Raw genomic sequence first — 101,609 nt, 5'->3', positions numbered from 1 at the left:
TTCCCATGATGTACTCTGCATTTAAGTTAAATAAGCAGGGTGACAATATATATATAGCCTTGCTGTATTCCTTTCCCAATTTTGAATCAGTCAGTTGTTCCATGTCCCATTCTAACTGTTGAGTCTTCCTTTTCTTTTATTTTAAATAATTTTATTTATTTACTTTTGGGTATGCTGGGTCTTTATTGCTGCACGGGCTTTTCTCTAGGTTCAGAAGGCGGGGTCCACTTTTCAGTTGCCACGCATGAGCTTCTCGTTGTGGCGGCTTTTCTTGCAGAGCACGGGCTTTAGGGCGCTTGGGCTTCAATAGTTGCAGCTTCCAGGCTCTGGGGCTCAGGCTCAGTAGTCGTGGTGCACAAGCTTAGTGGCCCTGCAGCATGTGGGATCTTCACAGAGCAGGGATGGAACCAGAGTCTCCTGTATTTGCAGCCCGATTCTTTACCACTGAGCCATCAAGGAAGCCCTAACTGTTGCTTCTTGACCTGCATACACGTTTCTGAGGATACAAGTAAGGTGTTTTGGTATGCCCATCTCTTTAAGAATGTTCCACAATTTGTTGTGATCCACACAAAGGCTTTAGCACAGTCAATGAAACACAAGTAGATGTTTTTCTGAAATTTCCTTGCTTTCTCCATGATCAAATGAATGCTGGTAATTTGATCTCTGGTTCCTCTGCCTCTTCGAAATGCAGCTTATACATCTGGAAGTTCTCGGTTCACATACTGCTGACATCTAGTTTGAAGGATTTTACCTGGCTAGCATGTGAGATGAGTGCAATTGTGTGGTAGTTTGAACATTCTTCGGCATTGCCCTTCTTTGAGACTGGAATAAACACTTACCTTTTCCAGTCCTGTAGCCACTCCTGAGTTTTCCAAATTTGCTGACATATTGAGTGCAGCATGCTAACAGCATCATCTTTTAGGACTTAAAATATCTCAGCTGGAATTCCATCACCTCCACTAGCTTTATTCATGGTGATGCTTCTGAAGTCCCATTTGACTTCACACTCCAGGGTGTCTAGCTCTAGGGAAGTGAGCACGCCATCATGGTTTTCCAGCTTACAGTTCTTCAGTGTATTCTTGCCACTTCTTAATCTTTCCTGCTTCTCTTAGGTACTTACTATTTTTGTCCTTTACTGTGGCCATCCTTGCATGAAATGTTTTCCTGCCATCTCCAGTTTTATTGAAGACATCTTTAGTCTTTCCCAATTTGTTGTTTTCCTCTATTTCTTTGCATTGTTCATTTAAGAAGGCCTTCTTATCTCTCCTTGCTCTTCTCTGGAACTCTGCATTCAGTTGGGTATATTTTTCCCTTTCTCCCTTGCCTTTCACTTCTCTTCTTTCCTCAACTATTTGTAAAGCCGCCTCAGACAACCACTTTGCCTTCTTGCATTTCTTTTTCTTTGGGGATGGTTTTGGTCACTGCCTCCTGTACCATCCCACATGCCACAACGAAAGATCCTGCGTGCCGCAACTAAGACCTGGTGGAAGGGAGACAAAGAAAGAAAGAAAGAAAAGAAAAACCTCCTCCAGCCTGTCCCGTGAACGCCTGTTAAGGCGCGAGCCCCACCCCTTCCAAGTGCCCTTCCTGGGTTAGGAGGCAGAGCTTAACAGCCTCTCGGGGGTCCCCTGCGCTTGCTCGGGACCTGAAAGACGTGTGCCTGCCTCAGGGCCTTTGCACCTGAATGGCTTGTTTTCAGAAAGTTGGAGGACTTCCTGCTCCACTTTGCCAGATCTCTGCTCACAAGTCACACTTGGGGAGACCCTTCTATCCTTTTCTGTCCCTCCTTGCCTTTCTGCACCCTCCCCTGCCTGGCTTCCCCGTGGGAACTGAACCCCCTGAGAGCTGGATGTTGTCTGGTTCACTGCTGTGGGCCATCACATGACCCATGACCAGCACGCAGTGGACACTCAGCCAACGCGTGTTAACGGAACGATCGTGTTGGGCCCCAGGTCTAGCACAGGGACTGGGCCCGACGGCTGTGTGGGCGAACATGCTGCATGAGGGGCTGGTCCGCTCCATCAGTCTGTGGCCCTGAAGGGAGGTCTGTGGCAGGCACTCCAAGTGGACAGTGTGCGTGGGAGGTTGGGCCTCAGCTGAGGTCAGAAGGATTTGGACAATTGAGACCATGTAGCCGGAGGCACCTGAAGGGCCAAGAGTAGGGGGGCCAGCCCACCTGGGCAGAGGGGGCACTGACAAACGGAGGTACCTAGGAGGCACAGGTGGGTGACAGCTTCTTGGGCCACTTGCCAGGGGCAGCAGAGGACGGCATGGTCAGTGCCCCTGCCTGCTCCAAAGAGCTCCTGGCTGCCGCAGAGAAAATTACAACTAGGGTGGGTACCTCAAAAGTGTAAAGGATGCAGAGGATCTGCCTGGCCTGGGCCTCTGGGAAGCCTCCCCCATCCCCCACCAGGGTGACAGCCAACCTGAGAGTTACAGGTGGGAAGGTGTCGGGCAGGTTGGAAAGCAGGAGGAAGCGATCAGAGTTCAGGATCAGAAAGACATGGGGACCACGCCTTAGTCCCACGACCAGAGCTGGCACTGACTCCAGCTTCTCCATGCCTTTCTCCAGTGCCTAGTGAGGGGCCATCGGAACACCCATGGACCAGGGGCCGGCAGGGCCCACCTTCCCCATGGCTCTAGAAGCCCTGAGGGGCCTTTGCTTCCTTGGCACAGTGGGCTCAGGCTCACAGGGGCCGTGGCCTAGCCTGGGTCCCGCTGGGCATGATGTCTGAGAGGCAGCAGCTTTGCTTGCTGCCAGACGCTGGCCTCCACACCCACCCTAACCCCACAGAGCTGCCCCCAGGCCGCCCCCTCCCACAGGCCTCGCCTTGGTTCAGCGTCCCACCCAAAGATGCTCTTTCCGCTGCAACCTCCAGGAAGGTTTCCACTGAGCACCACTGTGGACCAGAAGAGCACAGGGCTCAGCCAGGAGCACAGAGGAAGGGTGTTCCTGGTAGGAGAGCCCCCAAGTGCAAAGACTCAGAGGTAAAGGAACGCCAGTACCCTGAGCATAGGGGACTGGGGTGGGGGATGGTTGCTGGAAGCAGAGAACGAAGGGGAGATGAACTGCAGGACAAAAGACCTGAATGCCTCTGGGGACGTTGGCTGGTCCTGCCACTAAAGGGGAAGGCAGGGACAGACCAGTCTCCATGGGGTGACTCTAGGCTCACAGCTTTCTAGGTACCCCCCAAGTCCCTCACCATAAAAGAGTCCTCACGTTGAGGGATAACCCCAGGGGAGAAGTGGACCCAGGACACTCCCTGGCCAGGGCAGCTGCCCTTACAACAGCTTGAGACTCAAACCAGTGCCTGTGGCCCAAGGACACAGAGGCACAGGTAGGCAGGCCAGCCAGAGTGTGGAGCCCATCGCCGCATCAAGAGCCTGTCTGGAGGAGGTGGTCGTCAACTCTTTGTTCTTTTACCCCCCAAGGTGAACAGTCTTCTTCTAAAGCAGCAGATAATTCATCTGCTCTGCTCAGTGACAAAGTGGGGTATAAGTTACATGGAGAAGACCATCAGTGGAGGAAAGGGATCAGGGCAGGACCTCAGGGCAGGCTATGGGGAAGGCAGGGTCCCAAGCAGACAGTATCTCGGGTCCTTCCCTGATTTGGGGAAGGTCCCATCAGTGGGCCTGAGATGAGCCCCTCCCAGACTGACCAGACAGAGTGACCAGGGAATGAAGCAGGGGCAGTGGGCAGGGGTGGGAGGGGGTGCACAAGCCTGCCTAGCTGGCTTCAGGAGGCCATGAGTGCCCTGGTTGCAGCTGGAGGAGGTGTCCAGCCAGAGGAAGGGGCCGGAGCAGAAGGACCTTGTGAGCACACGGGAATCTGGGGACACAGGAAAAGTGGCTTTGTCCTGCGGCCGGCAGGAAAGGCCAGGCTTTCCCGAGGGACCGGCGGAGGAGCGAGCGGCGGTGGGGACAGAGAGGCTTCTGTGAGCGGAAGCGCCCAGCTGGCTGGAGCCCACAATCCCCTTGGGACCCGCCTGGCGCAAGAGAAAGAAGCCCCAGGGCTGCGCCGAGGGACACTCAGCGAAGAGCGCGCGGGGCAGCTCGAGGGGGAAGGGGGGGGGCGTCCCTGGAGGGCTGCTCTCCTCCTTATCCCGGGAGGCGACCTGGGAACAGGTTACCGCCGGCCCCGGGCCCCGCCCTCCGGAAGGTGGGCTGGGCGGCCAGAGCCAGCGAGGTCAGGACCGCGGAGGGAGCGGCCGGAGTTGTTGGGGCGGGGGAATCTACGGAGGCGCTCGGGGGTCCCGCCCCCATCCGCAAGCTCGAGAGGGAGGTGGACTTGGGGGACCCCGCCCCCTACCCGCCGGGCGCCTCCGCGCGCCCCCAGGGTCTCTGGGCACGGCGGGAGCGCGCGAGCCACCGGCCTCTCCACCCGAAAATCAAACCGGGGCTGCCGGCCTCTCAGCCAATCAGAGAGGAGACGAGCTAGCCTCGGCCAATGGCCGCCGCGAATGCTAATAAGCGCTGACGCCACGGGGAGGCCCATTCAAAAAGTCGCCGCTATTGTCGGGGCGGGTCGCGCGTCGCCGGGCCCGCCGTCGGGCCGCGCAGGGGCCGAACCGGGGCAGCCTGAGGCCCGAGTGCTGCGGGCGGGCGCCCATGGCCGGAGCCGCCATGGCCGAGCCGGGCGGCGGGCCGCCTCCCGCGCCAGGCACGGAGGGGCTGCCGCGCGCCTTCCTGCAGAGCTTGCGCACGCTCTTCGACATTCTGGACGACCGGCGGCGCGGCCTCGTGCACCTGCGGGAGATCGAGTCCCGCTGGCGGGGCGCAGACGCGCGCGAGCTGCCCCGCGGCGTGCTCGAGGGCCTGCGCCAGGTGGCCCCAGCCAGCGGATACTTAACCTTCGAGCGCTTCGTGGCCGGCCTGCGCACCGCGCTGCCGAGCGCCGACGGCGGCACGCGGGGCCCCGCACGCGCCCCGGCCCGGGAAGGCTGCTCGGCGCGGCCCGGGGGCCAGCCGCTGCCCCCGCGCCTGGTGTTCTCGCCGGCCGACGAGCCGCGGACCGTCCTGGAGAGAAAGCCCCTGCCCCTGGGCGCGCGCCCCGCGCCTGCTGCCCCCGGCGTCGCGAGTCGGAACCTGGAGAAGCCGTGCGGCCCGGCGGAGGCGGCGGCCGGTCCGGCGGAGCCCGAGCGGCCCCGGGGCGCGGCGCTGGAGCGGAGCCCGAGCAAGGACACTGGTGAGTTCGGGGGGGCCCCCGGGCCCGCCCGGAGCTCCCCCCGGGCGTCACCCCGAGGCCTGCAGGGAAAAGAAGTTCCTCCGCGCTTCGGGTGCTCGGCGACCCTGCCAAGGAGCTGCTTGGAGCCCCCGCAGACCCTACCAGGAGCCCACTCCGAGCTAAACCCGAGCAGGGAGCCGTTTCGGTCTGAAGGCTCTCCACCTCAGTACTTGCCCACACCTGGGGACACCCGGGCCCTTGGGCTCATCTGGTGACTCAGGCAGAGGCAATTCTCACTGGTGCCAAGGGAGGGTCCCCAGAGTGTGAAGGGCCTTTGCTGCCTCCTTGGGTCCTCGGTCTAGCAGCTCGGCGGAGAGACCTGGGCGGACCGCCCCCTTGAGGGCAGGGTGGAGCTGCCAGGCGTGGTGCAGGAGAACCTGGCCCCGGAAAGGGCAGAGAGTGGAGGGTCTCCAGCCGAATCTTCCAGGCCTGGAGCCTTGGCGCCTCTGACACCTGGGCGGGATCAACCGCAGCCCTTGGGGATGGCCCAGCTTCCGGTCCAGTTGGCAGGGACAGGGCATAACTGAATGGTCTCCTGTTTATCCCCCAGAGAGCCTGCCCTGGGAACAAGACTGGCATTATCCGTGGGGGTGGGGGGGGGGGCCCGGGGGGCCTTCGGGCCATTCAGCCTGTGCAGGTGCAGGCCTTCCGCTGGGCAGCTGTGGCCGTTTCTATGCTGCCCACCGCTCTGCCAGCCTTGCTGGACCCCCTGCCCAGGCTCAGACATACTCCCCAACTCCATGACTGCCAGCTGGAGCTGTGGTGGCCCCCGCCTCCCTGTTGAGCTCATCAGACCCTCAGCTGGGGGCTCCTGCATCCAGGCTCCTCGCTGCCCGGCCTCCGCGTCCCCCCCGGGGGTGAAGGGGAAGCGGGCTTCTGGGCGTGCGGCCCTAGTAGGGGCCCGGTGCCGTCTGCGTGATTGCATGCGGTTGGGAATCGGCCGTGGGACTGGGGTTTGCAGCCTCAGGCCCGTCGTCGCACCAGGTCCGTCACTGCGGTCCTCTGAGGTCCAGTTCGGGCGTCCACTGTCACCTTTTACCAGCGGAGGCCCAGACGGGGCTCATTACATACTGTTTGGGTGCAAAACCTGGAGGTCCGAGAACCCTTAGCACCCCAGGAAGAGAAAGGTGCCCCACGTTCACAGCCTCCCAAGCCCTCCCCGCCGTCCAGGCCCTCCTTCCTGTCCCCTGTTGGGGTTCAGCATGCACCCCAGGCTGGCCTGAGCCCCGTAGGTACAGGCTGCTAGATCCCACTCGGATGGGGTGGGGTGGGGTGGGGTGGGGTGGAGTGGGGTCAGGTCAGGGATGCCTCTCCCTGCTGGGCCTCCAGCCTGCTGTCATCTGGGGGCCCTGGGCCACCCTGCGAACCTGCTGGTGCAGACCAACCCAGCCCAAGTGTTCCAGGGTGCCCCAGCACCCCTCTGCTGTGCCTTCTCTGCCTGGAGCGCAGCTCGGCAGGTTGGAATGTGAACTCAGCCTGCCTGGAGCCGGTCTGCCAGGCTGGCTGGTTGGAGCTGGTCTGCCGCAGCTAGCCGGTGGCCCACGTGGCCACCTGGTCCCAGCCCTCTGGATGTGTCCCTGCCGGGGACCAGCCCCGGCTGATCCAGGGTATTCGAAGGAGAGACGGCTAGGCGAGGGTAAGGGAATAACTGCTTAATTACACTTTAATTAAGGATACAAAGAGTAATAGAATAAGGATAGCTCAGTGAGGAAATTCAGTGGAGAAAAGCGGCTGAAATAAGGATAGCTCAGTAGGAAAATTCAGTGGAGAAAAGAAGCTGAGTGGCTTGGTTTACGCGGAAAATCAATATAACCCGTGACACCAGGTTAGCTCTGACCACGGAGGCCGGAGGCGCCCTCTCGAATAGCGGAAGGTGCCCCACCTTAGACACCTTCTCGAGTGGGTCTTAGAAGCCCAGGCAAATAAATGGTCGCAGAGGACATCCGCGCTCCAGATGGACACTCAGCTGGAATTTGGGAGAGAGAGTGACATGGGGAGACCAAGTTTCAGTGAACAAGGCCCGCACTTTATTTTCCAAAGTAGTTTTTATACCTTAAGGTATGCATAGAGGATAATGGGGGAAGGGGTGGAGTCATGCAAGGACAGCAGTTCCTGGTTCTAATCTAAGCCAGGCTTTCAAACTTATCATATGCAAAAGTTCAGGTGATTGACATCATCTTCTGGCCCGGAGGCCTGTTAACATTTTAAGAAACTTATTTTTCTCTAAAGGTGATTATTCCAAAGTCAGGCACCAGCCTCCAAAAAAGCATTGGACAAAGCTGCATTTTACATTTCTATACACCCATTATATCAATCAATACACTGCCAAGGACACAGTAGGTAAGGCGTATGGAGACTTAGCAGCAAACATTGGCCCAACAAGTGAAAAACCCTTCACCAATACAATTTCTAATCAATCTCTTAACTACTCAAAGGAATCTGTGTTTAGGCAGTTTAGAACATCTCCTGCCTCTCACAGTTGGGAGGCTCTGAACAATCACATGTGGCCGGAAAAACCCATTCAGGCAGGCTAGAGGATTTCCAAAGGAGTTTGTAGGTTGAAACACTGTCACATCCAAGAATTATTAACTGGAGCTGTAAGCTAACTCTCTTTTCAGAGAGAGGTAGTGGGAGACAGCCCCCCGTAAAGTCAGAGGTGTAGGTGAAAGCACAAAGCAGAAAGTAGGCAGACTCTGGTTTTGGGGGTAGATGCTCGAGAATTTCCAGGGGGACTCCTGAGGCTCGATCCCGCCTTTGCGTATGCCGAGCCTCCTTCCTCATGACCTTTGTCATGGGCGGAGTGCCTCACGCTGGCTCCCAGCAGTGATAGAATTCCAGTTGAGCTATTCCAGATCCTGAAAGATGATGCTGTGGAAAGTGCTGCACTCAATATGCAATATGCACTCAATATGCAATATGCCGGCTCCCAGCATGTCCCTGTCAGACATACCTGTGCCTGCTTCTTGCATCACCTGTCCACTGCCATGCCAGGCAGGGCGTAGGGCTTGGGAGCCCAGGGAGGGCACCCTCTTCACCTGCACCCACTCCCCCCTCATGGGCAGCCCTGCTCGCCCTCCCTGTCCTCCAGGGAAGCTGGTGGCTCTCCAGGAGGCCCGCCCAGGGAAGCACCTGGCTTTCTGGCCCCACGCCGACTCTGCGGGCGGCCATGTGTGCGTAGGAGTTATTGCTGGGGCTCCACGGGTGCAGGTATGCAGGGATCGTGCTGCAGCCTCCTTCCTGGGAGGACGCTGGGCTCTGCTACCTAAGCCCTACATTCCTCCTGCTTGAACTCCGTGTGTGCTAAGTCGCTTCAGGCATGTCTGACTCTTTGCAGCCCCATGGACTGTAGCCCGCAGGGCTCCTCTGTCCCTGGAGTTCTCCAGGCAAGAATACTGGAATGGGTTGCCATGGCCTCCTCCAGGGGATCTTCCCGACCCAGGAATTGAACCAAGTCTTTTTGTGTCTCCTGCATTGGCTGGCGGGTTCTTTACCACCAGCGCCACCTGGGAAGCCCCAGTCACCCTTAAAGGGCCAGGCGGACAAGGAGAGAGGAGTGGAGGCCAGAGGTCACCTCGCTGGCTCCGAGTCCAGCAGCCTTTGAGCCCTTGAGGTGTGGGCCCTGGGTGTGCAGAGCTGAATGAGATGGAGCCCCCTGCCCTCAGGAGCTTGCACAGGCGGTGCGAGTGCAGACTGTGCCTCAGTGGCCGCACGGCTGTCTGCACGGCAGGTGTGAGGGCAGCTTGTGAGGGCTGAGAGAGGACCAGGCTCCAGCCAGGCCCCAGCAGGGTGTGGCCCAGGGAGGCTCTGGATTGCTGAGGATCCCAGAGGCATGCAGGCCTGGGCACCTGGCTTTGTGCAGCCGGGGTTGGTTGGGGGGTGGGTCTGGGATGGATCTTTGGGGGTTTGGAGGAGTCAAGCTTACCTCATGGGAAGTGAGCCAGGCTCTCACTTCTCTGCTGCAGGAGCAGTGACCTGCAGGGCCCAGGAACTCGGCACAGGGGACGCCCACTGGGGGCCCCGTGCCCGAGGGGAACGGCGGAGGCACACCATCACCAACGGCGTGGACTGTGCCCTGGTGAGTAGGGGCCCGGGGGCTCTACCATCTTGCCTGGGTTTGGACTTGGCCCCCACACACGTGGTTTCCTGGACCATTCCTCTGCCTGGGAGGGGACCCTGTGGCAGGAACGTCGGTGGTTCTAAACCTCAGTTCCTGTCCTGGTTTGAACCCACTTGGGAGCTGGCCCACGGTCAGGTCAAGAAGTCCTTTGGTCAGCCCCTCCCCGGCACTGCACTGGCGCCTACCTGCTTCCCTGGCACGTCAGGCTGGCCCACCCGCTGAGAATGACCACGTGCCATAAAGGGGGGAGGATTCCCTTGGGAAACCTGTGTGGAGAGACTAAGGAAGGCCAAGACTGCCCCCAGTCCCGGGAGGAGGAGCGGGGCTGTGTTCCCAGTGCAGAGGCGCACAAGGGCTCCTGTTGGTACCGGGGTGTGTGAGTGCAGGTGTGCAAGGAGGTGTGTTGAGCGGGGGCTGTGCTCGGGTGTGTGCGTGTGGGCCGGTATGCGTTTCAGGCACAGGCAGGTGCAGGCCATCCTGTCCTGCCGCGCGCCTGTGTGCACCATGGCACGTGCCCGTGGGTGACGCAGCGTGTGCCGTGCGCGGCAGCTGAAGCAGATGAGGGAGCTGCAGCAGGAGCAGGAGGTGCTGCTGCAGGGTCTGGAGATGATGGCGCGGGGCCGGGAGTGGTACCAGCAGCAGCTGCAGCAGCTGCAGGAACGCCAGCACCGCCTGGGCCAGAGCAGGGCCAGCTCGGTGAGTGGCGCTGCTCCCTGGGCCCGTCTCCACCCCCACCCCCGGGCACAGCGACCTCCCCCCACAGTGATCCCCTGCCCAGGTGGGCAGAGGACAGTGGCTGCCCCTCTACCCAGAGTGCTGGGCCACCCCTCCCTGCCGTGATACTCCCCACCTGTGACACTCCTGGGCTCCCTGCCCATAGGGCCCCCCTGCACCCCTGGGCTGGCCCTGCTCCCTGACCGCCCCTCCGTGCTCTCCTCCAGGACCTCGGGGCTGAGGGCAGCCCCTGCCTGCTGGGGCAGCTGCTGCCCAAGGTGCAGGAGGTGGCCCGGTGCCTGGGGGAGCTTCTGGCCGCGGCCTGTGCTGCCAGGGTGAGTGCCTCCCAGACCAGCTCGTGCTCCCCTCACCCTCATCCTAGAGGCTGTGCCAGGCCTGCCTGACTGTGCCCCCCGTAGGCTCTGCCCTCGTCCTCCTCGGGGCCCCCTGGTCCTGTGCCACTCTCGGCCCCCAACTGGCAGCAGCAGACCATCCTCATGCTGAAGGAGCAGAACCGGCTCCTGACCCAGGTGGGCAGGGGCTGGGGGTGCGGGTGGGGGCTGGGGCGCCCTGGCCAGGCCCTGACCGCCCTCCCACCTCCCCAGGAGGTGACCGACAAGAGTGAGCGGATCACACAGCTGGAGCAGGAGAAGTCTGCCCTCATCAAGCAGCTGTTTGAGGCCCGAGCCCTCAGCCAGCAGGACGCCGGGCCCCTGGACTCCACCTTCATGTAGCCAGCCCCGGGCACAGACATGGGACATTGCCGCCTGGCCAGTCTCTCAGGTCCGGGCAGGGGGGCACTCTCTTGGCCCCTCTCTGAGGCAGAGGTGCCTGGACACCTGTCTGGACATGGCCTCCCTCCTCCCTTCTGGTCTGGGCTGGCTGAGTGGGAGACGCCATCGTGCCGGCGCCCAGCCTGGAGCCGCGGTCGGGGAGGGGACGCCGCCCTCAGCAGCTCTGGGCCTGCTCCCGTGTTCTGCTGGCCTGTGTCCCCTCCGCCTCTCCAGTCCGCGGCCCTGCTCACCCTGCACTGCTAACTGGCCTTGGAGCCTGCATTTGGGTGTCTCGGATGGGGCCCGGAGTAGGTGGGGTCCTCGGGTGGGACACCTCAGACCCAGTGGTGATTGGCCCCGAGGGTCCACGGACACATTTCCTTCCTCAGGACTAGGGGTCAGACCTCAGCCAGGAGTCCAGGGGCTTCTACTGGTGTCCAGTTCCAGGGGAGCCCAGGGCGCAGTGTTCAGGGTTCGCTGGATTCCTGCCTGAGCCAGAGCTGGCCTGCTTTCTCTTCCTCGCAGACCTTAGACGCTAGGCAAACAGGCTGGAGGTCACCCCTGCTGGCCCGGGCTCCACTGAGCAAACAGTGCCCCTTCTCGGGCCTGCCGAGTAGCCAGGCCAGGGCCGTGGGCACCAGCACGGCATAGGGTGCCCTCCATGGGCAGTGCCCTGTCCTCAGGGTGGTGGTACCCTCTGGCGTGTCCCAGGAAGTCCTGGAGACCCAGCAGCCTTAGCAGCACCCCCACCAGATGCACGCTTCCCAGGGAATGACGGGCCTGGGTCTGGGTCCGAGGAATGGGGGCCTGAAGGACTCAGGAACAGCCTGGCAGCGGGTCCCGCCGGGGTCATTTGTTGCCTGTGCCCCCACGCCCGGCCCGCTCTCAGGGAGACAGACCACCTGCTCAGTTGGCCTGTAGACACCCTGGCAGGGGCTCCGAGCGCCCCCAGGGCCCTCCCCTGGAGCTGAGGGCATCCAGGCTTGGCAGGCAGGCCGTGTGGTCGGGCCTGGTCGGGCGCTTACAGAGCCGGGATCTGAGGGCTGACTGCACAGCCTCACTTTCCTGGGGGTGGCAGCCTGCCCAGAGAGCAGGGGTCCGGGGTGCTGCGCCCACGGGGCCCAGCTCTGCCTGTGCCAGCTGGAGCCCTCCCCAACACCAGCAGCCAGTGGAGGAAGGTGATTGTCTCAGGTCCGGCATGCAGGCTACTTGACCTTGACCTGGGCAGGTTCCCTGGGATGTGAGGCAGAAGGGGAGCTGGACCCGAAGGGCGGCACCAGGTCTCCAGCATCTTAGCCATGCGGTGACTGGACCAGGGCCCACCAGGACCACCCAGAGGCTGCCCCTCTCCTGGTTTCTGCGGTCGTCCCCCTCTGCCAGCCCTTGACCAGAGCCCCTGCACCAGCTCAGGCCCTGAGCCCCTCACTAGGAGTCTGCTTAATTCCAGAACTGAAAACAGCCCTCCCCAGCTCCGAATCCTTCCTCCACCCACGCGTGACTCCACCAGGCCGGGGGCCATCCCAGCTCTGGGCTCTGGGGAGCTCCCTCCCCGCCTTCACCTGATCTGCTCCTGCCCAGCCCTGCCCGAGCCTGTGGGGGCTGGAACAGCAGAGGTGGCAGCCTTTGTCCTGAGGAGCTCTGCGTCCCTGCTGAGAGCTCGGTGTTCACCCCAGGGGTACCACCAACTGCAGGCGGTCCCTTCAGTTGCAGGGTGAGTGGGAGAAACCACTGACTTGCAGAGAGGCCTTTAGTGATGATGCTGGCCGTCCACGCAGGACAGAAGATGTGCCCTCCTTATTTGCAGCCTGCACTGAGGCAGCCTGTGCCGCCTTGGAGACCCCAAGGGGAGAGCTGTGAGTGCCTGCAGGCTGGCGAGCCCAGGCGGCTGGCAGAAGCAAAACAGCTTTCCAGAGCAGCGAGTGTGAGCCACACAGGGGCAGCGCCGGGGGCGGGGTAGTCTTGGGGCCTGCCCGCGCCCTGGAGGAGGTTTAGCAGCGTCTGTCCACTAGATGCCAGCAACACTCAGTGCGACACCCGCGCTGGGAGTGGGGGGCGAGGCTACCCTTGGCTGAGCATCTGTGCCAGAGTGGTGCGGCTCCACCAGGCCTCGAGATTCCCTGTGGACTAAGTGCCAAGGACAGGGAGTGTCTCCAGTTTAAAACCTGCTCACAAGGGAAGGAGCCACTGAGAGCCAGGAGAAAACAGATTCTGTGGCCATTTCAGATACCGGGACGGTCAGAGAAGATGCCGATGTTTCGTGTAGCTGGAGAAATAAAAGATGCTTGAAAACACAAACACGGAATCATCTATAGTTTCTTATTCCATTAAAAGTGTCAACCTTGACTGTCTAAAAGTGGCCAATAAGATGGATCTAACTAGAAACTTGAAAATAAAATTTAAAACTTGACTGGGCTTGACGTGGAAAATTTCAGCACAGCTGAAAGGAGACTTAATGAATTGAAACAGAGCTTAGGGAACGATTTGAGGACCATTCACTTAGAGAGTCAGGAACTATGAGAGAAGCGTCTTAAGAGGTGGAGGGCCGTTTGATTAGATTTCCTGAAAGGATGGGGAGGAGGAACAATATATGAAGTTAAAATGGCTTAAATTTTTCCAGAATCATCTTAAAAAACCGATCTACGTCCAGGAATCCCAGTGGATCCCAGGCAAGATGAATTAGAAAAATGACATTTTCTCTTGCAAGATTGTTAAAGCGTCCAGAGACAAAGCCAGTTACCCTCAAAGGAGATACCACAGTGACATCAAAGTCCAGAGACTGAAAAGCCATCAGTGGCTGAGACCATGTCATTAATCTAGATGCTTAAACCTGCAGACACTGTCTTTCAAGAGTGAGGGTAGGGCTCCCCTGGTGATCCAGTGGCCAAGACTCCATGCTCCCAGTGCAGGGGGCCGGCTTCAATCCCTGGTCAGGGGACTAGATCTCATATGCCACAACGGAAAGATCCCACATGCAGCAAAGTCGCTATTTTTAAAACCCAAAACTTAGTGGCTTATGTACACAGCTCAGTCGCTTAGTCGTGTCCGGGACTTTGTGACCCCACGGACTGTATGTAATAGCCTGCTAGGCTCCTCTGTCCATGGGATTCTCCAGGCAAGAGTACTGGAGTGCCATTTCCCCCTCCAAGGGAACTTCTCGACCCAGGGATTGAACCACGGCTCCTGCATTAGCAGGTGGGTTCTTTACCACGGAGCAAGCAACACATTTTCTTGCCATTTCTGTGGGTTAGGAACTGCGGGCGTTGGCCTGGAATTGCATGAGGCTGCGGCAGAGGCGGTCCTCGGGACTGCAGTCTTCTGCAATGCTGAGTGACCAGGGAGGACTCACTCCAGAGATGGCGCATCCACACGCTGTCCGCAGGCCTCCTCCCGTTCTGTCTGCTGTGATAGTGATCCTAATGAAGATGAGGGTGCTGAGCTCTGGGGAAGTGGAGTAGAACCCAAATGTCAACGATGGCGGAAATGTTGGGGGAGCTGAGGCATTCTCAAGTATAATTGTTCACAAGGCGGGAAAAGACACCAACTGTGTTTATTTTACTAAGTTTTCAAGTTACAATAACTGGGAGAACCAGGTAAGATAATAGCTAAGAGTATAACTTTCAAAAAAAGGGAGGGACAGGGAAATGGAGGAGAAAAGGGGAAAGAAATTCAAATCTAGAAGAAAAAATGTAAAAATCAGAAAACACATAAGGTCAAAGAAATATATTACTGTTCACAGTATATGTGAATAGATTAACTCTGGTGAGTTATCAGATTGGGTTTTTAGAAATTCAGATATAAGCTGTTTTAAGAGACACACCTGAAATATAATGATACCGAAAAACAAAAAAAGAAAAACTCAAGCAGTTGTATTAATCTAAAACAAAATAGATTTTAAGGCAAGAGATGTTAATAACATTGAAGAGAGTAACAATCTCAAAAAGTTTAATTTACCAGGAAGATACAGCAACCCTAAAGTTGTACTCACCCAACTGTAAAATATAACTCACAAAGATAGGCAGACATTTCACCGAGGAAGACACAAAGATAGCGGATAAGCATGCGAAAAAATGTTCAACGTTATTAGCCGTTAGAAAAATGCAAATTAAAACTACATGAGAATGGACACACCCCAATCAGAGAGGCTAAAGTGAGAAGCTGGGGACACTACCTGCGGGCGAGCATGTGGGGAAACGGCCACTCACACATCATTGGCCGCGTGTCCAGTGACGCAGCCGCTCCGGAGAATAACTTGGTCATTCCTTTCAAAGCTAAAATCACCACATGTGATGGCTAACCTCACGTGTCAGCTTGACTTGGGTGTGATTCCCCGTCCTTTGGTTACAACACAGAGGCTGCTGTGAAGGTATGTTTCAGACGTGACTGACTTTTACATCCGTGACCTCTGAGCTAACCAGATTGTCCTCCATAACGTGGGTGGGCCTCGTCCAATCAGTCGAAGACCTTAAGAGAAAAGACTGCAATCTCCCGAAAGGAAGGAGGTCTGCCTGCGGGCTGCCTCTGCACCCAAGGCTGCTACATCGGGCCTTCCTGGGTTCCAGCCTGCTGATGAGCTTTGCCGACTTCAGACTTGCTGGCTCCCACAACTGCGTGAGCTAGTTCCTTAAAATAAAAATCTGTTTCTCCCCCTCTCCCTCTCTCCCTCCCCAAATATGTATTCCTATTGGCTCCCCTTCCTTTCTCGGGGGCACCCTGACTAATACACCATATGCACAGCGATGGCATTCCTGGGCGTTTTTCCCAGAGGAACAAAGACTTGTTTTCAGACAGGAACATGTACAAGATGATTCACAGCAGCTTCACTGGCCGTCGCTCCCAGCTAGACACTGCTCAGATGTCCTTCCTTCTATGGGTGTCTGTTCGGACACTGTTCCAACCACACCACAGGATGCAAGTCAGCAACGAGAAGGAAGGGACTGCTGCTAACGCAGCAACATGGGCGAGCCTAGGGGAAGGGATGCCAGGTGGGGAGAACCAAACTCAAAAGGACATGTGACGCGTGACCCATCCCTGTGCCGACCAGAAAACGACAGGGACGGGGCTGGGCAGTGGGGGGCGGCTGGAGCTGGTGCCGGGATTGCTCGGGGACAGTTCAGTCGGGTTTCCTAATTGTCATGGTGGTTGCACAGGGCTCCACGCGGGATAAAACTGCAGAGAGCTACACACACACGCATGCGTGCAAGGAAAACCAGTAAAATAAAGTAAACTCCTTGGACTGTACCACTGTCGGCTTCCTGGTTTTGCTACTGGTGTTCAGCTGCTAGGTCGTGTCTAGCTCTGCGACCCCATGGACGGTAGCATGCCAGGCCTCCCCGTCCCTCACTAGCTCCTGGAGTTTGCCCAAGTTCATGTCCGCTGAGTCTGTGATGCCATCCAGCCATCTCATCCTCTGCTGCCCTCTTCTCTCTCCTTTTGCTATTGTACCATATGTTTATATATAAAATACATGTATATATTATACATATATATACAGCAAGACTTGTCAGAACCGTAAAGAAAAATCAGCAAACTCATCATCACAGTGAGAAGTTGTAACATATCTCTTGATAATTGATAGTAGATTTGGACGTTGTTGGTAATGGTGATGTAGTGTGCAAATCCAGACCAATGCGCTCACTAATTGGAGAACACACATTCTTCTCCAGCACACGAGGAACATTCATATCTCTTTATGACCACACTGGGCCCCAAACCCAATCCAACAGATACCAGAAGACTGCTTGCAAGCAGACTACGTGATGTAACCACGATGCAGGTACCTTAGATAAAAGCCCAGGAACTTCCCTGGTGGTCCAGTGGCTAAGACTCCAAGCTCCCAATCCATGAGGCCGGGGTTCAGTCCCTGGTCAGGGAACTGGGTCCCACATGCCGCAGTGTAGACACAGTGCAGCCGAATAAATATATATATATATATATATTTTTAAAGCCCAGACTTCTGGGTTTTAAGACACACACACTTCCTCAGAAAAACAAATCCAAAACAAAGCAAAAGAAAAGGAAACAACCAGAAAAAAAAGAAAAAACATGAAAAAAGATATTTAAAAAACACACCCATATCTAAGCAATTCATGTGTCAAATAAGAAATTGCAATGAAACTGGAAAAAAAAAAAAGATGCAAACAGCAGCGACCAGAGGGAAATGCACACGCACGTCCAGACATTTACATTAGGAAAGAAGAGAGGCTCGTAAAGCATGAATGAAGCACTGAACTTCAGATTCCGGAAGAAGAAAGATCCAATACAAAGAATATAGAAGAAGAAATTATAACACGTCAGTTTAAAATATTTTTGTTGAGTGTATAGGTACCTGGCAGGGCTTCCCAGGCAGCTGCTGCTGCCGCCCAGTGACTTCAGTCGTGTCCGACTCTGTGTGACCCCATAGACGGCAGCCCACCAGGTTCCCCTGTCCCTGGGATTCTCCAGGCAAGAACACTGGAGTGGGTTGCCATTTCCTTCTCCAATGCATGAAAGTGAAAAGTGAAAGTGAAGTCGCTCAGTTGTGTCCGACCCTCAGTGACCCCATGGACTCCAGCCTTCCCGGCTCCTCCATCCATGGGATTTTCCAGGCAAGAGTACTGGAGTGGGGTGCCATTGCCTTCAGCCCTAGTGGTAAAAACCCACCGGCCACTGCAGAGGCATAACAGACATGGGTTCGATCCCTGGGTTGGGAAGATGCCCTGGAGGAGAGCACGGCAACCCACCACAGCATTCTTGCCTGGAGAATCCCGTGCACAGAGGAGCCTGGCAGGCTAATGGGGTCACAGAGTTGGACCCAACTGAAGCGACTTAGCACGCACCTACATGGACCTGACCCTTCTCTTGATGCTGGGCAACAGCGGAGAGAGACACAAAAACTCCTGCTCACACAATGGCATATCCGAGTATAAATAACAACGATTAGAGCAGGAATTAGTGAAACAGAAAACAAACATCCAAGGACCTCCCTGGCGGTCTCGGGGTTAAGACTTGGTGCGTCCAGCGTGGGTTTGATCCCTGGCTGGGGAGCCGTGCTCTCACACACATTATATAAAACATCGACAAAGGGGAAAAGCTTGACTGAGAAAACTCACCAAGTGCAGAAACGTCTGCCTGGATTAGTGAAGCATAAAAGACATGAAACAAACAAAATTCCTGATGTTAGGAATTTTAAAAAAACAGAAATAACAACAAATGCCGCAGAAATAAAACAGACACTAACAGGGAATTTTAAACAGGATTACACCAATCCACCAGCAGTGGGTAAACGCCTCATGGCAGATTACACATACAAGCCCCAAAGGTGCAAAGGACAGAGCAGAAAACGGATACGTCGGACCAGTCAAGAGCTTCCGTGATTTCACCGCAAGGAACTCGTGGCCAGAGTGTACATAAAAGCCGTGCAAATCAGCAAGGAAAAGACAACCATCCCCGGAAACCGAACTCAAGATTCAAACGGGTGCTTCACGGAACGCAGGAAAGACTCGACTTCTCTACTGATGAAACAGCATGAAAAGCTCAAAGAGATTTCTTTCTCACCAGCGTCTCAAAAATCCAAGAGTTGCAGGGGGACCTCCCTGGAAAGACCTGGTGGCTGAATGCTTAAGAATCTGCCCTGCAATGCTGGGGATGCAGGCTTGATCCCTGGTCTGGGAACAAAGACCCCTCATGCCTTGGGGCTGCAGCTCCTGAAGCCCGCTCGCTTCAACCAGAGTCCATGAGCCACAGTGGAAGACCCCTCATGACAGTGACGGTCTCACATGCTGCAACTGAGATCCGACGCAGCCAAATAAATAGTGTTTTTTTTTAAAAATCCAAGAGTTGCAGAATAGCAACCAAAACAGTGGCGCACCCTTGAGGTCACCAGGCGGCGCCGCCTTGCTGTAAACCGGGCGTGTTGGCAGGTGACGCTGAACGCACACGTGCTCTGGTCCCCGGCCCCTAAGCTCTTCCCCAGGGAAAGGCTCGTGTGCAAGCGTGCGTAGCAGCAATCGTAGTGAAAGCAGCCTGACGCCAGGACCACGAACACACTCACTATGAAATGTGAGGTTTGCAACACTCGTACCAGAAGACAGAGCTTCACGTGTCAGCATCACGAATCTCAAAAATCCAAAAGCAGGGGAAGAAGCTAATTCCAGAAGAGCATTCCAGCACGTCAAAAAAAAACAAAAAAAAACAAAAAAACAAAAACAGGAAAAACAGCACAATAGATTATTTAGAGATGCATCGAGGGGTGGAAAGCTATAAACAAAAGCAAGGGCATCACCAGTACAAAGGTCCGGTTGGGTCAGGCGGTCAGGGCTTGTGATACTCCAGCCCCCTGAACAGGACTCCTCCGGAGGCCCGGGGGCTGCACCTGCCGTGTGTCTGCGGCGCCTTGCGAGGCACCCCTCCCTGGACAGGCGGCGGGTCCTCCCCACACACCGCCCTCGCTCACTGTGCATGCAGTCTGGGGCGCCTGGTCCTCAGAAGGATCCCGGCAAACGTCTGCTGAGTGACTTCTTGAGCACAGTGAATGGCAAGGAGTTTCAGCCACAGGATGTGGTGGCTTCCCACGAGGAGATGGTGGCAGGGGCAGTGGAGGCCTTGACCTCTGGTACCCCCTCCCTGGGAGGTCTGGGTCCTTCGAGGGGGGCGGGTTGCAGGCCCTCCCCCAGGGCCTCTCCTGGCACCTCTCTGCAGCCACATTCCTCTGCCTGGAGCCAGGGCCAAGCATGTGCAGAACATCTGGAGCCCCACCTCCGCCGAGGTTCCCGGAGGAGGCCGGAGCCGCCTCCCGCCCAGTGGGCCCCTGCCATGGTCTCCCTGTCGCCTGCCCCCCAGCCCGCCTTCCAGAGTTCGGTGGTCGTGGTCGAAGGAAGTCTCTGAGCCAAGAGGCAGTTCCGCCCGGCCCCTGTGGGGGGGAATTCACTCCCGTTCCTGTCTCGCCCTGGCTGTTCCATGCCCCCACTTCCTCCCATTGGCTCTCCCCAGGCTGGTCTGGGCCCTTGGCATGAGCACAGGGGCCAGGCCTGCGTCCCCGCGGCCCCCTCCACTCGGGCCTCAAGGGCTGGGGGGGCCGGGCAGGCTGGCACACCAGTGTCTGCCAGGCTCCCTCTGGGCCGCCTTTGTCTCTTCCTTTTCAGCCTAGACTGCCGGCCTCTCCCTCCTCTGAACCTTCCGGGGTGGAAGAAAGGGCCTGGGCTGGGAGGGGTGGGGGGAGCTGGCGGGAAACTGGGGCCTGGAGCCCTGAGTTGGCCGCACCCAGTGACTCTCTGCTGGGCTCCAGCCAGGAAGGTTTGGGGAGGCCAAGCGAGGTCCCAGGGCTCCCACCCTTCCCGCGGGGTCCTGAGCTGGAAACAAGGCTGCATTGCTGGGCCTGAGACACCAGCCCCTCAGCCTGGGCAGCCGGCCCGGCGATCCTGACTGTCCCGTCCGGTTCCAGCCGGCCGCCGCACTGCCAAGACCCTGTGCCCATCGAAGGCTGTCCTTCTGGGCCCCTCCCCCCCAGCCCTGTTGCTGGCACTCCAGGGTGGTCTTGCCACATAGTTCGCTGCTGTGGGAATTCCCATTTTGCGCAAAGTGGGGGTGGCCCTTGGCCCGGGTAAGGGGTGATTCTTGGCCAGGGTGGCATGCAGGGTGGCATAGGGATTCAAAGCATAGCGACCGGACATGTCGTGGGGCACAGGGGCAGAGCTGGGGCTTCGGCCAGTGGACCACCTGTCCACCTCAGTGTGCCCACCGGCCGGCCTGCAGCCCCTCTCCCCCTCCGCTCAGAGGGATAAGGCCTCCTGTGCAAAGGCCCCTCCTCCCCAGTCCAGGCTTCTGGGCCCCTGGGCGAGGGCCTTGCGCTGGGCGGGAGCGGTGGCATGGTCCTGGGCCCCTGAGCAGGGCTCCCTGTCTCCAGGCTCCGTGGGACTGTGGGCTCCCTGCTCTGCTCTCTGCCTGCACCCTCACCAGTCTCCTTGGAACCCTGTGAAGCAGGTCTGGCTTCCCCCTGCTTGGCCCTCAACTCTCAGCTCTCAGCACCCCCAGGGCAGGCAGGCCCAGCCTGGGTCAGCACAGCGTGCTGGGGCTTGACTGGCACGGTGCCCTGCCATGAGCCCAGGACTGGGTGGGTACCGCAGGCAGGTCGGCCCTCCCCTGCAGGGACCCAGCTGGGAGCCCACCTCCTTCCTTCAGGATCAGGCCAGGGGAGAGCCGGCTCTCCAGAAGAACGACCCTCCAAACAAGTGCGCCCAGGAGGACCCCATGCCAAGGCCAGAGAGGGCAGGGCGTTCTCTGGGTCCTGCTGGAGTGCCCAGCGGCCCAGCGTGGCAGGCTCTTAGAGGTTGGGGTGGTGGTCCGGTCAGGAGGGATGACTCTAGGGCAGAGCAGACAGGAAGGGGAAAGGGGGCAGTGAGCAGGGTGCCTGGGCTGCGGCCGGGGCGCCGAGAAGGGCGGCGCGGGTGACTCAGCAACCGAGACTCTCACCTGCGCTCGGGGCGGGCTGGAGGTGGGCGGGCCGTCCCGCCGTGGGCGTGGCCTCCGCGGACCGGTCCCCGCCCCGGGTGCCAACCCCGCGGTCCCCCGACCTCGCTCGGCCTCCCGGCTCCCCGCCGCCGCGCCGTGCACGCCGGGCCCGCCTGCGCACCCATGGCCGGGAAGGCGCTGTCGCTGCTGCCACCGCTGCTGCTGGCCGCCGCCGGCCTCGCCGGCCTCCTGCTGCTGTGCGTCCCCACCCGCGACATCCGGGAGCCGCCCGCCCTCAAGGTGCACGCTCGAGCTCCCGGGCAGCCCGGCGCAGTCCGCGGGGGGCTCGGACCGAGCCGGGCCCGGCTGCACCCGCGTGCCAGCCGGGACCCCGGGCACTCCGCAGCCGGCCCGGCAGGGTGGGGTCCGGGCCCCTCAGCCGCGCTCCGGCCCCGGCCCAGAGCGCTGCAGCGGCGCTTCCGGGGGACGCGGTGCCGGAGGCCAACATGCCAGGATCTCTGCTCGCTGCGCCCGCCGCGGAGCCGTCTCGGAGCGGCCAACGGGGAGTCTCTCCGCACCCCCAGGGCGCCCAGGACGTGGCCGGTCCCGCGCCCCCAGCACACTCGGCCTCCCCTGGGGTTTGGCCCAGATGGGGTGCGACAGGCGCTGGGCCCAGGGACTCCTCCCTAATCTCGCCTCCGGCTCTCACGATGCGGGGGCAGCCCTGACCGGTCCTAAAAAAAAAGTTCGAACGGACTGGGCCTGATTCCCCCACCCGCCCCCGCCAGAATCGACCTCCGGGAGCCTGGGCTCCCTTAACCCTCCACTGCACTGAGGGCCAGTCTGGTGCCTGGGTAGACAGTGGGTGCTTGGCGCCGCAGTGGAATGCAGATTCAGGGTGAATGCGCTGTTGCCAGGGGAGACCCCCGGCTGGGGTGGGGCCGGGCAGGCTGTTGGCGGGCTCTGCTCCTGGAGTTCCAGGGACTCCAGCAGGCTCCCCAGCAGGCTCCCCTTGCTGAAATGCAGGTCCCTGGGGCAGGTGCGGGGAAAGTGGCTCTGGCAAGCTGGGTGCTGTTATCTTCCGGACCTGCAGGAAAGGCCCCTGCGGTGTTCCAGCAGCTCTGCAGGACAGCGCCCCCTGGCCCTGCCCTTGAGGCCCAGGGACAGGGCCTCTGCTCATTGGCCAGTGATCAGCCTCCGTCCTGGCTTCCCTGGGGCCTCTATTTCACATCCTCAGATGGGGCAGAGATCAGAGAGATGGGACAGAGGGTGGGAAGGAAGGCCCGGTCTGAGGGGCTCTTGCTGCAGCCTGAGGACCTCAGGCCCCCGGCCAGGGCTCCCAGGGTGGCCCCCGACCCCTGACTCTGATCACGCCCCTCAGGAGGCTCCTGCAGTCAGCGCGGGCATGGCCGATGGCCCTCCACCTCCACCCCCATCTCTGCCCACCAAGCCATGTCCCAGCGGTTGTCCCCGGCCTTCTCAGAGCCTCAGAACTTCATTCTGAAGCTTCCAGTCTGGACACAGGGTCGTGCAGGGTGGGCCAGATAGCTGAGAGAGCCACAGGGCATGGCTTCACGCCCTGCCCCACTCCTAAGGCTGACCCCCACCCCACCCGCAGTATGGCATCGTCCTGGATGCGGGCTCTTCCCACACGTCCATGTTCATCTACAAGTGGCCGGCGGACAAAGAGAACGACACAGGCATCGTGGGCCAGCACAGCTCCTGCGATGCGCGAGGTAAGAGCCCCCTGAGTGCTGGGCGCCCCCGACCTGCATGCCCACTCACTGTGGGGCCTCGGGAGCCCTCCCTGGTCTCAGCTGCTGCAGACTGGAGCCAGCAGACCCCTCTGCTTGGTGCCAGGGGGCCACTCCAGGCAGGAGCTCCAGGAGCCCCCCACCTCCCAGAGGGAAGCTACATCCCTGGGCCTCGGAAGGGCTGTGGACAGTTCCTAGAAAAGAAGCCCCAGGGAATATCTGGAAGGTTTGGGCCTTGCCTGGCCCAAGATTGGCTCTACATCCCAGTAGAGCAGGAGGGGTCCCGAGGAGCTGGTGGGCACACCCAGGCAGGCCCATGGGGAGGCTGGGCTGGGTGGACAACACCCAGTGCTTTGTCCGAGCACCTGTGTGCATGCCCACTGGGCAGGTGGCAGCTCGCAGACCGTGGGTGGCCCACAGGCGGCCCTTTCATCTCTGAGCAGGCGTCTCTGAGCATTTAAGCTGGGAAATTTGGTCTCAGCTGCCACCTGGCTTGGGAGCACAAACGCCCCCAGTCGTGCTGGCCTGTGGACCACCTAGAGGCTGCCCACCAGGCCCCTCCTGCTGCTCCCTCCAGGTGGGGGCATCTCTAGCTATGCTGACAACCCTTCTGGAGCTGGGCAGAGCCTTGTGGAATGCCTGAACCAGGCGCTTCGGGACGTGCCCAAGGAGAGACACGCGGGCACGCCACTTTACCTGGGAGCCACAGCGGGCATGCGCCTGCTCAAGTGAGTGTCCTGCCCTGTCCGCTGACCTCCTGGCCCTAGGGACCACGGCAGCCTGAGCCCAGGGTGGGCCCTGCACACCCCCAGCAGCAGCCCTGGGCTGGGGCCTCTCAGCTCGCTGAGCACCCCAGCAGCAGGATCACAGCCACCTGGGGAAGACTCTGAAGTCCTCCCTGTATCACAGCCTGACCAGTCCAGAGGCTTCAGCCAATGTGCTAGCTGCCGTGACGCAGACGCTGACCCAGTACCCCTTTGACTTCCGCGGTGCCCGCATCCTCTCAGGCCAAGATGAGGGCGTGTTTGGCTGGGTGACCGCCAACTACTTGCTGGAAAACTTCATCAAGGTGGGCCTGGTGGCCAGCCCGATGAGCCAGGGGTGTGGGCACCCACCCATTGGCTGACCCCAACCTCTACTTCCCACAGTACGGCTGGGTGGGCCGGTGGTTCCGGCCAAGGAAGGGGACACTGGGGGCCATGGACCTGGGGGGAGCCTCCACACAGATCACCTTCGAGACGGCCAGCCCCGCGGAGGATCCGGCCAACGAGGTTCAGCTCCGGCTCTACGGCCAGCGCTACCGAGTGTATACTCACAGCTTCCTCTGCTACGGCCGTGACCAGGTCCTGCGGAGGCTGCTAGCCAGTGTGCTCCAGGTACCCTCTACTGAGTCCTCCTGGAAGTAGGGCTCGGGGAAAACGGGGGCCAAGGGCCCAGAGCAGAGCCTGAAGAGTGGCCAGAGCGGGGCTTCTCCAGGAACCCAAGTCGTGCTTGAATCAGCTGGAAGGACAGGTGGGCAAGAATCCAGCACGAGCAAAGACCCAGAGGCTGGGGGTGGACCTGGTGAGTAAGGAGGGCTGGGGCCAGCTCTCAGAGGACCTGAACTGCCTGGCCAAGCACTTTGGGTTTTGTCCAGCAAGTGAGGGGGAGCCATGGATAGCTCATGCGTTCAGAAGAAATGCTGTCCTCTGGGGAGGCCCTCCAAGGGTCCTAGGGCGGGGGTGGCTGGTAACGCTCAGAGCAGGACTGACGCGCACCCTCGTCATTCCCCAGACCCATGGCTCCCACCCCTGCTGGCCACGGGGCTATTCCACTCACGTGATGCTCTGGGACGTCTACGAGTCGCCCTGTACTGCCGCCCAGCGGCCCCAGGCCTTCAACAGGAGCGCCAGGGTCAGCCTGGCGGGCAGCAGTGACCCTGCCCTATGCCACAGCCTCGTCTCCCAGCTCTTTGACTCCTCCTCCTGCCACTTCTCCAGATGCTCCTTCAACGGCGTCTTCCAGCCCCCTGTGGCTGGGAAGTTTATCGTGAGTCCAGAGGACAGGAAGGTGGGGGGCCTGTGCCCTGAGGTGCCTGGGGTCTGGTCACAGTGTGACTGTACCCGCGTTCCAGGCCTTCTCTGCTTTCTTCTACACGATGGACTTCCTGAGAACGGTGATGGGGCTGCCTGTGGCAACTCTGCAGCAACTAGAGGGGGCTGTAGTCACCCTCTGCAACCAGACATGGAGTGAGGTGAGGCCTGCCCCCCACTCCACCAGGACTGTGCAGGGTGGGGCTGGGGTTTCTGCCAGCCAGCGCCAGGCCTCCCGATCTTTCTTTTGCTCTGTGAGTAGAAGGGTGTGGGGATACACTGCCAATCAGACTTGAAAAGTGGCCAGGGTACAGCCAGGAGCCCAGCAGTCAGATGAGATGGGATTGCAGAAGCCTCTCTGAGGCCTGACCCTAGATCCAGGATCTGGAGGGTGGAGGAGACAGCCAGTGCAATGGCCCTGGGGCAGCAGGGAGCTTGGAGTGGACAGGGCAGGGAAGAGTGTGGCTGGGAGAGCGTAGGGGAGAACAGACAACCCGGGGAGAAGTGGAAGGACCCGGACTCAGCAGGTAGAACAGGCAGGGCTTGGGGAGTCAGGAGTGGAAAGCAGCGGTGCTGATTCCCGGTGAAGTAAGATGGAGGGGTCTGGGCCCGCGGAGGAGGAGGGAATTCCGGAGAAACATTTGCGTGTCTGTGAGGCTCCTCCTGCTCTCTCTGTGTCTAGTCCCAGGCAGACTTGGGGAGGTGGGGAAGTGGGCTCAGGAGGCAAGCCCAGGGCTCGGGGGCAAGCCGGGAGCTTCTGCTCCCCTGATCTCTGCAAGCCCGCTGCAGCCCCTGCTCCCCGGGGGCCATGCCGCTGTTCCCTGGCCGTCAACCTCACAGGCACCAAGCCGCTGCCATCCAGAGGTCACGCTGCTCCTCCCCAGGGGAGAGCCCCGCCTGCTTCTTTCTGGGACCTGCAGCGCCGTCTCCAGCCCCGCACTATCTTTCTGTGTCTGGTGGGGCAGAGACCTCCAGGTGGTCGCTGGCCCTAGAGTCTCCCACTTGCATCCCAGCTGCAGGCTCGGGTGCCGGACGACCGGGCCCGCCTGCCCGACTACTGTGCCGGGGCGATGTTCGTGCAGCAGCTGCTGAGCCGCGGATACGGCTTCGACGAGCGCTCCTTCGGAGGCGTGACCTTCCAGAAGAAGGTGGGAACTCGGGAGCGGAGGGGCGGGGCCGCCCGGGCCGGGGTGCGGAGGGGCGGGGCCGCCCTGGCTGCGCCGAAGCTCAGGCCGTACCTGTGGCCCGCAGGCCGGGGACACTGCGGTCGGCTGGGCACTTGGCTACATGCTGAACCTGACCAACCTGATCCCCGCTGACCCGCCTGGGCTGCGCAAAGGCACAGACTTCAGCTCCTGGGTCGTCCTCCTCCTGCTCTTCGCCGCCATGCTCCTGGCCGCGTTTGCCCTCCTGCTGCACCAGGCACGCTCCACCAAGTCGGCGAGCACCATTTAGGGGCCCAGCGCCAAGCCTCCCCCTCTCCATATCCCCTCACCCCTCACCCCACCCCGCCACCAACATCTCTGTCCCTAATGCAGCCCAGGATCAAGACTCAGTGCCCACGCCGACATCTGGCCGGGATGGGCAAAGGGAACGGAAACCAGCCCCACCCCCCCAACTCCAGCCTTGGTCTCACCTCCAGGCCTCCTGCTCCCCCTCTTACTGAGGTTGGGGGTCCTCAGCCTGTGAGAGCAGAGTCGGGTCTCTGGGAGTGGAGTTCTGAGGGCCCCCCACCCCAGGATTGGGTATTAGGGGGCGGGTCGTGGTCACAGCCCAGGCCTACTTGTACCCATTTTTTACTATTGAATAAAAGGATTTTCGTAGAGCAGTGGAGAGAATGTCCACGGGGCGGGGCCTCTCTGTCGCCTCCCTCCCCACCCCAGCTGCGCTGGCTGCACAGGCCCCGCTCTGGTCCTAGGGGAGGACCCTGGCTCTTCCTACTTCCTTCCTCTCTGGGCCCAGGCTGGGGGAGTATCGACCCTGCACCACCGTGGCCTGGAGTAGCTGTCAGCTGGCTGCTCTAAAACAGAGTCCCTGAGACTCCTGCCAGCCTGGAGCCTGGGCCCTGGTCTCAGGTTGGCTGGGGTGGGGTGGGGATGGCGGACGAGGGAGTGAGTGGGCCCAGTGATGGCCTAAGTTGCCGGCAGTGTTCAAGGGGGCTTCCCCGGAGGCTCAGCGGTAAAGAATCCGCCTGCAATGCAGGAGGCACAGGAGACGTGGGTTCAATCCCTTGGCTGGGAGGATTCCCTGGAGGAGGAGATGGCAACCCACTCCAGTATTCGTGCCCAGGAAAATCCCATGGACATGACTGAGCACGCAGGCCTCGCAGGCGGTGCTCAAGACACTGAGTGAGGTCGGGGGAAGGAGGGGGCAAACCCTCCGCAGGAGGCGGGAGGTGTGGGGGGGAGCCAGGGCCAGGAGGGACGCAGGGCCCATTTCTCAGGAGGATGAGCCTCGCAGAGAGCCTGGCTCTGGCCGAAGCCGCACAATCGCACAGACTCCACCTGCCGCTCGGGCAGCCCCTCCCCAGGCCCTGTCTCCCCCGAGTGGGCAGGCGTGGTCTTGCCTGAATCTCTCCGCCCCCTCCCCCACTTTTTGGGAAGTGAGCTCTGACACTATTTCTGTCTGATCAGTGCCTCTTAGGGGACGGTGGCGGTCCTTGTTCTGCACACACACAGCGCCCCTCCCCCGCACACCCCACATACACGTCTGCCAGATTCTGAGCATTTCACACACCTGCGGGCCGCCAGCCCCGTCTTCGGAGTTCCGAGACTCAAAGGGCCGAGAGGAGCACCGCGGGCGGAGGGGGCGGGGGAGAGCCGCCCTGATCTCTCAGGGACGGGAGCCTGGGAGGTTTCCAGGTGGGATGCGGAGGCTGCGCTCCCAGGAGGCAGTAGGTGGGGTTAGGGGCTGCACCCCAGTGCTTGCCGTCGTGGGGCATCCCGGAGCTAAAAGGCTGTCACCTGGGCACCGTGGACAGCTCCCAGCTGGCTGTCAGCAGCAGTTCCAGGTCACTCTTGCCCCCTGGTGGCCTCACCGGGAGCGGCCGTCCCACTCCAGTCATCATGCCGGGCTAGTCCTGTGCGCGTGTGTGCCTTTGCCGTGTGTCTGAATGCCTAGTCGGCCTCCGGGCACACCTGCGCGTCCCCGTGCGCCTGCCCAGCTGTGTGCGCCTAATGTCCCTCCAGACCCAGGCGGATCCTCCGCTCCAGGAGGGTGGCTGGGGGTGGGTGGGAGTTATCAGCCCGAGAGGGACCGCCTGGGGAAGCGCATCCCAGGGGACCCAGCCCCAACCAGGGCCCCGCCTGGAGAAGGTCCAGGTTGCAGAAGTCGCAGAGGCTGAGGCGCCCGGAGAGCTGGCTGGGGGGCCGAGGAGGGGCTCGGAATCGGAGGGGGGCGCGCAGCCTGACGGCGGTCCCGCCTCCGCAGGTGGGGCGCGCAGGCGCACTCCGACTCGGCGCCCTCGTCGCCCCCTCCCGGATCCTCTGCCGCAGCGTCAGCGCCGCCGCCGCCGCCTGTTTTCCTCGGCGTCCGCCTCCGGCCTCCGCCCCCTCCTCGCGGCCGCCGCCTCCCCCGGCGCCCCGACCCCGCGCCCAGCCCCGGGCCGCGCGGTGCCATGCTGCCCCGGCCGCGGCGCTGAAGGATGGCGACGCCTGTGCCCCCGCCCTCCCCGCGGCACCTGCGGCTGCTGCGGCTGCTGCTGTCCGGCCTCGTCCTCGGCGCGGCCTTGCGCGGTGCGGCCGCCGGCCGCTCCGGTGAGCGACGCGCTGGGCAGCCGGCTGTGGGGCGCCCGGGGGTCGGGGGTCGCCGGGTGGGGCTTCGGCCGCGCGGCGCCGCGCTCACCCTCCCCGCCGCCGCCGCCCTGGTCTGGGCCCGCAGGCCTCGCAGGCCCCGCCGGCCCAGCCCGCGAGCCACCGCGCCGGCCTCGCCTGGCCCTGCTCGGGTAAACAGTCCCCGGCGGGAAGGGCGCGGCGCTGCACCGCCGAGGGACTCCTCTGGACGGGGCTTCTCCGGGCTCCTTGGCGGCGAACCTGAAGTCCATCCGCTTCTTGTCTTTGTCTGGGTTCGTGAGCCGGTGGGTCGGTGTCGCAGGCGGGCTGTCTCGGAGCGGGCCGCGGTCTGGAGACGGTCCCAAGGGCGTTTCTCTGTGTGCGCGGCTCCGGTGCCTGCTGGCCTTCCTGCCGGTGGCCGTCCTGGAGCCGGAGCCGCAGTGCTGCTCTGTCCCTGCCGCTTGGGTGGTGGACACGCACCTTGCTTTGCTGCCGTGTCGGCGTCTGAAGTTTCCCGGGCGTCTGACAGCTCGTCTCAGGCTTCGGGGCATGCTCTGGCCTCGCTGGGGGCAGGAGGAGCTCGCAGTCTCTGCTTCCTCACTCACCCTCTGCCCTGCGGGGCCCTTCCGTTCCATCTTCTGTGCCTGGCAGTGGGGGCACAGAGAGGGATGAGCCCAGGGTCCTGGGAGACCCTGCCAGCTTCCCAGATGGCAGTGAGGCTCCAGACTTCTGCAGGAACCCAGAATCCTGCTCGCACCCTCCCAGGTGGCAGGACCGGGGGGCTTTGTACCCAGGTCCCATTTCTCCTAGCAGCTCCATAGGAGAGGTGCTGCCTTTAGCCCATTTCACAGATGAGAAAGCTGAGGCACAGAGAAGTGAAGTGACTAGTATGTGCTGCAGCTGGGACGCTAACCTGGACAGCGTGGTCTGCATGTGTGACAAGAGGCCAGAGCAGGGCAGGCTTCTTCCTGGGGACAGCACCTCTGGACAGGGGCCTGGCCTGACCAGAGCAGGCTCCCAAGGAGGCCTGAGGGCCAGGGCATGGCTGGCCAGGGATGGTGGAGGCTGCCTGCTGGCGGCCTGGCTCCAGGGCGTACAGCGTGGGGCCCCCGAGGAGACGGGGAGGCTGGGTGCCGCCCCAGCGGCTCATCAGCTCTGTGCTCACCCAGATGCAGGGCAGCGTGCCAGCCGCTCTCCAGGTGCTGTTGTTCCTGGGGCCTCGTTTGCACTCTGAGGCTAGAGGGGGGACCTTCCCAGGATCAATGGGCAGTACCCGCGTCTTCCTGGGGCAGGGGGCAGGGCGCGAAGGGAGACCCCTGGAGCCCAGAACCGAGAGCCAGCTCTGGACCGCAGGCCCCTAGCCGTGGTCAGTGCACTCCGGGTTCTCAGCACAGGGGCTGGGACTGCCTGGCTCCCCGGGCGCCCAGCTGGTGGGTGGGGTCTAGGCAGACCTGCTGGCACAGGCTTAATGTTTAACCAGCCCCAGCCCTGGATCCAGCGCACGGATATTGGCGCCTGCCGACCCAGGTTGTGCAGGAGGTGGGATCCCTGGGAGGGGAGCCCCAGCCTGCTTGCCCACCTGCTGTTGAAGCTGCTGGAACTTCTTCCAAGGGATACCTACAGCCGGGAGGCTGTGAGTATTGTTACCAAGGAAACCAACTCAGGCCAGCTGAAGTCTGGAGGACAGGCTGGGATGTCACCTCCTGCGGGGGGGGGGGGGGCTGGGCCAAGGGGACCAGTCCTGGTCGTCCAAGATACCCCCACGCCCACCTCCCCAGGCATGATTGACAGTCCTTTGGGTCTCTCCGTGGCTCCCCAGGCTCTGCTGTCGAGTGACTGGGGCCAGTGTCCCAGGCTTTGAGACTTTCCCCAGCGTGGAGGTGCCTCACCTTCTGCATCCAGAGAGGAGGCTGAGGCTCGAGGGCCACCGCCCTCCAGTCCCCAGCATCAGGGTGGGAGCCACGGTTGTGTGTGCAGGACACTGAGGTCTGGGCCCCAAATTAGAAGCGGCCTCCCTGCTGGAGTCCCAGGGCCCCCGTCCCTGGCGGCTGCAAGAGTGCCCCGCCTGGTTTCTGTTTGCAAAGCCAGTGAGGCCGGCAGACCCCATCCCAGGTTTCCCCACCCCAGCAACCCCTCTCTGTGCTGGGACGGGCTAGAAGGTAGACATGGGGGGAGTGACTGGATCTGGGCCGTCTCCCAGCCAGGCTTTCTAGGGCTGTAGGATGTCGTGATGGGCTTTGAGTGGGAGCCCTGAGGGGATAAGAGAGAGAGACCAGGGCCCCACCCTCTGGGGCTCCCAGACTGGATGAGGGGCTTGCTCTGGCTAAGCTTGAGGCCAGAAGCAGGGCTTGGAGGGCTGCCTGGTCCTGCCCAGGAGAGCTCTGTGCTCTCAGGAGGACAAGGGACAGTTTTTGTGCAGAAAGCTGGCCTGGGCCTGGGCAGTGGACTCTGGGGAGTGGGTGGGGCGAGGGAGTTCCCGTAAGTGTCAGGACTGTTTGTCTTCCTGGTTCTGATCCCTGATGCGGGGGAGGCAGGGCCTGCCCAGAACAATGGCCGGAGCCCGGCTTGGCCAGCTCTGGGGTGGGGGCGGGGTGGCCAAGACAGCACCACTTCTGGGCAGGGGCTGAGTCAGGCCCCCTGAGATGCTTTTCTTCCTCTGCTTCCTTCCCAGATGCAGCCGCCTGTCCTGGGAGCCTGGACTGTGCCCTGAAGAGGCGGGCACGGTGCCCCCCAGGTGCACATGTCTGTGGGCCCTGCCTCCAGCCCTTTCAGGAGGATCGGCAGGGGTTCTGTGTGCCCAGGATGCGCCAGCCTCTGGGTACGGCCTCCCCCCGCCCCCTAACCTGGTACATTCGCTCCCTTCCTTAGCGCTCGGGTGTCCTGCACCTTGTGGGATGCCAGGACTCGCCAGTCTCCCTCCAAGTGGCCTGGTGACCCTTTCCGGATGGCACCAGTGAGGAGTTGGGTAGTGGGCTGGGGCCTGGGGCAGTCACCCTTCCCAGGGCCACCGGTACCCAGCATGAAGTGCCAGGGTGACCCCAGGAGACACAAGGTCAGAGTTCCCCAGGCCTGAGTCTCCGCAGAGTCAGGCACCCACCTCTCCACCCCCCGAGCTGCCTCTGCTCTTTGCCCAGCACCTCTTATCTCTCCATCACTCGCTCGTCCTGTCTGCTTGAATGCCCTGGTGCTGCCCTGACCCAGCATCTGTTGGGATGGTGCCAGCCAGAGTGACTTCAGGTGTGATGGGGCATTACAGAGGGTATTGTGGGGGCTGAAGTGTTGGACAGGGTGGGAGGGGCTTCCTGGAGGAACACGTCCCTGGCAACGAGTTGGGGGGTGGGCACTGAAGGCATGTGGTCTGGGACGGGGAGGCCCATCCACAGCCCCACCCCGGCAGCTGCCCTCCCTTCCTCCTGGTGACCAGGCAGGGGTGGGGGTTAGGACGGGGCTTCTCTGCATCCCTTGGGAAGTCCTGCCCCCCCTTGGTGAGGAGGCCCACGCGGCCCAGGTGACGCACTGTCCCTGTGTTCCTCCCACCACTTTGTGGGAGGCGGGTAGGGAGAGGGCCGGCACCCCTGTCCTGTGCTGGCCTCTGCGTGTTCCCCCAGCACTTGCTCCTTGCCTACTCGCTGGGAACTGCCGCTCACACAGTTGCTTCAGCTGTCACCATGGTGACTAGGATGGCCAGGGCAGCGGGCTGGCACCTGGTCCTCTGGCTCCTGGGGCCTAGGAGGAGCCTGTAGGGAGGAGACCCAGGCCTGGGGACTGGCTGGCGGATGGGCCTTCCCGCTCTCTCTGGGAAGGCCACCTGTAGCTGGTGTTGCCAGGGAGGGCCCAGGGCCTCTCCAGCTGATGGCCCCTCGCCCTTGCCAGGGGAGGGCTTGCACCAGCCCAGACTGGAAGAGGAGATCGACTTCCTGGCCCAGGAGCTAGCCCGGCAGGAGGCGGGGCGCCCCAGGCTCAAGGCCCCACCCCAGCTTGAGGCACAACAGCGGCCCCCAGAGGCGGGTGAGACCCTGACCCGTGCATCTGTCCGGCTCCCTACACCCTTGACCTCAGCCCGGTCTTGCTGTGCTAACTTGCCATCTCCCTGCAGCGGCCACCCTGGGGCTTTCAGAGCGAGGCCAGGGACTCGACCTGGGCCTCCCCTCCACGCGGGGAGCCCCGGCGCCCACACCCCGCCCCTCCCTGGGCCCCGCTGTGTCGTCTGGGCCTGTGCACATGTCCCCCCTGGAGCCGCGGGGCGGGCACGGTGACGGCCTCACCCTCGGTAGGTCCGGCCGGGCGGGGAGGCGGGGTCCTGCCCCGAAGGCTGCCCTCACCGCACCCCCTCCCTGCAGTGCTGATCCTGGCGTGCTCCGTGGCAGGCGCGGCCGCGCTGGCGGTGGCGGCTCTCTTCTGGTGGCGGTGAGCGCGGGGTGGGGTGGGGCCGGGCGGGTGGGGGGGGGTAAAGGGGCGGGGCTGGCGGGAAGGGAGCGGGTCTAAAGCGGAGGGGCGGGGCTGGGAGGGAGGGGCTGGCCTAAAGGGGCGGGGCTGGGGAGGGTGGTGACCCCGAAGGTTTCTTCGTTCCCCGCAGGCTGCAGCAAGACATCCGCCTGACACAGAAGGCGGACTACGCGGCCCCGCAGGCGCCCAGCTCCCCAGCTCCGCCGGGGATCTCGGTGCGTGGCCCCGCCCCGCCCCGCCCCGTCCCACCCCTCCGTCCCGGGCCTGACCCTCCCGCCCCCCACCCCCCGCAGCCCGGGGACCAGCGGCTGGCGCACAGTGCGGAGATGTACCACTACCAGCACCAGAGGCAGCAGATGCGATGCCTGGAGCGGTAAGACGCCCCGCTCAGCGCTGCCCACCCACCCACTCCAGGGGCTGCTGCCTCCTCCTCAGCCCTCCCCACCTCCACCCCGGCCTGCCGCCACCCCTGCCCTCTACCCTGGGTCACTGGCACCTGCAGGGTGAGGGAGCACCCAGCGATCCTGCCCCCCACCCAGGCATAAAGAGCCTCCCAAGGAGTTGGACTCTGCCTCCTCCGACGAGGAGAATGAAGACGGCGACTTCACGGTGTACGAGTGCCCGGGCCTGGCCCCAGTGAGTGCGGGGCTGGCGGGTGGGGGGTACGGGCCGAGGGAGGGGTGCAGGGGGAGGCAGAGGGGGGTCCCTCCCCTGCCCTGGGCCCACCTAACGCCAGCGTTCGCAGACGGGAGAGATGGAGGTTCGGAACCCATTGTTCGACCATGCCTCGCTGTCCACGCCCCCGCTGCAGTAACCTGAAGGCTGACGCCCACCCTGTCGAGGACGTGATGCACGCTGGTGGGGAGGGGCAGGGGGCCCGGCTTTTCCCATTAAAGAGAGGGTGTCCTGATGCGCGCCTGCTTGTGGCTGGGGCCTCAGCGGCTAGGAACCCCTCGCAGGGCAGACTCCTGCCTGACTGTGCCCCCTTGTTGCACCTGTCCTAAGTGTGGAACCCCCCCCCCAATCGAGGGGAGGAGGAGAACCCTAAAGACCAGGCATGGATTGGTAATACTGGAAACAAGCCAATTAAAGTACATTTCAAAACTTTGGCTGAGTGTGTTAGAGACTGACCTCCCCCTCAACAGGGGGCCATGGTGGATGGACCCTGGAGTGGGTTTTCGGGCCTTCTGCTGCACCCCCAGCCTGGGAAGACCCTGTCACTGCCTGCTGGGGAAGAGGGCTGGGGAGGGGAGAGAATGGGTGCATGTCCAGGCCAGTTTGGAGTTAGCGCTCTTTCCTCAAACACCCCATCTTGTGTATGATGAAAAGGGCTGGGAGTGGGCATTGAAGATGCCAGGCAGTGGGCACTGAGGCCTCCAATCCTGCCTACCTCCACCTGGGCCAGGAGGGATGGGCTGCACACCTTGTCTCTGGGCTTCCTGTGGGACCACGTGGACTCCCGGGCCTCTGCAGCATGTAGGGGGTATGCCAGGCAGAGGAAGCTAGGCTACACACAGGCGGGTAGACCAGGGTGGGCAGCTGAGGTGACAGATGTGGTGGGGTCTCTGAATGTCAGGAGGTACCTCTGAGTCGACCTCAACCCCCCGCCAAGGAACAGGAAAGCCAGTGGAGGGGGAGGTGACCTTCACCTGAAGCCCCAGAGTAGGGTCCAAGTTTTGTGCTCAGAAGTGACGAGGAGACTGGGCTGGGAGGAGGGGCTTCTGGGGTCCAGGGAGCAGTGGGAGCCTGGTGCAGACAGGGTGGGAGTCAGGCCTGTCTGCCCCACCAAGGCTGGGGAGGAAGGGTGGTGGGGTTCAGAAGCCCCTTAGTGAGTCCTCGGGGCGGGGTCCCGAGGTTGCTGGACCCCTGGCTCCTAGTGCGGCAGCCCTGCAGAGGGTGGACACGGCCCGCTTGGGGCAGTCTGGTCCCTCAGGTGGGGCTGGGCAGTGGAAGCCAGGTTGGCCCTCCTTAGAGCTAGTGGCTCTCCTAAAGCAGTGTGCCTCTAGGGCTATGGCCTTGGGTGGGCCCCCAGCGGGAAGCCACGGTGTCCCTCTGGTGTGCTGGTATGGGAGATGGAAGGGGGTGGGGACAGGGAGCTGGGAATGAGCGCAGGGTGGCATGTGGGCAAGGCATTGAGGACCCTTGTCCCCGTTACTTAGTCCATGTCATGAGGGGGAACGGCCACAAAGAAAACCGGGGGACAGAGAGGTTAAGGCCTCCCTTAAGGGTAAAGGCCAGTCACCAGCTGAACCCTGGAGACCCAGGACTGAAGGTTGCCCTGGAGCCCTGGAGTCCGTGGATTCCTGCAGCCCCTGCAGCCTCGTGCTGCTCTGACCTGGGCAGAGGATGGCCACCCACGTGCCCTGGTGGACCACCGACTCCCTCCAGACAGCAGCGCCTAGGCGGGGCGGAGGGAACACCCAGCTGCAGCCAAAGGGGCGTCTTGGGGCCAGAGGGCCAGAGCACACCTGTCTGCCCCCAGGGCTGGGTCAGCCCAGCCAAGTGGGGCCACGGGCTCGGAGCGCCCCCTAGTGGCGGAGCTTGGCTGTGGGCTCCTGCAGAAGGGGCGAGGGCAGCAGGGGGAGCCCGCGCCGCTTTTCTCCAGAAGAGTGGGAGGACAGGGCTTTGGGGAGCCCCTTGGGGAAGAGGGGTGCACAGAGGCTGGCAGTTGGCCAAGGGGGCCCCAGGTCAGGTGCAGCTTTGGGGGCAGCAGTCACAGTGGGCGGCTGCCTTCAGCCTCACTGCGGACCACCTGAGGCCACCAGCCCCTTCAGCCCTCCTGCCCTTCCCACCCGGCCGGGGGTCCTGGCCACATCCCATCCAGGGGGAGCTCCAGGGCCTGCTGAGCCCCCTCCAGGGCCCTGCGCACCACAGCCTGCCCCGGCTCAGCCCCTGGTGCCGCTGGAGCGGCAGAGGTGTGCGTGCAGGACGGGGTCTCCAGACCCGCCCACCGCCGGGCGGTCAGGGGCTTGGTTCGAGCAGTGATTGCAGTTTGGCTGCTCTGCTTGAGCTCGCCGGGGCCAGTGGCGGGAGTGGGCACTGGGCTCCGTGGGGCCAAGTGCCCACTGCGTGGGCTGAGGGGCCCGGTCCCAGCCCCTGGTCCCTCTTCCCTGACAAGCGGCCGGCCCTGGTTTCACTGAAGAGGCCTCTGGAAGGAGGAGCCTCTTCCCTTGGGCCCTGGGGACCAGGTAGGGACCCTCCAGGCAGGTCCCCCCAGTAGGCTGGCCCTGGAGCAGCGCCACACGTGGCTGGGCTGCGGGGGTGACTGCGTGTTCCAGGTCCAAGGTGCTCATGGGCAACTCAGCCAGCCGTGAGTGCCTGCCTGCACCCTGTTGACTCTGGGGCCTGGCACCGAGCTGGCAGGAGGCCCCACTTTCTCTTTGACTCAAGCTCGCCAGTCTCTTGCTTTTTCACTCTGAGAATCTCTCATTCTTACCCATTTTTGGGCCAAATCCTGAGCCCCATTTCCCAGCAAGCAGGTTCTCACGAATGGGGCCCTGGCTGCCCCCCGAGCAGGTAGGCGTGCAACGGGCCCCGGGGAGCATCCCAGGCGAGGGTGGGGCAGCTCCTGTGAGTCCACCCAGGAAGGGAGCGGGCTGCGGGTGTGGCTGGGGCCTCTGGCAGAGCCCCCGCCACCTGGCAGTGCAAACAGGAAGGGCAGAGGCCCTGGCAGCCAGGAGCCAGGTCGCCAGCGGTCTGTGGGGGGGTCGGCTCCTTCCTGCCCTCCCCCGCTGCCCTCGGGGCGCCTGCCACAGGCAGAGGGGGTGGGGTCCTCTGGGGTGCCAGCCACCCTCTGCTCTGGCCGGCCCGATGCCACATCCACCCCGCGGGCCTCCAGACGGTTTCCGACGGTTCCCACGGCCCTCCCCCCACACCCCCTGCCCCCCAGTGTTGCGCAAGAGCCTCGCCACCACCACTCAGAGCCTCTGCTGGGGGTGAGGAGCCTCAGAGGGACCGGAGCGCCCCCTTCTCCCAGACCGGCCTCTGTCTCCCCCATGGGTGTGCTGACGGCTCCTCAGTTCCCGTCCTGGACACAGTCTGGTCCTCACCAGGGGACGAGAGCGGGGACAGGCTGGCAGTCCCGGGAGCCCAAGAGTGGACAGGGCGATGGGCGGCCCCCAGGACATCACAGGTGGCTGGCCTGGTGAAGGTTCCAGGCTGGTGTTCCTTCCACGACACCCAACCTGCAGCCTCCAAGAACCGGACTGGCCTGAGGCCCTCAGGACGCTAGCGCCAGGGCTAGGCCTTGCTGGCCACATCCGGCTGAGGTGAAGGAAGCTGGCGACCGAGAGCAGAGCGGGCTGCAGCCAGGGCAAAAGGGGAAGGAACTGGACCTCCATGCCTGGGCCCCAGGACTGGCGGACAGCAGGGTGGGGAGAGGGCCTCTTGACTGCTGTCTTCCTTTTCCTGGAGCAGGTGCTCACGTCAGGGACACAGTGACTCCTTCCCTTTCCAGCCTGGAAAACCCCCTCTGTACTCCCCCGCCCTGGGCTGTGGGGCCTGGAGGAAGAGACCCGGAGCCCCCAAGGGCAGCGTCCCAGCGCAGGTTCTCACGTCTCTTCCTGGCCTGGCCAGACCCAAGGCCACCCAGGCTGGGGCTCCTGCAGACCGATGCCCTTGGTGGGGAAGGAAGGCGTGGCAGCCCCACAGCCCACTGGAGCCAGGCCCAGCCTGGCGCTGTCCACCAAGGGTGTGTGCTGGGGCCCTGTGTGGACCCTGCGACGGAGCACTTCCCAGGGAATCCAGCGTCCTCGAGGCTGCAGGGATGGACGGCATGGAGAGGCCTGGCGAGAAGCAACGCACAGGAGGAACCTCAGCCTCCTGGGTGGAGCTGAGCGCAGCGTGTCTGCAGCCAGAGGGTCTGGGGGCCCACCGCGGAGCCGAGATGGGGGAGCAGGGGAAGTGGGTGATGACGCGCCAGGGGAGGCGGCGGCCCGCACCCGGCGGCCGCAGGGAAGCATGCCTGCTCTCCGTGGCACCCCTGGCAGGGCAGTGGGCGGCCACTGAGTCCTCGATGTCAGGGTCGCCCTTTCCGGGTGGGGGCCCCCTCCACTTGCAATGGCCTCCCTGAGGCCAGGCAGGCCCTCTCCTCCCGGACCAGCCGGCGGGTCATCTCCAGGCCCTTCCAGAGGCCAGCGGGGTGGGAGTCACGGTCCTGGACCCCGGCTGTGTACCCTTCCGGGAGCCGCCACCCCCCAGCAGCCAGGGGCCTCTCAGGGAGGCGAGGCGGTGTTTGGATGCTGGTGGTGTCAAAGGTCACTGGGGCGGGACGGGAGCGGGAAGACACTCTGGTGGCCTTCCTCCCGAGCAGACGAAAGGAGAGTGTTTCCAGGCAGTGCCCAGCGCGGGGAGCAGCTGTGGTTTCAGGGCGTTCCCGCGGAGTGGCGGCCGTGATTTGAGGAGCCGTGAATGCAGAATGCTGGTGAGTCTCTGGCCTTGAGGGAGGCCTGGGCTGGGAGCCTGGGGCCCGTGGAGAGCTGGAGGACACAGCCTCTCTTCCTGTGTCCCCTGCAGGGCTCAGCCCCACTCCGAGCCTCCGGGCTCTGGGGGGCCTGGCCGTGGCGGCCCTTATCTCCACTGTCTGGCTCTGGTGGCGGCTTGGGGCAGCCCCCGGGGGAGCCCCGGTCCCACAGCCCACGACCACCATCCTCGTCTGGCACTGGCCATTTGCCAGCCAGCCCCCAGAGCTGCCCGGGGACACCTGCACCAGGTACGGGGTGGCCCGCTGCCGCCTGACCGCCAACCGCAGCCTGCTGGCCGGCGCTGACGCCGTGGTCTTCCACCACCGAGAGCTGCAGACCCAGCAGGCCCGCCTGCCCCTGGCTGAGCGGCCGCGGGGCCAACCCTGGGTGTGGGCCTCCATGGAGTCGCCCAGCCACACCCGTGGCCTCGGCCGCCTCCGAGGGGTCTTCAACTGGGTGCTGAGCTACCGGCGTGACTCGGATATCTTCGTGCCCTACGGCCGCCTGGAGCCCCGTGAGGGGCCCGCGCCTCCGCTGCCAGCCAAGCGCGGGATGGCCGCCTGGGTGGTCAGCAACTTCCAGAAGCGGCAGCGGCGCGTGCAGCTGTACCGGCAGCTGGCACCGCACCTGCGGGTGGACGTGTTCGGCCGCGCGGCCGGGCAGCCCTTGTGTGCCGACTGCCTTCTGCGCGCCATGGCCGGCTACCGCTTCTACCTGTCCTTCGAGAACTCCGAGCACCGGGACTACATCACCGAGAAGTTCTGGCGCAACGCGCTGTTGGCCGGCGCCGTGCCCGTGGTGTTGGGCCCACCGAGGGCCGCCTACGAGGCTGTCGCCCCACCCGATGCCTTTGTGCACGTGGATGACTTCGGCTCGGCCCGCGAGCTGGCCGCCTTCCTCACCAGCATGAACGAGAGCTGCTATCTGCGCTACTTCGCGTGGCGAGACCGGTTCCGCGTGCGGTTGTTCAGCGACTGGCGAGAGCGCTTCTGTGCCATCTGTGCCCGGTTCCCCCAGCTGCCCCGTGGCCAGGTCTACCAGGACCTTGAGGGCTGGTTCCAAGCCTGAGCTCTGCCCGTGGAGGGAGGAAGGGGCGGGTGGCTGGGGAGCTGGACATGTGGGTAGAGGGGTGGGTGTTGAAATCAAACCACGCATCCGACCCTACGGCTGGGCGGATGCGGAGGCTGGGGTGGGGGGCTGGGAAGCAGGGCTCATCTGGGCAGCCTGCCTGGAGGAGGAGGCTGCTGGGCATTGGAGCTGCTCTTTGGAGGCAGAGGCGAGAGCAGGGAGGGAGGGATGGAGTACGGGGTGCTGAGGTCCGTCAGGCCCTCCGTCCCCACCACGATCATATCTCAGACGGGCGGGGGCTGAGAGAGGCTGTAGGCAGGGCCCTCGGGGCCACGGACATGCCCCCTGAGGTCTGTGGGGGCACAAGCCGGGCCCCCGGCCCATAGCTGGGGTCCCTTTGTCCTGGATGTGCAGTCTGGAGCCTGCAGACCCTGTGGCCTGCTGCCCCCTGGGGAGGGGACAGCAACCAATAAAGACACAAGCAGAGCGCGTGCGGACTCTGCCTTCCCTGCGCCCCCGCAACACGGGCCTCCTGTCCTGGCCGTATCCGCCCCCGCCCCCAGGCTCGTCCTCTGGGCCTCCATCTGCAGCACTGAAAGGCTCTGCAGCAGAGAGCCCGCCCTGACGCCCCCCACCCTGAAAGGCCCAGGGGCGTGGAGCAGAGGCCCAGCTCAGAAACGTGGCTGGGGGACATGTGCAAGGCGCCCTGGGACTTCATTCTCAGGCTGTGGGCATCCAGAGTGTGACGAGGCCCGGTTAGATGTGGGCTCTCTGTCACTGGTGGCAGCGTGGGCATGGGGGAGCACCAGGTTCCTGCTGCAGCAGGGGGTCCTGGTGTGCAGGGGAGGGGGGTGGGACTGGCACTGAGCCTCTGGGTGGCGCTGCCAGGGCCCCAGGTGGGTGGGCAGCAGGTGGTAGCAGGAAGCTGCTGCCCTCCCCCTTGGCAGTGGCTTCCTGTCCTGACCTAGCCCCACGTCCTGATAGAGGAGAAGGAAGTGTCCTCAGGCTTCAGGGGGAGGAGGGGGGGGAGGAGGAGGGGGGAGGGGGAAGGAGGGGGGAGGGTCCCCACCCCCTCCTGCCTGGCGCTCAGTTTAGAGCCTTCTCTGTGTAGCGCGACACCACTCGGTTTGCCCCTCCCATTCACAAATTGGGAAACTGAGGTTGGGAGGAGCCCAGAGAAGCACAACGCATGACGCTTCTTGCAGCAGGGGCGGGCCTGCCCTCTGCTGGCCTCCCCAGGAATGGGCCTCCCCACGCGGCTCAGACCAGTCCAGGCACTGCCCCAAGCCTGCGGGTGCACTGGCCCCAGACACCCCTGCAGAGGCCACAATCACCCACACCCACAGGGAGAGAAAGCGGCCCCTCACAGAGGGCACAGCCTCAGCCTCCCCAAACACCGTCCTGCCTCGCCTGCACAGGGTGGTTCTCTGGGTCCCTTCTCCCCCTGGCTGAGCCCAGGGAGCTGCAGCCCCCACCGAGCCCAGCCAGGGCCGCCCTGCCACTTGGTCACCAAGTGGCTCATTCACAAGGAGCACAGGAAAGTCTTACAGGGGAAGGACAGCCCACCTGCTGCCCTTCTTGTCAGTATGTCCCCCCACCAAGGTGCAGGTGGGGTTGCCCCCAGTCTGGCAGGAAAGCCAACTCTTTGAGCCTTTAGAGACATGCCAGCTCTGCACAGGTAGGACCTGCATCCGAGGCTGCGCGCCCCCTCCCCAAGTTTGGGCGGCTGTCCCCCTCCAGCCCCCAGGTGCCCCGGGCACTGGGATCTGGCTCTCAGGTTCAGATGAAATTCCTGCCATCGTCAGCTCTTCTGCGCGGAGGGCAGACAGAGGTGGGGACCTGGTGGGGAGCGAGCATCCCCCAGCATCCCCCCAGGGGCCACGGGCCGGGGCCAGGGTCGACCTCGGAGCGCCTCTAAGAGAGGACTATTTTAGGGGGCTGGGGTGCTGCGCCTCGGCTCGGCGCCCCTGGGAGACGAGCGCCCTGGGACTGAGTCGGGGATCTTGGTTTACGTCTGGGTTCTTGGGCGCATCACCTCAACGCCTAGAGGGAGGGGGGCAAACAGAAAGCCTCCCGTGGCGGGTCAGAGCTCCGGGAACCGCCCAAACGCCGGTGGGCAGGCGACCCGGGTCGGGCGACGTGCGGAGGGCACCCGGCGGCCCCTTTAAGCGGGGGCGGCGCGGGCAGAGCGAGGGCGGGGGGCGGTGCGAGCCGCTGCCGCCGCGGCCGCCGAGGCGGAGCCAGCGCCGAGCCGGTCCCGGAGGCTCGAGACCCCGCCCCGCGCGGGCGATGCCGAGCGGCGCGGCTGGCGGCGGGCGGCGGGGCGCGCAGAGGAGCGGGCCGCAGCGCGGAGGCGGCCGGAGCGCGGCCCCGCCATGGGCTTCCTGCACCAGCTGCAGCTGCTGCTCTGGAAGAACGTGACGCTGAAGCGCCGGAGTCCGGTGAGCGACCCCCGGCGCCGCGGGTCGGCGGGAGCCGGAGGCTGCGGGCACCGGGGCCGGCGGCGCGCTCCCCGCGCGCACGTGCGGCGGCTCGGCCGGGCGCGCGTGAACCCCAGGCGGGCGGGGCGGCGGGTGGTCGGCCCTTCCTGCCCTCGCCCCTGCCCGCGCTCTGGCCTCCGGAGAGGGGGCTCGGCTGTACCCGGCCCGCCGCCCGCGTCCGCTGACATTCGTGAGGCTCGGCTGAGTCACGGGGCGGGCGCCCTCCGCAACGCGCTCTCCCGGGCCAGCCTCAGGGCTGGAAGGTGGCCCCGGGCCCCTGGGGGAGCGGGAGGCCCTGCTTCCCCCGGCAGAGGACCGGCTGGGAGTCTGGGTCCGACTCAGAGGCGCTGCGGTCTCTGGGCCCAGCCCTGGCGCCCCTGCAGGGACCCTGCCCCTCCTCCAGGCGCAGCCCTCTGTCCTTGCACAGGCGCCTCTCCTCGCACACATCCACCGGCCCTCGCTCACGGGCTTGCGCCGCGTCCTCGCTGTGCCTGCCTTGGCCCGCCCCGGCCCTGCTGCACCCTTTTGTCCTTCGGGGCCCTCCTCCCTGAAGCGGTCCACTCTCCACTCCCCCAACCCGGCCTCCCCCCGGGACTGGGTCCTCTGACCACCATGCTCCCCAGCTCTCTGCCCTGCGCTTGGGGGTGCAGGGCACAGCAGCTGTCAGGGGCTGAAGCGCCGGTGAGGAGTGGGGCTGGGGCGGTATGGGTGTCATCACACTGACCGCCACTGCTCCGGCCTTGGAAAGGGCAGGGGCATCTGCTGGCCTGCCCAGATGGCACCAGCCACATCGCAGCGAGGCCTGGGCAGCTCGGGTTCCTGACAGGACACTGGGGATTTTCCAGCATGGGGCTCAGGGCAGGTTGGGGTCTGGAGATGGAACCTGAGGTGGAGGCATCCTCCTGCCCCTCTGGAGTTTGGGGGCTCCTGTGCCACCTGGCCCTGGGGCCCCTTGAGCCGACCTGCTTCTGCCTGGGCCCCTCCCTGAGAGGGGTTTCAAAGTGCACAGCGGGAAACCCAGACCTGCAGATGGGCAGGGTAGCCGTCATCACCCTGGCCTGGCAGGATTCCCCTGGGCACCTGGCCCTGGCAGGGAGCCAGGCTTGTGTTCGCTCCCTGCCCACGGCGCCCGGGGCTGGCTGGCACTGGGCTTGTGGATCAGACCTGCAGCCTCTGGTGCTGCCTCCTCTGCTGCAGGTTTTGGGTCACCGGGGCCAGCAGGGCGGGGCCCTGGGGAGGGATTGAGACTGGACGTGGGCATGCGTCAGTGTGGCAGGGAGGATGGGAGCTAGGAGCAGAGGCTCCTGTGAGGGCCCCAGCATCTCCTGGGGACCCCAAAGCTCAGGGAAGTGGGCACCTGACAAGCAGGGGGGAGGTGCCCCCTGACCTACACCCAGGAGTAGCCCCCAAATGTCAGGTTGGGCCTCCCAGAGCCTTCCTTGCCCCGCCCCATGGCGCCCCCAGGGATGGCTGGGCTTGTGGAGGTCCTTGGCCTGTGGCCACAACACAGCAGGAATTCTTCCTCCAGGTGGCTGAGGCCTCGCTGGGCTCACACAGGGGGCTGGGGCAGGCTAGGTGGCGGGCGCCCTCCTCCACTTTTCTGGGAGGGTCTTGGGCGTCACAGTTGGCTCCCTGGACTTGGCTGGCAGAGGGTCTGCCTGCACGCTGTGTGCCTCACCGAGGGTGCATATGTGCCCTGGGGGAAGCCTGGTCGGGGTAGGAACCAAGGATCTCTGTGCCTGGCTTGCTCCACCTTCCCAAGCTCTGCGCCTCGGTTTCTCCATTTGTCGGTGTGGACCTCGGTCTGGATACCGGTCTGTTCTGGGGCTTCTGGCTGCTCCTGATGGGGGGACCAGGTCCCTGCAGTCGGGGGCAGCACCTCCGTCCTCAGGCCTCACCTGTTCTCTTCTGGACGCAGCGGGAGGGGCCCGGAGGGGACACACAGGGCGCTGGCCCATCTCCAGGGCCAGGGGTCTGACCACCTTGCAGGCCGCTGGGTGGGGCGCCCAGGTGGGGCTGAACCTGCACTGCCTGCCGTAACTAGATGCCCCTCTGGCCACCCGCCCGCCAAGCAGGCCTCCCTCCTCACAGCAGCTCATGTGCGGCCGTTGCTATAGCAATGAGGAGGCAGCAGGCCGGTTGCTGCAGTTACTCTGGAGGTGCCCGGAGGCAGGGCGGGGGTGGGTGGGGCCGGCTCAGCGGCCGTGACCCCAGCCACGCTCGGTGTGCAGGCGGCAGGCGCCTGTCCTGGTCCACGATGCCTCCTGGGCTGGCCCCGGGCTGGCTGCTGGCTCAGGGTGGGGGTGGAGGCTGGCACGGGCTGGGGCGGGCGTGGGGCGCAGACACACAGCAGGGTGTTCCACACCACAGAGCCCTATTGTCAACCCAGTAAACACAGCAGCATCTGGCCCCGCCCTGGGGGATCAGGGCTTGGGCCCTGGGCCAGAGAGAGCACCGCTGGGTCAGCGCTCTGAAGTCAGTTTGGGGTGGGGGTGAGGCTAAAGGAACCTTGGTGCCTCCGCAGAAGCCCAGTAGGGGTAGGGGTCAGGACGTGCCCTCGGGTGGGCCAGGGGCCCCCAAAGAGCAGCCAGCCCAAGGTCCGCCTCCCCCTTCCACCGTGCCCTCCCTGAGCCAGGAGGGGTACAGGCAGGAATGGAGGGAAGTCTGGACCCTGGGCACTTCTTTCCCGCTTCAGGCAGGTCCCAGCAGGGCTCACCTTGGTGCTCAGCCTGCAGCCGAGTCTCCCTGGGAACCCTGATCAGAGGCCCCAGGCAGGCAGACCCGCGCCCACTGGGGTCGTGGTGGGCCAGGGCAGGAGGCATCTGCATCTCAGGGTCGGGGGGTGGGGGGTGCTGTCAGACCCCTGACCAGGTCTTCCCGGAGGCTTAGGGCCCAGGGCTACAGCCAGGCCCTCCCCTCACCCAGGCCTCACCTTCCTAGGCCTTTGCCAGCGGGGGAGATTGATGGCACTATAGCTGCAGGGAGGAGGGCTGACCCGGGAGGGGGGCGGGGGTGGGAGTCACAGGCCAGTCCAGACACTCCTGGATCCTCTGAGATCTTGCCCAGGCGGCCCTGCAGGCAGGCAAGGAGCTGGGCGACACGTGGGTCAGCGTGGACCACAAGCCGCCTGATTTGTCCCTGCCGGCCTTCAGCGAGGCACATCTGGACTGGGTGTGGAGACCTGGTTCGCTTGAGCCAGAGAACACTGGCCCTCTCGCTCCTCAAAGAGGTTCTGGAAGGAAGGGGCTCTGATCTCTGTGGGCTTGGGGGACCTGGGTGGACCTGTGGCCCCTGGCGGGGCACGCAGGGTTCAGTGGGGCTGGGCTGGCCCTGGGAGGGGTGGCTGTCTGTCTGTGAGGGAGAGTAGGGTTTGGGTGTGTCCTGTCCGGCCCTGGGCAGGTGGCCTCACTCCGCCCGCCCTTTCCAGTGGGTCTTGGCCTTCGAGATCTTCATCCCGCTCGTCCTGTTTTTCATCCTGCTGGGGCTTCGGCAGAAGAAGCCCACCATCTCTGTGAAGGAAGGTGAGGGGCTTCTGGGGGCCCGGCCGGGAGGGGCGGGCAGGCGGCCCTCATGGCGTCTCGCACACTCCTCGGTGTGCACATGGCTCCTCCGGGCACAGGGGTGCCTGTCCCCCCCGCGGTCCCATGCCCCGCGCCTGGCCGGGCTGGGGTGACCGCGGTGCTGGGTCTCACTGTCTCCTCTGTTCTGTTCTGCCCCCCTCCCCGCCCTGCATGGTCTCTGTCCTCCTCCCGGGCCTGCATGCAGTCTGTAAGTGTGTGGTCACCTCCCGGCTGGCCCGGGCAACCTCAGGAGCCCTGCGGGGCCTCCTGGGGAAGCTTGTGCCCTCCCCTGCCCCTTGCTCGCACTAACGGCGTCTCCTGGCCAGCTGGGTCCTGCAGGGCCCCTGCCTGCTGTCAGGAACAGCTGGCTCGGTAGGGTGGGGGTGGGGAGGGTGGGAGGTCAAGGCTGGAGTCCCCTGGACGTCGGTGGCTCCCCGGTCAGGCTCCCCGGTATCACCCAGGGTGGGGTTGCCTGGCCCTGCTGTGCAGGGCTGCAGCACCTAGCCGCTGTCCCCTCAGACCTAGTGGGCTCCTTCGTTCACTCTACTAACCAGCTGGCCAGAGAGGTCAGAGGTCACTGCCCAGTAGGGGCCCCCTGTGCTCCTGAGCCCTGGGGGCAGTGCCGCCTCGTGTTCTTGGGGAAGCAGTCAGAGCGCTGGCCTTGGCTGGTGGAGGGAAGAGGGACGCTCTAGCAGTTGGGGGAAGGGATGGTGAGATGCCCTTTGACCTCTGACCTGCTGGGGTCATCTGCACTAGAACACTCAGCCTTCTGTTTCCTGTCTGCTGCCTGCAGCTGCTTTTCTTCCTGACTTTCTCTAAATCTCTCTTCTCGGCCTCTGTCTCTTCCCACCCCCCGACCCCGCCCCTCCCCGGCCCTGGGCCCTCTCGCCTGCCCCCCAGCCTTCTACACGGCGGCGCCCCTCACCTCCGCCGGCATCCTGCCGGTCATGCAGTCGCTGTGCCCCGACGGCCAGCGGGACGAGTTCGGCTTCCTTCAGTATGCCAACTCCACGTGAGTGCCCCGCCCCCGGCTGCCCCGCCCCGGGCCTGGGCCCCGCCCCGGCTGCCCCGCCCCGGGCCTGGGCCCCGCCCCCGGCTGCCCCGGCCTGGGCCTGGCGGCCTGCGGGTGACGGCCAGTGGTGCTGCAGGGTCACGCAGCTGCTGGAGCGCCTCAACCGCGTGGTGGAGGAGGGCAACCTGTTTGACCCGGCGAGGCCCAGCCTGGGCTCGGAGCTGGAGGCCCTGCGCCAGCACCTGGAAGCCCTCAGCGCCAGCCCGGACCCCCTGGACGGCCGCGCAGCCCGACCTGCAGGTGCGCCCGGGGGCGGGCGGTGCCGGAGTCCTCTGTCAGCGGTCAGCGGGGTTTGAAGCCGGGCTCGGTGCCTCCTGCTGCGGGTCCCACGCCCACACCCCCGCCCGGTGCTCACCTGGTGGCCGCTGCCCCTCGTGGGAGTTGCTAGGAGCTCAGCTCTGAGGCCCTTTGGGGCTCTCTGGCCCCAGGCAGGGCCGGCCTTCAGCCCTGCCCTTCTGCCTGTCCAGGGTCCTCCTTCTCTCTGGACTCGGTGGCCAGGGACCCGCGGGAGCTGTGGCGCTTCCTGACGCAGAACCTGTCGCTGCCCGACAGCGCGGCCCGGGCTCTGCTGGCCGCCCAGGTGGACCTGCCTGAGGTGAGGGCCAGGAGCCTCAGTGGAGCGCCTGTGTCTGCTCCTGGGAGCTCCCCCGTCCTCGCCCTCCCCTGGCTTCCGTGAGGGTGCAGGGCTCCTGTGTCTGCTCCTGGGGGACCCCCCTGCCCTGGCCCTCCCCTGGCTTCCGTGGGGGTGCAGGGCTCTTGTGTCTGCTCCTGGGGGAGCCCCAGCCTTGGCCCCCCGCCCTGGCCCTCTGCTGGCTCCCGTAGGGGTGCAGGGCTGGAGCCCCAGCAGCTGAGCCACGACCCCCTCGCGCTCAGGTCTATCGCCTGCTTTTTGGCCCTTCGCCTGGCCTGGATGGGGGTTCAGGGCCCCCCAGGAATCAGCAGCCCCTGTTCCGGATGGAGGTGAGGGACACACACTGCCTTCTTCTGGGTGGGTGAAGAGAGGGCTCCCCTTGAGGGTGAGGGGGTCCTCAGGAGTTGGTGGTTGTCCCCAGGAGGCAGGGTGGGAATGCGTCTCTCTCCCTCCCCCCACCCCCACCTGCTGTTGCAGGACCTGGGTGGTCTCGGACCCGGCCTGCTGGGTGGGGCAGGGTAAAGCCCTGGGCCGTGTGGGCCAGGCCTTTGGTATCCTCTTGGCTGGGGCTCCTTTCAGCCATTCCTCTGCACCCTGCCCCCAGGAGCTGCTGCTGGCCCCTGCCCTCCTGGAGCAGCTCACGTGCATGCCAGGCTCCAGGGAGCTGGGCCGGGTCCTCACTGTGCCCCGGGGTCAGCAGACAGCGCTGCAGGGATACCGGGACGCAGTCTGCAGAGGGCAGGCTGCAGCCCGTGCTCACCGCTTCTCGGGGCTGGCTGCTGAGCTCCGGAACCAACTGGATGCAGCCAAGATTGCCCAGCAGGTGAGGCCTGCCCGCCAGCCAGCCTGCAGATCTGTCACGTGGGCGAGGGGGTGTGCCAGGGCTCCTCGGGAGCGCCTGGGCCCGGGGCTCTGCCTAGCTGTTCTTGGGTCCCCTGCCCCGGGCCTTCGATCCAGCCTGTCTTCCCGTCCCTGGTTGGCGCTCCTTGACCCCCAGGCTGCTCCCCTGCTCGCCTCCTGTGTCTCCTGCGGGTGTCCTCCCCATTCCATGCTGACCTCAGCCTCCCCTGCAGACAGCCCCCAGACCCTGTGCCCGCCCCTGGGCCTGAGTCTGCCCACTGCCCTGTTTCCCCTCAGCTGGGCCTGGATGCTCCCAATGGCTCTGCCACCCCACAGCAACCACCACCCCCACCACGGCTGCAGGCACTCTTGGAGGACCTGCTGGATGCCCAGAAGGTCCTGCGGGACGTGGATGTCCTCTCAGCCCTTGCCCTGCTGCTGCCTCAGGGCGCCTGCGCAGGCCGGGCTCCTGGGCCCGCAGCCAGTGGCCCTGGCGGGGCAGCCAACAGCACTGGGGCTGGGGCAGGCCCCGGCTCCAACAGCACGGCTGAGGAGGGGGCCCCGTCCGCTGCAGCCCCGGCCCCCTCGGACGCACTGCAGGGCCAGTGCTCCGCTTTCGTGCAGCTCTGGGCCGGCCTGCAGCCCATCCTGTGTGGCAACAACCGGTAGGTGGGTGGCAGGGGGCGGGGTGAGGAAGCCGGGGGTTGCTGGGCCTGCCCCCAGGCCTGGCTCTGATGCCCCCTCCCTGGTCTTGGTCCATGGTCCCCTACTCCATGCCAATTGTTTGACACCTGCACCCATTCGGAAGCCCCGCGCCCACCCCTCCCTGCCGATGCCCCATCCTACCTCAAGTCTCGCCTGCTTACCCCAGCACCATCGAGCCTGAGGCGCTGCGAAGGGGCAACATGAGCTCCCTGGGCTTCACGAGCAAGGAGCAGCGGAACCTGGGCCTCCTCGTGCACCTCATGACCAGCAACCCCAAGATCCTGTACGCGCCCGCGGGCTCCGAGGCAGACCGTGTCATCCTCAAGGTGTGCGCCTCGGGCTGCCCGTGTCCTCTGGGGCAGGAACTGAGGGAGCCGGGCAGAGGGCTCTGCAGGCTGGGGACGCCAGTGTCGGGGGGTGGCGGTTGGTAGAATTGGCACGAGAGGGGTGCAGCCCTGGCTCTTGAGAACTCCGGGGCTCGGCTCTCTGGGTGAGGGGACCTGTGAGCAAGTCCGAGGCGCAGGGGCACTTTGAAGGCTGCCTTGAGGATGCCCTGCCTGGCTGGTGTGGCGCAGGGTCCTGGCTGGCTGAGCATGGCCAGGGCTGGGCAGCACCGGTGAGGGTAGAGGAGGGGCCGCAGGCAGAGACCGTCCAGAGCGTCGTCTGCTGGGTGAGATTTGGGCAGGGCATCTGCGTGGTTTGGGACCAGCTGAGAGCACAGTGTCTGTGGCCCTCCCAGGTTGCAGTCTGGAAGAAGTAGAAACCGGGGCTGGAGATGGCCCCGGAAGGGGAGGGGCTGTGGAGGGGTTCCTGGGATGAGCATGGGGGGAGATGGGGCCAAGTGTCAGCCACTCGAGACATGCGTGGAGGGGTCCCACAAAGGGCCGGGGAGACGCTGCTGGTGGCAGGGGCTGGGGAGGCTGTGCTTTCCTGCGAGCCCGGCAGAGGGGGCTTCAGGGGAGGCGCCGAGCAAGGCCTGGGAGGGAAGGCCTTGGAGCTTCCAGGGGCCATCTGGCCAGACCTAGATCGGTGGTTGGTGGGGACTGGCCAGTGGGTGGCCTCCAGCCATGGAGGGAGGTAAGGAGTGAGAACCCCGTTGCTGGCCGGGTCCTTCCATGAGCCCCATGCTCTGCCCTCCCCCTCTGCAGGCCAATGAGACCTTCGCCCTTGTAGGCAACGTGACTCACTACGCCCAGGTGTGGCTCAACATCTCCGCGGAGATCCGCAGCTACCTGGAGCAGGGGAGGCTGCGGCAGCACCTGCGCTGGCTGCAGCAGGTGCTGCGCGCTGCGCTGGGGCGGGTGTGGCAGGGACCCGCCTTGGCCAGCCCAGGCCACCCTCTGAACCGGTCTGCCCCTTCCCCAGTATGTGGCCGAGCTGCGGCAGCACCCAGAGGCACTGAGCCTGTCGCCCGAGGAGCTGCCGCCTGCCCTACGCCAGGACAATTTCTCACTGCCCAATGGCTCAGTCCTCCTGCAGCAGCTGGACACCATTGACAATGCAGCCTGCGGCTGGATCCAGTTCATGTCCAAGGTGGGTGGGTGGGCCCCACGGGCCCTGCGGGTGCCCGGGTCGCCTCTCATGACTCTCCTCTCCTAGGTGAGCGTGGACATCTTCAAGGGTTTTCCAGATGAGGAGAGCATTGTCAACTACACCCTTAACCAGGCCTACCAGGATAATGTCACCGTGTTCGCTAGTGAGCCAGCCCCCTGGGCAGGTCCCCAGCCGGGGTCCCCCGCCTCTCCCCTGCCCTAGACCTTCCCATCCCGGTCCCCCTTTACGGTCAGTCACCGGCCCCGCCCCCACCCTCAGCCCCACCCCGCCCCGCCCAACCCTCGGCCCCGCCCCCACTCCTCGGCCCCGCCCTCCCTCTCCCTTCCTCGGCCCCGCCCATCTCCCCTCCCTCCGCCCCGCCCCTCCTCCTGTCCCAGGTGTGATCTTCCAGACCCGCAAGGACGGCTCCTTGCCGCCCCACGTGCACTACAAGATCCGCCAGAATTCAAGCTTCACGGAGAAAACCAACGAGATCCGCCGGGCCTACTGGCGGCCGGGGCCCAACACCGGCGGCCGCTTCTACTTTCTATATGGCTTCGTTTGGATCCAGGGTGAGGGCCGACCCTGGGGCCGCGGGGGGCGGGGCGCAGCCTCCGCTGACCACCATCCTCTTGCTCCTCCCACCCGCAGACATGATGGAGCGCGCCATCATCGACACCTTTGTGGGCCACGACGTGGTGGAGCCCGGCAACTACGTGCAGATGTTCCCCTACCCGTGCTACACGCGCGACGAGTGAGTGCAAACCGAGCGCTGCGCGAGCGCTGGGCGCCCGGTCCGCCGGCCTCCGCCTTACGCCCTCCCTCCCCCCAGCTTTCTGTTTGTCATCGAGCACATGATGCCGCTCTGCATGGTGATCTCCTGGGTCTACTCTGTGGCCATGACCATCCAGCACATTGTGGCTGAGAAGGAGCACCGGCTGAAGGAGGTGGGGGACATGGAGGAGGGGAGAAGAGGGAAGGGGTGGAGCGGAGGAGGGGGGCGATGGAGACAGGTGAGAGGTGGAGAGGCGTACAGGTGGGGGGCAGCTGTGGGCAGCCCAGTGCCCTGCTGCCCCACAGGTGATGAAGACCATGGGCCTGAACAACGCGGTGCACTGGGTGGCCTGGTTCATCACGGGCTGCGTGCAGCTCTCCATCTCGGTGACGGCGCTGACCGCCATACTCAAGTACGGCCAGGTCCTCGCGCACAGCCACGTGCTCATCATCTGGCTCTTCCTGGCTGTCTACGCCGTGGCCACCATCATGTTCTGGTGAGTGCTGTGTGGCAGCGGCGGGCTGGAGGGTGGGCTTGCTTCGAGTAAGGACCCAGGACTCGGGTGTGGTTGACAGCCCGTGGCCCTGCCTGCCCCCAGCTTCTTGGTGTCCGTGCTGTACTCCAAGGCCAAGCTGGCCTCGGCCTGCGGCGGAATCATCTACTTCCTGAGCTACGTGCCCTACATGTACGTGGCTATCCGTGAGGAGGTGGCCCACGACAAGATCACCGCCTTCGAGAAGTGCATCGCGGTGAGGGTCCTGGGGGTGGCCCGGGCTCGGGGGTGTCCGGCCTCCTCCCCTGCGCTGACACTGCTGTCTCCTCAGTCCCTGATGTCCACGACCGCTTTTGGCCTGGGTTCCAAGTACTTTGCTCTGTACGAGGTGGCGGGCGTGGGCATCCAGTGGCACACGTTCAGCCAGTCTCCCGTGGAAGGGGATGACTTCAACCTGCTCTTGGCTGTCACCATGCTGATGGTAGATGCGGTCGTCTATGGGGTGCTCACGTGGTACATTGAGGCTGTGCACCCAGGTACCGAGCCCTTTGGAGGGGAGGGGAACAGGAGAAGGGGGCTATCTCTAGGGGGACACATGGCTTGGGGGGGACACTGACCCCAGGCCCTGGGTCAGCCTCCCCTCTCCCCATAGGCATGTACGGGCTGCCCCGGCCCTGGTACTTCCCACTGCAGAAGTCCTACTGGCTGGGCAGCGGGCGGACGGAGGCATGGGAGTGGAACTGGCCATGGGCTCGCACCCCCCGCCTCAGCGTCATGGAGGAGGATCAAGCCTGTGCCATGGAGAGCCGGCGCTTGGGTGAGTGGACACCAGGTGGGGACTGGGGCAGTTGCTGACTTTGACTTTGGGGGGCTGAGGACATCCTTGATGCTGACTCTGGCCCCCATGCAGAGGAGACACGGGGCATGGAAGAGGAACCCACCCACCTGCCGCTGGTAGTCTGCGTGGACAAGCTCACCAAGGTCTATAAGAACGACAAGAAGCTGGCTTTGAACAAGCTGAGCCTCAACCTCTATGAGAACCAGGTCGTGTCCTTCCTGGGCCACAACGGGGCTGGCAAGACCACCACCATGTGCGTGTCGGGGGGTGGGTGGCAGGGAGGGCTCCCTGCAGGAGGTGGGGCCGTGACCTCACCTGTCCGCCCAGGTCTATACTCACCGGCCTGTTCCCACCTACGTCGGGCTCGGCCACCATCTACGGGCATGACATCCGCACGGAGATGGACGAGATCCGCAAGAACCTGGGCATGTGTCCCCAGCACAATGTGCTCTTCGACCGGCTCACGGTGGAGGAGCACCTCTGGTTCTACTCGAGGCTCAAGAGCATGGCCCAGGAGGAGATCCGCAAGGAGATGGACAAGTGGGTGGGGCTCGGGTGGGCGCGAGGCTGCAGGCAGCAGCACCCCAGCCCTGCAGCTTACCTCCCGCCTGCCCTCAGGATGATCGCGGACCTGGAGCTCTCCAACAAACGGCACTCGCTGGTGCAGACGCTGTCCGGCGGCATGAAGCGCAAGCTCTCGGTGGCCATCGCCTTCGTGGGCGGCTCCCGGGCCATCATCCTGGATGAGCCCACGGCCGGTGTGGACCCCTACGCGCGCCGCGCCATCTGGGACCTGATCCTGAAGTACAAGCCGGGTGAGCGGGCGCCGAGGGTGCAGAGAGCGGCCCCCTGCCCGGCCCCACCTGGCCGCCCCCCTGACCCCCATCTCCCCCAGGCCGCACGATCCTCCTGTCCACCCACCACATGGATGAGGCTGACCTGCTCGGGGATCGCATTGCCATCATCTCCCACGGGAAGCTCAAGTGCTGCGGCTCGCCGCTCTTCCTCAAGGGCGCCTACGGGGACGGCTACCGCCTCACGCTGGTCAAGCGGCCTGCAGAGCCTGGGGGTCCCCAAGGTCTGTGCGGAAGCCACCTGCCCCAGACTCTTCCTCAAGACCAGTGAGGTTGAGGGGCTTGGCTCTCACCGTGTTGCCCAGTGGGCCCAGGATGCTAGTTGGGCCTGGCCCACCCTCTCCCCCAGCCCCTGAGTGAAGCTCTTCCTACCCTCCCAGAGCCAGGGCTGACAGCCAGCCCCCCAGGTCCGGCCCAGCTGAGCAGCTGCTCCGAGTCCCAGGTTTCCCAGTTCATCCGCAAACATGTGGCCTCCTGCCTGCTGGTCTCCGACACCAGCACCGAGCTCTCCTACATCCTGCCCAGCGAGGCCGCCAAGAAGGGGGCCTTTGAGCGCCTATTTCAGGTGTGTGAGTCTGCGCTGGGGTGATGGAGGAGGTGGAGCAGAGGTCTGTAGGAAGTGGGGGAGGTGGAGGAGGTGTGTTCAGCAGAAGAGGCGGGCCGGGGCTCAGGGGCGGGGCCAGCAGGGGGCGGGCCTGGTGGAGGAGGCAGGACTGGGGTCGGGGGCGGGGCCAGTGGAGGGGGCGGGCCTGGTGGAGGAGGCAGGCCTGGGGTCGGGGGCGGGGCCAGTGGAGGGGGCGGGCCTGGAGGAGGAGGCAGGACTGGGGTTGGGGGCGGGGCCAGTGGAGGGGGCGGGCCTGGTGGAGGAGGCAGGACTGCGGTTGGGGGCGGGGCCAGTGAAGGGGGCGGGCCTGGTGGAGGAGGCAGGACTGGGGTCGGGGGCGGGGCCAGTGGAGGGGGCGGGCCTGGTGGAGGAGGCAGGACTGGGGTCGGGGGCGGGGCCAGTGGAGGGGGCGGGCCTGGTGGAGGAGGCAGGACTGGTCTCTGGGACTGGGGCAGAACTGGGGCGGGGCCAGTAGAGGAGGCGGGGCTGCCCAAGAGGTGGGCACAACCTGCCCCGTGGCCACCCGCTTTGAGGTGGGCCTCACGCAGCTCTTTCACAGCACCTGGAGCACAGTCTGGATGCACTGCACCTGAGCAGCTTTGGGCTGATGGACACGACACTGGAGGAAGTGTTCCTTAAGGTGTCAGAGGAGGACCAGTCGCTGGAGAACAGTGAGGCAGGTGAGACTCCAGAGCTGCTGACCCGCTCTGCCCCCATACCCTGGCTCCGCCAGCTCTGAGCTGTCACTCTTACCCTGTCTCTGGGGGCCAAGGGTTTTAGGTGGGAACAGGGAGCCAGGAGACCCCAGGGTCAGGCTGGGGCTGGTGCCTGGGGTGGGTGGGTGGGTGAGTGTGGAGGCCTGCAGGTGAAGGCCGCCCTGAGCCCCCACGCGTCTCCCCTGGCACCTCTGCAGATGTGAAAGAGTCTAGGAAAGACGTGTTACCGGGGGCTGCGGACCCGGTATCGGGGGAAGGCCCTGCCGGCAACCTGGCGCGGTGCGCGGAGCTGGCCCAGTCACAGGCGTCGCTGCAGTCTGCATCCTCGGTGGGCTCTGCCCGTGGTGACGAGGGGGCCGGCTACACCGATGTCTACGGCGACTACCGCCCTCTCTGTGACAACTTGCAGGACCCTGACAATGTCAGCTTGCAAGGTGGGGGCTGCTGGGCACTGCCGGGAGGGTCCCTGGAGGGTGGAGCGGGGCCCGTGCTCAGCTCCTGCCTCCTGTGCAGAGGCAGAGGCGGAGACCCTCGCGCGGGTTGGCCAGGGCAGCCGCAAGCTGGAGGGCTGGTGGCTGAAGGTGCGCCAGTTCCATGGGCTCCTGGTGAAGCGCTTCCACTGCGCCCGGCGCAACTCCAAGGCGCTGTCCTCTCAGATCCTGCTCCCTGCCTTCTTCGTCTGCGTGGCTATGACCGTGGCACTCTCCGTCCCAGAGATCGGTAAGGCTGCCTAGCCAGATATCCGGACATCCGCCTGCTTGGGAGCCACATGGGGGAGCCCTGGGCACAGTAGCTGAGGCTGGTGGGCACACTCTGGGGTTCCTTTGGGGTGCAGACTCCAAGCTTGGGTCCCCTGTGGGTACTAGGAAGAGGGACCTGGGCCCGTGAGGTGCTGGCAGGCTGTAGGAACTTGCTCAGGCTTCCCCATGTTTCCCACCAGGCGACCTGCCCCCGCTGGTCCTGTCCCCCTCCCAGTACCACAACTACACGCAGCCCCGTGGCAACTTTATCCCCTATGCCAATGAGGAGCGCCGGGAATACCGGTGAGCCGGCAACAGGGCCACCGTGGGGGGCGGGGGCTAGTGCGGGGGCTGGGGGGGCTGGCCTGACCCCCACCTGGGCTCGCTCTGTGCTTTCCCAGCTTGCGACTGTCCCCCGACGCTGGGCCCCAGCAGCTGGTGGGCACCTTCAGGCTGCCGTCGGGTGTAGGAGCCACCTGTGTGCTCAAGTCTCCGGCCAACGGCTCATTGGGGCCCACGCTGAACCTGAGCAGCGGTGAGTCGCGTCTGCTGGCCGCGCGGTTCTTCGACAGCATGTGCCTGGAGTCCTTCACGCAGGGGCTGCCGCTGTCCAACTTTGTGCCGCCCCCACCCTCGCCCGCCCCGTCTGACTCCCCTGTGACCCTGGACGAGGACCTGCTGCCCACCTCCGGGCCAGGTACTGGCTAGTGGGGCCGCCTGGGGCTCGGGAAAGCGGGGGCCGGGCTGACTGTGCGATCTGCCTGCAGAGAACTGGACATCGGCGCCCTCCCTTCCACACCTGGTGCGGGAGCCCGTCCGCTGTACCTGCTCTGGGCAGGGCACCGGCTTCTCCTGCCCAGGCGGTGTAGGCGGGCACCCGCCCCAGATGCGGGTGGTCACGGGTGACATTCTGACCGACATCACGGGCCACAATGTCTCCGAGTACCTGCTCTTCACCTCTGACCGCTTCCGGCTGCACCGGTGAGCAGAGGGGAGGAGCGTTCCGGCCTTGGATGGGGAGCAGACCCCCATTGCCCGCCTGGCCTCACAGGTGGTCGGCTTGCCACCCAGGTACGGGGCCATCACCTTTGGCAACGTCCAGAAGTCCATCCCAGCCTCATTTGGGGCCCGGGCCCCGGCCATGGTGCGGAGGATTGCAGTACGCAGGGCTGCCCAGGTGAGCCCCGCTCGGCCCCGGGCCCTGCCGCGTCCCGCCCTCGCCCAAAGTCTGCAGCGATGACAGGCTCTGGGGGGTCTTTCTGTGTGCCCCCGCAGGTTTTCTACAACAACAAGGGCTACCACAGCATGCCCACCTACCTCAACAGCCTCAACAACGCCATCTTGCGTGCCAACCTGCCCAAGAGCAAGGGCAGCCCTGCGGCCTACGGTGGGTGAGCGGGGCAGGCTGGGGCGGGCGTGCGGGCACAGAGCAGGTCCTGAGGCTGCCCTGTGCTGCAGGCATCAGCGTCACCAACCACCCGATGAACAAGACGAGTGCCAGCCTCTCTCTGGATTACCTGTAGGTGCGGGTGGGGCGGGGTGGGCGCCGCCGGGACCGCGTGCCGGGCAGGGCTGAGGGCCTCGTCGCCCCCAGGCTGCAGGGCACCGACGTGGTCATCGCCATCTTCATCATCGTGGCCATGTCCTTCGTGCCGGCCAGCTTCGTGGTCTTCCTGGTGGCCGAGAAGTCCACCAAGGCCAAGCACCTACAGTTCGTCAGTGGCTGCAACCCTGTCATCTACTGGCTGGCCAACTACGCGTGGGACATGGTGCGCCCCCGACCCCCGGCCGTGCCTGCCCCCGCCCCCGCTGGGCCCCCCCGTCCTGCTCTGGGGACCCTCGCCCCTGTCCCCAGGCCTCTCCGGCTCTGGCCCCTCACCTGCCACCCCTGCTTCGGTAGCTCAACTACCTGGTCCCGGCCACCTGCTGCGTCCTCATCCTGTTCGTGTTCGACCTGCCGGCCTACACGTCCCCCACCAACTTCCCGGCCGTGCTCTCCCTGTTCCTGCTCTACGGGTAAGGGGGCGATGGCGGGGGTGGGGCAGGGCGCAGGGGGCCGACGGCCCAGTGACGCCGCCTGGCTGCCGCCCGCAGGTGGTCCATCACACCCATCATGTACCCGGCCTCCTTCTGGTTCGAGGTCCCCAGCTCGGCCTACGTGTTTCTCATCGTCATCAACCTCTTCATCGGCATCACCGCCACCGTGGCCACCTTCCTCCTGCAGCTCTTTGAACATGACAAGGTGGGCCGGGGTGGCGAGGTGGGGGGTGGCAGGGCTGACGCTGTGCCCTGACATGCCCCTCCCCCCCGCCGTGACCCTCCAGGACCTGAAGGTTGTCAACAGTTACCTGAAGAGCTGCTTCCTCATCTTCCCCAACTACAACCTGGGCCACGGGCTGATGGAGATGGCATACAACGAGTATATCAACGAGTACTACGCCAAGATCGGTGAGGCCGCGGGGCTGACGGTGCTGCCCCTGGCTGGGGGGCCTAGGCGGGCTCCAGACCTGGGGGCGAGCGGGCGCTCCTGAGACCCCGGCCCTGAGCCAGCTGCCCCGCAGGCCAGGTTGACAAGATGAAGTCTCCCTTCGAGTGGGACATCGTCACCAGGGGCTTGGTGGCCATGACCGTTGAGGGCTTCGTGGGCTTCCTCCTGACCATCATGTGTCAGTACAACTTCCTGCGGCAGCCGCAGTGAGTGCGCGGGCCCTGCGGGTGGGGCGGGGCTGGGCGCTGCCCTCCGGCCTGGCCCAGGTGCACGGGCACCAGGTGGCATCAGCCACACGCTGCCCCCCCTCGCCCCCCAGGCGCATGCCCGTGTCCACGAAGCCCGTGGAGGACGACGTGGACGTGGCCAGCGAGCGGCAGCGAGTGCTCAGGGGAGATGCAGACAACGACATGGTCAAAATCGAGAACCTGACCAAGGTGGGCCCTGGGCGGCTGGGGGCGGGGCCCGGGGTACGCTGGGGGCGGCTGGGGGCGGCTGGGGGCGGGGCCCGGGGCAGGCGGAGGAGGGGCGACGGGGCAGAGCCCGGGGTAGGCTGGGGGTGGCTGGGGGCGGGGCCCGGGGCACGCGGGGGAGGGGGGGACGGGGCGGGGCCCGGGGCAGGCTAGGGCCCAGTGGGAGCTCGCGGGGCCTGCTGAGCAGCTGCCCTCTCACCTCCGCCAGGTGTACAAGTCGCGGAAGATCGGCCGCATCCTGGCCGTGGACCGCCTATGCCTGGGCGTGCGTCCTGGCGAGTGCTTCGGCCTCCTGGGAGTCAACGGCGCGGGCAAGACCAGCACCTTCAAGATGCTGACGGGGGACGAGAGCACGACGGGGGGCGAGGCCTTCGTCAACGGGCACAGGTGCGGGCAGGCGGGCGGGCGCCTGGGCGGGCGGGCCGGCGGCAGCCCTGGTGCTGACGGCGCTGTGTCCCCAGCGTGCTCAAGGAGCTGCTCCAGGTGCAGCAGAGCCTGGGCTACTGCCCGCAGTTCGACGCCCTGTTCGACGAGCTCACGGCCCGGGAGCATCTGCAGCTGTACACAAGGCTCCGAGGCATCCCCTGGAAGGACGAGGCGCGGGTGAGGGTTGCCCGGCGGGGCAGGCGGCCGGCGTGGGGGGTGTGGAGGGGGGCCCCTGACGTTCCCGTCACTCCCAGGTCGTGAAGTGGGCCCTGGAGAAGCTGGAGCTGACCAAGTATGCCGACAAGCCCGCCGGCACCTACAGCGGAGGGAACAAGCGGAAGCTGTCAACAGCCATCGCCCTCATCGGGTACCCAGCCTTCATCTTCCTGGTGAGCCCAGGGGTGGCACTGGGGGCAGGATGGGGGATGGGGTGGGTTGGGGGGGATGGGGGAGGATAGGGGATGGGGTGGGTTGGGGATCAGGTACCCCAACCTTCATCTTCCTGGTGACCGACCCTAAGGGTGGGATGAGAATCAGTACCCCATCTTTGTGTTCTTGGTGAGCCGGGTGGGAAGCAGCTGGTGGGGCCAGCCGGGGTAGACAGGGTACAGCGGCTGAGCCTGGCACTACCCCCAGGATGAGCCTACCACAGGCATGGACCCCAAGGCTCGGCGCTTCCTCTGGAACCTTATCTTGGACCTCATCAAGACAGGGCGCTCGGTGGTGCTGACTTCACACAGGTCCGCCCGTGCCCCGCCCCGCCCCCCCCCCCACAGGGCCCTCCACTCCGTGCCAGCCTGTGGGTCTCACCCGCAGCATGGAGGAGTGTGAGGCGCTGTGCACGCGGCTGGCCATCATGGTGAACGGGCGCCTGCGCTGCCTGGGCAGCATCCAGCATCTGAAGAACCGGTGAGCCCCGGCGGCGGGGGGGCCTGGGGGGGAGGGGCACGGAGGGCGAGGGAGGGGGCGGGGGGCCTGGGGGGGAGGGGCACAGGGGGCGAGGGAGGCGGCGGGGGGCCTGGGGGAGGGGCACAGGGGGCGAGGGAGGGGGCGGGGCCTGGGGGGGAGGGGCACAGGGGGGCGAGGGGCCTGGGGGGCACAGGGGGGCAAGGGAGGGGGTGGGGGGCCGGGGGGGAGGGGCACAGGGGGCGAGGGAGGCGGCGGGGGGCCTGGGGGAGGGGCACAGGGGGCGAGGGAGGGGGCGGGGCCTGGGGGGGAGGGGCACGGGGGGCGAGGGGCCTGGGGGGGCACAGGGGGGCAAGGGAGGGGGTGGGGGCCTGGGGGGGAGGGACATGGGCGAGGGATGGGGGCGGGGGCCTGGGGGGAAGGGGCACAGGGTGGCGAGGGAGGGGGGTTGGGGGCTGGGGGGAGGGGCACGGGGTGCAAGGGAGGGTGCGGGGGCCGGGGGGAGGGGCACAGGGGGGCGTGGTCCGGGGGGGCGGCCTAGGTCACAGGGGGCGGGGGGTCCACATGGACAGGCCGAGACTGGGCCCCTCTCCTGGCTGGGGTGTGGCCACGAGCCTGTCCCGCAGGTTCGGGGATGGTTACATGATCACGGTGAGGACCAAGAGCAGCCAGAACGTGAAAGACGTGGTGCGGTTCTTCAACAGGAACTTCCCGGAGGCCATCCTCAAGGTGGGCAAGGCCTGGGGGGCGGGGGGAAGGGGGCACCGCCCGAGCGGCCTCTGACCTCTGTGCCCACCAGGAGCGGCACCACACGAAGGTGCAGTACCAGCTCAAGTCCGAGCACATCTCGCTGGCGCAGGTGTTCAGCAAAATGGAACAGGTGGTGGGTGTGCTGGGCGTCGAGGACTACTCGGTCAGCCAGACCACCCTGGACAACGTGAGTGCCCTGGGCTGGGGCCGCCCTCCCCGCTGGGCCGGCCCCCCGCCCACCCCCTGCCCCCTCCCCCGCCCACCAGGTGTTCGTGAACTTCGCCAAGAAGCAGAGCGACAACCTGGAGCAGCAGGAGACGGAGCCGCCCTCGGGCCTACAGTCCCCGCTGGGCCGCCTGCTCAGCCTGTTCCGGCCGCGGCCTCCCCCCACTGAGCTGCGGGCGCTGGTGGCCGACGAGCCCGAGGACCTGGACACGGAGGATGAGGGCCTTATAAGCTTCGAGGAGGAGCGGGTGAGCCAGGGGCTCGGGTCAGGGCCGCGGGCTGGCCGGGGGGCGGGCTCGGTTGGGAGTGGGGGTCGGGCTCCGCAGGGGGAGGGGCCAGGCTCAGGTTGGGACGGGGGCCGGGCTCGGGAGGGGGCGGGGCCGGGCTGGGGCGGGGCGAGGCGGGACCTTGGACCCCCGCTGTTCTGAGCTGGGGCGAGGGCAGAGGGACCCACGATACTCGTGGATCTGGGAGGCCCGGGCGCAGTCAGGGGAGACAGACCACGCCGACCTCCTAGCACCTTGGAAACGGAGGGCGTTTTGGAGCCAGGCAGAACCGAGGTGGGCGGAGCAGAGCCTGGGACCAGCAGCCACCGGCGTGGCAGGGGCAGACCACCGGGAAGCCCGGCACTGAGAGGGAGCTCGGGGCGGACAGAGGCGGGAGGGCCGGCTAAAGGGCCGGCCTGGGCCGGGAGCGGGCTCACACACCCCAGCCAGCCTGTCGCTGTCCACCAGGCCCAGCTCTCCTTCAACACGGACACGCTCTGCTGACCGCCGGAGTTGGGTCGAGGTTACGCGGTGGGAACAGAAGTCAGGCGGTGGCCGAGGTCCCACGTGTGCCCTCCCCCCCGCGCCCACCTGCCAGGCCCTGGAGTGGGCGGTCCAGGACCAAGGGCTTCAGCCCCCTCCAGCCCTGCCCCCTCGGCCGCCGCGCCGCCCTCCCCTCGTTGTGCCAAAGGCTGGCCCGGCCCCGGGCTGCGCACACCCTCACCCTGCTCTGCCTTAAAGCCTTGCGGTCTGGCCGGCCCCTGGCCTCTGCCCTTGCCCAGCTCTGCCCACCACTCCCAGGGCCGCGGGGTGCCCGGGCTGCCAGGACCGCTCGACCTCTCCTGGCGGGACCTGGCCTCCCCATGGGCTGAGCTCTTACACGCACTTTGGATGGTGGCTGCTGCCGGCCTTGGGCTGAGGGGAGGGGTGGGTTCGGCCCCACCCGAGGCGCCTATTTATTTTGCTTTAGGATAAGGCTCCCTCACCCTGGCTTCCCGCAGGGAGGCTGCCAGGGGCGGCGTGCTGGGGGCGGGGGGCAGGAATGGAGACGCTGGCCCCGCCGGCCAGGCGAGGGGCCTGACCCCCCTCCCCATCCCTCCTGCTGCCGTTGCCCTCCCCCCAGCTCGGCCCCCTGCCCTCCCACCTGGGAGCCAGACCTGTACATAGCGCACAGATGTTTGTTTTAAATAAAGTCCATGCAAGCCTGTGTGTGGCGGGTGGTGTGTGGGGTGAAGGGGACCCACTGGATACCAGGACACAGTGCCTGCCTGCAGGCACCGGGCTCTAGTTGGGGGACGGAGACGGGGTCAACCTGGAGGAGGGGCTGGGCTCCTCTCCCCTCACTGGCCCTTCTAACAGAGCTGTTAAGGTGCTGCTGGAAAGGGCCCGCAGGCAGGAGCTCAGGAGAGAAGAGTTTTCATCAGAGATGAGGCCCCGCGCGGGCCCTGAAGGGGCAGGGCGGGCAGCTCCATGGGCCCCTCCGGCAGCTGCTCTGCGGATGTGGCAGGGGCGGCGGGGAGGCTGTGGTCCTGTTAAGGCTGGCACACAACGTGGTAAGCGGTTCAGACGACGCAGGCGGAGAAAGCACGGGCAGCGCGTCTATGCTTCCCGTGTCCGAGGCCACTGCAGGCGCACGCGCATGCTCAGAGCCACAGGCGCGAGCGCGCGGTGCTTTCCGTTTGCTGGGTTTCTCTCTCCCACTTGGCCTGCTTTGCTAGGGCCACCCTAACAGAGAACCACGACCAGGCAGCTTACACACCAGACACCTACTCTCTCACCCTCGGGGGCCAGAAGTTCAAGGTCGAGGTGCTGGCAGGTTGGATCCTCCAGAGCTCCCTGCTCTCCCAGCTGCTGGGGGTCTTCTGGCCGTCTCCGGTGTCCTTGGCTTGTAGGAGCATCGCCTGGCTCTCTGCCTCCAGCTCCACACAGGGTCCTCCGTCTGAGTGTGTGAAGGTGCCCATATCTGCCCTTTTTATGGGGACACAGTCATGGGGCTAGCGCCCATTGCCATGACCTCAACTTTGATCACCCCCATTTCCAAATACAGTCACATTCTGAGGGTGGGGGTTGGGGGGAGGGCCGGAACATGTGAATTCAGAGGGGGCAGCCATAACACCAGGAAACCTCAGGCTAGTGGGACCCGCCCTCCATCCTCCGTGGATGCACCAGGCTCCCACCCCTGGGGGACTGCAGACTGTTGATTCATCCTTCGTGTACTTACTGGGACATCCCAGAGGCACTGCCGTTTATCAGGGGCATCCCCAGGAGTGCGTTTCCCCACATCCTTGCCAAGAACATGGTTGCCACATTTCTGTCCGTTGAGCCACAAACCATTATCTATCTTGTTCTGTTTTGCTCTTGAAATAAGTGTGCGATGAAACCTCGTGTGTGCTGTTGGGTGTTTTATTTCCTTTATTCTGAGCCACCTGTTCATTGCACCATTTTCCTAACGGACGTGTGAGGGTGTTTTTACACACAGGCCATCCGGTGAGCAGGTCCAGGTGTGGAGGGCCCGGGCCCTCCTCCAGGATGGGCTGTGTGACAGGAAGCAGGAAACCAGCTGGTGACCCCCTACCAGCGGTTGCAGAGCCGCCCATGGTGGTGTCAGATGGTCGGAGGCCCAGGCCCCGAGGCCACAGTACGTCCAGGTCAGCCCGGCTCGTGGCGGAGCCTGTGCCCAGGGCCCTGACCAGTGCTGGGTCTGGGGAGGGGTTGTCAGGCTGGGCCCGGGCGGGGCGGGGGCGGGGCCCTGGGCCTGGAGAAAGGCGCGTGCAGACCCCACGGTGGCCACCAGGCGGCGCGGCGCCTCCACAGCCCGCCCCCGAAGCCCCGCCCCGAGGCCCGGCCCCGAGGCGCCGGCCCGGGCAGGAGACGCTGCGAGCGGCCTGTACGGGGCAGGTGCGCGCGCACCTGGGAGGCTGCCAACCCCCAGCCTCTTCTGGCCCTTCCTTCCAGTCCGAGGGGAGGGCGGTTCCCATGGGTCAGAAACTTGTGGCTTCTAACACCAAGAGCTCTTCTTTTCAAAGGTTAAGAACCGGGAGAAACACACCTCGACCGCACAGGGGAGGGGCAGGGGCGTGGGGTGGGCGCGCCCCGGGGAAAGCTCACAGGTGGAAAAGGGGCGTCCCTTCCAAGTGGCTTCCCACTCTTGTGGCGCCCTGGTTGGCAGGTGGGGAAACTGAGGCTGTGGCCAGACTATTCCCACCTCCGCTGCTCCCTGGCCTTCGGGGCGTCCACTGGAGGGAGGGCGGCGGGGTTCCCGGTGGGGGCGACCCTGACCCAGAGCTGCCCCCGCCCAGTCCCTTGCCTCCTCCTCCATCACTCTGTCCCCTTCCTTCCCCGGGGACCCCTGGGGGCTTCGGTCCGGTCTGAGCTCCCTCTTGCCCGCCCCGCAAGAGCCTGGCAGCCTTCCCGGCCGAGGTGACTCCACAGGGCGGGCCGGGGCTGGAGAGGGCGGGGCGCTCGGAGAACCTTAAAGAACGCTCCCGGCCCGCCCAGGCCCTGCTGCCGCGGCTCCCACCATGGCTGAGGCCGGCAAGCTCCAGCTCTTCGTCAAGGTGCCAGGCTGCCTGGGCTGGGGGAGGTCCCGGGGACGGGTGCTCTGTGGGGCTCTACTTTCTGGGGCAGGCTGAGGGGGGGTCTGCGGCAGTGTCCCCTGAGGTGGTGGGCTCAGGCTGTTTCGTGGAGGCTGTGTAACTGGGGGCGGGGGCGGGGGTGCATTAGAAGGGAGAAAGCGCCATCCCCAAAAGGGCTGCGGTGGCCCCATTCTCCTGGAAAAAAAGCCCCTTCGGGGCTGTGCCAGGCAGGTAGCCCGAGGCCAGGGCTCAGGGGCTGTTCCAGGTAGCCCCCTCAGTGCCCAGATCTGTGATCCCTGTGAAGGGACTGCCAGGTCCTGGCCTCCTCCCACCCTTGGAGCCCGGGGCAGCAAGGTGCCCAGTTGGACAGGATGAATCACTCAGAAAACAGCTCCATAGGCCCGACCCACCCTTATGACCAGCCTGCAGGGCCTGGTGCTCAGGGTCCTGGCCTCTGTCCAGGCTCTGAAGATAAGGGTCAAGGGGCCAGGCCCCAGAGCCAGGGTCCCACCCCTGAACCCCTCATCCTGGCACCTTGCCCAGCCTCCAGGCCCTTGGCAGCTCCGCAGACCCCTCCTCCCAGGGACCAAGTCAAGGGCTTTCACGGGCCATTTGTCGAGGTTGTGCCTGAGAGAGTGGGAGCCCTGGCCTTGCTCTGGCCTCTGGGCAGCAAGAGCCCACAGGGGTCCTCGGTGTGCCCCCTGCCCTGGCAGTCCCATGTCCCCCACTCCAGGCCAGCGAGGATGGCGAGAGTGTGGGCCACTGTCCCTCCTGCCAGAGGCTCTTCATGATCCTGCTTCTCAAGGGCGTGCCCTTCACACTCACCACTGTGGACACCCGCAGGTGAGCCCTGCCCCAGGACCCTGGCCTCGCGCTCCTCTGCCAGCCACCTCCCGCCCTGCCTCACGCCCACAGGTCCCCGGAGGTGCTGAAGGACTTCGCCCCAGGATCCCAGCTGCCCATCCTGCTCTGCGACGGCGACGCCAAAACCGACACGCTGCAGATTGAGGAGTTTCTGGAGGAGACGCTGGGGCCCCCAGAGTGAGGGCCGGGCACAGAGGGGCCCGCAGACAGGCCACCCCCGGGGCAGAGCCCAGTAAGGGCAGAGCGGGCCAGGAAGGGGCAGCGGGCTCTGACTCGAACGCCCTCCCCCTCCAGATTCCCCAGCTTGGCGCCCAGATACAGGGAGTCTGCCGCAGCGGGCAACGACGTCTTTCACAAGTTCTCCGCCTTCATCAAGAACCCGGTGCCCGCACAGGACGACGGTGAGAGTCTGGAGGCGCGGCGAGGGTGTGGGGAGAGGTGCCCTGGCCGGTCCTCACCGGACCCCTGGCCCTCAGCTCTGTACCAGCAGCTGCTGCGCGCCCTCGCCAAGCTGGACAGCTACCTGCGCGCGCCCCTAGAGCACGAGCTGGGCCGCGAGCCGCAGCTGCGCGAGTCCAGCCGCCGCTTTCTGGACGGCGATCAGCTCACGCTGGCCGACTGCGGCCTGCTGCCCAAGCTGCACGTCGTGAACGTGAGCGCCGGGGCGGGGCGGGGCGGGGCGGAGCGGAGCGGGCAGACCCGCCGGGAGACCCTGACGGCGCCCCTCGTCCGCAGACGGTGTGCGCGCACTTCCGCCAAGCTCCCATCCCCGCTGAGCTGCGCGGCATCCGCCGCTACTTGGACTGCGCCCTGCAGGAGAAGGAGTTCAAGTACACGTGTCCCCACAGCGCCGAGATCCTGGCGGCGTACCGGCCCGTCGTGCGCCCCCGCTAGCGCCCCCCGCCACCTGCCCACTCGTTTGCAGCCCCATAAAGGCACCTCTGCCCCAGTGAGCACGAAGGGGCATCGGAGGGACCAGAGGCCCTCAGTTTCTGCCACTACCAAACGCCCACCGTGGGCCGCTCAACTCCAGACAACAGCCCACGAGGATAGGCAGAGAAGCCGGTGGGCGGGGTGCGGTCCATCTCCCTACTCCTCGGGGATGGCCGGACTGGATTGGGCTCCCAAACCAGTCAGGCCAGGGTGGGGCGGCAGGATGGCTGGGGAGGGTGGGGAGCGAAGCCCCGTCTGGGCAACTCCGGGCCAGAGGGCGGGCCCCACATTCTTCAGCTCTGCCCAGGCGCAGGCAGACCACCCCCCACCTCCCTGGCCATCGTGTGGGGTCTGCATCACTGAAGCATGTGCCCGCTGGGGCGGGAACAAGGTTTCTAGCCTCTCAGAGCCCCACCCTTGCACAGCCGGCTGGGCTCCTGGGTGTGCCTAGCAGGGACAAGTGGGCAGGGCAAGAGAGGTGGGCAGTCTCACCAGGAAGCGCAGAGCCTGACACGGCCCCACGCCCAGCCCGCGGGCCCAGGAGCCAGCGTCTGGCCATGACCTCATGACTTTTGCCAGATGAAGCTGTTTATTTGACGGGGAAGGGGCTAGAGGAGTGGCCTTGTTCGGCCTGGCAGCAGGCTGGGCAGGTGCCGGCGGGAGGTCCTGGGGGCCGCCCCTGCCCTCTCCTCGCAGGCACAGTCCTAACGTCCCTCTTTCCGTGGTGCCTTCAGGGGTCATCAAAGTCTACACCACTTGCCGGCTTCTTACTGGGAGAGAAGAGGGGATGATGCTGTGGGGTGTGGAGGGGTGGGCAGGGTCCATGCTGGACCCTGGGCACAGGAGGGATGGGGGGCGGGGAGGCACCTCTTGAAGCCTGGGTTGATGAGAGACTCCCCTGGACACCGCCTCTTGACCCCAGGTCCAGGGCCACCTCTCTGAGGATCTGGGTCTGGGGAAACAGGAGGTGGGGGGGGGGGCTCCTGAGTCCAGCAAGACCCCGGGCCCACGACCCCCTCCCACAAGGATAGAGCCTCTCTCTGGACTTTGAGGCTTGTTCTTGAGTCCCAGAACAGTCAGCACGGCCCCAGCCCGAGTCACAAGTGACAGGCCTTACCTGGTAAGAAGAGATGAGGCCCCGCCTGCCGGGCGCTCTTCCTGGGGCTGGTGGCCGTCTCCTCCGCTGCAGCAGCTGGGGGGTGGAAAGCAGGAATGCAGGCCCGGCCTGGGGGACCTTAGTGAGCCCAGGTTGGGGGTTCCCACCCCCACCTACCTGCCAGCCGCCGCTCCAAGCTGCACACACGCTCTGCCAAGCCCAGTGTCAGTGTCTGCAACCTGGAGGCTGCCTCTGGGCCCGGCACCTTGGACAGGTCAAGTTCCAGCGCCGAGGGGCCCCCTGAAAGGGTCAGGGACGCTCTGTCTTCCTGCAGGGTGAGAGTCACAGCTTGCTGCTCGCAGGCTGCCCTGGGGAAGGAGGGGAGCTGAGTACTGTGGCCACATCCACTGCTCCCCACCCACCCTGCCTCTCTACTCAGAGGCTCACCTGAATCGGAGGGCGATGTCTTCAGCCGCACTGAGGCCAAAACGGGCTTTCTACAGGGCACAAGGGCTGGTCATCAGGGGCCTGAGACCCTACGGCCTCTGGGGACACCCTCAATCCGCAAGACCAGAGCCTCCTGGGGCAGCTGCAAGGCCGTGGGAAGGGTGCCCAGGTACTTCCGGGAAATTCCAGGCCGCCCCCTGCGAGCCCACAGGCGGTCCGCGCTGCAGGTGTGTGGTGCGGGGGGCCTCCCGGCCACCCAGGAGCCCCGTTACCCACCAGGGCCGCCAAGCGGTCCGGCGTGAAGCAGGTGCTCCAGAGCTCCGCGGCGTCCGTCACACTGCGGGGCAGGGGCAGTCAGGCCGAGCCGCCCGCGCCCCCTCGCAGCCCCGTGGGACCCGCTACTCACCAGAGGTTGAAGCCGCCGCGTTCCCCGGGCCCGCCGCCCTCCCCCTCGCAGTAGCACACGAAGCGCGGGGGTCCGGGGCCCGGCGGCAGCGTGCAGAGAGGCGGCGGCACCATGGTGCCTCGGCGGGCGGAGGGATCCGGCGGGCAGGGCTCCGGGACTGGGACGCCTGCGGGCCCGGGGCGCCTGCCGATCTGGGGCACCTCGGGACCTGGGGCGCCTGCGCGGGCAAAAGGCTTCCGGAGCGGGGCGGGGCGGGGCGGGGCGGGGCTTAGCCCGGGGCGGAGCCTGCGCTGTAGGGCGGGGCTTGGTCCGGGGCGGAGCCTGCGCCGCGGGGCAGGGCGGCGTGCAAGGCTCGGGCTACCCGGCTCCTCTCACCAAACCTGGTCACCGTCTGGGGCTTGGCCTCTTTGGACCTTCCCTTCTGCGCGCCCCCTGTCCCCGCTGAGTCCGGGGTTCCCCCCTTGGCGCAAGCCCTGAGGGGGCGCAGGCCTCTCCAGCCACCACTTTGGGCTCAGATCTCTTTGACCCCCCACCTCTGGTCCCTGCGGCCTACCCCTAGCCTCCGCACCCCTCTTCCTGTGTCAACTGGAACAAGTCAAATACAAAACAGAATAAAGTATGGTAACCCGCGCCAGCCTTCCGCCCCTCGTTCATTCGCTCCGCCATGTTTAGCCAGCCCCCCTTCCTTGCCGGTGTTGTCCCGGCCCGGAGCTCACCTTGATCAGTAGCCGGGTCTCTGATCTCCTAGAGCTGGGGAGCACTCACGGGATGGACAATGAAGCATGAAGTCCTCAGGTCGTGCCCAGTGCCCTTTGAGCTGTGACCTGGAAGAAGAGAGGAATGGAGCACTCCAGGAAAGGGGGCACCAGGCAGAGGGGGCGGCCTCTGCAGAAACCCTGCTGTGGACACAGAACAGCTCTGCTCCGGGCTTTGCGAGGCCAGAGTGACAGGACTGAGGCATACGGAGGGTGGCTGGCAGGTGGGTTTGTAAACTGTGCTGATGGATTTCAAACATGCCTGCAGCCCAGCCTGCCCCGCTGGCTGCATCCTGTTTCACAACCCTCCCCCCCACCACCACCCCCCACCCCCGCCAGGCTCCTGCCTTGGGACCTCTGCTCTGCCTGGCACCCCCTCCCCAGACCCTCCTTCAGATCTTTACACAAAGGTCCCTTACCGGTGAGGCCTTGTCTTGTTTTATACCTGATTTCAGCACGCTGCCACACACCTCGTGTCCTCTCTCCTCTGTTTTTACTTGTTCCCAGCTTGTCACTATGCAGAGCGCCTTCTGATACGTGTGCTGACAGCAGCCTCTACGATGCCCCAAGCAAGCGCCTCCTGCTTTGGAACCTTTGGGTACCCTCCCCTGAGCCTGCGCCGGATGGAGTCCCTCGCAGACAGCCAATAGAATGTGCCAGAAGTGATGGACTGTCACTTCTGTCTTCCTCTGGAATTGCTCACACGGCACAAGGAGCCCGGTGGCAAAGGACCAAGGCCCAGCTTGGGGAAGCCTGGACACCGACTATCTCCCGGCGGAGCCTTCTGCTGGGAACACAGCCCCCACCAGAGGGCACACAGCCAGCTTCTGGCCCCTCAGAAACAGGCAGACAATGCACGCTGTTTTCAGCCGCTGAGTGCTGGGGGTAGTCTTTCAGCAGTGGTTACTAATACGGTTATTTATTCTCTTTCTTGCCCATTTTCACCATGAGGTTTACAAAGGCAGGACTTTCTGTCTGTGTCATTCGCCATTGTATTCTTGAGTGTAAAGATGGGCTCGATAAAGGACAGAAATGGTATGGACCTAACAGAAGCAGAAGATATTAAGAAGAGGTAGCAAGAATACACAGAAGAACTGTACAAAAAAGATCTTCACGACCCAGGTAATCACGATGGTGTGATCACTGACCTAGAGCCAGACATCCTGGAATGTGAAGTCAAGCGGGCCTTAGAAAGCATCACTACGAACAAATCCAGTGGAGGTGATGGAATTCCATTTGAGCTATTTCAAATCCTGAAAGATGATGCTGTGAAAGTGCTGCACTCAATATGCCAGCACATTTGGAAAACTCAGCAGTGGCCACAGGACTGGAAAAGGTCAGTTTTCATTCCAACCCCAAAGAAAGGCAATGCCAAAGAATGCTCAAACTACCGCACAATTGCACTCATCTCACACACTAGCAAAGTAATGCTCAAAATTCTCCAAGCCAGGCTTCAGCAATACGTGAACCGTGAACTTCCTGATGTTCAAGCTGGTCTTAGAAAAGGCAGAGGAACCAGAGATCAAATTGCCAACATCCACTGGATCATGGAAAAAGCAAGAGAGTTCCAGAAAAACATCTATTTCTGCTTTATTGACTATGCCAAAGCCTTTGACTGTGTGGATCACAATAAACTGTGGAAAATTCCGAAAGAGATGGGAATACCAGACCACCTGACCTGCCTCTTGAGAAATCTGTATGAAGGTCAAGAAGCAACAGTTAGAACTGGACATGGAACAACAGACTGTTTCCAAATAGGAAAAGGAGTAAGTCAAGGCTGTATATTGTCACCCTGCTTATTTAACTTATATGCAGAGTACATCATGAAAAACGCTGGACTGGAAGAAACACAAGCTGGAATCAAGATTGCCGGGAGAAATATCAATAACCTCAGATATGCAGATGATACCACCCTTATAGCAGAAAGTGAAGAGGAACTAAAAAGCCTCTTGATGAAAGTGAAAGAGGAGAGTGAAAAAGTTGGCTTAAAGCTCAACATTCAGAAAACGAAGATCATGGCATCCAGTCCCATCACTTCATGGGAAATAGATGGGGAAACAGTGGAAACAGTGTCAGACTTTATTTTTGGGGGCTCCAAAATCACTGCAGATGGTGACTGCAGCCATGAAATTAAAAGACACTCCTTGGAAGGAAAGTTATGACCAACCTAGATAGCATATTCAAAAGCAGAGACATTCCTTTGCCAACAAAGGTCCGTCTAGTCAAGGCTGTGGTTTTTCCTGTGGTCATGTATGGATGTGAGAGTTGGACTGTGAAGAAGGCTGAGTGCCGAAGAATTGATGCTTTTGAACTGTGGTGTTGGAGAAGACTCTTGAGAGTCCCTTGGACTGCAAGGAGATCCAACCAGTCCATTCTGAAGGAGATCAGCCCTGGGATTTCTTTGGAAGGAATGATGCTAAAGCTGAAACTCCAGTACTTTGGCCACCTCATGCGAAGAGTTGACTCATTGGAAAAGACTCTGATGCTGGGAGGGATTGGGGGCAGGAGGAGAAGGGAAAGACAGAGGATGAGATGGCTGGATGGCATCACTGACTCAATGGACGTGAGTCTGAGTGAACTCTGGGAGTTGGTGATGGACAGGGAGGCCTGGCATGCTGCGATTCATGGGGTCGCAAAGAGTTGGACACGATGGAGCGACTGAACTGGACTGAACTGAAGTGGCACGTTTTTGTTGTTCTGTTGCTAAGTCACGTCGGACTCTTTGCTACCCCATGGAGCGCAGCACACCAGGCCTCCCTGTCCATCACCAACTCCCGGAGTTTACTCAAATTCATGTCCAACGAGTTAGTGATGCCATCCAACCATCTTATCCTGTCGTCCCCTTCTCTGCCTGCCCTGAGTTTTTCCCAGCATCAGGGTCTTTTCTAATGGCTGGAACATAGAGATATTTAATAAATATACAAATGAATGAATGCAGAATGGGAAGGTGTTGGCAGGTTTAAGCTGGAGTGGGATGGAGGTGGCCATTCTGATTTTTGTGTATAAAGCCCATGTTGAATGTCATGAGGCGGGGGGATCAAGGGTTTCAGGGGTGAAGGCAAGGGGGGGCAGGGAGAATAGTCGAGGGCTGCTGAGTTCCTAGGGCAGAGCTGATGCAGGTGGGGCCGGGGCTCAGAGTGGAGTTGGAAAGAGGTAGCAGGGAGGAGGAGATGGATCGTGGATGACCCCTGCATTTCAGGAGGGTCGAAAAGCCCTTCCCAAGATGATTGATTGGGGCAGGGTAGGATTGGCGGAGACCTGGGGCCTCTGCTTTTTCATGGAATCCCTGACATGACTGTGCGTCTGATGGAGGTGAGCGAGAGCTGCTGTGCCTGTGAGCCTCGAGTCTGGACGATCAGGCAGGAGCTGTGCGTGTGGCCTCACCAGCCCCTTGTCGTCCAGTCGCTAAGTCGAGTCCACCTCTTTGCAACCCCACGGACTGCGGCACATCAGGGTCCTCTGTCCTCGTCTATCTCCTGGAGTTTGTTCAGACTCCTGTCCGTTGAATAGAGTCAGTGATGTTATCTAAGCATTCACTCCTCTGCTGCCCCTTTCTCCTTTTGCCTTCAATTTTTCCTAGCATCAGGCTCTTTTCCAATGAGTTGGCTCTTCACATCAGGTGACCAACATACTGAAGCTTCAGCTTCAGTAGGACTTCCAATGAATATTCAGGGTTAATTTCCCTCAGGATTGACTGGTTTGGTCTTGCAGTCCAAGGGACCCTCAACAGTCTTCTCCAACAGCGCAGTTCAGAAGCGTCAATTCTTTGGCACTCGGCCTTCTTTATTGCTCAGCTCTCACATCCATACATGACCACTGGAAACCCCAGCTGTGACTAGATGGACCTTTGTTGGTGAAGTTGCATCTCTGCTTTTTAATGTGCGGTCTAGGTTTGTCCTACTGTTTCTTCCAAGGAGCAAGCTGTTGTAATTTCAGGGCTGCGGTCACCGTCCGCAGTGATTTTGGAGACCAAGAAAAGAAAATCTGGCACTATTTTCTATTTTTCCCCCAAGTATTTGCTATGAAATGATGGGACCATGATCAATGCAAAGAAATAGAGGAAAAAAATAGAACGGAAAGACTAAAGATCTGTTCAAGAAAATTAGAGATACCAAGGGAACATTTCATGCCAAGACAGATGGGCAAAATAAAGGACAGAAATGGTGTGGATCTAACAGAAGCAGAAGATATTACAAAGAGGTGGGAAGAATATACAGAAGAACTATACAAAAAGGATCTTCATGACCCAGATAACCACGATGGTGTGATCACTCACCTAGAGCCAGACATCCTGGAGTGCAAAGTCAAGTGGGCCTTAGGAAGCACCACCACAAACAAAGCTAGTGGAGGTGATGGAATTTCAGTTGAGCTATTTCAAATCCTAAAAGCTGATGCTGTGAAAGTGCTACAATCAATATGGCAGCAAATTTGTAAAGCTGAGCAGTGGCCACAGGACTGGAAAAGGGCAGTTTTAATTCCAATCCTAAAGAAAGGCAGTGCCAAAGAATCTTCAAAGTGAAAATGAAGTGAAGTTGCTCAGTCGTGTCCGACTGTTTGTGACCCCATGGACTGTAGCCTACCAGTCTCCTCCGTCCATGGGATTTTCCAGGCAAGAGTACTAGAATGGGTTGCCATTTCCTTCTCCAGGAGATCTTACCAACCCAGGGATTGAACCCAGGTCTCTCACATTGTAGGCAGACACTTTACCGTCTGAGCCACCAGGGAAGTCCAAAGAATGTTCAAAGTACCACACAGTTGCACTCATCTCACACACTAGCAAAGTAATGCTCAAAATTCTCCAAGCCAGGCTTCAGCAGTATGTGAACTGAGAACTTCCAGATGTTCAAGCTGGATTTAGAAAGGCAGAGGAACCAGAGATCAAATTGCCAACGTCCACTGGATCATAGAAAAATCAAGAGAATTCCAGAAAACTATCTACTTCTGCTTTATTGATCACATCAAACGCTTTGACTGTGTGGATCGCAGCAGACTGTGAGAGTTCTGAAAGAGACGAGAGACACGGGCACAGCACACACCTGACCTGCCTCCTGAGAAACCCGTGTGCACGTCAGGAAGCCACAAAGACATGGGAGAGACGGGCACAGCACACACCTGACCTGCCTCCTGAGAAGCCTGTTTGCAGGTCAGGAAGCCACAGTTACAACCGGACATGGAACAAGAGACTGGTTCCAAATTGGGAAAGGAGTACGTCAAGGCTGTATATTGTTACCCTGCTTAACTTATATGCAGAGTACTTCATGTGAAATACCAGGCTGGATGAAGCACAAGCTGGAGTCAAGATTGCCGGGAGAAATATCAATAACCTCTGATATGCAGATGACACCACCCTTATGGCAGAAAGAGAAGAACTAAAGAGCCTCTTGATGAAAGTGAAAGAGGAGAGTGAAAAAGTTGGCTTAAAGCTCAACATTAAAAAAATGAAGATCATGGCATCTGGTCCCATCACTCCATAGCAAATAGATGGGGAAACAGTGGAAACAGTGACAGACTTTATTTTCTTGGGCTTCAAAATCACTGCAGATGGTGACTGCAGCCAAGAAATTAAAAGACGCTTGCTCCTTGGAAGAAAAACTATGACTAACCTAGACAGCATATTAAAAAGCAGAGACATGACTTTGCCGACAAAGTTCCATCTTGTCAAAGCTATGGTTTTTCCAGTGGTCATGTATGGATGTGAGAGTTGAGCAATAAAGAAGGCTGAGTGCCAAAGAATTGATGCTTTTGAACTGTGGTATTGGAGAAGACTCTTGAGAGTCCCTTGGACTGCAAGGAGATCCAATCAGTCCATCCTAAAGTAAATCAGTCCTGAATATTCATTGGAAGGACAGATGCTAAAGCTGAAGCTCCAATACTCTGGCCACCTGATGCGAAGAACTGACTCATTGGAAAAGACCCTGATGCTGGGCAAGATTGAAGGCAAGAGGAGAAGGGGACGACAGAGGATGAGATGGTTGGATGGCATCACCGACTCGATGGACGTGAGTTTGAGCAAGCTGAAGGAGTTGGTGATGGACAGGGAAGCCTGGTATGCTGCAGTCCGTGGGGTCACAAAGAGTTAAACATGACTGAGCAACTAAACTTAACTGATGGGACCGGATGCCATGATTATAGTTTTTTGAATGTTGAGTTTTAAGCCAGCTTTTCCACTCTCCTCTTTCACCTTCATCAAGAGGGTCTCTAATTCCTCTTTGCTTTTTACCACTAAGAAGGTGTCATCTGCATATCTGATGTTATTGATGTTTCTCCTAGCAATCTTGATTCCAGCTTGAGTTTCATTTAGCTTGGCATTTCTCATGATGTACTCTCAATATAAGTTAAATAAGACAATATACACCTTTGATGTACTCCTTTTCTAATTTTGAATCAGCCCATTCTAACTGTTGCTTCTTGACCTACATACTGGTTTCTCAGGAGGCAGGGAAGGTGGTTTGGTATTCCCATCTCTTTAAGAATTTTCCAGTGTGTTGTGATCCACACAGTCAAAAGCTTTAGGATAGTCAATGAAGCAATAGTAGATGTTTTTCTGGAATTCTCTTGCCTTTTCTATGATCCAAAGGATTTTGGCAATCTGATCTCTGGTTCCTCTGCCTTTTCTAAATCCAGCTTGTACATCTGGAAGTTCTTGGTTCACATACGTTTGAAGTCTAGCTTGAAGGATTTTGAGCGTTACCCTGCTAGCGTGTGAAATGAGTGCAATTGTGAGGTAGCTTAAACATTTTTTGGCATTGCATTTCTTTGGGATTGGAATGAAAACTGACCTTTTCCAGTCCTGTGGCCACTGCTGAGTTTTCCAAATTTGCTGGCATATTGAGTGCAGCACTTTCACAGCATCATCTTTTAGGATTTGAAATAGCTCAGCTGGAATTCCATCACCTCCACTAGCTTTGTTTGTAGTGATGCCCACTTGACTTCACACTTCAAATGTCTGACTCTAGGTGAGTGATCACACTTTGTGGTTATCTGGGTCACTCAGACCTTTTTTTGTACAGTTCTTCTGTGTATTCTTGCCACTTCTTAATATGGAACCTCCTGACTCCATTTTGAATATGGTTTATATTTATTAATCTTTACGTTTCCTCCTTTGGAGATGTTTCTCTGAAAGCATTGCTGATCAAGCGGCCGTTTTTTTTTTTGTTTTTTTTTTTTTTCCACATTCAGCAACTTTTCCCCTTGATGCCAGGGAGGACCCTTCCTGGATATCGTGTCTCTCAGGACAGGGAGCGTGCACATACGGAGATCTCTTAAGGTCAGAGTCAAGTAACAGAACGGGTTGGAGGGGGCGCTCAGAAATCTCCCATCTGAAGTCTGTGTCTTAGAACAGTGGATGCAGAAGAGCACACTCGAGCCGGAGAGAATTAAACACGCACTCTGGGGAGACATGGTTGATGCAAGAATTAAGGCATGGGGGAGTGATTCTGGATTATACAGAATTTGACTTAAACTTTATGCTAATTAGAGCAGCCTGTCTTACGGCCTGTCGAACATTAACTGTGTATCTGCTTTAACACACTGAGGAGGGAGGGGGAAATGCATTACCTGATTGTTTAGAATGTCCACTCTGAATACAGGGATAAATGCCACCTCCTGCCCCTTCCTCCCCAGTGACAGTGCTATATTCCTTTGAAGATGAGATTCCCTCCCCAGACACCAAGGTCGCGCTGACTTGCTGTGCGCCTGCTGATCTGTCTTCGGACCTTGAGAAAATGTAACCCTGTCATGTTTGGTGTTTGTTGTTCTGACAAGATGTAAAGCTGTGGTGCAGGCGTCCACACGAACCGGGTGGCCACTGTGGATGTGGTTTCAGACAGCTCCTGCCTCCCTGGGAACTTGAATTTTTTAAACTGTATCAGACTCAAGGTCATCCCCAACTGTTCTTTGCTAGTCACTACCACCTGCGACCTTATGGTCTCAAGATCTCTCCTTGTAACTTTGTATTTTGGACCCCACTGATTCTTGCTCTACAAACAGCCTTCCTCCTTGTCAGCTTCAACCCTAATTCCTGAAAGTTTCTGTATCTTTGCAGTTTTTGCCTGTATAAATGTCCCTCCGCATTTTGCAGCCTGGGGAGCACAATTCAAGTGCTTCTTAAATCTGGGCCTTCTGCCCTACAGTCCTCGGTTTAGCTCAGATAAAACTTTTCTATTCCTATGGTCAATGTAAATCACCAGTAACCAATCTAAGCTGATTAACAAGGAGAGCTTGAAAGAAAGAAAAGACACAGTTTAAGAAAAAATATATAGAGAGAGGGTTGGGGGACTCCGCTGGCAGTCCAGTGGTTAGAACTCCGTGCTTCCAATGCAGGGGGCATGGGTTTGGTCCCTGGTGGGGGAACATGCCATGTGGTGTGGCCAAAAACACAGAGGAGGTTTAGGAGGAGGCTTGGGAGGAGCCCCTGTGATTCCTCGGAGCCCCGTGCTGGGGGTTGGGAGGATGTTGGAAAGGCTGGTTAGAGGCTGAAACTGAAGGCTCCTGAGTGCTTAGGCGTGGAACAATCTTTTTCCCAATGACCTGACTCTTTGCAATAACACCCGTGGGGTCAGCGGAGGGGGCCCTTGTTGGCCACCTCAGGTCTTTGGCCGTTACTCTCTTGAGAGGGGATCCACGGGCCGGTTGTGGGCTGAGGAGTGGCGCGCTGACCGTGACCCGTGCAGCCTTGGCACCGGGTGGGCAGCTGGCTGAGGGCTGCCCCCTTGTGGCCAGAGAGGGGCGTGCAGGACTGGGCCCTCGGCAGGCGCCAGGGCCGTGGCCCTTCCCGGGTCCAGAGGGCCGTGAGCGCAGGCTGCATCTCCTCACGCCACACCCTTCCCGGGGACCCTGGAGGGGGCAGTGAGCGGGGAGGGCAGGGGTCGAGAGCCTGCTGGAGAGGCGGCCCCCCAGCCCGCCCCACAGTGAGTCCCCGCTCGTAGGCAATTTCCAGGCCGTCTTCTCGGTCTGTGTGGAAGCCGAATGCCAACCAACGATCCAGTCGATCAACTGGGAATTCCCTGGCGGCCCAGCGGTTAGGACTTGGCGCTTTCACCGCCGGGGCCCTGGGTGTGCTCCCTGGCTGGAGAGCTAAGTTCCCACAAGCTGTGTGTCTCGACCAAGGGAGCTGGCGGAGGGCACGCTGAATAGAAACTGGATCATCGCCAGTCCCTCTGTAGATGCCTGTCTCGTGAGCAGCTGGCATCTCAGGTGGGAGGGGCTGGCTCTCTGCGCCTTCCCACCTACTGCCTGTCTCTGCGGGATAGGTGTCAGGCTGGGGCAGGGGCAGACGGGACAGGTCCCGCCCCTGTGGTGCCCACAGTGGGCCAGAGCCTGGCAGGCCGGCCAGGCAGCAGCAGCACTGTGGGGGTCCAGGTGTGCAGGGGTGAGGGGCCCCTGGACGTGGGGGCTCGCCCTCCCAGTGACCACGCTGGCCGGAAGGGCCCAGGTGGAGAACACTAGTCTGGAAGGACAGGGCTGTGTTTCTACTGAAAAACATCTAGTCAGCTGAAGAGCAGAAAAAGTAGCATAGCAAGCTGTCACCCGGGGACCACGCTCAACCTTTGACACGTGTACATCTTGCGCGATTGTTTTCTGAACGAGTTACATTACAGATGTCATGCCATTTTACCCTGAAATGATTCAGGGCCAGCCGTGAAAGGACAGCTCTATTTCCCTCATAAACATAACGGCAGGACAGAGATCTGTGGGCAGGTGTCAGGGAGAAGCGGTGCTGGAGGGCAGGCTAGGATGGATGCGGTGCAGGCACCCCCCGGGCTGTGGTGTGGGGGACCCCCCGAGCCGTGGTGTGGGGGACCCCCCGGGCTGTGGTGTGAGGGACCCCCCGGGCTGTGGTGTGGGGGACCCCCCGAGCCGTGGTGTGGGGGACCCCGCAGCTGTGGTGTGAGGGACCCCCCGGGCTGTGCTGTGGGGAACCCCTGGGCCGTGGTGTGGGGGACCCGGTGGGGGGACCCGGGGCCCGAGGAGCCCAGGTGCCTACCGGGCGTGGGTCGGGGGTCTCGTTCTCGGGCAGCTGCAGGTCTGCACCCCTGGCCTGGCGCCTGGGGTCCGAGGGGGACTCAAGGAAGCCACTGCGACGCCTTGTCCGGCCACCAAAGGAGCCGCCTCTCTCGGGCCTAACTTCTGCCCAGGCGGTGGGCTGGTTGCCGGGCAAGTGTCCTGCCCTGTCCCTCCAGGCCCCCGGAACCAGCTGCGGAGCGCGCCCCGGTGGGGATGGAGCCCGAGCCGCACACTGTTTCTCTCAGGCGGCCCCTCTCCCGGGGCGCCCCCGCCGCGGCCCACCCGGCCCCTCTGCCGCTACGTCCAAGAAAGGCGCGGCGCCGGCTTGTGGAGACTCTTTATTGTGCTGGGGGTGGGGTGGAGAGGCAGCCGCTCCTCGAGGGCTGGGCCGCGGGCACCGCCAACACCGCCGGCTCCAGCTCCTGCGCTGGGTCCCCGCTGGGGTGGGGCTCGCGCCCCTCCCGCCCCGCGGGCGGGGCCTCCAGGATGGGCGGGGCCTCCAGGATGTGTGGGCGGGGCCTCCCGGGTCTGCGGGGCGCTGGGCGGCTGTGGTCCAGGCCGGCCCGCGCTCACCTAGGCCAGGACCTCCGCGCACTGCTCTGTGGAAGAGAGCGGATCCTGAGGAAACGCCCGGCGCCCCCTCCCCACCTCCCCGGGGCAGAGGTCCCGGACCCTCCCCCGAGGGGCCAAGCCCCGCCCCTGCCTGTGACCCCCTCCTCCCTCCCTGGCCCTCCTGTTGTGCATCCAGCGCCCGAGGAGTGAGCCTTGGGGCCTCCCGCACCCCCCAAACCCCAGTCTGGGTCGGAGGTCCTTCTGCCCCTGCAGCGCTGGGCGGCCTAGGGATGGTGCTCACCTGACTTGGGCAGCAGGACGCCCTGGCTGGGGTTCAGGCCCACTTTGGATGCCAGCTGCTGCATCCTCTGGGCTCCTTCAGGAAACAGCTCTGGGGCCCGGGCTGAGGGCAGGGGCGCCGTGAGCAGAGGGGCAGGGCTGGGAGGGGGAGTGGGAGGTGGGGCGGGGCTGGGGAGGGGCCCAGGGAGACACTGGGAGATGCTGGTTTCACCTGCCTCCCAGTCAGGGCTCGCTGGGGAGGCACATGGGGACACCGCAGAGCAGACCTCCCATGTGACCCCAGACGAAGGCCGTGATGGGGCCGTGGTGGTGTGAGTGCGGCCCTTTAGGTGGGTGGGTCTCCCACCACGTGTCACCCACCGTAGAGCTGCAGCCAGACGTTCTTTACACCCCCCTTCTGAGTCTCGAAGTACATGACGGCGAAGTGCTTGTAGTCCGTGAAAGCCACCCTGATGTCGGTCTGGGCCATAGCTGGGGGGGCGTGGGAGCCTGCTGAGCTGGGCGCCGGCCTGGACGCCCCCTGCCCATCCCCATGGTCCCCGCGAGCTGGCCCTGCCGCTGCCCCCACCCAACCGGCACCGCCCGCGACACGCAGGCCTCACCCGCGTTGCTGAACTGCCCGTCCACGGCCCCCTTGGTGAAGGTGCTGTCCGTCTCCTGGCACCTGCCATCAGGCCTGGGAAGGGGACCCCAGCGGCCTGAGTTGCACCCCCTGCCCACCGCCCAGCCCTGCTGGGTATCCTGAAGACGCTGCCCGACCGCGACAAAAAGCTGCCACTTAGCTGCTGCCAACTGCCCCAGGGCCACCTGTCTCCCATCAGATCAACGTTTGATCACACGGGTGCTTTATGATTCACTTACAGGAGAGGAGACACCCTGGGGCAGAGGGACACAGCCAGGGGACGGGGGGCCTGCGGGGTCTCCCCGTCTCCCCTCGAGACACCGGCACACGTGCATACGCGCGCAGACACACGGACATGGCTCCCCCACGCCCTCAGGTGGGGCCCTTCTGAGGAGCAGATGAGCGGGGCTACCGTTTCGACAGCCCTGAAGCCTAGCGTGGGCGGGGCCTGGCTCTGGGGTCGGGCGTACCCCTGCTTCCTCCTGGCTCCCACCTGACCCCACGCTGGCCGGGCCTAAGGCCAGTCCAAGGTGGGACTCCTGGGATCACTTACGTGGGGAACCCAAACTTGATGCCCAGGTTGCCGTTGGCCAAGGAGGTCACCAAGACCACGGGCATCTTCATGTTGTCCTTGGCATCCAGGAAGCTCTGGTCGTCCGACACCGCCCCAACCACATACCAGGGGCCCTGGAACTGCAGGGGGACGGGGCGAGCTGGGGGCAGCCCTGGCTGCCATGTCAAACCTGACCCAAACTTGGGGGGCAGCTGCAACTCATCTGGCTGGCGGCCCAGCAAGAGGTGGGGACAGAAGTCAGACTTGGGGCTGAGGGGCCCACTGTCCTCTGCAGCCCCCCACCCCAAGTCAGCTGGGCAGACGGATGCGGGCTTGGTCCCCTTGAGCTGAGCTTGAACCAGAGTGGGGGCTGGGTTGGGTTCCCCCAGCCCTCTGGCCTGTCTGGTAGAACGCAGTCAGACAGAGGCTGCCAGCCCGGGCATGTCTGTGCGCACCTGGCTGGCATCAAAGTCAGCCTGGATGGGGACCTGGGCCTGGCCTGGGGCTGCAGCGAGTAGGGCGAGGGTCCCGCTGATCAGCAGCGTCTGCAGCATCCTGGAAGGTGTTGTCGATGGCACGGGGCTCGGGAGCAGGACAGGAGGGTTGGGGTGGCCTCTCCCACTGTGCCTTTATGCCCCTGAGATGCCCTGGGGCGCTGGCCTGCCTGCCTGGGACATGCCCCCTCTGATGATAGGCTCCGATCAGGTTGCTCCCTGGAGCACTGGCCTGGCCGCCTGGGACAGACCCCACTGTGATAGGCTCCGATCAGGTTGCTCCCTGGAGCACTAGCCTGCCCGCCTGGAGCACCCTGGCCCAGTGGCCCCCACCAGGCCCCGCCCATCCTTCCTGGGGAGGGGGCCGGATGCCCCGGAGCAAGGGGAGGCAAAGGCCTGGCAGGCCCTGTGGGATGTGGCCTCCAGCCCTGGGCTCAGGCAGAGCCTTGGGAAGCCATTCCAAAATCTCACGCGAACCTCTGACCCTCACAACCTGGTGGCCTGGACAGGGCCTGGTGGGCAGGTTGCTGTGGGCACTATGCCTTGTGAGCCAGGGGGCCCAGGACAGGGGCCTGAGAATGGTTACACTGGCTGAGAAGCTGGGGGCAGCAGGAGGCGAAGGGCGGGCTGGGAGAGAGACCTCGCGCAAGGCTCAGGTTAGCTCAGGTACCAGGGGCTGGCGAGTGGGCAGGGCTGTGCCCTTGAGGCCCAGGCCAGAGGCCGGGGGTCTGGGGGCTCTCAGGTGGCCCCAGGAGATGGGGGGTGGCCGTCTCCAGCCCCCTCGGCCAGTCTGTCCTGTCTGGGGTGCATGGACACTCCAGCCTCCTTCCCCTCTGCGCCCTCAAACCCTTCTCTCTGTCCCGCCTGAGGGCACAAATCCCACTCCTTCAGAGCTGCCCTGGGCCTGGCCGGGGTTGGGGCAGGCTGTGGGCACCTGCCCAGAACCGGCCGGCTGTAGCTGCACCTTGGGGGGGGGGGGCGGGAGGGGCTGCAGTGGGTGGGATCTGGCCGTGTGGAGTGGGTGGGGACACAGCTTCCTTGGGCTGTCCAGGCTTCCGGCCAGCCGCCTCTCCCACGCCATCAGGGGCCGAGCTAGTGCACCCCTACCTGTCCCTCGGGGCGTCCCGCAGAGCCAGCCACTGAGATTTCACAGAGGGTGAAGGGACACCCAGGCCCAAAGCGAAGGGGGACGGTCAGGTCTCCAGAGAGCTGGCCAGAGCCAGGCCCAAGTGCAAGACAGACAGTCAGGAGGCAGGCGCTGACTTGCTTCAGAGTTTATTTTCAGAGCGGGAATAAAGGCTGAGGGGGGCACGGATGGCGAGGGGCCAGGGCTGGGGTCTCGGGCTGGGGTCTTGGGTGTTGCAGGAAATGGCTGAGCAGGACAGAAGGGCCAGGTCCTGAGAGGCGGACTCACCTGGGCAGGAAAGTGGGACCTGTAGGTGGGGCTGGCCACACGCCCCCCACCCCAGGACCCCAGCCCCCTCCGGTCTCAGGTTGCGAGGGCCCGTCCACTGAGGCCTCTCAACAAAGGGCACTGGCCTCCCCTGCCGTCCCCTGGTCTTCCCACCCCAGTCCTGTCCCGGCCGCCCGCTCCGCCCACTCCCAGTAACCTTGCTGAACCCCAGCGGAGGCCCCTCCGTGAAGCAGCCCTTGTCGGCCGGAGGCCAGCCCTCATGGCAGAAGGGAGGCTGTTGGTGAGCATGTGTTGAATGAACGAGTGAGGGGGCTGCTGGGTGAAGGTGGCCCCCAGCCCCCACTCACCTATGGGTGCTCCTCCATGCACTTGTCTGCCAAGAAAGAAGCCCAGGCCTGTGGTCAGTGCCCCAGGCCCACCCTTGCCCACCCCCTGCTGCGGGCGTGGAGAGCATCTCGTCGACCCCTAACTGCTGACTGTCACCTCACCCCCATCACTCCTGCCCCTCCCCCAGGCTCTGTCTACCCCTCCGGAAGGAAGATTCGGTACCCCCCCCCGCCCCCCCCGGGCCCAGAGCAGGCTGCCTTGGCAAGGAGGCCATGCGCGCTTCAGGGAGCCTGTGCTGAGCCCCGTGTGGTTGTCCCTGTGTCCCGACGCGGACACCCGTCCTCAGGCCCCATTTCTAGGGCCCCCCCTGCACCCCTCCCAGGCTGGGACCTTTGCCTCCCCGGGGCCAACCCGGGGCCTGGCACACAGTGGGAGTGTGGTGAATCCAGGGAGGGGGTGTTTCCCGAGGAGCGTCTTGCTGGGCCTGGCCCAGGGGCTGCAGACCAAGGTCTCCGTGTGAGGCCAGACCGCCCCCGCTCCGGAGGCCGTGCACCGGTCAGTGGGCAGTCTGGCCGGACGGACTCCAGCCCTCGGCCTCCCCCAGATCAGGAGACAGTCTGTCTGCCTCTAATCTGACCTTAATCCCCTCCCGTCAGATTAGCGTGCTCACCAGTCTTCGGCAGGAACATAATGCCTTCCTCTGTGAAGCCCAGGCTCTTGGCAAAGGTGGTGAACTTTTCCTTGACCTCGGCTCTGGGGGTCTGGGTGCGGCCTGGGGCAGCGGGGAGAAGTCTTTGGCCTCCGTTTGTCTGGAGGATCCCCGTTCTGCCCCTGCTGCCAAGCCCGGGGTGCCCCCAGACACCCCCACGGGTGGAGCCCAAGGCCCAGTGGAGGGTGTGGCGTGGGGACACGTACTGTAGAGCGTGGCCATGCGGAAGTCCTGCCCTGGGCCTCGGACACCCTCTGTGTAGAGCAGGGCGTAGGTCTCATAGTCCGTCTCTGCCACTGACACCTCGTGGGTGCTGCTCCAGTCTGGAAACCCAGGAGACAGCCCCGCAGGGCCCAGTGTCCCCAAACCAGAAGGGCTCAGAAAATCAGGGGTGCACGGGACAGCCACAAACCCCGCAGCCACAGCCCTCTGGGGAGGAGGAGAGACGGCCAGGGGAGGTCATCCCAGGCAGGGGCAAGGAGGGCAGGAGTCCTGGGGTGCAGAGCTGCCAGAGGAGCGAGGGGAGCGTGGGGCAGAGACAGCTGGAGAGAGCCCTTCATGGGGGGCTGCTGGGCAGGCCCAGGCCGACCCTGGCGGGGCAGCCGCCCCCTCACCCTCCCCTGTACTGCCGGGCAGGGTGCTGCCCCGAGTCCCGGCCAGCAAGCGTGGCTCGCGGCCGCACTCACGAGCGCTGGTGTAGCTGTAGCAGCCTGGGGGGCCGGCGGGGCGCAGCAGTAAGGTCCGGGTCTCACACTGGTCTTTCCTGTGGGCAGGTCATCCTGCGGTCAGCGGTCAGGTGCTGGGGGTGTCCCCAGACTGCCGCCCTGCGCCGGGAGCTCTGGGCCCCAGATGCCCGCCCCGCTGCCCACCTGAGGAAGGTAGAGGTGAGGTTGAGCCCGCCGTCCGCCGCGGGGGCCACCGCAGACTTGCACATGGACAGCACCTTCTTCTTCTCCAGGAACCAGCTCGAGTTGGAGGCAAGGCCGGAGGTGAACCAGCGCCCCAGAAACTGCGGCGACAGGACCCCAAGCCGGTCGGCCGGGACCCTCCGGACCCGCCGAGGGTGGGCGGCCCGTCCGGCTGCACCCACCCCGGCCCGCACCCCACCCGGCACCCCTGCTCCGGCGCGGCCCCGCCCGCTCACCCGGGCCCCGCCCCCACCGCGGGGTCCCGCTCCCGCCGGCCTGGGGAGGGGGGCAGGGGGGCGGGCGGCAGAGGGCGCAGGGCCGTCCCTAGCGGAGTCGGATGCGGGCGTGGGGCGCGGAGCTGGAAGACCCGCTCCGACGTGCTCCAGCAAACCCCCGCAGGCCTCTGCGCGCGTGTTCATGGGGGAGGGGGCGCGCACCGGGGCGCACTCGGTCCGTCGCCGTTCCTGGCGCCACCCGGGCTCCTCCGACATCTGCGCGCTCGCGCGCGGAGGTGCGTCCCCGGCCCAGGTGTGGAAAGTGTGCCTGTTTGCCCTGGGCGTCGTGAGCTTGTTGGGCTAACCGTGTTGGGTTAGGGGTGGCGGGCGCGCAGGTGACCCGCGGGTAGGATGAGCGCGCGCTCCCGCTCACAGGCGCGTCCCTGCCCGTCGGGCTCCTCTCTGTAGGGCTATTCTCTGTCGGTGAATCGCCTGGGGAGGCCTCTCCCGGTCACCCTCCTCCGGCCGGTCCAGCCCTCCTCTTCTGCTTCCCCCTTACCGGGGAGAGCACCCCACTCCCCACGGGCACCGTCCTGTCTCTGCACCAGGCAGGGAGCCCTCCCTCACCTTGTCCTCTTCGAAGTTGGGCTGCAGGGCGGCCTGGGCGGGGGCTGGGGTCTGCAGGACCCCCAGGACCCCCAGCAGGAGCAGCCCCATCCACAGCCTGTTCGGAGTGGCCATTCTCCCAGGACCGGGCCGTCGGCACAGGCAGAGAGGGGGGCGGGAGGCAGGGAGGCCGCCCGGAGACCCCTATTTATGGGCCTGGCTTGGCCTCCGCCCAGGCCCAAGGACAGCCCACTGCAGGCTCGTGACGCGGGGGGGTGACAGGACAGCGGAGTCCAGCGGCGGCCTCGCCCCCCACAGGGCTGCTTATGTAAGAGGCACTGACTGGGACAGCCTGGGCCTGCCCCCCGGGCCGAGCTGGGGGGGCAGAGGCCCCCACGTGGCGGGTCCCTCCTCCACCCTCGGAAGGTCCACTCCAGCAGCCTGGTTGGGGCAGGGGGCATGTGCCTTGGTGCTGCCCTGCCTCTGGGGTCTCTGGTCACTTGACTCCCCTCACAAGCCCTGCCATTGTTCTATGTCCAAGCCTGGCAACCCTGGGAGGCGACACAAGGCCCTGTTTGCACTGCCTGAGTTTCGTCCCGGAAGGCCCAGCAGGCCAGGGGATGATGGGAAACTTGGGCCAAAGGAGAGAAGCCAAAGCTCCCCCCAGAGTGGAGCCCGAGGGCCTGGTGTGCAACACAGCGTTCCCGGAGCCAGCTGGCGGGGTCTGGCTGCGGGACTCTGGGGCATGCTTCCCAGCCTCGGGCCCACAGCCTTGGGCAGAGGTCCATTCCTCGCACTTGTACACCTGCACAGCTCCACACCTGCACACCTGCACAGCTCCACACCTACACAGCTCCACACCTGCACAGCTCCACACCTCCACACCTGCATACCTCCACACCTGCACAGCTCCACACCTGCACACCTCCACACCTGCAATGGCCCCACCTGGCCTGTCCTATTACCTGGGGTGCCATGCTGGTGCCTCCCCCGGGGCCAGAGGATGTGAAGTTCCCCCACACTGCAGAGAGGGCCGCCTCCCCCAGAGGCCTCCCTGGGTTGACGGGCTGTCTCTGAGCTCATCAGGTCCTGGGCCCTGTTCAAATCTGGCAAGTGTCCCCTGTCCCTCTGGTCCTGACCAAGGCCACCCCGACTAGCCAGGGCCTGAGCACAGGACTGAGTGGGGTCGGCAGCTCTGAGCAGCGGTGAGTGGGTGGGTGCACGCACCTGGGGTGGGGGCTGGGGAGGTGAGGCTGGGGAAGGAGGTCCTGAGCGTGGTACAGACACAGGGGACACGGCTGTGGCTGGGGGGCACAGGAGCTGGCGCACCCCCTAGGCCCAGCCCACCACGGGATGCAGCCCCTGTCCGGTGCTTGGCACCTTCCGCCCGGAAGCTGGATACTTGGCAGCCCGGCCTCTGGCTTTGGACCAGACCCAGGGCTGTCCGGAAACCACGCGGAAGGGGAGGCGTGGGCCAGGTCAGCTCCCTGAATGGAGCCAGCGCGGGCCCTGCCACCCACCTCGCAGGGGCAGGACGGTGGGCCCCAGGCCCACAGGGTCCTAGTGAAGGCAGGGTGCCCGGCCAGACCCCTGCTGTGGGGGCCCCACCCCTGGCGGATGGTCCAGGATCCCAGAGCACAGTCGGGGTTTTGGGGCAGCACCACAAAGAGGGCCTCCTGCCTCCGCACTGGTGCCAGGGCTGGCGGGGGCCGTCCCCGGAAGAGGCCAGTGTTGGGGGGGCCAGCACAGGAGGCTGGAGGTGGGGGTGAGGGGAGATGGGCCCAGGCAGGCCCGAGACCCCCACCGCTCTGCCCTGGCCTCCCATGCACCCTGCCCCTCCGTATGCTCAAGGCTGTGGGGGGACGGTCTGTCAGAAGCAGACAGGAGTTGGGGGGCAGGTCCCGGGCCCTGCACCACCCTGGGGCTGCCCCAGGATGCAGCCTGGCCCAGGGGCAGAGCGGGGGCTCCTTTCAGGATGGCAGAGGGCCGGGAAGAGGCGGGTGGCAGGGAGGCCCGGGACGTCCGTGTGGGCCCCGGCTTCCTGCTGTTCATCACTGAGCCCGGCGGCTCTTTGGCCGTGGGAAAGCTCATGGGTCCGCGGGGCTGAGCTGGGTGCCTGCCGAGCCCTGGTCACACCAAGACCAGAGCATCTCCGCCAGCGGTAAACATATCGTAGAGCAAGGCAGGGGATTGACGCAGGTAGAGGGCAGAGAGCGTGCCGGAGGAGGCGGCCCAGGACGCGAGGACCACGGACCTGGCCCGCAGGTCCCTGGTGGGCAGGCCCCACCCCCCACAGGAGGGGCCCTCAGGCAGGGTCCCCAAGGTGCCCCTCTAGGGAGCAGGGAGGTTCTGGGGACCCTGGGCGCCCACCTCCAGGCCCAGGGTTAGGGAGTACATCCGCCTTCCTCTTCTGGCCATGGACACCACGTCCCCTCCTCTCCTGCTCCCAGACTGGCCACTGCCGCTGACTGTGGCCTGGATGAGGCCTGGGGGTCTGGAGGAGCAGGAACTGCATCGGCCCCTCGGCCTCCCTGTGGCCCAGACGGAGGTGGGCAGGTGGGCTGGTTCGTCCACACTGTGGAGTGAGGAACTGGGCGTCAGACCCCTTCTGCATGGGCCATGTTCAGCAAGACCCCCAGGCCTCCAGGGGTCTGGGCGGGGGTGGCCGCCCTTCCCCAGGCCTGCAGGGGGTGGGCTGAGGCCTCCTGAGGCCCCTAGAGGGGAGTCTCTGAGTGTTGCCAGTGGAACAGCTCGGAAAGCGGGCTGTCGGTGGCCACCGTGCCCATTGCACACTGCCCTCCAGGGCCCCGCGGGGCGAGCGGCCAGGGCTCAGCCCTTCCTGGCCGGGAGGCTGGGCTCCCCATCTGCCTGTGCAGGCTTCTCCCTGAGAACCACGCCCGACAGAGGCCAGGGGTGCAGCTGGGGGGGCCCCCCGCCCAGCCCCCGCCCAGCCCACGACACAGGAGGCGCCCCTCTGCTCAGATGGGCCCGGTCTTCCCTTGGGGCCTGGCCGGCACCGCCCTGAGTACTGGATCCTGCTCAAACCTCCACCTCGGGCTGCTCCCCGGAGCGGTGGGGGGCTTCCCTACCTTTCCCCGGCCCCTCATCTCAATGCTTTCCTGTCGCGCCTGCTCCCGAGTGGCTGACCCTCTGAACCCTGGTCTGCTCCGCGCTACTACCCCTCCCCAAGCCCGAACAGCCACACCTTCCCTGTCTCCCAGTCCACACCCCACCCTCCCGCCCCCACCAGCCCTTCGGAGCCCCCAGTGTGGCCTCCCCCTCCAGGCCGCTCAGCGACTGCTGTGGGGCAGCCGCCCTGATGGCCGATGGCTGCAGGAGCAGCTCTTCTGACTAGGAGTCTCTGTCTGTCTTCCCAACACATTTCCCACCAGAGGCCAGGCTGCAGAGGTGCTAGGGTGGGCGGAGCCCCCAGTACACCCCCAACCCTGCCCCTACCAGCACCTCTGGGCAGCCTGGCTTGGGGCTGGGGAGGCGGGGACAGGGTGAGCTTGGGCTGGAGGGATGGGGCTGATCTCCCCGCAGCTCCCTGGGAGAGCAGCGTGCTCTACCTGCGGAGCCTCGTGGGCATCAGAGTGTGGACCTGGGCAGCTCTGTTCCGGGAGCCTCTTTGCAGCGCTGGGGGCTTCTGCGGGCAGGGCTGGGTGGAGGTCGGGGGGCCCTTCCCCAATCCTCCCAGAAGTCAGGCTGCCGGGACCCTGAGCAGAGTGCGGTTGGGTGGGGGCTTGGGCCTGGCCGTGCTCCGGAGGACCCCAGGGCACGATTTCAGGGCCCAGGAAGCGGGTGCCAGGGGAGCTGCTGGGCCCCGCAGCAGGAAGAGGCGGCCCCCTTAGGGAGCTGTTGATGGGGGGCACACGCACCAGCCCTCCCGGGGGCAACAACTTGATTTTGCCAGGTCCAGGTGAGGTGGGGCCCTAGCTGGTGACTTCCACAGAGACGCCTGCATGGTCTCTCCCCTCCCTTGCCGCCCACGGGCCATGTGAGACTGCGGCTGGGGAGGGGCGGCTGGGGGCATCTCGGGCACCAGGGCTCCCCCCGCACGGTCCCGCTCCCGTGGCTCTGCTCTGAGCTTGGCCTGCCTGTGGTCAGCCCTGCAGGCTGGGTCTCCTCTGCCCTCCAAGTGGGGGGTGCGCGTGGGACGTAGGGAGGCAAGGCCCCTCCTGGCACCAGCTGAAAGTCCAGCCACAAGCCCTGGGAGCCCAGGCGCTCTCGCTGGCTCTCTGAGGGTAGGCAGGTGGGGCGGCTGAGAGGACACGGCCCTGAACTGGGAAGGCGGGGTGGCTGCTCTGAGCCCGGGAGGCCGGAGCTGGCCTCTCAGGAGCCCACATCCAGCCCTGGCATCAGAAGGGGTCCTCCAGAGGCTGACCCGGGTCTCCCCTCAGGCTCCTCCCCTCCTCCGGGCCCATCGCAGTATCCAGTAGCTCTGGATGTGACTGGACCCGGAGTGACTGTGGGCCCCGCGGGCACGTGAGCCGCAGGTCAGCAATAAGCAGAGCTGAGGCTGCGGTTTCCGTGGAGCCCGGGGTCTGGGCGTGAGGGGGGATGGGCATCTGCCTGGGGGGTGGGAGCTGGCCGCAGGCGTGCCAGGGGTTGGCTTGGACATTGGGAGGTCACGGGTGCCATGCTCCTTCTGGCTGGGTGGGTCGGAGACAAGCCTAGACTTGATCTCCTAGGGGCAGTGACGGGCCCCAGTCTCCGTGCAGTGCCCCCCCGACATGGCTGGCCCTTCAGAGCCCAGGCTGTCTCCACACCCGGTGGCCCCTTGCTGACCCACCTCACAGGGACTCACAGGGCCCTGGTGGACCACACCTGCTTGCTGCTCGGCCATCAGCAGTGCCCCCCCCACCCCACTCGGCCTGCGGGAAGGGGCTCAGAGGGAGCTGGAGGGCAGGGGGTATACCCCCCAGACCCCACCTCACCCATCAGGCCAGCCCCCCACCCTCCAGGTGGCTTACAGCCCTCGGGGCTCCCCACTTCTGAGATGCTCCTAACACGAGGGGGTCCCCAGTATGGAGATTTTAAGTGGAAGAGGGGCAGAACCCTGGGTCACCCAGAAACTGCTAGAAAGATCATTCCAGAAAATGCCTGAAGGCCTCCTCCCCTTTCCCTGAGCCTTCGCCCAGCTCCCGGATGGGTCCCATGTCCAAGGCTGCCCTGGGAGAGATCTGGGGTAGCCAGGTAGAGAGAGGCGCAGAGTGGCCACATTCAAGGAGGGAGTGGGGGCCCTAGGTCTGCAGCCGGGCACCGCCAGGGCTGGCGAGCTAAGGGGCTCAGGACTCCGCCGCACCCACCCAGGCCCCAGAGGACAGCTGCTGTGTGACTTAAGGAGGCAAGTTCAGACTCGGGGTGCCCCCAGGCGAGGCCATCTCTGAGTTTCTGCCCAGACCACGTGGGTCCACTCGCCCCTGGGCGGGCTCCGTCTGTGTCTCTGTCCGCTCCGTGCCCTGGGCTGGCCTTCACTGACCCCGGTGATGACCACATGTCCGCTCCGCATCTTCTTTCCCAGCCCGGGAGGTAGGGCTGGTCCGGGGGCCTGAGGACGCTCCGGGCCAGCAGGGCCCAGGGCTGCTCCGCCATCCCCAGGGAGCCCGAGGCGCTGCAGCGCTCTGCCCCAGGGAGGGGTGGGCAGGGCTCCGGGAGAGTGGCCTGCCCTTCACACCCCCGCCTGTCCTGGCCTCCCTGAGCCATGACATTCAGTGTTCGGGCTTCCAGAAGCATCCAACCTGGTGGAGGGTGGTCAGAGCTAAACTTGTCTCCTCCCCTTCAGAAGGCCACGTGGGTGGTCTTTGGGAAGGCAGGGCCTGTGGGCACCACGTTCCCTGGGGCATGCGCTGCACCCCTGAAAGGGCCCTGAAGCCGAGACTGCTCGTGGGGTCTTGCGCCTCCAGGGCCTCAGGGAAGTCTCTGGATTCCGGCGTTTTTCTCTCCTCTGTAACTTGACCGTGTCAGGCCGGCCTGAGGGTTCACAGGGTCCCCTGGTGCCCGCAGAGGCCACGAGGCCGCCACTCGGGTCTGGGCCCGGGGCCCTGGGCTGGGCACGCTCCTGTGGTGGGTGCTCCTGCCGCTCAGGGCCCCAGGGGTGGGAGCCCAGCGCCCAAGCAGGGCCTGCAGCAGGGGGGCCCCTGGGGGGGGCTGGGCTCTGTCTGGGTCGCCCCCGGCTCCCCGTTCCCCAGGCCCCTTTTGGGTGCTGGTGACGGTGGCCTGTGTGTGAGGAGGGGCCCAGCTCTGCTGGTCCCGAGAGCCCAGGACGGCCGGGAATGTGCCCAGCCGTGGGGTGAGGGTCAGAGAAGGAAGCCAGGACAACAGCAGAGAGGACACTCGGGCTCCAGGTGCCCTTGCAGTTTGCTCTGCGGCCAGGGCCACGCCAGCATCGGCCGTCGGGCGGTCCTGCCCGCTCCTCCCCACACCAAGCGCTCACTCCTGGTGAGGGCGGGTGTGGGCACCAATGGCTTCGAAGGACACGGCACGGGCAGGGCCTCAACCAGTGACCAGCGGTGAGAGCAGGGCAGCCCAGCGCAGGGCCGGCTCAGAGTCGGGGTGCAGCGTCTCAGGAGAGGGGCGGGCCTGGGCCATCTGGGAGCAGATGCCCCGCAGAAACAGAGGCAGGAAAGAGATGGGGTGGGGAGACAGACCCTGGAGGGAAGGGGAAGCCTGGGGGGTAGAGGCCTCCGTGGGGAGGGGGACCCAGGGCAGGGGGACCTGAGTGGGGATGGGGCTCTGGGGGGGGTCTCGTCTGGGTCTGGGGGCAGAGTGGGGCAGGCGTCCTGGGGCTCCTCGCCCCGCCCCACATCCCTGATGCATTCAGTGAGGCCCGGTCGGGCCCTCTCTCACTTGCTGGGTTTCTTCTGAGGCCCTGAAGATAATCTTGCATTTGTAGCTTTAACCTTTCATCTTGAGAATGCCCCCTGCCCAGCCCCCCAGCACACATCCCCTGGGCCTCCCCCAGACCCCTCCCCCAGATCCCTCCCCAGTCCCCTCCCCCAGCCCCTTGCCCCAGTCCCCTCCCCAGCCCCCTCCCCCAGACCCCTCCCCCAGCCCCCTGCCCCAGTCTCCTCCACTCCCCCAGCCCCCTCCCCCAGTCCCCTGCCCCAGTCCCCTCCCCAGCCCCCTGCCCCAGTCTCCTCCACTCCCCCAGCCCCCTCCCCCAGTCCCCTCCCCCAGACCCCTCCCCCAGCCCCCTGCCCCAGTCTCCTCCACTCCCCCAGCCCCCTCCCCCAGTCCCCTGCCCCAGTCCCCTCCCCCAGCCCCCTGCCCCAGTCTCCTCCACTCCCCCAGCCCCCTCCCCCAGCCCCCTCCCCCAGTCCCCTCCCCAGCCCCCTGCCCCAGTCTCCTCCACTCCCCCAGCCCCCTCCCCCAGTCCCCTCCCCCAGTCCCCTCCCCAGCCCCCTGCCCCAGTCTCCTCCACTCCCCCAGCCCCCTCCCCCAGTCCCCTCCCCCAGTCCCCTCCCCCAGCCCCTTGCCCCAGTCTCCTCCCCCAGCCCCCTCCCCCAGCCCCCTGCCCCAGTCCCCTCCACTCCCCCAGCCCCCTGCCCCTGTCCCCTCCCCCAGCCCCACCCCTCCCCCAGCCCCCTCCCCCAGCCCCCTGCCCCAGCCCCCTCCCCCAGTCCCCTGCCCCAGGCCGCCCCCGGGGTGCCCTTTCCTGGCTGCTGTTCAGGACCTTCTGTGCTCGACTCTGGGGCCTCCAGGGGCCCCAATCCTGCCCTGGACCCTTTGCTGGAGCCGCTGCACCCAGTCTAGCTGCCTGGGTCCTGATGACCTCCTTACCAGGGGGCCTGGGCCAGGACACAGGGGCCTGGGGTCCAGTGTCGTTCCCTCCCCAAAGCACCCCACCCCACCCGAGCGCCTCGGCCCCTCGGGGCTCCTGGGCCCCCACCCCGCCCACCTCGGCATCCTGGGGCAGGGTTTGGGCAGGAAGGCAACGTGGTCACAGGTGATGCCCAGGCTCTGGACAAACCTGATGAATTTCCCCCTCAAGTTTGTTCAGCTCTTCCTTCCGCCCTGTGAGCAGGAGAGGTGAGCCCTGGGAGGACCCTCCCTCCAGAGCCCGCCTTCTGCTCTCGGGGACCTGCCTGGACCTCCACACAGAGCGCCTGGCTGATGCTGACTGACCATGTCTCCCATCTGCCTCCTCCTGCCAGTGAGGCTGCTCACCACGGCCCACCTCTGGGTGCCCCCCAGGCCTCCCCTGGCTGCCCTGTGACCTGGGGAGCAGCTCTGGGTCCTTCCTGGGTGGGGGACCCACCTTCCAGGCCCCCAGGGACAGGGTGTGGACTCAGTGCTTGCAGGGTGGGGCTGGGTAGGGAGAGGTGGGCGGAGGGAAGGGGGTGAGTCTCCTGGCTGGAGGGGCTTTGGGGACTGCGTGAGGCTGGGTGAGTGGGGCGCCTCAGGAAGGATCCTGCGCCCACGTTTCCCAAGGGGCTGCACCCCTCGGGGGAGCCTGGTGGGTGCTGAAGTCGGGGTGTCCTGGGTGAAGTCAGGGTGCCCTGGGTGAAGTCGGGGTGTCCTTGGTGAAGTCAGGGTTTGGAAGCCTGGTGGGTGCTGAAGTCGGGGTGTCCTGGATGAAATTGGGGTGCCATGGATGAAGTCGGGGTGTCCTGGGTGAAGTCAGGCTGTCCTGAAGTTGGGGTATCGTGGGTGAAGTCAGGGTGCCCTGGGTAAAGTCAGGGTGTCCTGGGTGAAGTCGGGGTGTCCTTGGTGAAGTCTGGGTGTCCTGAGTGAAGTTGGGGTGTCCCGGGTGAAGTCGGGGTGTCCTGAGTGAAGTCAGGGTGTCCTAGGTGAAGTAGGGGTGCCCTGGGTGAAGTCCCCGTGTCACTGGACCCACCCCTCTACCACCAGCCCCCGCCTGGGCGCCTCCTTCCCCCGCCGAGCTCCGGCTGCACCTGCCTGGCTCCTCCCCACTGGGAGCTGTGGGCATTCCCACCTGTCTGTACGGGGGTCACCCTAGGCTGCCCTGCCTCCTGGCAGGGGCACTTGACATCCAGCCTCCCCCAAGTAGAGAGCAGTGATGGGAAAGTGATGGTCATCCTTGAGCTTGAAGATGGTCGAGGTCATCCTGAATCAGGCATGGTCCTCCCTAAAGGAGCTGCCCGCTGGGCCAAGGTGGGGAACATCACCTTTGAAACCGTGGGGGCTGGGGCTGGGCCGGGTCCCGGGAGCCCCGATCACCCCGCCCGGGCGTCCCAGAGCCAGGGACGCTCTCAGCCAACAGAGCCCGTGCTGGGGCTGCCCTGAGGCACCGACCAGGGCCAGAGGCTCCCCGGGGTTGACAGGACAGGCCGACCCTGGCCTCCCCGAGCCGCGGTCTCTCCCTACGTAAGGAGGCGTGGAGATGTTCCCGCCTCCCCAGGGCTCCACGGGTCCCACCTGCCTGCCCTCACCCTCTTCCCTCCATCCTGGCAGCGCCAGGACCCTCAGGCCGGGTGCCCTCTCGCCCCATCCTCCTCAGCTTGTGCCCGGGACAGATTTGGAGAGGCCCACTGGGGCCCCGGGGAGACGGAAGCCCTGGAGCTGGCCGGGGCCCGGGGCCTGGCTCTGCACGCCCCGGCAGAATGATGCCACCCACTGGGGCCCCAGGCTCCTTTCCCGAGAGGCCTGGGCGGCGGCTGCCCTGGTGGGGGGCCGTGGGTCCCTCTGCCCAGCCTGCCCCGTTCTGGGTTCTGATCCCAGATGGGGTGGGGCGGGGCCCCTGCTGAGACCACCAGTTCGTGCTAGGGTCCCTGGCCTGGCTTCTTGGCACTCTGCTGCCCCCGCCCCTGACCCCACAGTCTGAGCAGTCAGCACGCCATCCTAGACATCCGGGTCTTGTGGGCCAGGACAGCAGCAGGGAGCTCCCAGCCGGGCCTGGGGGCATCACATCCAGCACCGGAGCTAAGGACACCCTGTGCCCAGCTGGACGGCCACCCTGGAACACGCGCCCGCCCGTCCTGGTCTGGCGGGCACAGCCGTGGCCCAGCCACCCACGCTGGGAGATGGCCCAGCCGTGCTCTGGTCCTGGGGGGCAGGTGGGTGGTGGAGACGGACTGTGCCGGGCTGGCCGGGCACTGACCCACTCTGCACCGAGGTCAGGTCTCGGCCAGAGCTGCCTGTGGCCACCGCCCTGTTCTCCAGCCCCACCCCCCAGGCCCAGCGGAGTGGCAAGGGCCGCTGCCCCCATCCCACCCCCTGCCCCGTGGTGGCTGCCGGCTGGCCATGGAGGCCCCCTTCCTTTCCCCTAGTCCTGAAACGGGTGCCCCTGGTGAGGTAGACCCAGCCGGGGCCCCTGAGGGACCACAGGCTGCTCTCTTGGCAGAGCACTGCTGGGGGCTGGGAGGAACCTGGGAGTTTCTGGGCTCAGGGCTCGGTGCCTGGACTCTGGGGGGCACCCTCACCCACAGAGCTTGTCCCTGCGCCCCCAGGCGCAGCACCAGCTCTCAGCCGGGCTGAGCCGTCCTGACCGTTCCTGAGTCCCGGCTGGCCTCTGCTCACACGCCCGAGGGCCCTGCCCTCAGCTGCCCACTCCCTGGCCTGCTCCAGAAACCTGGGGTCCCCTCAGGAGCGGGGGCCCTGGGCAGCCTGGCCTGTGAGGGGAGCTGCAGCCCCTCGGCTGGGGGCTGGGGGCTCGGCCGTGCCCCAGGCTGGCCATTTGCCTGAGCTCAGGGCACCCAGAAAGCCAGAAGAACCTCGTTCCTGGTGTGTCTGGGGGGCATTTGAGAGAGAGCAGCAGCGAGGGCCCATATAGAGCACCAGGTGGGGGGGGTCACTCGGCCGGCCTGAGCCATGTCCCCCTTCCCCTGCCCACAGACACCCGTGCCCCCAGGTCTCGCGCAGCCCCGGGTTCCCAGGCCTTCGAACTCAGGCTGAGTCACATCCCCACTCCCCCGGGCCCAACGAGCAGACTGGGGGAGCTTGTCCCTAGAATAGATCTCCCTGCAGGCATCTAGACCATATCCTGTGGGTCCTGTTTCTCTGCAGAACACACCGGGGCTTGTAGACAACCCAGAGTGGAGCGGGTGGTGGCTGACTTCTGACCCTGGGGCTCTGGGCCAGCACAGAGGAGGAGCTGCTGCGCGGAGGGGTGGGCCTGGGGGTGCGGGCAGCCGGGGTGCTCTGCGGGGCCGTGAGGACCAAGGATTAGTTAGACAGCAGAATATGAGAGCCAAATGCTGAGATTCAGGAAAGACTAAGAACAAGGAGGAAGCCCGGGCTGATTGCTCAAGACACTGAGGAAGCGCAAATCAACAGGGCAGGAAGGGGGAAAAGCCCACAGAGACTCAAACGCGGAACTTCCCAGCAGACCCACCAAGGGAGTCAAGAAGAACAGCGAGCAGAGGCAGCCTCCGTCCACAACGCTTCTCGCCTGTGGGCCCGGGGGCTCGCTGATTCGCGCCTCCTGAGCCTGTTTGCAGGGTTTGAACGGTAAGAGTTTAAAAAGTAAAAACTTTAGAATCGTTTTAGATTTACAGAAGACTGGTGAAGATGATACAGAGGGGTCCCGTAAAGCCCCCAGTTCAGTTCAGTTCAGTTGCTCGGTCATGTCCGACTCTGAGACGCCGTGGACTGCAGCACGCCAGGCCGCCCTGTCCATCACTCCCAGAGTTCACCCATACTCCTGCCCATAGAGCCCCCAGCCCGTTATTAACGTGTCACGTCAGTGCAGAGCACTGGTCACAGGTATTGAACGAACGTTAACACACTGTTAACCGAAGTCTGTGCTTTATCCCACGGCTTCCCTGACGGCTGAGCAGTGAAGAATCCACCTGCTGTGCAAGAGACACAGGAGACTCAGCTCGGCCCCCGGGCAGGACGGTCCCCTGGAGGAGGGCTCGACCCCCGGGCAGGACGGTCCCCTGGAGGAGGGCTCGACCCCCGGGCAGGATGGTCCCCTGGAGGAGGGCACGACCTCTGGGCAGGACGGTCCCCTGGAGGAGGGCACGGCAGCCTGTGGATCAGAACAGTCCTCTGGGCGGGGGCACGGCAGCCCGTGGGTCATGACGGTCCCCTGGAAGGTGAAATGGCAACCCATGGGTCAGGACGGTCCCCTGGAGGGGGAAATGGCAACCTGCTCCAGTGTTCTTGCCTGGAGAATCCCACGGACAGAAGATCCTGTGGGCTACAGTCTGTGGGGTCGCAAAGGGTTGGACGCAGCTGAGCACGGATGTGGATATCCTACTTTCTCAGTTTCCCCGATCTTCCTTTCCTGTCCCATGTGACGGCTGACGATCACAGCTCCTCGGACGCTCTGGGCTGTGACTATTTACACACTCGCCCCTGGCCTTCCCTGAGCTTGATGGTTGCAGGCTTGGGGAGGGGTCTCATGGGCTGCCCCTCTGCTGGGATTGGGCAGAGAACCCAGCACGACTGTGGCTTAGACGAGACCCAAGTCTGTTTCTCTCTGATGTAAAAGCCCGGAGGTGGCGGCTGGAGCCCAGGAGGCGCCTGGCGGCTCGTGGACCCTCCTGCGGCTCATCAGCTCTGTGGGTGGCCTCTGCTCTGCGCTGCTGGCTCAGTCCTCCCCCCACCAGCCCCGAGGACGGGCCAGGGTGCGCCTCTCTCAGAAGGCTTCTGGGGAGGTGCGGAAGTCACCACACGTCTCTGGTGCAGAGTTGCCATGTGGCCGCGACCTCCTGCCCAGAACGCCAGAAGCCACAGCCTGCATCCGTGGCTGTGTTGCCAGCTCCCTTGGGCCTCGCCAGGACGTGGCTGCGTCGATGGGGGCCCCAGGCCTGAGGGCCTAGCACCCCTTCTCTGGTCCGGCAGCCCCTAGTCCTGGAGTCTGTTCTCTGCGTTCTGTGGCCGATCTCCCCCGGCCTCTCAGAGTTCAGACGCCGCGCAGGCCTGGAACTCAGGACACCCCCACCCCTTCCACGCCTGTCAGTGTCCTCTGGGCTGTGACTCCGTGGCTCCCGGGTATCAGGCCCTCCAGGTGCACCCTGGCCCCTGGCTAGGCCACGCTGGGGGCATGGCAGGCTTCCCCGTGCAGCGGCCAGCTGGGCTCCCACACTGGGCAGAGGTGAGGTGGGACGGGCCATAGTGGAAGGGTCAGCCAAGGCCTATCTCAGTGGCACTTGGATGAGGTCCTTGGGGCACCCTAGGTTAGAGGGGCACAGTTGCCAGATCTTGGGGGAGGTAAAGGGGGCTGTGTGGGGGTGCTGGGGCTCCCTTGGCCTGCAGCAGGAGCAGAAAGGAGATAGCGGGGTCCCGGGGTGGACGTGAACCAGGCCTGGCGTCAGGACACAGATGGTGGCAGAGTGGGCTGGAGGCCTGTGCCCAGGGCTCACCGGGCCCCAACGCAGAGGAACAGGTTCTTTGGAGGCTGCAGAGGGGGAGGCTGGGGTGGGCATGGGGCCCTGGGACCGGAAGGACCGCGGGCTGCGGGCCTCGAGGAAGAGACTGGGCCCTGAGATCCGAGATCAAGGGAGGTCAGAGGTTATGGCCCAGAGCAGGGCTGTGGGCAGCAGGACCCAGGCCCTGCCCACTCCCGGACAGGTGGCTCTTCCTGAGTGAGGAGCCTGGCCTCCGCCCCCAGCCGCCTCGGGGCCGCCCAGACAGTCACGCCGGGACCCTGCCTGGCCGTGAGGGGAGGCTGAGACGCTGGCTCAGCCCTAAGGGAGGCTGGACCAGCGGGGGGTTTGGGCCAGCGGGGAGGCTAAGCGGTGGGCTTAGTGGGGTCTCACCGCCAGCCTTGGTCCCCGTGGCCGAGATGTGGGCTCAGAGCTCTGGCCAGCTCGGCCACAGCCAGGCCCTCAGCCCTGAGGTCCTCTGACCTCAAGCAGGGCTGAGCGCGGCGGGGCCGTGGACGGGGCCCTGCTGGAAGGATTCAGGTCTCAGTCTTGGACGCAGAGCGGCCTCCCCAGCCCACGGCTCTGGCCAAAGTCCTCGGTGCTGGCCCAGTCGTGGCCCTGCTGTGGAGGGAGGGACCCTGGCCTGGGCTCCCCAGGGTGGGTTGGCGTGGGGGTCTCTGCCTAACCCAGCTCCCTGTGGTTCGTCCTTGGCCTGGCCAGCAGCAGCCACAGGAAGGGCAAGGGAAGGCCTCGTCCCTTAGCACTGACCAGATGGACGCAAACACAGCTTCAGAACACAGGGCCCTTTGAGGGTGATGGCCAGACCTCCCGGAGCCCAGGCAGAGCAAGAACCTCGTCTCTGCCTGGGGGGCTGAGGGGATCAGGGGCCGTCCTTCCTTCCCTTCTCCCGGGCTCGGAACCAAGTGCGGGTCAGCCCCACCTCTTACTAGGCGTGGGCCCTCACCCCCTTCCTGGGGAGACACACACATGCACACACCTACAAGCGTGCACACACACACACACCTGCTCACACACACCTAGGTGCACACGGCCGCTCGTCCTTCACTCAGAGCTACCGGCTCTGCAATTCTGGGGTGCACATCCCTCAGCCCTTCCCCTGCGCCTTTGCTTCCTCTCCTCCTGGGAGCTGCGTGTGTCTGTGTGTGTGTAGGGTGCGTGTGCATGTGTGTGCATGTGCTTCCTCACCACCAGGCTGGTTACCCTAAGGGATGACGTGGTCCCTCCCCCAACCAGCCAGGGGAGGGACAGGCGTGGGGTGCCCCTACCCACTCCCAGAATCAAACAAGTCTGGGGTCTGGGCTCAGAGCATCTTGGTCTGTGAAACCAGCATGGGGGTGAGAAGAGGGCAGCACCCACACCCCACGCCAGGTGCCCATGCCACGCCCATGCCTGGCCTGCGCCCACGCCCAGCGCCCCACCCATGCCCATGCCCCACCCACGCCCCGCCCCGCGCCCTACCTGCGCCCCGCGCCCACGCCTCCCCCCTACCCCCGCGCCCATGCCCCACCCACGCCCCGCCCCGCGCCCACAGCCCACCCCGCACCCACGCCCCCACTACCCCCACGCCCCGCGCCCATGCACCCCCGCCCCATGCCCACGCTGCGCTCACGCCCCGCGCCCATGCCCCCCACGCCCCGCCCCTGCCCCGCACCCACGCCCGGCCCCTGCCCTGCGCCCATGCCCCACCCATGCCGTGCCCACACCCCCGCTCATGCCGTGCCCTGCGCCCCACGCCCCGTGCCCCCGCCCTGCACCCATGCCCTCCCACGCCCAGCGCCCACGCCTGGCTCTCAGGGCTCAGCTGTCTCCGGAGGCCTGGCCCTGGATGGGGGCAGCTCCCTGCCTCAGAGTCACCCTGTCCCCTCGGCCCAAGCAGGGTGGGCATGGACGCCACTTGGTGCTGTGGGATCCAGGGGCACACAGTGACCCCCCCAGGGCCTTGTGGGGGTGAGACGTGACCCAGGCCCAAGAACGCAGGGGAAGGAGGGTGTGGGGCCCCCGAGACCAGGCTAGCCGGACACGCCAGAGTGGGGTCTGCTTCTGGGACCACTGCGGCCTCACACTGGTCTCCCCAGCCCACCCGCCCAGCCTTCCCCGGGGGGCAGCCAGGGGACCCCGCCACGTGCAGCCGCCTCAGGGGACATCTGCTGTCCGGGGGCTCCAGTAACTGCTGGAGTGGAAAAAACCCGACTCCCGGCTAATCCGCCCAGACCTAAGAAACACAATAACTTCCTTCAAAACAAAACAGCTCCCGCCAGAGCCACCCGAACAGCCGCCTGCGGGGCGATCATCCTGAAGAAACACCAGAGACAGCCTGTCTGCCGACGCAG

The 101,609-nt window shown here is 64.0% G+C and overlaps 8 protein-coding genes across 11 annotated transcripts; 6 read left to right on the top strand and 2 right to left on the bottom strand.

Moving 5' to 3' along the window:
• The first annotated feature begins 4,534 nt into the window (after nucleotides 1-4,534).
• On the top strand, nucleotides 4,535-13,123 carry SAPCD2 (suppressor APC domain containing 2). The gene is made up of 6 exons (XM_055539249.1): nucleotides 4,535-5,185; nucleotides 9,187-9,299; nucleotides 9,891-10,037; nucleotides 10,283-10,390; nucleotides 10,475-10,585; nucleotides 10,661-13,123. The coding sequence occupies exons 1-6, from the start codon at nucleotides 4,609-4,611 to the stop codon at nucleotides 10,787-10,789; spliced, it is 1,185 nt and encodes a 394-aa protein (XP_055395224.1). The 5' UTR covers nucleotides 4,535-4,608; the 3' UTR covers nucleotides 10,790-13,123.
• An 8,252-nt stretch (nucleotides 13,124-21,375) lies between these two features.
• ENTPD2 (ectonucleoside triphosphate diphosphohydrolase 2) lies at nucleotides 21,376-26,902 on the top strand. The gene is made up of 9 exons (XM_055541640.1): nucleotides 21,376-21,553; nucleotides 22,872-22,989; nucleotides 23,585-23,735; nucleotides 23,917-24,076; nucleotides 24,156-24,383; nucleotides 24,781-25,035; nucleotides 25,121-25,240; nucleotides 26,093-26,227; nucleotides 26,331-26,902. Exons 1-9 carry the CDS (start codon nucleotides 21,437-21,439, stop codon nucleotides 26,532-26,534), a joined length of 1,488 nt encoding a protein of 495 aa, XP_055397615.1. The 5' UTR covers nucleotides 21,376-21,436; the 3' UTR covers nucleotides 26,535-26,902.
• Nucleotides 26,903-28,547: 1,645 nt separating this feature from the next.
• On the top strand, nucleotides 28,548-34,404 carry NPDC1 (neural proliferation, differentiation and control 1). Of its 2 annotated transcripts, XM_055541642.1 has the most exons (9): nucleotides 28,551-28,834; nucleotides 31,521-31,667; nucleotides 32,723-32,857; nucleotides 32,946-33,119; nucleotides 33,190-33,256; nucleotides 33,426-33,510; nucleotides 33,589-33,668; nucleotides 33,835-33,931; nucleotides 34,041-34,404. In XM_055541642.1, exons 1-9 carry the CDS (start codon nucleotides 28,723-28,725, stop codon nucleotides 34,107-34,109), a joined length of 966 nt encoding a protein of 321 aa, XP_055397617.1. In that variant the 5' UTR covers nucleotides 28,551-28,722; the 3' UTR covers nucleotides 34,110-34,404. The 2 variants fall into 2 exon arrangements, with proteins under 2 accessions (XP_055397618.1, XP_055397617.1); XM_055541643.1 differs by lacking the exon at nucleotides 32,723-32,857 and having other exon boundaries at nucleotides 28,548-28,834.
• Nucleotides 34,405-38,704: 4,300 nt separating this feature from the next.
• FUT7 (fucosyltransferase 7) lies at nucleotides 38,705-39,825 on the top strand. The gene is made up of 2 exons (XM_055539248.1): nucleotides 38,705-38,717; nucleotides 38,810-39,825. Exons 1-2 carry the CDS (start codon nucleotides 38,705-38,707, stop codon nucleotides 39,823-39,825), a joined length of 1,029 nt encoding a protein of 342 aa, XP_055395223.1.
• Nucleotides 39,826-42,072: 2,247 nt separating this feature from the next.
• On the top strand, nucleotides 42,073-62,403 carry ABCA2 (ATP binding cassette subfamily A member 2). Its single transcript, XM_055541639.1, has 48 exons — nucleotides 42,073-42,266; nucleotides 45,733-45,826; nucleotides 46,766-46,877; nucleotides 47,014-47,177; nucleotides 47,405-47,532; nucleotides 47,811-47,897; nucleotides 48,173-48,391; nucleotides 48,706-49,073; nucleotides 49,280-49,439; nucleotides 50,262-50,390; nucleotides 50,479-50,646; nucleotides 50,713-50,809; nucleotides 51,045-51,218; nucleotides 51,298-51,400; nucleotides 51,479-51,593; nucleotides 51,727-51,917; nucleotides 52,020-52,170; nucleotides 52,246-52,450; nucleotides 52,567-52,731; nucleotides 52,825-53,005; nucleotides 53,080-53,292; nucleotides 53,371-53,567; nucleotides 53,648-53,830; nucleotides 53,987-54,171; nucleotides 54,770-54,890; nucleotides 55,124-55,360; nucleotides 55,440-55,646; nucleotides 55,867-55,969; nucleotides 56,068-56,363; nucleotides 56,434-56,647; nucleotides 56,738-56,843; nucleotides 56,942-57,053; nucleotides 57,125-57,185; nucleotides 57,261-57,435; nucleotides 57,567-57,682; nucleotides 57,761-57,908; nucleotides 57,991-58,114; nucleotides 58,228-58,360; nucleotides 58,474-58,591; nucleotides 58,836-59,014; nucleotides 59,089-59,230; nucleotides 59,308-59,442; nucleotides 59,690-59,793; nucleotides 59,870-59,962; nucleotides 60,586-60,688; nucleotides 60,759-60,896; nucleotides 60,976-61,182; nucleotides 61,669-62,403. The coding sequence occupies exons 1-48, from the start codon at nucleotides 42,201-42,203 to the stop codon at nucleotides 61,702-61,704; spliced, it is 7,263 nt and encodes a 2,420-aa protein (XP_055397614.1). The 5' UTR covers nucleotides 42,073-42,200; the 3' UTR covers nucleotides 61,705-62,403.
• A 1,664-nt stretch (nucleotides 62,404-64,067) lies between these two features.
• On the top strand, nucleotides 64,068-66,702 carry CLIC3 (chloride intracellular channel 3). 2 transcript variants are annotated; one of them, XM_055539246.1, is made up of 7 exons: nucleotides 64,068-64,226; nucleotides 64,699-64,757; nucleotides 65,509-65,618; nucleotides 65,691-65,816; nucleotides 65,934-66,040; nucleotides 66,116-66,291; nucleotides 66,375-66,702. In XM_055539246.1, the coding sequence occupies exons 2-7, from the start codon at nucleotides 64,722-64,724 to the stop codon at nucleotides 66,531-66,533; spliced, it is 714 nt and encodes a 237-aa protein (XP_055395221.1). In that variant the 5' UTR covers nucleotides 64,068-64,226; nucleotides 64,699-64,721; the 3' UTR covers nucleotides 66,534-66,702. The 2 variants fall into 2 exon arrangements, with proteins under 2 accessions (XP_055395221.1, XP_055395222.1); XM_055539247.1 differs by lacking the exon at nucleotides 64,068-64,226 and having other exon boundaries at nucleotides 64,663-64,757.
• PAXX (PAXX non-homologous end joining factor) lies at nucleotides 66,567-68,753 on the bottom strand. 2 transcript variants are annotated; one of them, XM_055541637.1, is made up of 7 exons: nucleotides 68,522-68,753; nucleotides 68,392-68,452; nucleotides 68,116-68,165; nucleotides 67,846-68,036; nucleotides 67,690-67,764; nucleotides 67,440-67,524; nucleotides 66,569-67,342 (listed from the first exon to the last, which is right to left on the bottom strand). In XM_055541637.1, the coding sequence occupies exons 1-7, from the start codon at nucleotides 68,632-68,634 to the stop codon at nucleotides 67,303-67,305; spliced, it is 615 nt and encodes a 204-aa protein (XP_055397612.1). In that variant the 5' UTR covers nucleotides 68,635-68,753; the 3' UTR covers nucleotides 66,569-67,302. The 2 variants fall into 2 exon arrangements, with proteins under 2 accessions (XP_055397613.1, XP_055397612.1); XM_055541638.1 differs by lacking the exon at nucleotides 68,116-68,165 and having other exon boundaries at nucleotides 66,567-67,342; nucleotides 67,846-67,996.
• Nucleotides 68,754-83,041: 14,288 nt separating this feature from the next.
• Nucleotides 83,042-86,244, bottom strand: PTGDS (prostaglandin D2 synthase). The gene is made up of 7 exons (XM_055539245.1): nucleotides 86,003-86,244; nucleotides 85,122-85,261; nucleotides 84,939-85,015; nucleotides 84,459-84,575; nucleotides 84,214-84,315; nucleotides 83,564-83,589; nucleotides 83,042-83,216 (listed from the first exon to the last, which is right to left on the bottom strand). The coding sequence occupies exons 1-6, from the start codon at nucleotides 86,114-86,116 to the stop codon at nucleotides 83,564-83,566; spliced, it is 576 nt and encodes a 191-aa protein (XP_055395220.1). The 5' UTR covers nucleotides 86,117-86,244; the 3' UTR covers nucleotides 83,042-83,216.
• Nucleotides 86,245-101,609: the final 15,365 nt, after the last annotated feature.

This window comes from Bubalus kerabau, chromosome 11 (assembly GCF_029407905.1).
Source record: "Bubalus kerabau isolate K-KA32 ecotype Philippines breed swamp buffalo chromosome 11, PCC_UOA_SB_1v2, whole genome shotgun sequence".
NCBI classification, from domain to species: domain Eukaryota; kingdom Metazoa; phylum Chordata; class Mammalia; order Artiodactyla; family Bovidae; genus Bubalus; species Bubalus kerabau.
Note: the sequence above shows the minus strand (reverse complement) of the source record. Positions and strands in the feature narration are given on the sequence as shown.

Coding starts and splice junctions, on each gene's coding strand:
- SAPCD2 (XM_055539249.1), top strand. CDS start 4,609: ATGGCCGGAGCCGCCATGGCCGAGCCGGGCGGCGGGCCGCCTCCCGCG. Junction 9,300..9,890: donor ACGGCGTGGACTGTGCCCTG/GTGAGTAGGGGC, acceptor CGTGCGCGGCAG/CTGAAGCAGATGAGGGAGCT. Junction 10,038..10,282: donor GCCAGAGCAGGGCCAGCTCG/GTGAGTGGCGCT, acceptor GCTCTCCTCCAG/GACCTCGGGGCTGAGGGCAG.
- PTGDS (XM_055539245.1), bottom strand. CDS start 86,116: ATGGCCACTCCGAACAGGCTGTGGATGGGGCTGCTCCTGCTGGGGGTC. Junction 85,016..85,121: donor CTCACCTCTACCTTCCTCAG/GTGGGCAGCGGG, acceptor ACCTGCCCACAG/GAAAGACCAGTGTGAGACCC. Junction 84,576..84,938: donor CTACAGCTACACCAGCGCTC/GTGAGTGCGGCC, acceptor CTGGGTTTCCAG/ACTGGAGCAGCACCCACGAG.
- NPDC1 (XM_055541642.1), top strand. CDS start 28,723: ATGGCGACGCCTGTGCCCCCGCCCTCCCCGCGGCACCTGCGGCTGCTG. Junction 33,257..33,425: donor GCGGCTCTCTTCTGGTGGCG/GTGAGCGCGGGG, acceptor CGTTCCCCGCAG/GCTGCAGCAAGACATCCGCC. Junction 33,932..34,040: donor AGTGCCCGGGCCTGGCCCCA/GTGAGTGCGGGG, acceptor CAGCGTTCGCAG/ACGGGAGAGATGGAGGTTCG.
- PAXX (XM_055541637.1), bottom strand. CDS start 68,634: ATGGTGCCGCCGCCTCTCTGCACGCTGCCGCCGGGCCCCGGACCCCCG. Junction 68,453..68,521: donor CGCGGCGGCTTCAACCTCTG/GTGAGTAGCGGG, acceptor CCTGCCCCGCAG/TGTGACGGACGCCGCGGAGC. Junction 68,037..68,115: donor GACATCGCCCTCCGATTCAG/GTGAGCCTCTGA, acceptor CTCCTTCCCCAG/GGCAGCCTGCGAGCAGCAAG.
- CLIC3 (XM_055539246.1), top strand. CDS start 64,722: ATGGCTGAGGCCGGCAAGCTCCAGCTCTTCGTCAAG. Junction 65,619..65,690: donor ACCACTGTGGACACCCGCAG/GTGAGCCCTGCC, acceptor TCACGCCCACAG/GTCCCCGGAGGTGCTGAAGG. Junction 66,041..66,115: donor GGTGCCCGCACAGGACGACG/GTGAGAGTCTGG, acceptor CCTGGCCCTCAG/CTCTGTACCAGCAGCTGCTG.
- ENTPD2 (XM_055541640.1), top strand. CDS start 21,437: ATGGCCGGGAAGGCGCTGTCGCTGCTGCCACCGCTGCTGCTGGCCGCC. Junction 21,554..22,871: donor GGGAGCCGCCCGCCCTCAAG/GTGCACGCTCGA, acceptor CCCCACCCGCAG/TATGGCATCGTCCTGGATGC. Junction 26,228..26,330: donor GCGTGACCTTCCAGAAGAAG/GTGGGAACTCGG, acceptor TGTGGCCCGCAG/GCCGGGGACACTGCGGTCGG.
- ABCA2 (XM_055541639.1), top strand. CDS start 42,201: ATGGGCTTCCTGCACCAGCTGCAGCTGCTGCTCTGGAAGAACGTGACG. Junction 47,898..48,172: donor AGCCCCTGTTCCGGATGGAG/GTGAGGGACACA, acceptor CCCTGCCCCCAG/GAGCTGCTGCTGGCCCCTGC. Junction 52,732..52,824: donor CATGGAGAGCCGGCGCTTGG/GTGAGTGGACAC, acceptor GCCCCCATGCAG/AGGAGACACGGGGCATGGAA.